General features: G+C 39.0%; 13 protein-coding genes, 2 non-coding genes and 1 pseudogene across 17 annotated transcripts; 8 read left to right on the plus strand and 8 right to left on the minus strand.

The window, feature by feature from the left end:
- Window positions 1–20995: 20995 nt before the first annotated feature.
- Window positions 20996–22613, minus strand: LOC106347469 (calcium uniporter protein 5, mitochondrial-like). Its single transcript, XM_013786999.3, has 2 exons — window positions 21875–22613; window positions 20996–21792 (listed from the first exon to the last, which is right to left on the minus strand). The coding sequence occupies exons 1-2, from the start codon at window positions 22250–22252 to the stop codon at window positions 21268–21270; spliced, it is 903 nt and encodes a 300-aa protein (XP_013642453.2). The 5' UTR covers window positions 22253–22613; the 3' UTR covers window positions 20996–21267.
- A 17261-nt stretch (window positions 22614–39874) lies between these two features.
- On the plus strand, window positions 39875–49516 carry LOC106347463 (annotated as a pseudogene).
- On the plus strand, window positions 40531–41926 carry LOC111198335. Its single transcript, XM_022700726.2, has one exon. It carries the CDS (start codon window positions 40672–40674, stop codon window positions 41749–41751), a length of 1080 nt encoding a protein of 359 aa, XP_022556447.2. The 5' UTR covers window positions 40531–40671; the 3' UTR covers window positions 41752–41926.
- On the plus strand, window positions 45728–46501 carry LOC111205677. The gene has a single exon (XM_048755602.1). The coding sequence runs from the start codon at window positions 45728–45730 to the stop codon at window positions 46499–46501; it is 774 nt and encodes a 257-aa protein (XP_048611559.1).
- A 5467-nt stretch (window positions 49517–54983) lies between the features above and the next one.
- Window positions 54984–58894, minus strand: LOC111205119. The gene is made up of 3 exons (XM_048754844.1): window positions 58464–58894; window positions 56920–56957; window positions 54984–56800 (listed from the first exon to the last, which is right to left on the minus strand). The coding sequence occupies exon 3, from the start codon at window positions 56307–56309 to the stop codon at window positions 55197–55199; it is 1113 nt and encodes a 370-aa protein (XP_048610801.1). The 5' UTR covers window positions 56310–56800; window positions 56920–56957; window positions 58464–58894; the 3' UTR covers window positions 54984–55196.
- On the minus strand, window positions 57176–57625 carry LOC125585889 (glutathione S-transferase T2-like). The gene has a single exon (XM_048755603.1). The coding sequence runs from the start codon at window positions 57623–57625 to the stop codon at window positions 57176–57178; it is 450 nt and encodes a 149-aa protein (XP_048611560.1).
- A 54-nt stretch (window positions 58895–58948) lies between the features above and the next one.
- Window positions 58949–59665, plus strand: LOC125585890 (uncharacterized protein Mb2253c-like). Its single transcript, XM_048755604.1, has one exon. The coding sequence runs from the start codon at window positions 58949–58951 to the stop codon at window positions 59663–59665; it is 717 nt and encodes a 238-aa protein (XP_048611561.1).
- Window positions 59666–66270: 6605 nt separating this feature from the next.
- LOC125585891 lies at window positions 66271–68038 on the minus strand. Its single transcript, XM_048755605.1, has 2 exons — window positions 67096–68038; window positions 66271–66908 (listed from the first exon to the last, which is right to left on the minus strand). Exons 1-2 carry the CDS (start codon window positions 68036–68038, stop codon window positions 66271–66273), a joined length of 1581 nt encoding a protein of 526 aa, XP_048611562.1.
- A 434-nt stretch (window positions 68039–68472) lies between these two features.
- Window positions 68473–72978, minus strand: LOC111205197. Its single transcript, XM_022700648.2, has 2 exons — window positions 69941–72978; window positions 68473–69829 (listed from the first exon to the last, which is right to left on the minus strand). Exon 2 carries the CDS (start codon window positions 69814–69816, stop codon window positions 68959–68961), a length of 858 nt encoding a protein of 285 aa, XP_022556369.2. The 5' UTR covers window positions 69817–69829; window positions 69941–72978; the 3' UTR covers window positions 68473–68958.
- A 639-nt stretch (window positions 72979–73617) lies between these two features.
- LOC106391087 (triose phosphate/phosphate translocator, chloroplastic) lies at window positions 73618–74981 on the minus strand (the record flags this gene model as incomplete). Its single annotated transcript, XM_048755606.1, is given in 4 exon segments — window positions 73618–74024; window positions 74372–74472; window positions 74571–74826; window positions 74922–74981. Coding segments are annotated over 4 exon segments (423 nt in total), but the record flags the coding sequence as incomplete, so codon positions are not given.
- A 5265-nt stretch (window positions 74982–80246) lies between these two features.
- LOC106393010 lies at window positions 80247–80609 on the plus strand. Its single transcript, XM_013833766.2, has one exon. The coding sequence runs from the start codon at window positions 80247–80249 to the stop codon at window positions 80607–80609; it is 363 nt and encodes a 120-aa protein (XP_013689220.2).
- A 1392-nt stretch (window positions 80610–82001) lies between these two features.
- On the minus strand, window positions 82002–85478 carry LOC106396589 (ATP phosphoribosyltransferase 1, chloroplastic-like). 3 transcript variants are annotated; one of them, XM_048753522.1, is made up of 11 exons: window positions 84964–85478; window positions 84367–84426; window positions 84168–84281; window positions 83868–83933; window positions 83678–83785; window positions 83483–83566; window positions 83012–83113; window positions 82818–82931; window positions 82676–82756; window positions 82468–82587; window positions 82002–82292 (listed from the first exon to the last, which is right to left on the minus strand). In XM_048753522.1, the coding sequence occupies exons 1-11, from the start codon at window positions 85378–85380 to the stop codon at window positions 82197–82199; spliced, it is 1362 nt and encodes a 453-aa protein (XP_048609479.1). In that variant the 5' UTR covers window positions 85381–85478; the 3' UTR covers window positions 82002–82196. The 3 variants fall into 3 exon arrangements, with proteins under 3 accessions (XP_048609479.1, XP_048609478.1, XP_013692473.3); XM_048753521.1 differs by having other exon boundaries at window positions 82407–82587; window positions 84964–85457; XM_013837019.3 differs by having other exon boundaries at window positions 82395–82587; window positions 84964–85457.
- Window positions 85479–109204: 23726 nt separating this feature from the next.
- Window positions 109205–109687, minus strand: LOC125585893 (uncharacterized protein DDB_G0290685-like). Its single transcript, XM_048755607.1, has 2 exons — window positions 109555–109687; window positions 109205–109497 (listed from the first exon to the last, which is right to left on the minus strand). Exons 1-2 carry the CDS (start codon window positions 109685–109687, stop codon window positions 109205–109207), a joined length of 426 nt encoding a protein of 141 aa, XP_048611564.1.
- Window positions 109688–112894: 3207 nt separating this feature from the next.
- On the plus strand, window positions 112895–113758 carry LOC106390829 (dirigent protein 19). The gene has a single exon (XM_013831363.3). The coding sequence runs from the start codon at window positions 112978–112980 to the stop codon at window positions 113533–113535; it is 558 nt and encodes a 185-aa protein (XP_013686817.2). The 5' UTR covers window positions 112895–112977; the 3' UTR covers window positions 113536–113758.
- A 1515-nt stretch (window positions 113759–115273) lies between these two features.
- LOC125586535 lies at window positions 115274–115380 on the plus strand. The gene has a single exon (XR_007323071.1). It is a non-coding gene; the product is annotated as a small nucleolar RNA R71 (small nucleolar RNA).
- An 11798-nt stretch (window positions 115381–127178) lies between these two features.
- Window positions 127179–127285, plus strand: LOC125586530. Its single transcript, XR_007323065.1, has one exon. It is a non-coding gene; the product is annotated as a small nucleolar RNA R71 (small nucleolar RNA).
- The last annotated feature ends 16894 nt before the right edge of the window (window positions 127286–144179 follow it).

Below are 144179 nucleotides of genomic sequence, written 5' to 3' on the forward strand. Positions count from 1 at the left end.
GTCTGAAACGTGTTCCTGCCCCAGTAGCTGCTGGTTGCTGTTGATTTGCTTCTGACGTCTTTAAATGTTGAGAAGTTCCTTATATGTGAAACCTTCATGAACTTCATCTGCTCATGGCTCATGAATTTCCGTTTCTACTTCATAGCTTTTTTTATGGTGATCATCTGCCCAACTACCAATCGAGTAGTCTCCTTCTCGCACACGGTCGACTCCAGTGTCGATCGATGGGTAATAGGCAATGTCGGTCGATGCTCGTTTTCAGTTTGTATGATGAATGAGGTTGAGTGTCGATTGATGTCGAGATTGTTCCGTCGATCGATGGTGCATTCTTCTTCCAGGAGGAATGATTTAGAAGTTTGTCTTCCTTATCTAGAATTGCTCTGTACTCTGCAGCTTGTTCCTCCTCATAATCTTCATCATACTCCTTCGTATGCATGTTGTGTCAGGTGTATACTGCCACAGTAGGGTTGTAGTAGTCGTTCTCCCAATCTTCTGGACTACTGTCGACCGATTCTTCTCCTGGTATGTCGGTCGATTTGTGGTGGGCACTGTTGATCGATGTTGCAGTGTGAGTTTCGATCCACGGGGAGTATTCAGTTTCGTATTCTGGTCCACAATGGCATGCTGCAATGATTCCTGGATCGTTGATTCTTCTAGAGGATGTCTGTGGATTCTTGACTGGAATAGGGTTGTAGTGGACCTGAGGATCTATGAGCGTCAGGCACAATTGGTTTGTTTTCAGGTTGCATACTGCTCCTACTGTTGATAAGAAGGCTCTCCCAAGTAATAGAGAAGAGTTTCAGTTTAGCTAGATATCCAAGACATGGAAATCAACTGGAATTAGGGCATTACCAATCTGCACCTCTAGGTCTCTCACAATCCCTCCTGAGTTTCTCTGAGAACAATCCACGAAAGTGAATAGTTCCTTGGAAGGCTCCACCTGCAGACCCAGATGGACTACCATAACCCTAGGTAGGATGGTGACTGATGCTCATGTGTCATACAAGGCATGTGGGAACTCAATACCCTTCACCGTACATGGTATTGCAAATTGCTCAGGATCACTCTTCTTCTTCAGTGTTGATATACCATGGATTTGACCTATTTTCATCCATAGTATATAAGTTTTTTACTATCTATATATTATATATTCTATCCTATTAGGTATGTTTTCAGGTTCAAGAGTATCTTGGAGTAAAGTGATGATTATGGAGCATTTCGGAGCTTAAAAGAGATTTCACCCGAGCTGACCATTAGAGGTCATTATGCAGAAGAAGCAATCGATCGCTGCACACCCAGTGCCGTCGATCGATACAGAAGAGAAGCCTCGACGATTGAAGATTATGATGGATCGATGTACATCCTGTACCATCGATCGATGTCAAGACGCGGAACGCGCGACTTGATTCCAGCCGACTTTAAACCCAAGGCTTCACCAAATTACAAGATTACCCCTGACGAGTTTTTAACCTGATAGTTATATAATTGCCTAAGTGTTAGAAGGCAAGAAGAGTTTTCACCATCATTGTATTCTTACTTTCAGCAAGAGAGAGAGAGAGAGTTTTAGGAGAGAAGATCATAGAGATATTTGTGATTGGAACTCCATTGATTCATCTATTCTATTCTATGCAGTTTTTATCTATATTTTGTGTCATGAATTGCTTAGCTATGTCTGAGTAGTTTACTTGTTAGATTCAGGGTTCAAATAGGTTAGACGGATTAGCCCCAACTATAGAATTGCTTAATTGTGATATTCATTGATTGATTGTTCTTAATGCTTGTTCTACCATTGCTAACTAAAATATTGAACCTTGGAATTTGCATGTATCAAGCATCCTTGATCATCATGTCCTCAATCTAATCTGTCATGTTAGGACTGCTAGAGAGAGCTAACCGCTGATCTGGGAGACTAGTGAGCATTATCAACATGCTCCTAGGGCTTTACTAGAAGCTATCGATCGATATTGTCATCTAACAATCGATCGATATTGCGAAAGGTGTATCGATCGATATCCCTATAGGATCATCGATCGACACTTTCTTGTGATCAAAATCGATTGACCGCTTGAGCCAGCAGTCGACCGACAGAGAGAGACCGACATCGATCAACCCCTCCCCCCCCCCCCTCACCTCCCCCATCGATCGACGGGCACCTCTCACCTACCGAGTGCGGTTAGCATCTATTGATAATGACCGAATCAACGCACTAAGACCACCACCTAAACCATCAGCCAACCCACCAGAACCTACAACCAACCCTTCAGACACTACACCAGAGCCTATGCAAGTTGATGAGGCAACTGAAGGAAGAAGGTTAAGGAAGAAGAAGGAGAAGATTCCTAAGAACCTTAAGAGGGAAGCTAATAAGAAGTAGATGGATGGTTTCACTAAGAGAGTCCTCAGAATCCCAGTGGAGAAACCTTTTGATGAAGTTTATTTCACACACAGGTTGTGGATGTTCTTCAGAAAGACTAAGGAAACTGAGGAGGACATTAGGAGAATGTTTCATCATGTCAGGGAAAGGATGAAACTAAGGATCACATTGAAGAAGAAGAGTGATCCTGGGAAGTTCGCAATACCATGTGTGGTGAAGGGTATTGAATTTCCCCATGCACTTTGTGACACAGGAGCATCAGTCAGCATACTACCGAGGGTTATGGCAGACCAGCTGGGTCTGAAAATAGACCCTTCATCAGAATCTTTCACCTTCGTGGACCTTTCAGAAAGAAGCTCAGGAGGCATCATAAGAGACCTTGAAGTACAGATTGGTAATGCCCTTGTCCCAGTAGATTTTCATGTCCTGGACATAAAGCTAAACTGGAACTCTTCACTTCTGCTTGGAAGAGCTTTCCTGGCTACAGTAGGAGTTGTATGTGACATGAACACCAACAGGTTGTGTCTGACACTGATAGATCCAGACGTCCACTATGACCCAGTTCGAGTTGTGAGACAACAGGTCAACCTCGTAGAGCTTGGAAATGATCTTGGCTACATTGCAGCATGCCATTGTGGAGCAGAGTACGAAACGGAGTACTCGGAATCGTTCGACACTCACACTGTTTCATCAATCGATTCCAATGAGTCACCGACGACCGATGAACGCTATCCCACGTCGGTCGACGGGAAGCAACCGGTAGACCACTTCACATTACCAGATCAGTGTTATCCAGACTTTACCTTTCAACAACCCAACAACAGAGGACGAGATGACTATTCAATAGGCAGTTGGGCAGATAGTGGATTCCATGAAAGTTTTGCAGTGGATACTATAATTCCTTCATACAATGAAGATCCTACAGAGGAGTATGATGAGGATTACTGGAAGGAAAGAGCTATAGAGATTGCTATGCAGGATGACAGATATTCGGGCCATTCATTCAACAACATGTCTCCACCATCGATCGACAGAGTTCACTCAGCATCGGTCGATACCCACCCTCATCCAACAAAACGTTCTTATGCATCAATCGATATTAAAGCCGCCGCCTTTGAAAAGGAAAAAGGGAATATTCCAATTCCAAGTAGGTTTACCAATACCTATATAAGGAGTTTTCCACCCCAGATTACTTCTCACGACACCGAAGCAGAAAAGATGAATGCTCATACAAACCAATCAGAAGGAACATCCAGGAGGAGGATTCAATCCAAAAACCCTAATTTCGCAGACAAACGTCTACCATCGATCGACATTTCATTATCAACATCGATCGATACTCATTCTAAACCTCAACTTTCTTTATTTACTAAGACGAATATGAGTATGGATCACGGTTTTCTAACTCCTGATGAATTTGGTATTTTCAGGGACCCAGATGGCCATGCAAGAGCTATGGATGGAAGAATTCTAAAAGTATCCAGAGAGGACATAGCAGACATTCTTCAGGTGGTTAAAGGACCAAACAATTTGTTTATGCAGCAACGCAACATTCCAGACAACATTCCAACAGTTCCAGACGAACATCCAGGAGCTAACACAACAGGAATTGGTTCACACCAATCATACCGACCAGTTAGCCAAGCATCGATCGACAAGGTTGCTCCAACATCGTTCAACAGGGTAACACCAACGTCGCTTGACAAGGCACCCTCACCATCGATCAACAGACGTTACGAGTTTGGACATCGCGCTTATGACATCTATGGAGCCAGAAAGTTCAGATGGGAACAGAAGGACGAATATGGAGTCAACAGAGATGAGTTTGGATATGCAAGGAGCGTAGCTGGTGAGATGATCCCTGTTACCAAGGACAACATTAGAAAAATTCTGGAAAGAGCATCACTATATGAAGAGAGTCACATATGTCTTCCAGAACATGCCACTTCTTTCACACCTACAAGACTGGCACCAGAGATCTACACCAGGGATGAGATTAATGAGATGGTGACTGGTATTTGTGGAGCTCAGGAAAGGCTAGTAGATGAACTCAAGACATTGGTAGATGACACCTATCAGCCTTTCGACAAAGGTTACAATGAGCTTTTCAGAAGTATGGCAGAGATGAGGAAAGAGATTGAGAGTATGCAGCACAGCCTTGAGAAGAAAGCTACGACATCACCATCGATCGACGCCGACAAAGCAACATCAATCGATGTCAAGCCACAGACATCTCAAATCCCTGCAGAACCGCAAAGTTTGGCAGAGAAGAAGGATGAATGGGAGATCGCATACATCAACACGAAGATTAACGACGTCTACAACCCTCTCAACAACAACGTGGACTGGTTAAGCACGAGAATTGATCTGCTACAGCAAGATTTGGACACCACTCGCAAGAAGGATCTAAAACCAGCCACATCGATCGATATCTGCACCATCACATCGATCGATAGCAAGTTCGTAGCCATGGAAGATAGGTTACAATCTTATAAGGATATGCACGACCGTTTCACCTCACCTATCATGCGATACTTGGACAGCTTGTCTACGCAGATGATGAAAGTCCAGAAGGATATTGGCAAGCTTCATGATCAACATGATTTTCAGGATGAAGGATCGACATCGATCGATAGGTTCCGCAGGGCATCGTTCGACGGCAGGAAATATACAGAATACCTTCCCTACACAGTAGCAGAAGTTGATCAGATCACATCAAAGCTTTACACTGCTATAGACACCATGGAGGAACGACTTGAGAAGCGGTGTGATGACATCTACTTTCCATTCGACGTTCGACTCGGTGGACTAGATAGCCAAGCAGAGTGACTACAGAAGGAAGTCAAAGCCATTAAAAGGCAACTCGCATCTCAACACCAGATATCGGCATCGATCGACAGAGCACGCTCCAAATCGATCGACAGTACTGCACCAGCAACGATCGATAGAGATATGGTCGCATCGATCTATACCAAGTCTACATCAGATGATGAGCAGCTGATACACAATAAGATGGAGTCAATGCACGAAGAACTGAACGAGCTATCAGGATACGCCTACGACAGGATAGGATGGCATCAGTTCAGCATTGAAAACATCCTGGAAAAGCTACAGAACATCTCAAATGCAATACAGAAGATGGATGAGATATGGACCAGAAATGATGAGGCCACAAGAAGTTTCATTGCAGCTTGGTCCAGAATGTGCAGAGATGAGGTGGATGCTTGTTTCCCAACAAGTAGCTATCTTTCCACCAACTAGCCAAACACCTCCACAGTCAAGCTAAATGACTATAACAAAGCGCTGAGTGGGAGGCAACCCACTATTAGGTAATTTTAATTGGTTTTCTAAGTTACTAGTATTTACTTTCATTTTTATTCTTTCAGATTTATTGCAAGACCCAAGTAGGATGATGATTACCATATCGACCGTGGACGAGACGTTGACATCAATCGACATGCTGACACATGCGACGATCGATGCATACCGATGCACATCGATCGATTCCCACTCCGGTCAGGTTTATCTTCCTAACTTGTTACATTGAGTACTTATGATTTATTTCTACCATAACTCCGACTGTGTTACACTGGGACAGTGTAATTTAAGTCTGGGGGAGGTTTACTGACATTATTTATTCTGATTCTTATTAAAAGTATTTTAATAAAGTTATACTTAGCTATGAGAAATGGACTATGATCTTATTATTGATTTATACTTGAATGTCTAACAACTCTTTAGCACCATTTTAGATTTATTGATTACAGATAGTACTAAAGATGCTAAAGTGGATCAACATGTCAACTATACACACTTGCCTTGATTGTTTGAAGGAACCAAAGCTGGCCTCCAACACTAAACCTGACATAATTTCTTGTCTTGGGGCTTGGTATACACGGGATCAGATTCTTCAGACAAGTCTGGAAGGTAACGCCTTGTGTAGATTCATTTATCACTTTTTCTCTCTCTATTTCGACCCTAGAGTAGTTAGTGTTATGGTGATAATTAAATCATAAGGACTCAATGTAACAAGTGATAATGATATACCAGACTGGAATGGATGTCGACTGATGTAAGGATGTTGATATCGGTCGCGGCAGGTGATGATCTGTCGATCGATATCGACAGTGTCTCGTCGGTCGATATGCACAGCAATCGTCTACTCGGATCTCTTTATTATTATTATTATTATTTTTATGACATGCAATAAATAAAAACTAATATTAATACTAAATAAATAAAAACCAAATAAATATTACCTAATAGTGGGTTGTCTCCCACTCAGCGCTTTGTTATAGTCATTTAGCTTGACTTTGGAGGTGATTTGGCTAGTAGTGTTGAAAGCTGGAACTTGTTGGAAAACAAGTGTCCATCTCTTCTCTGCGCTTGTTGAACCATGTACCAGTGAAGTCTCGCATTGCTTCATCCCCTCTGCGCCATTTTTCCTTCATTGTTGCAGTTGTGCTTTCCATCTTCTGCAATCTATCTTCAACACTCTCAAGGTTGAACTCATGTCTTATGAGTGTGGCGTAAGTGTCAGCTGAGATCTCCTTTCCTTGGTAATGTGTGTCAGACATGTCTGATGTCACCTTTAGTACTAGCCGGCCTCGGTTTGTAGCGTCGTCAACTGATGTCTGTCTAAGAATGTCGGTCGATTTGTTGTTGTGTCTGTCGATCGATGCTTCTGGTCGACGAGCAATGTAACTTTGAATCTCCACTAATTCCCCTTGTATAGCTTCTATCTTGGAAGTCAAAGCACTAATGCTAATATCCATTGGGAAATAGATGTCATCACATCTCCTATCAAGCCTCTCTTCTTTAGTTTCCAGAGTTCTGTAGATCTCTTCTACCAACTGATCAATCTCTGCTCTGGTGTTGAAATCTGGTTGAGACTTAATCGGGTGTGAGTTCTTTGGGTCGTCGTCGATCGATGTTGAGTGATGTCTGTCGATCGATGGTGATCGATGTTTGTCGGCCGCAAGCTGAATCTTGGCTATGTCTTGCCTCATCTCCTCCATGCATGTAGTCAACCAACTGATGCGATCGTTCAGTGGATAGTAAACACCATCAAGCTTCATCTGGAAATCACCTTCATTCTTTTCTTGGGCTCAACAGACTCCATAAAACATCTCATTGATCTCATCCTTGGTGTAGATCTCTGGTACCAGCTTGGTTTGTGTGAATGAGCTATCATGTTCTGGAATACATATGTAGTTGTACTCATCTTTCGAAGCTCTTTCCATTAGCTTTCTGATATCCTCCTAGGACACATTGATGATGTGTCCATCCACATCTCTTGCACATCTCCGATCATCCCTGTAGACTCCATACATATCTTTCTCTTCCCAGTAGAATTTTCTGGTTCCAAAAAGGTCAAAAGCTCTTCTGCCGAATTCTGGACGTCTGTCGATCGATGGTGGGATGTTAACATCGGTCGACGGTCGAGTAGGATGTATATACTTCTTTGTGAAGCGATTGTCTATGCCACCAGCTGTGTCATAGAACTCTTTTGTAACCTTCTGCTGATGTGTTGGAATGGTGCATTGTTCCATGAAAAGATTTTCTGCTCCATTAGCCATCTGAAGAATGTCTGCAATGTCCTCTCTGGATACTTGCATTGCATGTCCATCTATTTCTCTTGCGTAGCCATCTGGGTCCCTGAAAATACCAAATTCGTCTGGTGTTAGATATTGGTTATCAAAATTAGGGTTTTCGCTTACAGTGGGTTTTGTTTTTGGACGGATGTCGATCGATGATGGAAGATTGTCATCGATCGATGGGTGGTTGGCGCTGTCGATAGAAGGTCTGAAACGTGTTCCTGCCCCAGTAGCTGCTGGTTGCTGTTGATTTTCTTCTGACGTCTTTAAATGTTGAGAAGTTCCTTATATGTGAAACCTTCATGAACTTCATCTGCTCATGGCTCATGAATTTCCGTTTCTACTTCATAGCTTTTTTTATGGTGATCATCTGCCCAACTACCAATCGAGTAGTCTCCTTCTCGCACACGGTCGACTCCAGTGTCGATCGATGGGTAATAGGAAATGTCGGTCGATGCTCGTTTTCAGTTTGTATGATGAATGAGGTTGAGTGTCGATTGACGTCGAGATTGTTCCGTCGATCGATGGTGCATTCTTCTTCCAGGAGGAATGATGCAGAAGTTTGTCTTCCTTATCTAGAATTGCTCTGTACTCTGCAGCTCTTTCCTCCTCATAATCTTCATCATACTCCTCCGTATGCATGTTGTGTATGGTGTATACTGCCACAGTAGGGTGGTAGTAGTCGTTCCCCCAATCTTCTGGACTACTGTCGACCGATTCTTCTCCTGGTATGTCGGTTGATTTGTGGTGGGCACTGTTGATCGATGTTGTAGTGTGAGTTTCGATCAACGCGGAGTATTCAGTTTCGTATTCTGGTCCACAGTGGCATGCTGCAATGATTCCTGGATCATTGATTCTTCTGGCGGACGTCTGTGGCTTCTTGACTGGAATAGGGTTGTAGTGGACATGAGGATCTATGAGCGTCAGGCACAATTGGTTTGTTTGCAGGTTGCATACTGCTCCTACTGTTGATAAGAAGGCTCTCCCAAGTAATAGAGAAGAGTTCCAGTTTAGCTTGATATCCAAGACATGGAAATCAATTGGACCTAGGGCATTACCAATCTGCACATCTAGGTCTCTCACAATCCCTCCTGAGTTTCTCTGGGAACAATCCACGAAAGTGAATAGTTCCTTGGAAGGCTCCACCTGCAGACCCAGATGGACTGCCATAACCCTAGGTAGGATGGTGACTGATGCTCATGTGTCGTACAAGGCATGTGGGAACTCAATACCCTTCACCGTACATGGTATTGCAAATTGCCCAGGATCACTCTTCTTCTTCAGTGTTGATATACCATGGATTTGACTCATTTTCATCCATGGTATATAAGTGTTTTACTATCTATATATTATATATTCTATCCTATTAGGTATGTTTTCAGGTTCAGGAATATCTTGGAGTAAAGTGATGATTATGGAGCATTTGGGAGCTTAAAAGAGATTTCATCCGAGCTGGCCATTAGAGGTCGATATGCAGAGGTAGCAATCGATCGCTGCACACCCAGTGCCGTCGATCGATACAGGAGAGAAGCCTCGACGATTGAAGATTATGATCGATCGATGTACATCATGTACCATCGATCGATGTCAAGACGCGGAACGCGCGACTTGGTTCCAGCCGACTTTAAACCCAAGGCTTCACCAAATTACAAGATTACCCCTGATGAGTTTTTAACCTAATAGTTATATAATTGCCTAAGTGTTAGAAGGCAAGAAGAGTTTTCACCATCATTGTATTCTTACTTTCAGCAAGAGAGAGAGAGAGAGAGAGATTTAGGAGAGAAGATCATAGAGATATTTGTGATTGGAACTTCATTGATTCATCTATTCTATTCTATGCAGTTTTTATCTATATTTTGTGTCATGAATTGCTTAGCTTTGTCTGAGTAGTTTACTTGTTAGATTCAGGGTTCAAATAGGTTAGAGGGATTAGCCCCAACTATAGAATTGCTTAGTTGTGATATTCATTGATTGATTGTTCTTAATGCTTGTTCTAGCCTTGCTAACTAGAATATTGAACCTAGGAATTTGCATGTGTCAAGCATCCTTGATCATCATGTCCGGAATCTAATATGTCATGCTAGGACTACTAGAGAGAGCTAACCGCTGATCTAGGAGACTAGTGAGCATTATCAACCTGCACCTAGAGCTTAACTAGAAGCTATCGATCGATATTGTCATCTGACAATCGATCGATATTGCGAAAGGTGTATCGATTGATTTCCCTATAGGATCATCGATCGACACTTTCTTGTGATCAAAAGACTACAGTTGAGATCTAAGATCTAGTTAGTTAACCAGTGAAACATTGCCATCGTTGATCACTGTAATTAAGGAGTTGAGCTCTAATATATCATGCATGGAACTGTTAGGTATCTATAGGATTATAATCTCCAACACCTGAATAGAAACCATGCATCTAATATCCTCCAATAAAGTTACACCCCCAATCCTCTTGTTAGTCGAGTAATAGACTTGCTCAATTAGGATTGCTTTTTACTTTTAAACCCATAAAATAACAAACACCTAGAATTAATAACCTGACTAGATTTAATAGGTTCCCTAACTCCTTGTGAATTCGATCCCTAAGTACTGCAACGGAACCTCTTATTTGAGAGAGTAGTTCACTCCTTAGGGTAATTTGAGTGGTATCAAGTGCAATCCTCTTCCTCATCTTTTCTCTAGCTTCACAGAACATTCTCCTAATGTCTTCTTTAGTTTCTCTTGTTTCTCTGAAGAACATCCACAATATGTGGGTAAAATAAGCCTCCTCGAATGGTTTTTCTTAAGGAATCCTGAAAACTCTCTTTTTGGAAACTTTCCCTTTCTTTTTCATTAGCTCCCCTCTTCAGATGTTTCGCCACCTTTTCCTTTCTTTTCCTCAGGGTTCTTCCCATAGGAACCCTATCAACTTCCATAGGATCTGCTCCATCATTTGAAGGTATCCTGGCGGTGTCTGGTGAGTTTTCTAAAGGTTTGGGTTTGGGCCTGAGTGCATTAAGACGTGCAACATCTATCTTTGGCATCTGCACTCCGTATGTTAGAGGTGCTCGTCGATCGATGGGCGCTGGAGGTTGTCGATCGATGGCGGTCTCATGCTATCGATCGACGGGAGTATTTGATTGTCGATCAATTTTGTCGTAAACAGGACTGGGCGGATGTGGGTGTCTTGCTGCGAACTCCTCGTGAGTTAGAATCCTCACGGCATTGCAAGATGCGGTTGACTCCGTAGGTATCGTCGATCGATGCTTTGGAGAGCCTATCGATCGATTTGGATGGTCATCCGTCGATCGATGTTCGAAGTCTGGCGTCGATTGACACCAGTGCGATCCGCCGAAACTCATCGAACTTTCTACTTTGAAATCTCCTTCTTGCAGCTTCTCTTGCTTCACCACTTGCCAGAAATCATCCCGAATGATGGCATTCACGTGGTGCTTCATCACATCATCTCCTACCCCTCTTGTTAAGGCTTCCTGCCTCTTAATAGCTTATCCTGTCTGAACAACCTGCATCTCCAGCTTCTTCACATGAGTGCTCAAAGTCTCAAACTTTGTGTTCAGGTTGGTGTAGACAGAATTAATCTTCCCATTGAAGTCCAATGTCATGCGATGTTGTCCCTCAAGAACCCTATCAAGCATCTCTTCAATCTTGCTCTCTTGAGTAGGCGGTGGTGGCTTCTGGTAGTAGGAATTTCCATAGCCTTTGTTGTTGCTGTAGTTGTTGCTGTAGAGTTTCTGGTGCTGTGAACTTTGGTTGAAATTACTCCTATTTCCATAGGAGTTTCTGTTTCCACCCTGGTTTCCAGATCCTTGGAATCCAGTTCCACCAATGAAGTTCACCTCTTCTTCTTCCTCTGCTCTACCCTCTGTGTCTACAGTCTGTGCATCTTCAACCAAGCAGACCTGCTTCCTGAGAAGCTTGTGAACACTGTCCAGCTTTGCCTTCACTTCATCCATCTGATCATTCCCAAGGATGGTGGCAGGCCTCTTCCTTTCAAAGTCAGTGTTCTTAGTGCTGCAGCTAGATGCTAAGTTCTCAATAACTTTCACAACCTCCTTTGGATTCCTGGTGTTGAAGTTCCCATTGCTGGAAGCATCGAGAGCCATCTGGTACTGCACCGCGATGCCTCTGTAGAAAGTACTGAGCAGTTGTACTTCATATAATTCATGGTGTGGGCAATTTCTCTGCTAAGACTTGAATCTGATCCAGGAGCTTCTGAATGATTATGTAGGCTCATGAGTGAAAGTAGCAATCTTGCTCCTCAAGTCTTCAGCACACGCTTCATCAAAGAAGTTGCATAAGACTGCATTCTTGATGTCGCTCCAGGATGTTAGAGATCCTGGTGGTAACTTCTTAAGCCAATGCGAAGCATCTCCAGCATGTGAGTACTTGAAGAGCTTGCGTAGGAGCTAGTCTTCAGAGACACCCTCGACTTTAATGGCAGATATAAGATCCTTGAACCTCTCCAGATGGTCCATAGGATGCTCGTGAGATAACCCATAATAGAATGTCTGTCCCACGAGTGTGTAGTACTGCGGCTTCAACTCGAAATTCGTCTGAATAGTTGGAGGACGAATGGCTGATCTGTTGGTGTAGAACTGATCTGGACGGTTGTAGTTAGCCAATGTTCTGGGTCGAGCAGCCTCATCTACAGGTAGAGTAGTGCCTGTAGCATCAGCATTGGACTCAGGGATTGCAGCCCCCTAGGCATCTATCCTCTGACCTGCTGCATTACGCATATGACCTTCCTGGTCATGCAGGTCTCCTCTCTCATCACGTAGAAGAATCAATGTCGCAACCATGTCTCGCGGCTCAGTATCGATCGATGTTCAGACTGAAGTATTGATCGATGTCGGGTGTAAGATATCGCGCGACGGAGGGTGAGTGCCTTCGGTCGACGGTGGTGAGCGAGTGTCGGTCGACGGGACCAGTGCCTGGGTCGACGGTGTTGACGAAAATCGAGCGACGAACAAGTGTTGTTGTCAATCGATGAGGAACGCGCTTCTTTTCGAATTGAACGCTCCAAGCTTGCAGGATCTGGTGAGAATAGCAATTGAGTTTCCTTGTTGCTTCTGGTACTGTTGGGCATGTACCTGAAAATACAAGAAAAAATTGTGTCAGAAATTAAACATAACAAGAATCAAATCTAATAGGCGATCAAAGTTCCCCGGTAACGGCGCCAAATTTGATATCACTCAAATTATCCTAAGGAGTGATTTTACTCTCTCAAATAAGAGGTTCAATTGTAGTACTTAGGGATTGAATCCACAAGGAGTTAGGGAACCTAATAAATCTAATTGGATTTGTTAAGTAAGGTGGTTTAATGATTTAAATGTAAAGTTGCAGTTGTTTGAGCAAGTAATTGCTCGATTGATGGGTTGAGGTTTTGGTGCTTAAAAGGAAATAGCTAGACTTAGGGATTTTTTTCAAGAAATTTGGAATTATAATCCTACAGATGCCTAACAAGTTGCATGCATGATATTGTAGAGCTCAACACTTATAGACGAACCACTAGGCTTTCGCTTTCTAGGTTCGTCTATTAACCAGTGTCGATCGATGATTCTATATGAATATCGATCGATGCACTATTCGAAACATCGACCGATTATTATATTTGAATATCGATCGACAATATTGGTCAGGCGTTAATGCGTAGGTTGAATGTGCTCACTAAACTCACTAGATCAGCTCTCGCCTTTCTCTAGCAAGAAACTTACCTCAATTAGAATGGTTTCAGGATGAGATTAAAGCTATCGCATATATCTAACAATCATAAGGCAAGTTCTAGGTAGCTAATCTAGAATCAGGCATTAATGACAATTCTAATGATTAATATCACAACTTAACAATCTATAGTTGGGGCTAATCCCTCATAACCTATTTAAACCCTAAAATCTAACAAGGGAACTACTCAGACATGGCCAAGTAATTCATAACAGCAATAAGGTATGAAAACTGCATTAGAATAGTAAATAGATATCAATGGAGTTCCAATCATAAATATAACTTTGGATATTCTCTCCAATCTATCAAAATCATAGAAAACCTTTGCTGTGAAAATAGTAAAACAAGAAATCACACTTTGTCTCTAACATGTTGGCAAAGCTTATATAATTAGGTTAAAACTCGTCAGGGGTAATCTTGTAAATTGGTGAAGACTTGGGATTCAAGTCGGCTGTGACCAAACGGGCTTTCTCCGCGCTTCGCTGTCGATCGATGTCAAGATGTGAACATCGATCGATTATTCCCCTTCAATATCGACCGATGGTCGAGCTCGATGGTCATCTTGGGTGCTTGCTCCAAATATCTCCAAAATGCTCCAAAATCATCACTTATCTCCAAATCACTCATGATCCTATAAATACTCTAAATAGACTCTATAATATAATAATTAATAGTTAAAACACTTATAAACCATGGGTAAAAGTGGGTCAAATCCATGGTCTATCAGCCTCTCCGGCTCTCTGGTTTCAGTTTCTCGTAAAGAAAAACCTTTCTACTGCTATCTCCTCTGGTTGATAATCCTAGACAACCTTTATCTTGGCATGTTTCGATTGTTAGGAATAATAGTGTTGTTGTGAACGGTTTGACTAATTAATTTCATTTAAATTCGTTTAATAATTGGCTTGTCTTAGTCTCTGTTTCATTATTAAGTTTGTTTCTTTGACTTAGATCAATATTTGTTTGCTTGTGTGAATTGACTTGTTGATTATGTGAACCGATTTTGTTGAATAATGTTAGTGTGTTGTGTTTGTGTTTGCGACTGTTACGATACTGGTTTCGTTGAACAATATTAGTGTTTGTGTTTGTGACTGTTACGATAATGGTTTCGTTGAACAAAGTTTATGTTGTGTGACTGTTAATTGCCTTAGTTTGCTGAATTGATTGCGAGATGGAGACTGACTTGTCTTATTTTGATTAATTGATCTATTGTGTTTCAAAATTTAAATTTGATTAGAAAGTGGTGTTTTGTTTCTGACTTTTAATTTGTTTGATTATTATCTTGTGTTTGTCTCAGTTTCACTCTTAAGCTTGTTTCTTTGACGTAAATCAAAATGATAGTGTTTGTGTTTCTGAATTTTGCGTGTTTATGATATTGTTGTTATGTCTTTTGGTGTTAACAGCCATGTGTTTTTTTTGTCTTTTGCAGATATGGAGCGGGAGCTACCTAAACGATTGTATGCAGAGGGTTTAGAACCTTGGGTCAAGAAAATCAACAACAATTGCCGCATGGAACTTATCAAAGATCTGAAGAAATCTATGTCTGCAGACTACGCTGATGTGAAGATAGATCCTGTTTTCACACATATCATGGCTAGTGCGGAAAATGATCTCAAGTTCTCGGGGAAACTAGTGGATAGGTTCATATGTAGGCAGCTGATTACTCAAAGCTGCATAAGAAGTGGTTTGTTTTTGCGAGGACGCCTCTCCGGTTTTCGCTTCAGGAGTACCATGATGTGACAGGCCTCAAGATTTCGCGGGAAAATAGCAGTGACGTAGTTACATGGAAAAATGACGGGTTTTTTTTAAGTAACCTACTGCACACAGGTGGTAAGATCACCTTGCAGTCGATCAGAAAGGTGCATCTACAAGAAGTTCACACCTGGACTCGGCTTGATAGGATGAGGTTGATCTACTTGTATGTGATAGTGGGTGTGGTGATGGGGAGAGATGAGAAGGTGGGCATCCCTCATATGTACATCAAGTTGGTGATGGATTTTGACAAACTTCGGAAGTTCCATTGGGGTCTTGTTGGGGTCAAAAACGGTTATGACGAAGTTAATGTCCAAATCTCCGCAAAAATCAGTATAAGCATTTTTTACGAAAGTTATTTTTCGTAAAAAGAATCTTTACCAAGAGTCTTGCGGTAAAATCTTGTTATAATCTCGATCGAACCAAATACTGAATGTCCCAAGGCAACGGACATGTATCCAAACCGACCACGGACAAGCTCGAGTATGGCAATCGGACCACGGACAAGCCAAGCTCGGACGCTACGTAGCGACCGAGCTCGAGCCAAAGCTCGGTCGCTATGTCGCGACCGAGCACGCACACGGCTCGGTCACTACGTAGCGACCGAGCACACACATGGCTCGGTCGCTACGTAGCGAACGAGCACGTACGCGGTTCGGTCGTTACGTAGCAATCGAACTCTCTAAAAACGTCGATACGACACGAATCCATGCATTCTCGTCTGCTCTTCATATGCCATCTCCCGTAGACCGTGGCTAAACCATTCTATTTTTCTCGTCACTCGAAGTCATCAGTCAAACTTTACAATAAAAACCGCGGAAAGTTTGTTTTTATCGAAGAAACCGTAATAAACATTTCGAGTCAAAGACGGCCCAAAGAGACCTAAAATGTAACTTGAAGCCCACTTACGATTTCTTAACCAAAGACCCATGAGCCTTATGACGGTTTATGCTTGGTTCGTAAGGCAAGATAAATGTCAAGTTTCCGCGGATAAATGTAAAGTTTCCGAAGATAATCACGAAGATCGGAAAAATTGGAATATCTCCATTTTTGAGCTATGACGGCTTAAAGGCAGAAGGGGAAGGGCGCAAACCGACTTAGGAGCAAGTATATAAGGAGTCCTAGGAGAGAGGCAAAGGAAGATTGGCAAAACACAGCAAAACTTAGCACTTAGAGCGATTTAGGCAATTTTTACGTTTTTGTTATTCGAGCTGCGACACAATTAGGTTTAACAGCTTTAGGGTTTTAGAACTAGGAATATCGTCGACAGCACTCGTAACCCAGGCTCTTACCTTGTTGTATCGCTCAAACGCGAATTCGGCATAAGATCTACTTTGCTCTCTTTTCGATTTCTTATCTTTTATCGTCTTTATTTCGTGTTCTGATTGCTTAACGTGTGGTATTAGCAGATATCCGGGACCTCTGGGAAACTAGGGTTCTCCTACTTTCCTAATTTAAACGGAAATCGACAGTGCAAATTTCGGTTCCTACAGTTTGGCGCTAGAAGGAGGGGGGGGGTACGGATCAATCTAACTCTCAGCCACAACACGCTCAATCAGACATGTCAACTGACGATACGAATAACATGCAGACTCCTCTCAATGGAGGAAGCGACACCAACCTCCACACTCCAGCAGTGGATGTCTCCGTGGCCAACGCAACTGCTAACGCCGCGACACTCGAGGAGTTCAAAAAGATGTTCTCTGCCTACGAAAAGAGGTCCGAAGAATAAGACAAACTCGTGGATACCTTGACGAAAAAGGTCAAAACCTTAACGGCAAGGACCCATGCGGTCCTCCCCCGCGGATCTACAAAAATCCAAGGAAGAAAACTCGATATCGCAACCCCACTCGACAGGCCTGGAACATCGCGGGAACGTTCTTCGGGACAGAACCCTAGCGAAACATCCCCTGCCGAGAAACATAACTCAGAGAGTCCTCTACCTCCTGCTAAGGACACAGAGGCCAATGAAGTCGAGCATGTCGACTTGGATCCCAGCGACGTTTCCAACGATACTGAGGAGGACGCTGACAGACATCCAAGAAGAACCAGAAGCCGATCGGCTCGGGAAAGCTCCCTGTTCAATGAACCAATGACAGAAGAGGAGGAAAACCTCTACGGGGTCGAACAGGAGGAGCTGGCTAAAAAACAAACCGAAATCACTCGCAGCAAACGCCGACAATCTCGGAAATCTGCTGACGAGAAATCGGACACTCGCGACTTTCGCGATTACATAGCCAAAACTGCAGCGGAAGTAAGGGCCATGAAATCCCAGATCCATCACGCCACCAGCGCTGCCCCTGAGATCGATAGACTGCTTGAGGGGGCTCGGAAGACACCCTTCACCGCTCGCATCTCTGATATGAGGGTATCTGACCTAGGAAAAATCAAAGTACCAAAGTACAATGGTACGACTGATCCTAAAGCGCACCTTCAGGCATTCCACATCACGATGGGAAGGGCCAGACTAAAGGATAGCGAAAAGGACGCCGGCTATTGTCGTCTGTTCGTCGAAAATCTGGAAGGAGCGGCGCTCGAATGGCTCGCACGCCTTAAGCGAAACTCCATCGGAAGTTTCCGAAAGCTAGCATCGGAATTTCTCAAACAATACTCTATGTTCATAGATAGAGAAACGTCTGATGTCGACCTCTGGAGTCTGTCCCAGAGGGAAGACGAACCCCTCCGCGAGTTCATAGGCCGGTTCAAGCTGGTGATGTCAAGGGTTAGCGGAATAAGCGACAAGGTGGCCAGAGACGCGCTCAGAAAAACGCTCTGGTACAAGTCAAAATTCAGAAAATGGATAACCCTCGACAAACCGCGGACGATCCAAGATGCCCTCCACAAGGCAATGGACTACATCATAATCGAAGAGGAAACGAAAGTTTTGTCGCAAAAGCATAAACCGACGAAGCCATCCTCGAAAGATGTAGATCAAAAGACCAATAATGTATTTGTAATATTTGATGTATTATATTCACCAAGTAAATAATTTTTTTGGCATCTTAAACCATCTATTTATGATGAATATTCGATATCATATACAAAATTGAACAAATAGACGTAATTAGAGAATTGTAGACGATATATAAAAACAATGGTTATTAATGTAAAATATGAAGAAATATTATATCATGACTTAGTATGGCATAAAAGATTATAAATTAGTTATACATGTTTAAAGAAAATAAAATGATTTTTAAACTTCTATAAAAAATTTAACATATAAAAAAGGATGATGAATTAGTCATCAAATTGTAAATAATTTCTTACTTTTGTTAATAATAAATTATTTATAGTCATTGTTTTTCGTCAAGATAATTATTAAATGTCCATAACATTAATATGTTAAAAGGTCATATTATGAAAGCCCATGTTGTAACTGTTTTTTTCCGGGAAGTGTAACAAAAAAAAATTACCTTTAACTCTTCGTTTTGTTTAAGTTCTGTGTCGGTAAAAGATTCAAAAAAATCTCTCTATCTTTTTCAATGTTCAATTTGAAGCTTATTATGCGAAAATCATACGCAAATATAGGCAATTGGTTGGAATCTCTATATCTTTATATTCTTATAAACTTTAAATTTATTGTTTCCTCTTCTGCTAGCAAATCAATTACCGAAGTAATAGATCAATTGGTTGGAATCAAATATATTCTTATAATTAGTGTAATTATGGTTACAGATTCTATATTTAATAGGTACATTAAAGATACGAATTTGAAGATATTATGTTTTGATTAATAGAAGATATTGGATTTTGAGTTGGGCAAATCTCCAAAATAGCACATTTCTAAGTTTATATCACAAAAATAGCACTCCAAAACTAAAATGACCAAAATAGCACTTTTCTAAGTTTATCTTTTGAAAATTTTAATTTTTTTATTTTTCAAAATTTGAAATCTTATCCCCAAAACCTCATTTCTCAACTTTAAACCCTAAACCCTAAACCCTAAACCCTAAACCTTAAACTCTAAACCCTAAACTCTAAACCCTAAACCCTAAACCCTAAACCCTAAATCCTAAACTCTAAACCCTAAACTCTAAACCCTAAACCCTAAACCCTAAACCCCACCCTTTAACTCTAAACCCTAAGTTTGTGACTTTTGATAAAACATTAAGTGCTATTTTTGTGACTTTTGACCTTGAGTGCTAGTTTGGGAACAAAAACTTGATTTAGTGCTATTTTTGTCTTTTTCTCTTTTGAGTTTGTATTTATTGATTTTTTTTTTTATAAAGCTTAGAAAATCAGTGGGATGATTGGTTGGTTGATACATCCTATAAAGAAAACGAAAACTATAGGTGGTTTGACTATTGTACATCGATCGATGTATGATGTAAGTTGACTATATAAAACTTGAGCATGATCATTTCAAACTAAAGTATAGGTAGGTTATATGCATTTGTTATATTGTAGTTAATATATTTTAAATATTACATAAGTCGAGTGATTCACGTTTTCGTAAAAATAAAATTCAAGTTCATTATTGGGTCGTACTCGTCCGTAATGAGCTACGTTAAATATGATGTATTTTTAGGTTCATTTAATGACATTAAGTTTAAATTTCATTAAGGAAAACTCATTAATTTAACTGGAAAATACAAGCATTAAAATAGGTAGGTTCATTTAATGACATTAAGTTTAAATTTGATTAAGAAAAACTCATTAATTTAACTGGAAAAGACAAGCATTAAAATTGGCATGAAAGTGTAAATAAGTTAGAAAACTTAAGCATGATCATTTCAAACTAAAGTATAGGTAGGTTATATGCATTTGTTATATTGTAGTTAATATATTTTAAATATTACATAAGTCAAGTGATTTATGTTTTCGTAAAAATAAAATTCAAGTTCATTATTGGGCCGTACTCGTCCGTAATGAGCTACGTTAAATATGATGTATTTTTAGGTTCATTTAATGACATTAAGTTTAAATTTCATTAAGGAAAACTCATTAATTTAACTGGAAAATACAAGCATTAAAATAGGTAGGTTCATTTAATGACATTAAGTTTAAATTTGATTAAGAAAAACTCATTAATTTAACTGGAAAAGAAAAGCATTAAAATTGGCATGGAAGTGTAAATAGGTTAGAAAACTTAAGAGTATTTTTTAATGGGTACTTCTCTTTTAATAATATAGATTTGTTGGAGTATACCATATTTTTGTTTCATTTTTTATCATCAAATCGGACCATTTATGCTTAATCCCGTTATATGATTGGACGAGCTTAACTTGAAAAGAATCGTATTTGAAGAATCGTACACAAAACACAATCTCCGTATTTTGGCACAGTATGTTGTTGTGCTCCTAATATATTTATTAGAACTCCTTGCCCTTGATATCAATGTGTGTGGTCAAGCAGCGCATGCCAAAACACCCTCGCATCATTCTTTCGATAGACGGGAGGTTTAATTCGGAATTGTCTATTCATTACATTGACCCATGTGTTGGTCCCCCAACTTCACTCTTGAAAGTTGAAAATTAAATGTTTATTGTGTTAGTAGTTTCATTGATTGTATAATCAAAGATTCCATCCTCCATGAAAAAGAAATGAATTTGTTAACGAAAGCTAAAAATATTTCATCCTTTATACTGAATAAGACTTGTCATAATCAGGCAAAAGTATTTGACCATAAACAAAGTAAAAATTATCAGCGATTTTAGATAACAGTAGCTCAAGATTAAAAAACAAAAACTAAATTTTTCCTCTTCCATTCTTTGGATTTTTTCTTAAACACCAAAGAACTAAACTTGAAGAAGAACCTCCAGAAACATTGGTTATATAACCAGAAGTGAAAAATTGGTTAGAAAACCAGAATCTGATGAATCAATCTCTGCGACTCTGCAAAGAATCCTCCAAATCAAGATCAACACCAACACATTTCCGAATTGATGCGTTTGCGTGAAAGGAATGATGCGAAGATGAAGAAAAAGAGCAAGATGCCAGCTTCCACTTCTTCTCAAGTTCCTTAAACCTCTCAACATCAAACTTACGACTCTTGAGCAACTTCCTCTGCCTAGAAAGAAACAACCTCTTCATGAAATCTTGATAAGTTGGGTCTCTAGAAGTCATCAAGAAATAAGCATAACCCAGAATTATCCCAGTCGCTGTAGTGAAAAACGTAATGGGTTCCATCACATCCCAAGAAAACTCCCAGAAAGTTAGTCTGAAAAACAGTCCTATCTGAACCACTGAGTAACCAAGACCACACCATAGAATCTTCCTAACTTGCTTATGAGCTAACACATCAATCTCTTCCTTCATACTCCTAAGCTTATCGAACTCCACTTTAACTGGGTTATCCTCTGGATTTAAACCCAAAGGCACTGCCTTTCTAATCAATTCCACCACCTACAGCAAAACCCACAAGACAAAAATCAATTTCAGACAAACATTATGGTTTTTTAGAACATGGGGTTTCAGATTATCAGACCTTATCTGGATGAAGATAGACTTTATCTCTGAAAATCAAAATCACACCAGCATCATCGAGTACACGAGCGAAAGCGTGAGCTTCATCGAGAGATCTAGCGATGCCTAAACCTTGAGATGATTCAATGAGTTTAGTGTAAGAGACAGTTTCTTCATTCCCCATACAACCGAGCTTTGTCTTCATCTCATCTATATTCACTAACCTTATTAACTTTTTAGCTTCCGCTACAGTTATCTCCTCCTTCTCCTTCTCATTAGCATTAGCCGTTGGTTCGACGGTGAGACACCTGCAACCACCACCGAGCCATGGCTTGACCGGAGGACATTTAGTCACGGCGGAAAAAGCCGCACGCCTCAAAACACCCACCGCCGACCACATCTCTGAGGGTAGACCCACGAATTCTCGATGAAATCAGATCTGGGATTCTTGTGGGCTCGAAGAACAAGGGACTAAAAGCTAGGGAAAAGAGAAAAGGAAAAAGGTGTGTGAGATTCGATTGTGACGCAGAGTGTAATGTGCGCACCACCAAGAACGTGGAAGGTCAAAAATAGTAATGCGCAAGGCGGAAGAAGCTGCGTAATGGTTACTTTCTGGAATTAGGAAAGTTTGGTCGACATTGTTGACTGACTCTAGCCATGCCTTTTCTATCTCCCTAAACCCATATTTAAGGAGACGTTCGACGAAGAATTTTAGGGCTGGCCGGCCAAAAAAATCCAAAAAAGGAAAATGATTTGGTTCGGTTAAGCTTTAACCGAATATTTGGTTTTTCTTTTTTTGAGGATCAATTGCTATTTAGGGGGATTATTGGTAGTTAAATTTTGAAAGTGTTATAAAATTTAGAGATTCTATTGTTATTGGTTTATGTATTCTTACAATCTTGTTAGAATCCTTTGTTATTGTTTTATGGACTTTTAAATTCTATATAAAATCTTTTTTTATTCAAAAAGTTTAGTTTTTATTGATTTTTTAATTCTAGTAAACTCTCTTGTTATTGGGACATAAATTCTCTTTAGTTTTACTCATAACACTCAACTTTATAAATATCATCTATACTCATAAGATTCTTAGAATCTATGTAACAAAAAACACAAATATGCAAACACAAAAAGTTGTGTATTACATTTTTGTTGTCGTGTGAAAGATAATTGTAAAAAGAAATTTAAAGATAAAAAATTATTAAAGATAATCAAAAATCATGAAAAAATCATAGGTTGACCTTAGAAAACTTTAAACAAAAATCAAACAAGACAAATTCAAATATTAAAAAATAAAAAAAATTATTTTAACATCAAATAACTATATTTCTTGAAATAAAAAAAAATTTAAGTATTTTTATTGAAAGATAAATCTGGAAAGAAAAACATATATGGAAATTCATGCTATTCAATCATAATCAATGACAATTTATGCAATACATATGGCAAGAATTCATCAAATCTACTTAACTCTTAAAAATCTTTGAACTTTAAAAAATTTCAGATTTCACGCAAATTTCATTTCCAATAGGCCCCCCTTAGTGGTGAAGAGAAAAAAAATGTAAAATTTCTCAAAGTAATTAAACACGCACCATTTTGGAAGAAAAGAAAACATGCAATATATATGGTGTAACTCGTGATTAAAGAATGAAAATAAATAATGCATTCTTTACTATTTTTAATTTTTTTTACCATTTACAAGGAATTATTTTTCCTTTAAATTCATTTTTATTCCTTTTATTTTAGAGGAATATAGAACAAATTTGTTTCTCAATAAAATTGATAAAGAATCATTTTCCTTTTCATTCCTCTAATATTATTCTTCTCCATTTTTTCTCTACTCATTCCTAAAGTTCTTGTAATGGTCACCAGTTAGACCCTTTGTAAATTTACGAATCTGTTCGACGATCCACAGTCAATCTCTACAAAAGTACTATTTTTGTCGGTTAAGTGTCCAATCCAGATTTCGGTTCGGTTTATGTTCGATTTTTTTAGGTTTTTCGGCTTTTCGATTTATAAAAATAACTACCATATTAAAGCAATATCTACTTTGGTTTGGTTCGGTTTATATATCGTCGGTTTTCAGTTTATTCGGTTTTATACCAAAAACCATAAATATATATATATCGTTCATAATATTTTGTGAATTTTACTTTATATGATAGATATTGGCTTTAATAAAACATGAAAATATTCCGGTTCTTAAATAGACTATTTTTATTTTACTATTTAAAATAATTATTAAACATTTTAAGTTAATAGTAATAATATTTTTATAGAATTAAAAAAGAGTAATCCATAATATTATTAAATAACTAAATACTAGCGCACATATTTGTCAACGAAAAAATAAAAATTATGTTTTGTTTGATTTAATAAAAAATAACTTTTATCTCAAAACCAAATATTAAATTACTAAAATCAACATTTTAAGTATGAAGACCATATTATTACAATAAAGTATGTATTACAAGAGTAAGCCAAATAATTTATTTTCACGAGTTTTTAAAGGTCGGTATTGCAGAAACGCATCACCCCTGGAATCGATTCGTTCTTATTCTCCATCATATGGCTGGCGGAGTATCGTTTCTGCTAGATTTCGGGTAAGCAAAAGACTAATCAAAAGGGTGGGATCAGAATCATCTATATCTGTATGGAACGATCTATGGCTTCCAACCACTCGCCCGAAACCAGCAAATAAAAATCAACACAATTTCAATCCAGATTTAACAGTGGACTCTCTTATTGATTCTGCTACGCGAACTTGGAACTCGCAGGCACTTAGGGCTCTAATGGATCCTTACGATGTGAAAATTATTGAAAGTATACCATTGAGTCGAACTCTTCTGGCAGATAAGGATGGGTGGCATTTCACAAATAACGGGAAGTATACGGTCACATCAAGATACCAGATAGAACGTGTTTACCCGGACAGAGAAAGACCACCTTTGATGCTGGGACCCACCGTTGATGCTTTGAAGGCGTTTTGCTGGAAAATACAGTGTCCACCAAAGATCGAACATTTTCTATGACAAATGGTGACATGGTGTTTAGCAGTTAAGAAGAATCTGAGAGCACGAGGAATACAAGGGGATATTTGTTGTGTACGATGTGGAGCTGATGAGGAATCGATAAATCATGTGTTTTTTGAATGTCCTCCAGCAATTCAAGTCTGGGCTCTCTCAAAAATACCATCAAATTCATCTATTTTTCCAACAAGTGCCTTTTTCATAAATATGGATCATCTGTTCTGGAGAGTTTTCGCACAGATGGATGATCATCAATTTGCGTGGATACTTTGGTATATTTGGAAAGGAAGAAATAATAAAGTTTTTAGTAATCTGGATACTGATCCTAGGGACACACTAAAACTGGCAGAAACAGAGTCAACACTTTGGGCTGAGGCACAAGTTTTGAAAAGCGATAGGATAGTCCCACCGGTTGAGGTCACGACTATTCCATCGATTCCAGGAAGATGGTGCTTCACAGATGGTTCATGGAAGGAGAATGATAGTTATTCCGGACAAGGTTCGCTAAGCACTCTAGAAGGTTTTGATGGTTTATTGGGGGCAAGAAATGTCCGGGCTTGTTTATCTCCCTCTACATGCGGAGATAGAAGCTTTAATTTGGGTAATGGAATGTATGTGAAACTTACATCAATTTCAGGTCACGTTTGCAATGGATTGCTCTCAATTGGTGAAGATGGTTTCAAACCCAGAAGAGTGGCCAGCATTTGCAAGTTATTTAGAAGACATCAAGATCCTGAAGGAAGGTTTTCCCAGTTCAGAGATCATCTATGTACCAAGGACGCAAAATTTGAGGGCGGATAGTCTAGCATGCAGTGTTAGGAAGCAACCATCTTTCGTCGTTCATATGGATCAAGATCTCCCGGTTTGGTTCACAGATCAGTTTGAATATGTAGTTGATGACAAAAAAAAAAATTTACGTATTGTATAAAAAAAAGTATGTATAAGTATTAATTATATTATATAACTTGCATATAATCATACTACTATGTTTTAATTAATCGTTTATTTGTTTTATTCGGTTTATATACCAAACCATATCCATATACCACAGTTTCTTAAAAATAAAATCCATTTGCTATATTCGGTATTACCAAATCCAATTCATTTTCTCTATTTCGGTTCGGTTCGGTTTTAATTGGTTCGATTTTACCAGATTAAACACCTCTTTCTAACATTTGTTTTGAGTCGTCTATTGAGTTATAATATGTGTTTTCGAGTTTTTAAATTTTTTATTGAGTCGTTTTAGGTATTAGGTTTATTTAGGGAAGGATGTGTTGAATTGGATGCAAAGAAACAAATAAAGATGCAAAACTATGCAAATGCGTCAGATGTTTGGCTTAAATCATCATGTGGTGAGAATGAGATCGAATTTGGACCCAGAATAGAGAATTGAATTAATTTTTCAATGCCGCCATTTTGAAGTCTATCCATCGGTTAGCTTAAAAGTTATGCATGTTTTACTAAAAATTGCTATGTCTGCCGGTTCTATACGAGAAATTTTATTTTTGGTTTAACCCAAATTCCACCAGCACGAAAATTAGTCTGAGCCGCTATGAGCCTAAAGCTACCAGATGTGTGTCTCATAGAACCGGAGATGCTTTCGTGCGAATATATTCCGCCATGTCTTCAGTCGAGGAGAAGGGATGAGCTATATTGGATCCATGGCTGAGGAGTGTTTCTTTGGGAGGATCGTAGATCGATTCAGGGGACTTTAGGCTGCGGACCATGGCCTTTTGGATATATCTCGTTTCCAAGAATCTGTAGCAGAAAACGGAATCAAGATCGAAGTTGTACAACAAACGTTATTGATGTTGCTTCTTGGTCAAGAATAAGCTAAAACTGTTGGGATGCAGAGACAGTCCCGACCAGTCTCAGCGTAAAGGTAAAACGGTTTGGAAATTTGTCAGTAAGTAGTTAACTATTTTATCTATCATCTCCAAGAAGCGGATTGTCATTCCGAGTTGTTTTATGAAAGTTATGTTTATTTTCGCGAGAGGTATTTTTGCAGTCTTCATTTGCGACCAGCCTGAAGGTGAAGCCATTTTGGTTGATCAAATTGTGTCCAATCGGAGTAAACTCGGTTTCTATGGATAGAGGAAATCTAGGACTACATTATGACCATAGAGATTGTAAACTTAACGATCAGTTCATGAGTTATTCATCTGTTTTCTATAAGGTTCAGTTCTGCCAGAATATCATATTCATCTATTTTCAGAGAGTTACAGAGTTGTTGTTTTAGAGCCCTCAAGGTCCATTCAGTGTTTTCTCAGATATTCTTCAGAATCCGTGGCAAAGGTGAGGATCACCCAACGCTTCCACATTTACTGTTTACTAGGTTAGCTCGCGCTAGTCTGGTCTTGGTCTTGCATGTTCCGAGTTGAGCTATATTGACTCAACCGGGTGTCTGTTTGCTTATATATGTTATCGATGTACACGTATGTGCGAGTTTTTTTCTTATTGGTCACTATTTCGAGCATAGGTAGTTATGATAATGATTGACTGAACGTAGTAACCGTATGCTTAATAATAAATAGGACTAAACAAGTATTGATTGAGGATTGCGGAAGATTAATAAATGCATGTAAATGAACGTGATGACTTTTATATTTAGCAATATTTGTGGTAAGGCAGACTCAGCGGGGCAGAGGTGAGTTCCTGCATATTGGAGTCTGGCTTATAGCTTAGCGGGGCAGAGGTGAGTTCCTGCACGTTAGAGTTTTTGGTGGGGGTGTGGTAAGGCAGACTTAACGTGGCAGAGGTGAGTTCCTGCACGTTGGAGTCTGGCCTATGGCTTAGCGGGGCAGAAGTGAATTCCTGCACATTAGAGTTTTGGTGGGGGGTACGGCGGCTGAGTCGATCCATGTCGTATCCCAGTGATCAACAAGAGTCTACGAGAGGTGACTAGGCAGAGGTGAGTTCCTGCACGTTGTGCCTGGCCGGGGCTTAGAGGGTACAGAGCTGGGCTCTTGTATTCTGGAATCATTGCTTGTTTCTTAGAGATGTCTTGTTTGTGGGTTGTCTAGGCCTAGATTTACGATGATGGGTTTGTTGATAGACCATGGATTTGATCCATTTTCATCCATGGTTTATAGGTGTTTTTACTAATAATTATTATATTATGGAGTCTATTTATTATATTTATATGATCAGGAGTGATTTGGAGATAAGTGATGATTTTGGAGCATTTTGGAGATATTTGGAGCTAGCACCCGAGATGACCATCGAGCTCGACCATCGGTCGATATTGGAGAGGAATAATCGATCGATGTTCATATTTTGACATCTATCGACATCAAAGCGCGCAGAAAGCCCGTTTGGTCACAACCGACTTGAAGCCCAAGTCTTCACCAAATTACAAGATTGCCCCTGACGAGTTTTAACCTAATTATATAAGTTTTGCCACCATGTTAGAGGCAGAGTGTGTTTTTCTTGTTTAATTATTTTCACAGCAAGGTTTTCTAGGATTTTGATAGATTGGAGAGAAGATCCAAAGTTATAATTTGTGATTGGAACTCCATTAATATCTATTTGCTATTCTAATGAAGTTTTCTTACCTAACTGCTGTTATGAAATGAGCGGAGAAAAAGTTCCGAGATCATGGAACTCCTTGAATCTCAAGCGATTTTACTACTAAAGAAATCTACGAAGACCGGCGCGCCCCTGATGTACCAAAAATAAGACTCCAGGAGGATCCACCCTTTTTCAATTCAAGCATTTATTTTCCTCGTAAAGGTGAACTACGGTCGGCTTGATCCCCGCCTGTGGGGTACGTAGGCAACCTCTCACGAGGCTCAGCTAGTTCTATAAAAAAAATATATATTTTTAACAAATATCAGGATACGACCATCACTCACAAAAAATACGAGATCCGTTCTCAGTGCTGCAGCTCCGTGCTCACACTTAATTTATTTGCAAAATAAAAATACGAGATCCGTTCTCAGTGCTGCAGCCCGCGCTCACACTCAATTTATTTGCAAAATAAAAATATGAGATCTGCTCTCAAGTGCTGCAGCTCCGCGCTCACACTTACAAAATAGAAATACGAGATCTGTTCTCAGTGCTGCAGCTTCGCGCTCACACTTAATCAAATTTGCAAAATAGAAATACGAGATCCGTTCTCTGTGCTGCAGCTCGGCACTCACACTTAATCAAATTTGCAAAATAAAAATACGAGATCCGTTCTCAGTGTTGCAGCTCCGCGCTCACACTTCAATCAAATTTGCAAAATAAAAAAATATAAAGAGATCCGTTCTCAAAACACCAGCCCTACGACATCTCAACGATTTAAAGTTGGGCAAAGAAGACTAAAAACAAACATGAAGAATTCAAGCATCATATAAAAGAAGTCCAACATGATCCATCATAACAACCAAACCAACAAGAAGACCACCATCCATATCCGAAAGAGATCAACATGATCAAATCATAACAACCAAAGTCTAAAAAAAAAAGCAGCAAAATAAAAGATAGCAGCAGCCACGCAGGGCCTTGACGATCACACGAACTAAACTACGGGCGGGAAGGAACTTGACCCTCACGCCTCACATCCGAAGACACAGCACCAGCACGCTCAGCCACACGACGACGACTTGCTTCCTCACGACGACGATTTTCGTCCTTCCCTCTTGCCTTAGCAGCATCTTCAACCCCCGCAGTCAGAGTCATATGAACAGGAGAAAGTGGACGAGTAAAATCAAAGGAAGGGATATCAGCCAGTTCCTTGGGTTCAAACTCAACACGAACAACCAAGTTTGCCTTCTCCTTCCTCCGGACCAATTCATTCTCAAGATGCCTAACCTTACCATCAGGAATAATTATTTCCTCTTTCTTCCAAGTCTTGGCAGCATCAAGCACTCCCACAATCTGATTCACTCCATACATAGATGTGCGAACAACCTTCTGATTTTCCACATACCTCCGCACCTTTTCCATACGAGAATTAAAAGTAGCAAGCACATCATCATGTCTCGTTACTGTCCTGCGATACCTCCTGCCCGCCACCTCTTTTTCCTTCTTAAAACGCTCCAAGTCGGCCGCTTGACGCTTCTTCACCCGTCCAGTTTCCAGAGCTATTTTTGCAGTGAGTCTTTGAACTTCTTCCAATGCATCTGAGGACACTTTCTTCTCAGCCTCATACTTACCGCGCAGAGCCGCTATTTCCTCAGAACTATTAGCCTTGCCCTCAATAGAAGCAAGCTCAGCCTTCGTTTTTTAAGCTCCGCCTTCACCTCTTCAAGCTCTTCATCCTGATTAACCACCAATTTGTTCGCAAATTTTTCAGCCTGCACAAAACAGCACAAAAAATATATATATCCTTTAGTTCAAAACCATAAACCATTTTTTTTAAAAAAAAAAAAACTTTGAAGAGAGAAACAATTATCTTACAACAGCCAAGTGACGAGCGAACTCCTGATACCACTCACCGCGCCTGCCGTGGTCAAAAGGCAAACCATCAACGCCACCAGGCGATTGAAACAACTTAAAAAGATCACCACATCCCGAGGACAAACCATTGAACGAATGTTCAAACGGTTCAAAGGCAGCCTTCTCCGCAGCAGGCGACACAACCACCAAAGACGGCTCAACATCAGAGCTCACAACTTTGCGAGATTTCGAAGGGGGCACGTTTTTTGGCGAATGACCAGCGGCAAATCTCTTCTTCACAACCTTCTCGCCTCCCGCAGCAACAACTTCCTTTCCAGAAACACCAGCGGACGGGACAGGAACTGTCGTACTAGTAAGACCCACAACAATACTACGAGCAGGTGCCGAAGGCTCCACACCGGCGTTACACTGACCAGACTCCACAACAGGGGCATCGTCACTACCCCCAGCAAAACAGTCAACCAAACTCGGAATCTCGCTCAAATCCATCTTTCTCCAACAAGCTACATTTTTTTAAAAAAAAAGAAACCAACAAAACCACACAAAATCAGTAAACATCTAAACCAAGATCTTAACAATCAAAGGCATTAAAAAAAACGCATATTTTCAACCTGAGTCAATAAACGGGATGCACCGCCAAACCTGCGACCGCCTCACCAATAAGAATGTCAAACAAGAACACACCAATAAGAGTTAAACTACCATTGTAAGGATTCCAACTACTCCTAAAAGGGACACTCATATCAGAAACATCAGGGACTGACGAAGGCGCAATTCGAACATAAAAAAAACTTCTTAATCCAACATAACGTTTTTCTCTTCCTCTCCCCAACAACACCACAGCCAGCCTTCATTGACACGTAAAAAGCTCCGTCCGTTTTATCACACCGAGTAATATGCGCGATACGTTCAAACAAGCATAGGCTCATGTGAACACCAATATCCGCGGCTGTGAACAAAGCTGCAACTACGTTTCGGACAGCAGCAGGAGTAAGCTGAGCGAGTGCAATAAGATGTTCATCACAATACGCCAGCAGCAACCTCGGGAGGGGAAACCACAAATGATACTCGGTGAACCAGAAGTCATAAACACAAAGCCACCCATCCGGAACCGTCCACGGACGTTCATCTTCGCCAGGGATACGCGCTTCTATGACTCCATTACGGCAACAGTTGGCTAAGATCCACTTAACTGTGTCCTCACTAACAATAGAAGGAAATGACTCCGATGGATCCGGATGACTAACAAGAGGACCTATGAAACTCCTAGGCCTTTCCCTCGCCTTCCTGACCTTTTTCTTCACATAATCACAAGGATCACCAAAGGCATCGAGCGAACCAGCAAGGGAAGCAGCCAAGCTTTCTTGTTTTATTTTTCTCAAAATATCAGTAACATCGGCTCGACGATCACTACTTCCGTCGGCATCATCCCTCCCATCAGCTACAACAATGATCTCTAGACTACCACTGACACCGCTTTGCTCATCACTAAAATCATCATGCTCATCACTAAAATTACTACGTCTATCTACACCATCTCGGTCACCCACGTCATCATCGCCAACAGCGGTACGATCACCGTCACTAGCAAACTCGTCTTGCTCACTTTCCTCATCAACATCAACGTCACCAGTCCCATTCTGCTCATCACCGGCGCCTCCCAGAACACCATCATTTTCAACATCAACGTTTTCAACGTCATCATCTCGTCCATCATCTCCAACAACGTTATCAGATTCATTAGCAACATCAGCACCATCCGCAGATTCCTCACTATGAGAACTCGAGTACGAACTACCGTCAGAGGAACCTGTAGTTTCCGACGACGACTCTCTAGCTAGAAAGGAGTTTGCCAACTGCATCTGCTCATGTTCCCGGATAGTTTCCAACGTAGTCTTCTTCACCAAAGATGACGAACTCAAGACAACAGGAGGCATTTTCAAAGATGGTCTCGACCCTCCAACACCAGGCTCCGCCACCAAATTTGTCCCGTGCTCATCGAGAAATATAGAAGATAAGAGATGGAGTTGGTTCAGAGGCAAGGGAAGAGATACAGATAAGAAGTTTGATGGTGGTGGAAGAGTAGAGATTGATGCGGTTGACGGCGGCGAAGAGTTGGTGCAGAGATAGGATTTTTTTTTTTTAGGTTAAGCTGGTTTAGTTTTTTTTCTTAATTTCTAAACCGGGTTTATGTGTAAACTTTAGGTTAATTATGGTTTGGTTTAATGTTTTTAATTTGTTTATGGTTTAATGTATTCTGTAATTATTTTCATACTGATTTTAATCAATAAAATTTAATTTTTATTTATGAATTAATTTTTAATTTTATTTTTAATTAATTAAATTTTAATAAATTTATTTAATATTTTTTAATTATTTTATTTTTGATTATAGCATTATATCTATGCTATTATAAATTATGTTATGGCACATGAAAAATGCTATAGAAAACCATATAATAGCAAAGTTATGGTGCTATTAAAATGTTTTAATATAACAAAACTTACATGCTACAATATCTCTATTTATTATAGCACACGAAAATACGCTACGATAAATGTGGGGGTCTATTATAGCTGTGGCTGCCAGAGTGTTTGCAAAAACGCTACGAAAGCCCTATAATAACGTTTTTCGGGTGCTACCAATACCGATATTTCTTGTAGTGATCAGTAATGGTAAGTTTTAACAAATGCTCTTATTAGTGCTCACAAAATAAAGTAATAGAAAAAAAAGGAACATGTTTTGTGGGAGAACATCATTGAGAGCACTTTCTACGCATGTCATAGTATAAGTGGTTATATCAATATTATGATACACGTGTCATGCTATTAAAAATCTCTTGTAATTGTATAAAACCTATATTCCATAATTCTCATCAATGAACATCCAACAAATCATATCGTTCAAATGCAAAAGGACGTAGAAAAACTCAAATTTTCATGAAGAAAGATGATCAACACTAGCACAACTTCCAAAGAATGTACTAAAGTGAAGGTTAAAAAAAAAGAAAATGATCACAAGTTCATACACTAGCACAAGTGATAAAACATTATTGCATTGAAGATAGAAACAGTAAGCACTCACCAGAGAATATCCAAAGTAAACATAGTGAAGAAAAGCGTGACTAGAAGAAAAATGTAGAAGAAGATGACGATGGATCTTTCGAGAGGTTCTGTGAGTTTTCTACCTCAACATGTTGGCATTTATCTCCAAGGAAGAAAAATCAATCCATTGCTCAATGTGAGCCTGAAAAGTAAACACATGCACATACGCATTAATAAATAGAAAAATAATTCTTGAAATCTCCTAGTGGATAAATAGTAGCTTACGTACTGATGAGGGGGGATCCATTCAAGAGTTGTCACCATTCACGGTTCACTGTAGTTGTACAACAAAACATTCATCATATCTAAATACAAGTATGAATCATAAAGCACGGAAAGAGAAGGAAATGAGGTTATACCATATCGGGTAATGGAATTGCTCTCAAACATGGGACCATCTAAAGTCTCAAAGACGGGAACCAAGCAGGATGACAAACTCTGATCAACTTATATCAAAAGTGACTAACGTTCTTTAACAAAGAAAAAGAGATTCCAAACCTCTCTGATGGGATTCAACTTGAGAAACTCAGGGGATTTGTTTGTGACGCCCATCTGAAAGTTGGAAGCCTCCTCGATCATCACATCAGCATATTCTGCCACAATGAGTGCCTTATAGGCTTCTTTGTTACCCTTGTAAGTGTTTAAAACCTATATTCCACAATACTCATCAATTAATGAATATTCAACAAATCAGATTTCAAACGCAAAAGGATGTACAAAAACTCAAATTTTCACCAAGAAAGATGATCGGACACTAGCACAACTTCCAAAGAATGTACCAAAGTGAAGGTCAAAAGGAAGAAGATGATCACAAGTTCATACACTAGCACCAACGATTAACAGTGAGAAATAACACATTATCGCATTGAAGATAGAAACATCAAGTACTCACCAGAGAATATCCAAAGTAAACGCAGTGAGGAAAATCATGACTAGAAGCAAAATGTAGAAGAAGATGACGATGGATCTTACGAGAGGTTCTACTAGTTTTCCGTGTGAGAGACAGGAAACACTCTATCAGAGTGTGCGAACCATGTAAATTAGGGCTCTAAAAGGATCTGATTTGGTATGTTGAGAATATTCTCCATTACGATTGGTTCTCTCTTTTTGACATGATTGGTTCTCTATTCGGGTTTTGTTCTATTTTTCTTTATCTATCATGGTTTGTTTTTGAAAAAGATGCTTCAAAAATATCATTTTCAAAAATATCATTTTCAACAAAATAGCAGCATAAGTTTCATAGCTTTGTTCATCACAAGAGTTGCATGCATCTCATAAAGCAAGAGTACAAAAAGCAATTAAAGATACCTTTGATCACAACCTCACGGTTGTTGGACTTGGTGTTTGAGTAAAGCCTCTTCCACTCATCGAGAACCATTGGGCTTGGTGGTAGAAAATCAATAGGATACTTGGCTTTGGGCTTTGGTGCTTCTACCTCCTCATCAAGCTTTGTTGCTTTTTCCTCCTTAGCAAGCTTTGGTTCCTCTGCTGGAGGTGCAGCCTTCTTTGTCTCTTCCTTGGGCTTTGTAGGCTGTGCAGCTTCCTTAGATAGAATTCGAGGGACAGCTTCAGTCTGTTTGGCATCACCAATCACTTTCTCGAAGTTTGGTAGGTTGACCATTATCCAGAAGTATCAAGATGCAGATGGTTACAATATCTGTGAGTGTAATAGACTGTCCAACAAGGTAAGTGTCGGAGGCGAGATGTGTGTTCAGAGCATCAAGTCCTCTCTTCAACCCAGAAATAGCCGCTTCCTCAGCCTTCACTCATATAAACCATTCATAAGATAAGATGAAGCAGACTAAGATATAATTAGAGTGAAAGTAGTAGCATGCTTAAAAAACACATATAAGCGCTAAAATCTAGAGAAAACTTACTGGAGCAGAGAAAGCAACATATCCCATCCTTGGAGTGAACCACCTCAACATGTTAGCATCTATCTCCAGGGAGGCAAAATCAATCCATTGCTCAATGTGAGCCTGAAAAGTAAACACATGCACATACAGATTAATGAACAGATAAAAAAATCTTGAAATCGCCTAGTGGATAAACATGAGCTTACGTAATCAATGATGAAGGATCCATTCAAAGAGTTATCACCATTCACACGGCACACTGTAGTTGTACATCAAAACATTCATCATATCTAAATACAAGTAATTAATCATAAAGCACGGAAAGAAAATGAAAGGAGGTTGTACCATATTGGGTAATTGCATTGCTTAAAATATACATATAAGCACTAAAAAGTAGTGAGGAAAAGCGTGACTAGAAGAAAAATGTAGAAGAAGATGACGATGGATCTTACGAGAGGTTCTGCGAGTTTTCCGTGAGAGAGACATGAAACACTCTATAAGAGTCTGCGAGCCATGTACATTAGGGCTCTTGAATAATCGGATTTGGTCTGTTGAGAATATTCTACGTTACGATTGGTTCTCTTTTTTTAGATGATTGGTTCGCTATTTGGGTTTTGTTCTGGTTTTCTTCATCTATAATGGTTTTTTTTAATACTTCAAAAGTATCATTTTCAAAAATACATTTAAAGAGTTGTCACCATTCAAAGAGTTGTTACCATTCACACGGCTCAGTGTAGTTGATTATCTAATATCTAGACCTAAGATTTCAACTCTCGTTTGTTAATCCTAAGATAGTGTCGATCGATGCACCTTTCAAAACATTGATCAACACAGTTATTGGAGTGTCGATCGATGTTTCTTCTAGCAAGCTTTAGTGAATAGGTTTGATGTGTTCTCTAACCACTTAGACTAGATTTCGTGTGCGCCTAGCTAGTCAGATCATCCTACTTTCATTCAGGCAACAGACCAAGCTCTCACTTGCGCCCATCAATCCAAGATCTAAGTTTAGGGTTATCAATCCTAAGCTTAGCAGTAAGAAAAACTAGATGAAGAACTAATTAAATCACCATAACAACAATAAAAATTTAGAAAACCATAATTCAACCCTTGAAGAACCCTAAATCTAACAAAATAACTACTCGAACATATTCATAAGAAGCATTATGATAGTCTGAATAATACTCCAATAAAATAAATCAAAAGACAAAATAGAGTAAAGAAACAAAGCGAGTTCAATATCTTCCCTCTCTCAAGGTGTTAAGATAGATCTCTTCCTCCAATCCTAAGCTCTCTCTCTAGAACAGTATGAAGCATAACCATCAACAATGACTTAGAAAACAGTAAAATAAGGTTTTTAGTCCTGAAGGGAAATTCTGGTAATTTGTGGTGATTTATGGGCCTAAGTCAGTCAGTAAATAGATTTGTCCCGTCTTCTGGGATTACCGTCGATCGACACCAATGATGTGACGTCGATCGATATTCCTTCATATATTCGACCGCTTTGTCTCGCAAGGCAGATGTACCACTCTCTAGTAAAACGAGCATAACTTATGCTATAAGATGCTCATTAACCTCAAACAGTTGGCTTTGGAAAGCTAAGTAAAATATCTATCTTTTGTAATATAATGGGCTCAAACACCGTGGGAATGCCTACTTTCATTCAGACAACTAACCAAACTCTCACTTGCGCCCATCAATCCAAGATCTAAGTTTAGGGTTATCAATCCTTAGCTTACCAGTAAGAACAACTAGACGAAGAAATAATTAAATCACCATAACAACAATAAAAATTTAGAAAACCATAATTCAACCCTTCAAGAACCCTAAATCTAACAAAATAACTACTCGAACATATTCATAAGAAGCATTATGATAGTCTGAATAATACTGCAATAGAATAAATCAAAAGACAAAATATAATAAAGAAACAAAGTGAGTTCAAGATCTTCCCTCTCTCAAGGTGTTAAGATAGATCTCTTCCTCCAATCCTAAGCTCTCTCTCTAGAATAGTATGAAGCATAACCGTCAACAATGACTTAGAAAACAGTAAAATAAGATTTTTAGTCGTGCAGAGAAATTCTGGTAATTTGTGGTGATTTCTGGGCCTAAGTTAGTCATTAAATAGATTTGGCCCGTCTTCTGGGATCACCGTCGATCGACACCAATGATGTGTCATCGATCGATATTCTTTCATATATTCGACCGCTTTGTCTCGCGAGGTAGATGTACAACTCTCTAGTAAAACGAGCATAACTTATGCTAGAGGATGCTGATTAACCTCAAACCGGTGGCATTGGAAAGCTAAGTAAAATATTTATCTTTTGTAATACGATGGGCTAAATCACACCGTGGGAACGTCTTCATCCATAGATAAACATATGATCTGTATGTGTAGTTCTGCACCTCAAAAGGCTCTAAAATCACCAAAGTTCTCCAAAACGTACATGAACCTGAAAAGACTCTAAAAAAAAATACTCCAAACCCATGTATTTTTTTTTTGTCAGCAACAAACAGACTCATATAGACTCTGTAAACCAAACTGGTAGCTCCGCATCCATATGGACCACAAAGGAGGGTTGCTTTCTTGCACTGCGTCCTTGGTATATGGATAAGCTCTGAGCTGTGGAAACTGCTTTGTAGGACCTTGATATCTTTCAGATAACTTGCAAATGCAGGTCATTCTTCATGTTCAGAAACCATCTTCACCAATTGAGAACAATCCGTCGCAAAAGTAACCTAAACTGTCTTAAATTCCTCATACATTCAATCCCCCAAATAAGTGCCTCTATCTCCGAATGAAGGGGTGATTGACTCACTCTAGTGTTCCTCGCTCCCATCAAACCATCAAAACCTTCCAAAGTACTGTAGCACCCTTGTCCCGAGTATCTATCATTTTCTTTCCATGATCCATCTGTACTCCAAACCCATGTAATATACTCTAAATAAGTCATATACCATGGTCTATAAAATGGTAAAATCCATGGTATATCAACTCCCCCAAATTTATCATTTTGCTTGTCCTCAAGCAAAACAAGAATAAACCTGTGAAAGAAGTTTGAAAACAGCAGGAACTCACACAATTTTAAACTTACTACCATCATCTCTGCAATGTTGCAAGCCACATCAGATTAGTGCCAACTTTAGAGGCACTTCATGTACTAGGACCTTAGCTTAGCAACCAAACCATCTAGCCCACTGCTTAGCTGATTCCGCCTGACATACCCTTCTGCCAGGGCCGGCCTTGAGGGGAAGCCACTCAAGCCAAGGATTAGGGCATTCAAAATTAGTGGGGCATATTTTAAAAAAAAAAAAATTATTAGTATATACATAAAAGAAAAATCTGTAGATTATTTTGTTAAAATATTATCTATTGGGCATATTTAGTTATAATAAGATTTGTCAAACTTTTAAATATATTAGTAAATTTATATTTTAGATAATAGTTAAAACCTTAATTCTAAAATAGAAACGTAACAATTGAGACTGCTATGGTCGAAAAACTTGATTATAAGAGTTTAATGGATGATTTTGCAGGGAAAAATGCAAGAAGATCTATATTTCAGCAATAAGTGTTTTTATATCAATGTTTTTTATGAACATATTATGAAATTTGATTTTTTTTAATGAAAATTTAAGTTATTGTTTTATACTGTTTTGTGATCTTGATAAAACATGTACGAGGGCATAGTTTTAAATTTTGATTGGGGCAATATAAAAGGTTGGTCCGGCACTGCCTTCTGCTGGCCTCATTTATGCATATAAATGTGTAGGCTAAATCTTGGGAGTATCGATCAAAGGACACACGGACTCTTACCCCATCAAGTATCTGAGTTAGTGTGATTTAATACAATGGGCTAGATGGTTTGGTTGCTAATCTAAGGTTAATTTGAGCATATCAAAAACAACCAAAAGAGACTATTGGAGACTAATATAGATGGACCGGTTTTTTTTGTTGGTTCATTGTATTTAATTGTGAATTGGTTTAGTTTGGTTTGATTGTAAAGCTGACCGTTAACACTAAATAAAAATATCTTCATTTTCATAACAAATTCTCTCTTTTCAATCCTCTTAATCTTTGATCGTAATATGAATTTAAAACTTATTATGAAGAAGAAGACGAATGTTAGGGATGTTGTCTCTAATAACAACGAAAAAGATAAAAAGGAAGATGAAAATGGATGAAGCTTGAGATTTCGTCGGAAAGGGAGAAGTGAGAACGAGAAAGAGAAAAACTCACTACGTAAGATAGATTAGGGTAATTCGATTGCGTCTGGGTTAAATGCTGGGTTAGCTAGGTTAGACACAGTAAATACATCAAATCATTAAGGGTGTTTTCGTATTTAGCCGCTTTTTGTAATTAAACAGAAAAATATGATTTATTAGAAGAGGGATATATTAGAATTTTTCTGAGAGGTTGCAGGGGTATATTAGAATATAGTCCTTGTATAGTGGGATTCAAATGTCTTTCAGTTTAATTCTACTTTTTGTCGAGGATGAAAAACAGATACAAAATGAGGAAAAGACAAAGGCCGCCAGGGTGGAGCCACGTAAACGAAATAAAATCAGAAAAACCCGAACCCAGGATCCAGAGTTCTTGGTTATACAGCTGGGTACAGCCTGTCACCAATGGAGAGTCTCTTCCTTCGTCTCTCTCTTTCTCTATTTTTTTTTGTTCGCTCGTCCTTCTCTATCTCTTTTTTCTCTTCTCCCTCTGTTTACCCTTCATTCCTTAACCTCTCTCTCCGATTCTTAGGGTTTTCTACAATCGCTTAGATCTTCCCCGTTCTAACTCTTTGGATCCAGATTCTCCTCCTTGTAAGCTCTCTAATTTCATCCTTCCTTGCGAATTTTTGTTTGATGAATTTTTTATTTGTGTTACCGTTTATCGAATCCTTTCGTTGGATCTGGTTATATTTATATTTTCCTACTTGCATTATTCGCTTAAAATGATTCTCTCGCGTATTGACTTTGGTTCTGTAATGAAAAATCTATGTTAAAAAAAATAGAGCGTCTTTTTTGGGATGAGAACATGTTATCAAACCTTTTTGACTTATCGATTATATGCAGACGTTAGTGGAATTACCTTTCGTTTTCTTAAAGACGTTAGTGCTTTGCTTTTATGAAATGTTTTCGTTAGCGAGATTCTTGCTTTCATTACCTATGTGGAATAATTAACAAGTAGAGATTTGTACTAATATAATGTTGGAACCTCTCTGATCCATTCTTTTTGTTCAGTTTATGTAGGTAACACACATATCAAGTGCTAGAGTCAAGATCACAAAAAGTTCTATCGGGTGATCTGAGCTGAATTGTGGGTGTTCCTTCGATGAGTAGTTGCTAATCTTTAAAAAATAATTGTTTTGGAGAGAAAATCACATATACTGCTGCGAGATATCTTTTGTGCATCCATGCTGGTAGAGAGCATGCGTGGAAACAGTCTTTTGGGTGATGCCCCTGACAAGATTAGTTCCCGATGCATTCGGCGTGCTGACCATCTGTCTAGTCGCTCTGCTTATTCTCCTCGGTCTCCTTTGCATCGCTTACTCCTTCTACTTCCAGTCTCACGTTCGTAAGCAAGGCTTTATTCAGCTTGGTTACTTCACCGGTCCTTGGATTATTCGCATCATCTTCATTTGCTTTGCTATCTGGTGGGCTGTTGGTGAGATTTTCCGGTTGAGTTTGTTTAGGCGCCACAGAAGGCTATTGAGTGGGTTGGATCCGACATGGCAAGAAAACGTCTGCAAGTGGTACATCGTTTCGAATCTTGGGTTTGCAGAGCCTTGCCTCTTTCTGGCACTCATGTTTCTTCTGCGTGCTCCTTTGAAGATGGATTCAGGGGCTATGAGTGGGAAATGGAACAGGAACACGGCAGGCTATATTATTCTGTATTGTCTACCGATTCTTGCTCTTCAACTTGCGGTTGTTTTATCCGAGTCACGCCTAAACGATGGTAGTGGCTCTTATGTAAAGCTGCCACACGACTTCACAAGAACCTATTCCCGAGTCACTATAGATCACGACCAGGTTGCGTTATGCACGTATCCTCTTTTGAGTACCATTCTCCTCGGTGTGTTTGCAGCCGTACTAACAGCTTACTTGTTCTGGCTTGGAAGACAGATACTGACACTGGTGATCAATAAGCGTTTGCAGAAGAGAGTATACACTTTGATATTTTCTTTCTCCAGTTTTCTTCCGTTGAGGATTGTTATGCTCTGTTTGTCGGTACTCACAAGAGCAGACAAGATTTTATTCGAAGCCCTTTCCTTCTTGGCCTTCTTGTCCCTCTTCTGCTTTTGCGTTGTTTCCATTTGCTTGCTTGTCTACTTCCCGGTGTCAGATTCAATGGCCCTGAGAGGTCGAAGGGACATGGATGAAGATGATAGGGCTGTGACTGAAGAACGCTGTGGTGCTTTGTTGCTTGCACCACAGAAGGAGGATAGCTTGAGCATAACAGGTCGGAGAGACTCAAGGTCTTCTTCACAGGAGAGGTATGTGGAACTCAGCCAATTTCTTGAAGCTGGGAACTAAAATCGTCAAAGGCTACTTCTTTGTGGCCTAACTCATCAGATCATTCAGCCATGTTAGCTCTGTTAGACAATCCAAACACACATAAAGATCAGCAGATAAATAGTCTCAAGTCATAGCATAATAATAAAAGTGCAAACACAAATCCAAATTGTCTGAAAATAAAAAGAAAACATAGTAGCTAAGGGATAGAAAGATGAAGACTAATCTTCATCGGTGTCCTCGTCGGAGTCATCTTCGTCTCGCTGGCGTGATGGTCCTACAGCTGATGGAGATCGTGTGCGCACAGTCCCTCTCGTGACGCAGCGACACTCTGACACTCTCGCACAGATGGCGTGAAGAGCGACCACAACAACGCGTTGGAAGTCTCCATGATCGCACATGAGAATGTCTGGGATGTGTGGGAAGGCAGGGGTCTCTGGCTGGGACCGTGCAGATGCTCTGGCGGCTCGAGGCATGGGAACTCTGCGAGGTATTCTTGGCTGGGTTGCGGAGGAGAAGCGGGTCTGGATGGAACTAGAGTCTATCGATGTCGCTTTGAAAAACTGTAACCGTCTGCTGAGGCAACTCTAGCAAGTGTGTACCTGCGCTGTCTCTGAAACTCCAGAAACACTCGTCCTTGAGCCACTGCGCGTATGTCAGATGCGCAGTGTCCGTGTATGCTCGGTCCCTACTGACCGTGGCCTGATCCAGAGTGATCCCAATGTGCATGAAGACCGGAGTAAGAAGATTCCCTACTGTCTCTTTCTTCCGTCCCTTTCCTCCGATTGGTTTCATCTTCAGCTTCGCCAAGTGCTCAGCAAACACAGCCCCGAGGGTGGGCCACAGATCATCCGACGGCTCTGAGATCTCACCCAACAGAACCAGACTCCTAACCGTGTAGAAAAGCAGTGTGAGCTCCTGTACCCGAACCTTGTTTGGTTCCATCTTGCACAACAGTGTGTTGGCAAGGACCTTGAGGAAGTAGCGCACGGTGGGATGGTGGATATCGGTCTGAGTGGCTGTGCCCGAGTCGAAATGGCCAGATGCCAAGTGTGCCCAGAACTCTGACTGTCCGAGAAAGGGAGGGACGACGCAACATGTGGGCTCATGAATAAACTCATAGATGTCACAGAGTGTGAGGAGAGGGATCTTGTATCTGATGCCTCGGATGAAGAAAGTCAGTGTGCCCTCGTGCACCCTCTTCACTCTCTCGTTAGAGTAGTAGACCTTCACAGTAGCCATGAACTGTCTCACCAGCTCGGGATACAAGTCGTAAGAGCGTGTAGCCATGGTTCCCAAACCCAACTCGTGGATCATCTCCTCCAAATCCGTCTCGAGCCCAAGTATCGGTATAGTTGCCAAGTCGATGAAACGTGTGGGTGCGATGGTGACTTTCAGCCACTCATAGTAGAACAAGCTGTCATAGTCGTCCCACGCATCTCTGATTTCACGGTGAGTGCATTTGATGTCCTTTACAGCAGCGTGAGGGTCGGCATAATGCCAAAGGTCCCAAGAAGTTCTCCTTCCCTTTCCCTCATCCAAGGATTGCTGTCCGTTTCCGGAGGTGGTGGTGTTGTGTTGGAGCTGCTAGGACGATCTAAACATCTCTTGGTTCTCCTCTCTCTGTCGGTCATCTGCAAACAAAGAACACAAGAGGAAATTGCAAATTAGCTAGGAGGATGAAACAATGATCGATATCGATCGACACACGAGTGTCTGACATCAATCGTCATCGGGAGTGAACCATCGATCGATGGAGATATTGTGTTGTCGATCGACGGTTCAGTCGCGAAACCTGCAAAAATTCAACCATATCAATTCGATTCCATATAACACAATGGTCACACAATTCAGTATGAAACTCGTTTCCCATAGGTCTAGCAGTCCTAATATTGTTAGATTGAACCATAATTAAGAGTTCTAGTTCATCACAAGTATCGACCTTAGAAAACCTTAAAGTTTGAAGATTTCAAAGTCATACCTTATAAATCGGTTGATTGAGTGAGATAAACAGCTAGAGAAGTGAAAATCAAGTGGATTAGGCTCAAGAACGGCTAAAAACGGATGAGAAATGAGAGAGAAATCGATGGGTGAAAGTTTCGGAGAGTTTTCACGATTTTAGGGTGAAATCGACGTAGTGTTGACTTAAATAGGTCTGTGACTCGACAGCGACCATCGATCGACGTAGAGCGTACAGGGTTGATCGATGTTGGAATTTTAAAGTGAAATTATTTTACTTTAAAACTCCACGCTCTATGTCGATTGATGTTGGAGTTTTAAAGTGAAAGTTATTTTAGTTAGTTAGTTTTAGTTTTTATTTTTATTGAGAAAGATCTAAAATCTAAGTCTAATTTTCTAAATAAGTTAGTGGGTTGCCTCCCACTCAGCGCTTATTTCAAGTCGTAAGCTTGACTTTCAAACGAAACTAATCGGCGATTGGAGGATCCAATAGTAGAATATGACTGTCTGGGACAAATGCTTCCGTCCCGTAATATTTTACTCTCTGTCCATTCACTGCGAATTCATTTCCTTTGTTTCTCACTAAAGTAATGACTCCGTGAGGTCGTACTTCTTTTATCGTATAGGGGCCTGTCCATCGGGAACGAAGTTTTCCAAGAAAAAGTGTCAGACGGGAGTTGTACAAGAGCACTTGGTCGTTCGGTTCGAAATGTCTGAAGATGATTTTCTTGTCATGGTAGGCCTTCGCCTTTTCCTTGTATATCTTTGAATTCTCATACGCAAGATGTGTAATCTCATCTAGCTCGTTAATTTCAATCAATCTCCTTTCATCAGCTGGCTTGATGTCAAAGTTGATCAGTTTTACTGCCCAAGATGCTTTGTGTTCTAGCTCAACCGATAAATGACAAGTTTTTCCGTAAAGTAAATGGAACGGTTCTGTCACTAAAGGTGTTTTGAAGGCTGTTCTGTAGGCCCATAGTGCTTTGTCCAGCTTTTTTGACCAGTCTTTTCTCGTGGTCCCTACAGTCTTTTCTAGGATTTGCTTTATTTGCCGATTGGAAACTTTTACTTGTCTGCTCGTTTGAGGATGATAAGTAGTGGCAACTCGGTGGTGAAATCCTTGCTTTTTGAGCAAATTTTCAAATGTTCTTTTAAGGAAATGGGAACCACTATCACTTATCACTACTCTAGGAACGCTACTTCTCGGAAAAATGATGTTTTTAAAAAGTTTGACGACAACTATTGCGTCATTCGTTGGGGAAGCCACTGCTTCAACCCAATTGGACACATAGTCAATGGCAACTAAGATGTATTTATTCCCATATTAAGAGGGAAAAGGGCCAATAAAATCGATCCCCCAGTAGTCGAAAACTTCTTCTTCGAGGATAAAATTATGTTTCATTTCATGTCTTTTGCTGATTTTTCCTCTTCGTTGGCATCTATCACATCTAGCTATGTGTGCATAAGTGTCGTGAAACATGGTTGGCCACCAAAACCCTGCTTACAGAATTTTCGTAACCGTTTTGAAGGTGGTGAAATGTCCAACATAATCAGATACATGGCGATGAAATAGGATATCAGGAATTTCACTTTATGCGACACAGTGTATGTAGATTCCATCTTTGTTTTCGCAGATAATCCTGGACCTCTGGAGAATCAGGGTTTTCCAAACTTTCCTTATTTTACGGAAATCGACACTGCGAATTTCGGTTCCCACAGTTTGGCGCTATACGGAGGGGGGGGGGTCGGATTCTCTAACTCAAAAATCACCGAACGACTGAGTCACAATATGCCAAATCAAACGGGCAGCACTGTCATCTCCTTCAAGGAAAGAGCAACGATCGATGCGATCAAACCTCTCAACGATCTCCCTGTCGTCGAGCTTACAATCTAGAATATCGATGTCGCAAGGATATTAGTCGACACCGGAAGCTCGGCCTATATTATCTTCAAAAACACCCTCGAAAGAACGGAAATCAATCCATCCGAAATCGCGGAAGATCCAAACCTGATAGTAGGACTCTCAGGGGAAGCTACCATGACTCTCGGCACAATCAACCTCTCGGTTAAAGCCAGTAGCATGACGAAAATCGTGGAGTTCTTGGTCATCGATCGACCCACGTCGTATAACGCGATCATAGGAACTCCATGGCTGAATTTCATGCAACCAGTCCTGTCGACATACCACATGTGTCTCAAATTCCCAAACACTCGCGGGATCGAGACAATCTGGGGAGATAGGAAAATCTCACGAGTCTGCTTCGCTGCAAAATTAAAACGAAAAAAACCATCGGCCGAGTTTGCGGCTCAAAACAAAAAGAAATCGTCTATCGTTGACAACACCATAGAACAAGATAAAACTGAAATCTTTTGGCAATCACGAGTAGCCGAAGCTTTAGAAGCAAAACGCGAGCCGTCCTGCGAGCATGTAATCTCAGTATGCTTAGACGAAGCATTCCAAGATCGCTGCGTGGAAATCAGCACGAACCCGAGCGAGTCTCTCAAAACCGAGCTCATAGCTTGTCTGAAAAAGAACTTGCACACGTTCGCATGGGCCGTAGAGGACATGTCGGGGATTGACATCAAGGTCACATGTCACGAGCTGAACGTCGACCCAACTTTCAAACCTTTCAAACAAAAGAGACGAAAGTTGGGACCAGAACGCACTGGTGCGGTTAACGACAAGGTCGAAAAACTCCTCAAAGTCGGATCCATAACAGAGGTGAGGTATCCTGACTGGCTCGCTAACCCAGTCGTCGTCAAAAAGAAAAACGGAAAGTGGCGAGTGTGCGTCAAAATCACTGAACACTAAAACACTCAATGGAGGGTTTAGGATTTAAGGTTTTAGTGTTTAGTGTTTAGTGTTTTTATTTAAAGTTTAGGATTTATCCAAGAGTTTAGGGATTAGTGTTTTGCTGGGGACGTTAAAAATATTTTTTAAAATTTTTTTTTTTAACTACTATTTTTTTATTTTTATTTTATTTTAAAACGTAGTATAATTTGACAATATTTTCTTTCTTTTTTTAAAAGATATCAAATTTGAAATAATAAAATCATATTGGTTGGTGAACTTAGAGCCCAAGAATAATAAAAAATCTTGTTGAAATCACCAATCATGAATTATTATCCATTTTTTTGTAGTAAAAGAAATACGTAAGACGTTTCCCTATCTGACTAAGGAATTTTCTAACTTTTCAGATTTGTGCAATTTCCATTTTACTCCTTTTTCGTGAGACAATTTCCATAAGACGTCATCGAACATTCTGGAAACATGAGGCCTCCTTGTGCTTATATAAACAAACCTCGCGCTCTCTCCCAACACCACAAACTCGAAAACTAATTCGCTCTTCGCCGCCCAAAGCTTCTTTCATCTACTTCTCTGATATAATGTCTGGTAAAGGAGAAGGTCCGGCCATCGGTATCGTCTCGGAACGACCTACTCCTGCGTCGGAGTTTGGCAACACGACCGGGTTGAGATCATCGCTAATGATCAGGGGAACAGAACAACGCCGTCTTACGTTGCCTTCACCGACTCCGAGAGGTTGATTGGTGATGCCGCCAAGAACCAGGTCGCCATGAACCCCATTAACACCGTCTTCGGTACGTATTCTCATCTTCATTCTCTGTTCTAGTTGAACACAAGCGATACTTGGTTGTGAATTTTAGGGTTTATAGTTGCACAATCGGTTTTGAATCTTAGGATTCATGTGTCAGTTCTAATTTCGATTTATGTTAATTGTGACAGATGCACAGAGATTGATTATCTGATTGTGATTTTTAGGGTTTATATATAGGATGATCGTTATTCGTTAGTTCTGATTTCAATGTATATTAAATATGACAGACGCAAAGAGATTTCAATGTATATTAAATATGACAGACGCAAAGAGATTGATCTAATTGAATGTGTGAACTAACTCTGTTTTTGAATTCGTTAATTGTGACAGATGCAAAGTGATTTGATTGGTCGAAGATTCAGTGACTCATCTGTCCAAAGTGACATGAAGCTATGGCCTTTCAAAATCATCCCTGGTCCTGCCGACGAACCCATGATCGTCGTCAACTACAAGGGAGAAGAGAAGCAGTTCGCCGCCGAGTAGATCTCTTCCATGGTTCTCATCAAGATGCGTGAGATTGCTGAAGCTTACCTTGGTGTTAAGATCAAGAACGCCGTTGTCACTGTTCCTACTTACTTCAACGACTCTCAGCGTCAAGCCACAAGGGACGCTGGTGTCATCGCTGGTTTGAATGTGATGCGTATCATCAACGAGCCCACTGCAACTGCCATTGCTTATGGTCTGGACAAGAAGGCGTCTAGTGTTGGAGGGAAGAACGTCTTGATCTTTGATCTTGGTGGTGGTACTTTCAATGTCTCTCTTCTCACCATTGAAGAAGGTATCTTTGAGGTCAAAGCTACCGCTGGAGACACTCATCTTGGTGGTGAAGATTTTGACAACAGAATGGTTAACCATTTTGTTCAAGAGTTTAAGAGGAAGAGCAAGAAGGACATTAATGGTAACCCCAGAGCTTTGAGGAGGTTGAGGACGGCCTGTGAGAGAGCTAAGAGGACTCTCTCTTCCACCGCGCAAACCACCATTGAGATTGATTCTCTCTTTGAGGGAATTGACTTCTATTCTGCTCTCACCCGTGCTAGGTTTGAAGAACTCAACATGGATCTTTTCAGGAAGTGTATGGAGCCTGTCGAGAAGTGTCTCCGTGATGCTAAGATGGACAAGAGCACAGTTCATGATGTTGTCCTTGTTGGTGGTATCCCCAAAGTTCAATAGCTTCTCCAAGATTTCTTCAACGGTAAAGAGCTCTGCAAGTCCATTAACCCTGACGAGGCTGTGGCTTATGGTGCTGCGGTTCAGGGTGCTATTCTAAGCGGTGAAGGGAATGAGAAGGTGCAAAACCTTCTTCTCTTGGACGTGACTCCTCTTTCTCTTGGTCTTGAAACAGCCGGTGGAGTCATGACCACCTTGATCCAGAGAAACACTACAATCCCAACGAAGAAGGAACAAGTCTTCTCTACTTACTCAGACAACCAGCCTGGTGTGTTGATCCAAGTGTACGAGGGTGAGAGAGCTAGGACCAAGGACAACAACCTCCTCGGAAAGTTCGAGCTCTCTGGTATCCCTCCGGCTCCACGTGGTGTCCCGCAGATCACAGTGTGTTTCGACATTGATGCAAACGGTATCCTTAATGTCTCCGCCGAGGACAAGACCACAGGCCAGAAGAACAAGATCACGATCACCAATGACAAGGGTCGCTTGTCTAAGGACGAGATCGAGAAGATGGTGCAAGAAGCTGAAAAGTACAAATCTGAAGATGAAGAACATAAGAAGAAGGTGGAGGCCAAGAACGCTCTTGAGAACTATGCATACAACATGAGAAACACAATCCATGACGACAAGATTGGTGAGAAGCTTCCTGCGGCAGACAAGAAGAAGATTGAGGATTCGGTTGAGGAAGCAATCCAATGGCTTGATGGAACCAAATGGCTGAAGCAGATGAGTTTGAAGATAAGATGAAAGAGTTGGAGAGTGTATGCAATCCGATCATAGCTAAGATGTTTCAAGGAGCTGGTGGTGAAGCAGGTGGTACTGCCGCTGGAATGGACGATGATGAAGCTCCTTCTACCGGAGGTGCTGGCCCCAAGATTGAGGAAGTAGACTAAACTGCTTCTGTTGAAATTATTTTGCCTGGATGATGTCTGAGACGTCTTAATTTTAGTGTTTGGTGTTATGTTTTGCTTTTTTTTTTTAACTATGTACTCACTATTTTGTGACCTTTTTCTTTAAATATCGCCAAAATAGAATTATGCATCTCCTGAGCGTGCACTTATTTTGACTTGCCAACGATTGCTGAAACTGGTTTTGTTTTGATTGGTTTCTCTCTGTTTTTGTTGTTCTGATTGCTTGGCTTTGCAGATGTGTAAATGTTAATAGAATAAGGAATGATGTATCACCATCTCTTCTTTGCATTGCTCTAATGAAAAGTGGGAGAATATGAACTATGTTTGTGCATGTGTCATCTCTTCTTTGCTTTCTCTCCATATCTGTCCTTCACATGTCACATATATAACTTACTGAGCAGATGGTTTCTTAAGAGGTTATCGTAAAAATGTAGCTACCTTGAAGATCTCTTCTTGTATTGAACATGGTGCACTGATTAATCAGAAGAAATTCATCACTGTATCAAAAGGTGTGTGTTTTGCAGTGGAAATAGCAACAGCTTTCGATGGTAGATCGGAACCAATAGTTGTGTTCGTTTTACAGTTGATGTATTGAAAATGAGTGCATTACACTAAGATCACATTTTGACTTTACTTTATATAAGAAGTCAACATTATAGATGGAAGACGCTTTTCTCATTTGTTTGTGCAAAATGAAGCCAAAATACCCTTTTTCTAGCAAGTTGAGATTAATAAATAGTTCAGGTGTAATAGGACTATAACTAAGAAACAACTAATATAGTAATGTGTTCACATGTTTCAACGTATACGATATTATGATGTAATTGTTTTTTAATTTTAACTAGATCTCGATCCGCGTAACCGCACAGGTTTTTGTTTTAATTTATTTTTATATAAATATTTTGTTTTCAATTCTAAATTAGTATATATTATAATATATATGTGTCTATCAATTTTTAAAACATAATAAGTTTATTGTATATTTTTTCATTGAATAGATTGTTTCAAACTTTCACATGTATTTGTATCTTCTTCTACATATATTTTTTGGATTATTATTTCATTATTAAAATTGTAACTATATATATAAAGATTAGTAAAATATTGTTTTATTGTCATATTCAAAGATAATTGTAATATTTCACAAATTTAGAAAGTTTTTAAAAAATTAAACTTTTCGCTTCATAGATTTATATTATCGAGTAAATAATTAAACATTTAGTTTTTGTTTAATTTTCAAAATAAAATATATAGTTTAAAATTTGTTTTCATTGGTTTAAGGTAGTAAAGATTAATCATTGTTAGATAATATGATTTTTGTTATTTAAAAAAAATCTTTATAATTTTAAAAGTTAACATCGACAAATATTTAAATATTTAGCAAGTAGAGGTATAGTATTACAACATTAAATTATATATATTTAATTTATACTATATATAAATCCAATGGATCATCTATTGTTTAAATCCAATTATTGATAGCCCAATAAAAAATTCTGTTAGACCCTAAATTTAAATGGTAAGATTAGATATTAAATGTAACATGATTTTCTAGGAATATGTCCATTTTTTAAAAAATCACACATGAATCAAGGTTGTGACTTCTGTTTTAGTATATAAGATATTCTTATTATTATCAATCCACCTTCCATTTTTAATTGATTATTTATTTTCCAAATTTAAAATATATAAATAAATACGTTGAATATCATAAATTTAATTTTTAGTCTCTACATTTTAATATTCATTTTTTCAATTTAAATATGAAAAGTGTTATGTGAAACCAGATATTAGTATTCGGTGGATAAAATTATGAATACAACGTTCTGTATATCAAATTTGTATTAAAATTAATTTATCTCTTTCTGACAAATAAATTTTATTTCATATTAAAATTAATTTGTTAGTTGCCTAACATTTTGTCTCACTATTTTATATTTCTAATAATAAATATATAAATGTAAAAAATAAATCCTAATTTTTTTCTTTATATTTTGATAGTCGTATGTGTATATATATATATATTTTATTTTTAAATTTTAAATTGTATTTAATCAATGTGCTGTGTATTATGTTATTTGTGTACCAAAAACAAATGTTACGTGTACCATGTTTTGTAGATACATTTTCTCTGGACGCATAAAAAAAATGTTATGTGAAAGACATGCTATAAAGACATCCAAGTCGACCAAAAACAGATAATCCAATCTACTATAATCTATCCACAAAAACGCATGAAAGTCGACTAATATGTATAAAGACATGCTATAAAAGAAGACAGAGACGGAAGAGAAGTAGGATCCAAGTTTCATTAATCATCACTAAAAATTACTCATGTTGCACTTAAATTCATTTGTTTCATATATTCTTCATAACTGTATCAGTATTCGTTATCAATAAGTAACACTTTTCAGCATTCAAATCATTCAACATAGATAGTCAATTTATTTGTTACTTGTTTGATGTCAGCTTCTTTTTTTTTTGATGTCAGCTTAAACCCTAAATCTACTCATTTTATATTGGTATTTCAAACGGGGTTGATAGGGCTTTGACACTCTGTACCTAGATTAATACTATCCATATGATCATATCTATATAGTAAAGGTAGAGTCATACGCATGTATGGTTTAGCTATAAGTCATGACCATACTGCAACGTACATATCATAAAAGTTGAGTCAGTTAATTTACATAGATAGAGAAGTCACAGTTGTACCGAAGTTGCGTTTTCTGACACTGCACATTTTGGTGGAGTTCACTCACGAGTCGATCTTTACTACATGTGGCAATATTTAGTTCATGCGTGTAGCGGTTTTACCTTCTTGTATAAGAAGATGGACCATAGATTTAACGACTTCGTTGTGGACTATACCAGACTTCTGTAACAAAAACCAAACGTAAAGAGGGAGAGGAGAGATTAGGCATGATCTACTTACTTAACCGAGTGGGATTTATAACAAAGGATTGAGCATCTAACCTCGGGGTGTCGGATGAGATCTTTGAGAATGGAATGGAGGGTTAACCGGAGCTCTTTGAACAAAACTGCAGTTTGAGCTGGTGCTGCTAGCTTCAACCACCCATCAATGGTGACTGATCCACTCTGTAATGAAGATTAACGTTTATAAGTACACAACAAAACTAAAGATTGACTCTACAAAGACTTATGTGATAAACAATACCTGATGGTGAACATCGACTGAGCCACCAAAAAGTAGAATGGAGAAAGGAGAAACAATGGTAGTATCTCGCAGATTTACTATTTTCTTTGGTTCGACCTACAAGAAACAAGAAAGTTGATTATACTATTTTGTGATTAGATATGTTTACAATTTTACACAATAATTTTCACTTTGACAATCAAACTTAATACGAAGCTAGATCTGAAATTTCTGAGGCAAGCAAAATCAGAGGGATAAAAGTGAAAGCAAAAGCGTCAAAATTAAAGATTAAAGTGTTACCTTCTGAAGGAATACAAGGAAAGGGTATTGAAACGCTTTGCAGTTTTTGTTAATAGAGGTCGGATGGATATGGACTTCCCTTCTTCCATCATGCCATACTGCATACCGCTGTGTTTGTTTTTCCGGCTTTGCTAAACAATTAACCAATCCTTCTGCGATATTAGGACATAGCCCCGCACATAATATAGCCTGTACAAATTGGACACTGAGCTTAATGTCCTCCACACGGAAAATATCCGAGCAGTAGAGAACCAGATGTACGTTACCTTAACAACTTCAGGTTCTTGTGAATACATATTGAAAGGTTGAGTTCTGTCAGAAAACCAAACATCAAGATTCTCCTTTCTTCTCTGCGCATTATGATCAGATTTCGTTAGATTAATTGACATCGTATTTCTTTCTGCCTAATCTAAGCATGTATCGAAAACTTATCAACAATCATAACAATGATTTGGTGCAGGTGTTTCCCATGAAAGTGATCACACACATCTTTGATTTTAGGCGTATGCAATCGATCGTTCAGATGTTGTAAGTTAAGTTACCTCTTCTGTTTTAGGATTACCGTGTTACAAGACTTGTTATCTGTCTTGTGCAACTGTTTTGTTTCCTTAGTTATCAACTACTAAATGAGTTTTAAGTCATATGCAAACATTAACCTGTGGTTAAAGTAAATTTGTTCCATGCCCTACTTCTTTCCTTACCACCTTTGGATTGGCCAAAGGTTTTTGTTTTCATAACAAAAAAAAATAATTTACAGAGTCTATGACTTGATGAGAATAACACTCACAAAACTTGGAAATATATAGTTGAAAGAGTTTCATGAGTTTTCTCTTTTAAATAAGGCGATCATCCTATTGAAAATGTAACGTTTACCCAGTCTGATTCATCTTTTACATAACTTCTAATGTTCAGGTTATCGTAGCAACAAATATTGCAGAGACCAGTATTACAATAGATGATGTGGTGTATGTGATTGACAGTGGCAAACACAAGGAAAACCGCTATAATCCACAGAAGGTATGACAAAAGCCAGTGTGAATCAGTTAACGTTTTCCTTGTACGAAGATGCTTGCACTAACATCCAATGTTTTATGTTTGTTTCCTTTTAAACTAACATCTTAAAGTATCATTTTTCTAAAACTTGATATACAAGCTAGCACTTTCTTAAAACTGTATCGTAAAAAAGTGCAAAGCTGAATAAATTTTCTGAAAATGAATTGGAACACTGACCACATTTTTTGTGATGATTACAAATTCCTATTCCTTGTGACTGTTTTATAAGATAAACAGGTATTTCTAAATTAACTGGATGTATAAACGTTACTGATGACATTTTCTTGCCTTATGAATTTTGGTATTTGTCATCGAGATGTCATCTTTTGGTGCTCAATTATTTTATCACCACAGAAATTATCAAGCATGGTGGAAGATTGGATATCTAAAGCAAATGCAAGGCAAAGAGCGGGAAGAGCTGGACGTGTCAAACCCGGACTTTTTTCATTGTACACACGCCATAGGTTTGAGAAGCTTATGCGTCCCTATCAGGTTTCTTTCTTTTAGGCGCTTGCTCCTTCCCTGCCTTCTTGGTCACTTGTTTTTTTTTCCCTGGACTCATTGGTTCAATCTTGATGGCTAGGTTCCTGAGATGCTGCGAGTACCTTTAGTAGAACTGTGTTTACAAATCAAATTGCTTGGCTTGGGTTACATTAAGCCTTTTCTATCCAAGGAAAGTGAAACCAATTTTCAGTAAAAATAACTAACATTATCAATCGTCTTACTCTTTTTCACGTACTATCTTCAGGCTTTGGAACCCCCTAGTGATGGTGCTATAAACTCTGCAATTTCATTGTTGCACAAGGTACCATGTAGGAATGTACATGTATTGGATAGAAGTTTGTTATACTTAGACCATCTCCATCCATTAGGACCCATTAGAAGTCCTAAGAATATATAATGTGATTTGACAAGTTTAGGACCTTAGTTAGTTGAGATAATTTTTGTCTACTCCAATGTGAGAACCCCTGTGGGGTCCTTAAATTTTTTTTTTTTTCAAGTAGAATGATTTAAAATAAAAGTATACATAAAAATTTTAATAAAAATTACATAAAAGCATATTAAAAATACAAATACAAATCGTAAACGAGATAAAGCCGATTAGTTGTAATCTTGATTTATTCCAAATTTTTGCCAGATATTCTCAACCAAATCAGCTTTCAATTGTTGATGTATTTTGTTATCACGTATTTGATTCCGAATGCTCATCATATTCATCACATTCCTGAGATTTGAAGGCATATCTGTTGAAAACGCGAAATCCACTTGTGAACTTCGGTTTGATTCCGGTTGTGCGAAGGCTTATACATCGAACTGAGTGTACCCATCTCGTTCGTCTTCTACTATCATATTATGCAGAATGATACATGCTCTCATTATCTTTCCAATTTTTATTTTATCCCACAAAAGAGCTGAATTTTTGATTATGGCAAATCGAGCTTGCAAGACCACAAAAGCACGCTCGACATCTTTACGTACAGCTTCTTGTTGTGTAGCGAATAAGGATGCTTTCGGCCCTTGCGGAAGTGGAATAGATTGGACAAAAGTAGCCCATTTTGGATAAATACCATCTGTGAGATAGTAAGCCAAATGGTACTCGTGTCCGTTGACAATGTAATTAACCTTTGGAGCTCGACCTTGTAATATATCGTCAAAAACTGGTGATTGATCAAGAACATTGATATCGTTTAATGTACCTGGAGGTCCGAAAAACGCGTGCCATATCCAGAGATCTGCTGAAGCTACAGCCTCTAAAACAATTGTTGGCTTTCCTGATCCACGTGTATATTGACCTTTCCATGCGGTCGGACAATTCTTCCACTCCCAATGCATACAATCGATGCTTTCTACCATCTCGGGAAATATGCGTATCTCGCCAATATCGAGTAGTCGTTGAAGATCTTCTGGCGTGGGTCTTCTTAGATACTCTTCTCCAAATAAATTTATGATTCCTTGAACAAAATGTTCCAAGCATAAAAGCGCCGTGGTCTCACCAAGTCGGAGGTATTCGTCGACCGCATCAGCTGGGCAACCATATGCCATCATACGAATTGATGCCGTTGCCTTTTGTAATGGAGAGTGGTCGAACCTTCCAGTAGCATCTCTTCTTTGTTGAAAGTATGGGATTTCAGCGGAGAGTCGATCAACAATACGCATGAACAAGGGCTTGTTCATTCCAAAACGGCGTCGGAACATGTGAGAAGGATACGTTGTATCTTCACTAAAATAATCGTTCCATAACTGCATGTCTCCTTGTTCTCGTTGTCTTTCAATGTAGGCTCTCTTTTTTTTGGACTTTGATGCATTTTGACGTTCTTGGTAGTGGATGGAAAGTTTTTCGAACTGTTGCTCGAAAAATTGATCAAATGCTTCATCCATCATGTCATCAAGATCATGAGAAGAAGAAGAAGCCATTTTGAAGAGAAATTATAAAAGATAAATGGTAAGAGAGAAATGATTAGAGAGAAATGGTAAGAGAGAAATTGATAAGAGAGAAGTTGTTTGAGAATGATGTTTTGAGAAGTTACAAAGCATGAATACGTGAGAAATACGTTTGATAAGTTACAAACGTTTGAAAAAGCGTTAAACGTGAGAAAGCATGAATACGTGAGAAAACATGAATACGTGAGAATACGTTTGAGAATGATGTTTTGAGAAGTTACAAAGCATGAATCTACTCTTTGTAAAGAGAAACAAAGTAGGACAATATGATTTACAAAACATGAATCTATGGTTTATAAAGGAAGAAGAGGAAACGTATGGCACTTGGGCGTCACATGCTCTGCCTCCTTCTTTTTCTTTTGGTGTTTCTTTGTGTAACATGCCACTGCAAGCTTTCTTTTTTATTTGGTGTTTGTTTCTGTTACATGCCACTGTCTTCTTTTTTTTTCTTTTGTTGTTTGTTTCTGTCACAATTCTCAAAACGTTTAGTTACAATCCTAGCCATCAGTTACAATCCTAACCATCAGTTACAATCCTAACAAGGTGCCAGTTAGTGAAAATGTATTGAGTAACTGAAACATACCATAAGCCACTGTTTGTATCTGTCTCCCACGCCAAGTCCTGCAACAGCAAAAGGCGAGTATGTATACAATATTATACATTGAAATAGCATAAGTCAATTCTATCTAGGATAAGAAAAACAGCATAAAAAAGATACCAATATTATAAATTGCAATAGCTAATATTATACATAATACAGACTCCAGAGAAACAAATACAGAAGCATTAACTGAAACTCATACATAAAATAAGAGAAGGTAAAGATCCATAAACTCAAACTAAGCAACCAACATATCATTAATGAGCTTATTTTTCAAAGCAATCTCTGGTTCAGTTAATGGCTCTGTCTTGGTAATTAGGGAGTCAAGCAATTTGTGCTTGTTAAGCTTCTCTTTCAATTCAAAATCCTTTTGTTTGATCTCCCACATGTTCTGAAAGTCAACACACAGCTTCCCTTCTGCTTCAGAAGTCTTACCCTTGCTCACAGCCGGTTTACTTTTGCCCTTCGCAGCTTTGACACCAGCCGGCCGTTCCATGCCTTCATCTCCTCCAAGGCTCCATGACACTGACGTTGATGACTGTGGTGATTGATCATCAAGCTTTCTTCTTTTAGAGTTCACATTACTCGTCAGACCTCCACACCATTTTTGATCATGCCTCAACTCCAACCATGCATGCTCAAGTGTGAATTTTCTCTTATGATCATTGAAGAAAATGTCATGAGCCATCTTTAAAACATCATCCTCACTCTGGCCACTCGATTTTTGTTTGGTTGCAGCATCATAGCAACCAACAAACTTGCACACGCCCTCATTAATCTCCCCCACCTCGATTTACAGGAAGTTGTGTCTCTCTTTTCGTAACCGCCAAGCTGTTGACTTGAACCAAAATAAGCAGCAATGCGTTTCCAAAACGCCATTGCTTTCTGCTCATTTCCCACGACAGGATCTTTGGACGTGTTTAACCAAGCAGAAATGAGCACCTTGTCTTCAGTTGGTGACCATTTCAGCCTTTCTTTACGGTCAGACGAGATGACTTCATCTTAATTTGCATCTTCAGGGCATCCAGTACCAAATGCACGCGCATCCGAGGCAGAGACTTGAATACTTGGTTCACGAATGACATAGGAGAAGGAGGGATTTGGTTGTTGACTGTTTAGGAGATTTTGAAAGCCATAAGGTTCACTAAATGGATCCATAGCGAAGGAGAAGAAATTAAAAAAAAAAGAGAAAGAGAGCTTCTTCTGATGAGAGAAGAGATATGAATTCCACAGAGATGAAAGAAATGTGAATTGAGAAAGGGATAGTTGGTCGGTTTTTAAAGCAAACTTAATGAGAGTATGAGATTTGTTATGTGTAAATGCCCATCAATGTATCTACCTAATTATAAATCAACCAGAACACCTCAAAAATACATTTAATTCTAACATTCACAATGCCCATCAATGTATCTACTCCTAAAGACCATTTAATTCTAACATTCACAATGTCCATCAATGTATCTACTCCTAAAGACCATTTAATTCCAACCTAATCTAACACTCATTAAAGGATTGACTCTACATACCTCTGAACTTAAAGATAGATGGTTTGACGTCTATGTGTGACCTCTGTATCTTGCTGCTCCCTGCAAGACCTTTGTCTTCTTTATGTGTCTTCTCATTTACTGTCTCCCACGCAGTTCCAACTGTGTTTTAAATCAAAACACAAGACACTTCTCACTTCAAAAATTAATACAAGAAACTTGGATCAAATAAAGACAATGAAGATTTAATCAAAACACAAGATACTTGGAACAGATTAAGACAATGAACTGATTTAATCAATCAACTTGGAACATATAAAGACAATGAAGATTTAATCAAACACACAAGAAACTTGGAACAGATTAAGACAATGAAGATTTAATCAATCAACTGTTTTGAATCAAAACCAAAGTCTACTCAAACTTCAAACTCAAGACAAAGAAGGAAAACTTTGAATCATCAAATAAAACAGAGTAAAAAATGCGATCTCTTACTCATTGTTATCGCTGTAACGGTGGTGGTACTGATGGCGCCGCCGACGATCTCCGCCGCGAAGGTCGGAGTAACCTACTCCACTCCCGACTTCAGCTCTGGATCCGTCAAAGTTTCTCCAGAAAGAATTGTAGCAAAGATCGTTTCTATGGAGATCGAGGCGGTGAGGCTTCTCGATCCGAATCCAGAGATGATTGGCGCCTTTGCCTCCACGACGGTATCTCTGTTCCTCTCTGTTCCCAGTCCACTGGTTCCGATGCTGGCTTCAGATCGTTCGCATGCGCTAGAGCAAGACCTAGTTCTTCCAAGTCAGAATTGGATACTTCACGTCGACGGATCGTCAACAAACAAAGGATCAGGAGCAGGAGTCCAACTTCAGTCTCCAATAGGCGAGCTAATCAGACAGTCGTTCAGTTTCGGCTTCACCGCTTCAAACAATGAAGCGGAATACGAGTCATTGATCGCAGGACTACGACACGCTAAGGCAGTCAAAGCAAAACACCTCAGTGCATACTGCGACTCACAACTAGTTACCAGTCAGTTTAGCGGCGACTACGATGCTCGTAACGAACGAATGGACGCGTACCTTAAAGTCGTTCAAACACTCGCTAGGGACTTCAAATTCTTCGAACTCACCAAAGTCCCCAGAGGAGAGAACGTGTGCGCCGACGTCCTCGCTGCCTTGGGTAGCAGGCTGCACGATCTTGGCCATCCACAAGATCGACAAGCCAAGCATCGAGCTCCCGCCTAGCGAAGTGACCGTCGTAGCACCCATAACCGAAGCCATCCCCATGGACGAGGACCCCGCAATGGAACAAATTAAAGCTACCGACTGGAGGACATAATTCATCAACTATCTGGTCGACGGAAGTTTTCCCCCCGAGAAATGGATTGCAAGACGGCTCAAGACAAGGAGTGCCCACTGCGTCGTCTTGGATGGAGAACTCCATCGATGGACCGCAACCAAGGTGCTTCTGAAGTGCATCAACAGCGAGGAGACGCACCTTGTCATGGCCGAAACGCATGAAGGCGCCGCGGGAAACCACTCCGGAGGTCGAGCACTCGCGTTAAAAGTCAAAAGCCTCGGCTTTTACTGGCCAACAATGAATGCAGACTGTGAAGCTTACGCCCAGCGATGTGACCAATGCTAGCGACATGCCTCGACAATCCACTCCCCAACGCAGTTGCTGCGAACGATGAATGCTCCATACCCTTTTATGCGATGGGGAATGGACATAATCGGCCCTATGCCGAGCTCTCGACATAAGCGTTTCGTCCTAGTTTTGACAGATTACTTCACAAAGTGGATTGAGGCTGAAGCCTTCACTAGCATAACAGAAAAAGAAGTTCAACGATTCGTGTGGAAGAACATCATCTGTCGCCATGGCCTACCTTACGAAATAGTGACTGGCAACAGCTCCCAGTTCATATCGAACAAGTTCCGAGAATTCTGCGAGAGATGGAGAATCCGACTCAACACAGCGAGTCCGCGATACCCGCAGAGCAACGGTCAAGCCGAGGCATCCAACAAGATCATAATCGACGGTTTGAAGAAACGCCTCGACTTAAAAAAGGATGTTGGGCTGATGAACTCGACGGTGCTCTCTGGTCACATAGAACAACTCCTCGAGGAGCAACAAAATCAACTCCTTTCTCAATGGCACACGGAGTCGGAGCTATGGCCCCCGCCAAAGTGAACGTAACCAGTCTACGACGGTAAAGAATGCCGCAGAGCATTGAACTCAACAGTGACATGCTCTTCGATGCTCTGGACGCCATAGAAGAGCGCCGCGACCAAGCCCTGCTCCGCATCCAGAATTATCAGCATCAGATCGAAAGCTACTACAACAAGAAGGTCAAGTCTCGACCTATCGAACTGGGCGATATTGTACTCCACAAAGTGTTCGAAAACACTAAGGAGCTGAATGTAGGCAAACTCGGAACTAACTGGGAAGGGCCTTACAAAATTGCTCAGGTTGTTAAACCAGGAGTCTACCGACTCGAGACGTCGACTGGCGAACCCGTTCCCAGAGCATGGAACTCCATGCATCTCCGAAGATACTACTCTTGAGAACATGTCTAACGGTCGAGCACCTGCAAGTCTTACTCGATCGAACCTCCGAGTGAATGACAATTCCGTCACTTTCACTTGTAAAAAAAAAAAAAAAAAAAACAACAACAACAAGTGAATGCGCTTCCACTGCCACTTTCACTAATCCAAAAACGAACTACGAATGGCTTGTTCCTCTCCTAGAGATACGTAGGCAGCCTTAAATGGTCCAGCTATAACAAAAAAATTCCGCAACAAGTTGGAGCGCGAATTGTTTTGAACGATGCTTACGCACAAGTACGACCTTGTCTCTCGGACCAACGTACTAGAACTCGTGCACACTAACGAGCATGTCCTAATCAGACACGTGCTCAAGGGATCCTCGGTCGTATCACGGTCTCAGCCGATGCGATTGAGACAACAACTTTCAATCACCTTATGATCCTTTGAAGCCAGGTTTGGCCAACCTAACATTTTTAGGATCACTTTAGGATCGAATGAGAACCGCTGTCGCTCGAAATTATAAACGATTATCTTCAAAGTCAAAAGTTATACTTTTTCGAGGACTCGAACTGACGACATAACGCGTCAAGATTCGACAAGACTGGACAATCGACTCTCCGGTTTAATTCGAAACTCTGACCGAATCGTTAAGTCAAAATCGTTAGAATCCAATGTCCGAAACACAATTCAGCGACTCGTCGAAAGGCAACTAGCACTTCCGAGTCCACGAGACTGTGTTTCACGACTAAGGCAAACTTCGTTTTTTTTTAAAAAAGGGCTTACTGAAGGTCTGAAACGAAAAACAGCCGCAAAGTAAAGAGTTCATAAATTACATCAACAAAAGCCTCAAAAGGGCTAAAAAACAGAAAGCTTAAGCAAATCAACAACAACATATGAGGTTAGTCTTCGGCATGATCAGGGTCTTCCTCGACGACTCGAGCTTCGAGCTGATCTGAGGCGCCTCCAGCCTTGTCCGTTGCCGAAGCAGGCGGATCCTCAACTTCGTCGACCACTCCTTCCTCTGTTCCTTGCGGATTATCCCCGGGGACCCGCTCGTCCGATTTTTCACCACCCTCTTCTTCAGTTGAAAGTCTGAGAGTTCGAGCAGGTCAACAGGCTCCGATCCCGCCTCCTCGAGTCCCAAAGGAAGAGTCGGATTCGCGTCGCTAACTCTGAGTACCGGGATCAACAACTCCTCACTCACGACGAGGTTGGCCATTGACGGGGCAGGGCCCAATACAAGTGGAGCAGTCGCATCTTCGGACCTCTCGACCCTGCTAACGACCTCGTGTCCCTGAACATACGACTCCCAGAGCTCTCTCCCGGTCGGTTCATTCGGCCTTTCGGTCGCATGATCTCCCTGAGAACCAGTTGGAGTTTGGAGGGAAGCCGCGGTTCCTGCATCAATCAGACTTGCGTTCGACCCGTACGGGTCGTTTGCTGCCAAAACGTCCTCGTTCAAGAAGGTGGACGGGAGATGAAGCAGAGACAAACAAAGAAGCTCTTCAGAAATCCCGCCAACAGTTAAGCGCTTAGCCTCAGCTTCGAACTCCTTCTCCTGCTCAGCAAACAGGTCGATCGTCTCTTGCGGGATATCAATCCCGCTCTCCTTAAGCGCTTCATGACACTTCTTCATTCCAAAGGCTTGGCTCTGCAGGGATCTCGCCGTCTCGAAGTCGCCACGACGCTTCTCGAGGTCTCAAATTTTAGCAAAACGATGATTTCTTTTTACAATCATAGCCGTTTGAACGCGGACTCGCTCATGCGTAACCTCGTAACTTCGAGAGTCCCTCAACCGGTTGACCTCCTTCAGATGCCTTAAAGCCGTGGCCACCCTCTTCTCCTCCAAAGCAGTTTTCTCTTTTTCCAAAGCAGCTCTCTCTCTCGTTCGAGCCCTCTGATCTTCTCACCGGCATTTTTGAACTTGTCCTTCAGCTCCCCGAACTTCTCCATAAACTTCTCCTTCTGAGCTTTCTTCCCTGCGAGTAACCGACTTTGCTCCACTGCTGCCTTGTCGATCGTCGCCCTGAATTCACTTGTCTTGCGATTGAGAACCGTGTCCCTCGCTCGCACGAGTCTATCTGATTGCTTCAGTTTGGAGATGGTCTCCTTAAGGGCTGTGTCGTACAACTCAACGACGTAGTTCATGCTCCCATCGCTCTGCACAAACAAAGGGGAGGATCAGAACTAAGAATATAGAGAAGGCGAGACGAGGAGAGTAATTCTTACCAAAACCTTGGTCCTCGCTGCATCAACATATGCGTCTTTGAAGAGGAGATCTTTAACAGGAGGCATATCCTTGGCGCCACCTCGAATTTGTCGAATAAGCTCAGCACATTCCGACGGAGCGCAAGCAAGTGGAGTGTCGCCGTCATACTTGAATTCAACGCGATCGCGGAATTTGATCCGAGGTTCCTCCGAGGCTGAGCCACCCCCCGTGGTCGTCGGAGGCGCCACCGAAGGAGTCTTTGCAGCATAAGCGGACGCATCACTCCCACAGGAAGACTTCTTCCTCTTCTCTAGCGGGATGTTCGGGGAACCGCTCGACTCAACGACAGCTCGAGTTGCAGCATCACGAGAAGAGCCCTCATGAACAACAGGTTCGTGACCCTCAGCGTCCCCGATAAGTTCCTAATGCCCCTCAGTAGACTTCTTCCTCTTTTTCTTCTCCTTCTTCTTCTTCTTCTTCCTCGGAGGTTCATCAGACCCAGTCCTCGCTTGGGCGTCGATTGAAGCAGAAGAATCGGGAGCAGACCTTTTCTTCTTATTACCGTCTGTCACAGATGGCTCGGCAGTCTCTCGTTCAGAAGACTGCATGAGGTCCTCCCTCGAGGATTCGATATTGATTGGTCCCGAGGAAACAGCAGGAGGGGGAGGCTCTGAAGGAGTCTTCTCACCAGGAGTCACCTTACTAGGAGTCGTCTCACCAGGAGTCGTCTCACTAAGAGTCGTCTCACCAGGAGTCGTCTTACTAAGAATCGTCTCACCGGGAGTCGCAGAAGACGTCTTTTTCCCTTCGCTCAACTTCTTCTTGATTAGTGCGCTCAAGTCCGAAAGTTATTTCATCTCCCTAGCTGCGTTGATCACCTTTTGCTCGGCACGATTGAATATCGAAAAGCGCCGCTTGTTGCCGGTAATCAAAGGTGGTAAATCGGATCTCCAGTCCCCACCAAGAGGTCGACGAGTCAGATCCGGATAAAGGCCTCGAGTGAACAGACGCGAGGCAGGAAAAATATGTAATCACGAAAACAAAACTTACTCTTCGAAATCCTATCGGTGGCTCCTCGAATCCCCTCGACGGTGATGTCTTTCCAACTTACTTGAACACGCGACACGACGGCCCGGGCGTTAGCAATGAACTCTTCTGAATAGGAGGCCGAATCTGGGTGATCGACTGTAATCAAACGAGGACTCGTCAGTCAGAAAATAAAAGAAAGAAACAGTCGATAAGCTAACAACAGCGCTCTATCGAGCTTATGATTCCATAAAAATCGAAAGGAATCGTCGGGCGGCTCCTCTAAGGCGAAACCATCAGATTTGACGTAAAAATAGAAGTGCTGCCAATTGGCCGTCCTTCTAGGATGGTCAACAATCACATTGTAGTTGGGCCTCATCTGAATCGAGAACAATCCGTCCCCCATAGACTTAACGTAGGTCAGCTCTTCAAGAGTCCGCACGCTCATTGAGATATCGATCTCCGCCGCCGTCACCATCAACGCTACCGAAATACGGAATGCGCCATTCAAGAACTGGCTCATCGCTGCGTCACGACGTCTCGTATAAGATGTGATGAGTCGAGGAATCAGAAACCAGAGCTTGGTCTCGCTCTGAAAGTATGACTCGTAGACACACTGAAACCCCAACAGAGGGGACCACGGCCTCTGAGACCTCGTCGGGATTACGAAAGTCACTCCGACTCCTCCGCACTCTCTCAGCAAAGCTTTCACGCTGCTAGGAGTCAAACGAGTCTCCTCGACGTTCTCCCACGTTTGTCCTTCCACGACAAGAGAACGCATCTGTTTCGGCGCCAAAGCTGGGAGATCCTCGAAGATTCCTTCGGGGTGATAACAGCATGGAACGAAGTCAGGGAGAGAAGCCTCTCCTTCACTTGCCCCACCCTGACCGTCTCTCGCAATCAATGAAGCAGCCTCTCTCTTCTCGCGGAGTTGACGTGCCGACTCAGCAACGAGGACTCGCTGAGGCGTATCCATGTTCTCCGTATCCATCATGGCTTCACGATGAATCGTCTCGAAGTCAGAGGGAGAGTTCGACTCGACGACACGAGCAGGACTCGATTCGGTCGCTCTCGCCACAGCCTTCCCTTTCTGTGCCCTGGAAAGCCTACCGCTACCGCCCGACGACATTCTCAAAGGACTAAGACTACAAAGTTAGAGAGAGAAGCGGAAAGCAAGAGAGAAAAAGTACCTGAACCGGATGAAGAGTGGAGAAAATGAGATGCGAGGGGGGTATTTATAAGGGAAGGAGCGCATCACACCCTAAGGCGTCATCATTAGGCCTAGATGGGCCTAGACCGGCCCATTTGGGCGCGTGAAGCTCAACACGACTCGCGACGTTTTGACTTCTCGAGGAAAACCAAGACCGGTTTGAATCGAGACCAACAGTCGAAATCAAAACCGGAAGAAACCGCTGGTCCAAATCGAATCAGTCAAATCACGGAGTGAGAATAAAATAGCTGCTCACACAGTCGAGGAATCGAGTGAGATCATAAACCTGGAACGATTGTCTTGCAAACCCTACTTCCAAATTCTCTGAGTCAGCTACGCTACTCTTCAGCGAACTGGGGGGACTTACTATTGGGTATGGGCTTAGCCCCTCCCAAAAGGCCCACAAGACAATTATCCAGCCACATGATCACAACAAAGAAAGTCGGCTCGTCGACTTGCGAGCCGGTGGTCGACTCGGCTTTAGACTGCTTTTGATCGGTGAAACGACCAACCGAAAGTCGTCGGCTCGATGACTCGAGTCAGCGGCCCGACACCTCGGACCAACCACTCGAGGAGGCCCGTAAGGACAGAGCACATTAGGTTAACGAGCATGTTTCTATAAAAGGAGGAGAAAAGGCAACAAGGAGGGGGTCCGCAAACTATTACACTCACTTTCGGCTAGATTTAGGGTTTCTTATCTTACTTCTCGCCGACTTGTACGGTCCGACGAACCAGCTTTCGCCGGACTAATTCCTTTGTTCTCTCCCCCTTTTGTAACACTGTTTCGACTCATTGATCTAATAAAACACGTCTTTGTCTTGACCCACCGACGAGAACTCGTCCTTTCTCTTTACTAGTTTATCGACAGTATCGGTTCAAACAGCCATCATGCACGGCTCTCTTATCAAATTGCCATTGTCGGCCCAAGAGAATGTGGCATGCGTCCATAGGAAGAACGTTGCAAACGACCTCGTCCTCATATCGGCCAATGGTAATATGGACAGTGACTTGCTCTTTCACATACTGTTCTCCAGCCTCGTTTAGCCATTCCAACCTGAAAGGATGAGAGAGAGGCCGAGTAGCAAGTCCTAGTTTCCTGACAAGAGTGTCACTAGCAACATTAGTACAACTCCCACCATCAATAATCAAAGAACAAACCTTTTCAGAAACTAAACAACGAGAATGAAAGAGATTCTCCCTTTGTTCTTTTTCATTGGTTTTGGGTTGGACACTCAGAGATCTTCTTGTTACAAGTAGAGGACCATGAGCTGGATAGTCGAAGCAAGCCTCCTCATCATAGATCGGATTGGACTCATCATCAAAGGCTGGATCGGAACCATCGACTAAGCGGCCGTCCGTCTCATCGAAGATAGACTCGATCATGCCTTTCCTAGCAACAAGTAGTGGCCCTTGATGCGGATATCCAAAGGACTCGTCCTCATCATCAAAGATTGGTCCAAGATCCTCCTTTTCCTCATGTTCATCCTCAGATTCAACTTCTCCATTCACCATGAGAATCATCACTCGTTGGTTGGGACAATGTTTTTGCAAAATGTCCTAGACCTTGACATTTGAAACACCTAATGTCTCTTGCTCGGCCAGAAGTATCAACTGCCTTTCCTTTGTCATCACGAGCAGGGACATCAGTTTTAAAAGCATTATGTGTTGTGGAAGAAGACTTACCTTTGTCTTGGTAGCTTGGCTTAGGAGAAAAAGCCGGTTTAGGAGAGTAGGCCGGTTTAGAGGTAATGGCAGGCTTTGAGAAACTCTTCCTCTTAACTTGTTGCTCGATCAAGATGGCCTTGTGTAGCATCTGTTCCACACTATCATACTCTTGAAGCTCCATACGGTCTTGGATGTCTCGGTTAAGCCCAGAGAGGAACCTAGCCATAGTGGCGTCCATGGGCTCGTCTACATCGGCCTTGATCATCAAGGTTTCTATCTCCTGGTGGTAGTCTTCCATGGACTTAGTGCCTTGAAGCAAGCGTCTGAGTTTCTGGTGGAGGTCTCGGTGATAATGAGCAGGAACAAATCGTCTCCTCATCAGCATAGAAAACTCATCCCATGTCTCAATCGGTCTCTCACCTGTTCTCCTCCTATGGGTCACAACTTGATCATACCAATTAATAGCATAGCCAGATAATTCAGTAACAGCTAGTCTAACTTTCTTAAGTTCAGAAAAGTTTTGACAATCAAAGACATGTTCAATTTTTCTTTCCCATTCAAGAAAAACATTAGGATCATTTTTACCCTCAAAAGATGGGATTTTTAGTTTCAATCCACTTAATCTATCATTAGTACGTTCATTTCTAGCAAAAGGATTGACATCACCTGGATCTCGGGTTCTAGGACCTCTTCTTGGATGGTAGGCTGATCTGGCCTCGTCCTCTTGATCATCCTCCTCTCCGATCTCATCGTCGGACCGAGTGTTCCTACGCGGACGGTCTCTTCTTGCTCCGGCTATAGAAGGAGCTTGGCTAGCCTGAATCTCATCAAGCCTCTGGTGGATCTGATCTAAACCTGCGTTCAACATGTTAGACATAGAATCATTCAAGGCACGTATTTGAAGGTTAGACAATCCAGCAACTGAGTTTCCGGGACGGTTCCGTTCATCATCACTACTCATGGTTCCTGAAATTTCTTAAACACAAAACGTTAAAGAAAAATCCTCAAACTCTCAAGTGTTTGATCCTCACCCACTCACGTGTTTCTCTCAGAATTTGGATGGTCACACAAACAAGTTTCCACTCAAGGTTCTAAGAAGAACAGATCTAAGAATCCCAATGGACAAATCGAAGTAAACACAAAGGGAATTTTCTCAAGATAGAAAGATAAGAGATTTTGGTTTTGGAAATCCGTTTTAACCACTTCAAAGGGTGGATTTATCCTCAGCCAGCAGGCTTTCTCTTCCACCACCAATCCCCCAAATGAAATCTTTTCGAATTCCTTTTTTTTTTATAGATCGATCTTTCTTTTTCTTTTTTTTTCTTTTTTTTTATATGTAAAGGATGGTAATGAGGGGCCCGGATTCAAGATAGATAGAAGAAGAAGTGTTTATGATTTAGAAATAGAAGATGAGAAAGATGAATGATTTAGAAGATACCAAACAAGCGGCTCTGATACCACTTGAAGGACCCTAAGATCGGCTCACTCTAATAGATCAGATTTGGATATGAACTCCAGATGGAGAACTATATGGATTGAAGGGTCTCACGAAGGATGCGGATTGGCCTTCGATATTCCCAACTTCAGATGGTGCTTGATATGACTCACAAGTCCACCAAAAGAAGAATCTCGAACCGTTGCTTGATATGACTCACAAGACCAACGATTTAGAGAGGTGTTTGCTTGGATATGACTCACCGAGAAACAAGACAAGTTCTAGACAAAGAACAAAGAGTTTAACTCAAAAGGTTTATGCAAAAATCGATTAATTATTACCAATGAAGAGTTTACATACTTATAGAGTTTTGTAGATCTAGGCATTAAATAGAAAAGTAGATCTAGATCAAGATCTAGTCAATACACGGAAATAAAGAGAGAAAACTAGTCAAAGTGACCGTTCGGCTTCTGTCCAGATGCATCTGAACCGGCTAAGTCCAAAGCGGTAAGGATCAGCACATAAGCGGGACGTTCTGATCGGACAAGTTGCGTTCCAACAAAGCCCAAGTCTTCTGATAACTTAAGGATCATTGCCTTAGAAAAATATCCAAAGGAAAAGTCCATGATCGGATCGAACAAGGTAGAAAGATCATCAGCACGGTCGTCGGTACATGCGGTACGAGCCAATCGAGCCAAAAGAGAGAAGCCATGGTCTGAATCGGAATTGGCTCGAGCTAAATTGGTTCTGACTTGACCATCAGTCTTGGCTTGTCGAGTTGGCCTGGAGAGACGGGCTTCAGTTCGAGCATCTGGTCGAGGATCTGGACGAAGCTTCAATCCGGACATTCGCGTGTCGAGCCGATACACGGCCCGGTCAATCTGTCTGATCTGATCGGTAGGATGAACCTCAACTGGGACGTCTGGAACGTTCTGATCGATCTGGTCCATGGACTGGGGCACATCATTACTCTTCTCCCTCACCGGCTGCCAATGGACCAGCGAGATCATCCAATAGTCAAAGTGATAAGGCTGCATCCTGAGGACCTCTTCAATATCCTCCTCTGGATCAAAATCGAATTGGAACCTCCCAAGTCCAAGATCAGCTCCGACAATCCTCTCCTCCATTTTCCAAATTTTTGGCAGCATGATGATCAAGGCTTTCACATCTTGCTTCTTGGGGTTCATACATCTGCCAATCAATTTTTTGATAAGCTCGGAATTATCAAAATGAGGCACTGAACCCCTCAATGGTTTGCAAACCATCCCCGCACCTTTCCTCTCCAAAAGTTGACCTTGAGACATTATGCTTAAACACCTAACGAAAACAGCAGAGAATAAAACTTTAAGGGTATTGTGATACGATTGAATAAATCTGATACCGATATTAGATAGTATAAATACATAACCATATTGTAACAAAATTTACCAATTTAATCATAACAAACTTTCATCTTCTTCTTCTTTGCTTTATTAATGGAGCTTGATCTCTAGATCTAATAAGCGATGACTGCAAAAGGTTTCTCGCGTGGTTCTCTTCTGGCTAATTTCTGGTTTGATCCGCATGATAATTGCTTTCTGTTTCCCTGACTCTGTTCTCTATCAGCTTCCTCTGATTTTTCTCCCTTTTCTTTTCTAATGTTATTGTACTGATGCTTCTAGCTTTCTGTAATCGGTTAATTTATTAATTGAAAACCGTTTAACAAAAAAATAAGTAAAATAAAATGCCCACGATCACAAACTCATACGTTATGGGTGTCGCATGTGCATTACGGGCACGAAATAGGAATATATCGTCTAGTTTTGTGACAAAATATCACATCCCTCACCAAGCCGGGGCTTGACCCCATACACGTGAAACAATCGTATGGGGCCCATGATTCATAAAAAAATGAGGTATATTTTTTCTATTGTTGTTACTTAAATGGATCAATGTGTAGTATAGACAAATTAAAAAAAAGTGAGGATACATCTTTTATATACAAACACAATTAAATCGTACATATTTTTTTTATGTTATTTAATATGAATAGATTAAAAAGAACTAACTAATAAACATAAATAATTATCTTTCAGACTAAATTATTCTTTTTTTTTACAGGCAATTGTGTTCGCTCTTTTCCTACTACCTCCTAGTACGAGTTACAAGACCAAAATACCAAAAAAAGTTATCAAAATATATAGATTGTCTAATGTTTACAATCTCGGTTTCAGATGCTCCAACCAAAAGAAACTTCTCAATACTGCAATTGTAAAAATATTACTTGCGATTAACTATATTACAAAACATATTTAATGGTTTGGCTATGTTATCAACTAAGAAAAATATGATCAGAAAACCTTGATTATAAAAGTTTGATAGATAATTTTCAGAAAACAAATTATGAAGTGTTATTTTACAAAAAAAATATCAAATTTTAATAGTTTTGAAGTTGTTGTAAACTTTTTTATTATAAATTGATTTTTTTATGAGGAAATTTTTTTATATATAGTTAGGGGTCTCGGTTTTGTATGTTGTATTGGACCTTCAATATCTCAAGACCGACCATGTCCCTCACCTAGCTAGACCTTTACATGACTATTTTGTTAATTTTTGTCTTCATTATTGTTATTCAGCTAATTCACCCCTGCTTAATTGTCTTTTTATTTTTATTTTTATTGGGTATTGGATTTTTGTCTTCTCTAGAATTTGAGATTTTAAAAGTTTAAACGTTCAGTTTTGTATTTGATGGGTTTCATTTTACGTATACAAAATCACTAATTATTCAATAGAAAAATGAATAATAAGGTTATCATTATCAAGATTTGTCACTGTCTCTCTCGGTTCGCAAGTGACACTAGAGGTTTAAAATTATGATTGGAAATGCTATTAGAACTCTCTACTCTTTACTAATACTAGGGGCTTGGGCGGGGATGTTGACAAATGCTTGGGTTGCTATAGTTTTAAAATAAAAGTTTCATGTATTGTTGATGAAGGTAAAACCATATTTACCAATGTGAGTTAGTCTAGTGGTAAAGGGGTTAAAATTGTAACTATCGCCACCCGGGTTCAATTCACGGTGGGAATGACTATTTACAATGTTTGGGTTCCCGGCAAAAAGGTGAAACCATCTTTTTTAACCGGGGCTTCTAGCTCTAGTGGTAAAGGGCTTACAGCTGTGAGTACCGCCACCTGGGTTCGAATCCCGGCCACTGGGGAATTAACATTTTGGCATCGGTAGGGACAGAGAACCAACATGTGGCAACACGTGACTAGTTTGGATCACTTCTGTGGGCCAGGATACCTATGTATAATTAAAAAAAAAAAGGTAAAACCATATGACTTGTGTTGTGGTGGATCAAGTACAAGCGTAGTTTGAAATGTGAGGTGGAGAGGGGACTGAGTAATTGAATGTGTAGAATGTCTAAGTTTGTATATATTTAAATCGAGTTTACCGAAACTGCATTTGAAGAGAGTAGCCAAGGCAACGTATATCAAATTTATCTACTGAGTCATTAGATCTATATAAGTGTCGCTGAGAATTACAAAACATCTTATCGAAAATCATCAAATGAAAATTTATCTTAAGACTTTTGACCTATTAAAAAGCCAAGTAACATAAAATTTTACTTTATATAAAAATCGAATAAAACAATAGCAAGTGATGTCCAAGATTGACACCACCATTCGTGGGTGATACATTCCCTTCCACAAGATTTTTTTAGCTTTCTCGTCATCGTCCATTAAAATATAAATAATCATATACTTAATTACGCAACACATACATACTTTTACGCATATATGTATCCCATGTAGGGATGTTAATATGGTTTCAACCTAACAGGGTTAGCCCTGACCCTCTGCAAACCCATTTGTAACTCTAACCCTCATTTTTTGAACAGGGTTTAAATATGGTTGGCCCTAATAGGACCAGAGTTTAAATTCTAACCCTTTTATTTTGATTCACACAACTATTATACAATATTTAATAATGTTTTTCACCAAAAAAAAAACTTAAAGTCGAGTTTTATCGCCAAAAACTAAATAACGAAATTTTCCGTCGAAACCGCAAAATCGAGTTTTCAACTAAAACAACAAAATCGAGTTTTCCCTCCAAAAACGCAAAATCGAATTTTTCGTCAAAACTTCAAAATCAAGTTTTCCCGCCAAAAAATCAAAATCGAGTTTTTTGCCAAAACCTCAAAATCGAATTTTCCCGTGAAAACGTAAAATTAAGTTTTTCTGGAAAACTCGTAAAACTCAATTTCACGGTTTTGGCGGGAAAACTCGATTTTGCGGTTTCGGCGGAAAAAACTTGATTTTGCGGTTTTGGCGGGAAAACCCGATTTGCCGGTTTCGGCGGAAAACTCGTTTTTGCGGTTTCGGCGGGAAAACGCGATTTTGTAGTTTCGGCGGGAAAACACGATTTGCTGGTTTCCGCGGGAAAACTTGTTTTTGCGGTTTTGGCGGGAAAACTCGATTTTGCGGTTTTGAGAGGAAAAACTTGATTTTGTTGTTTCGCCGGGAAAACGCGATTTTACAGTTTTGGCGGGAAAACTCGATTTGCCGGTTTTGACAGGAAAACTCGATTTTGCGGTTTCGGCGGGAAAACCCGATTTGCCGGTTTCGGCGGAAAACTTGATTTTGTTGTTTCGGCGGGAAAACGCGATTTTACAGTTTTGGCAGGAAAACTCGATTTGTCGGTTTTGACAGGAAAACTCGATTTTGCGATTTTTGCGGGAAAACTCGATTTTGCGGTTTTGGCGGGAAAACTTGATTTTGTGGTTTTGGTGGAAAAACTCAAATTAGGTTTTGGCGGAAAAAACACAATTTTTGTTTTTTGACGGAAAAACTTTATTTTTAGTTGTGGAGCAAAAACTCGATTTTGCGATTTTGGGAGGAAATTTTTTGATTTTGAAGCTAAACAAATTGGATGAAAGAATCATATCATATCTTAATTTTTCTAGTTTTATCTTTAAAATTTTAGAACAAAAATAAATAAAATATTTTTTTCAATTAAATGAGGTAACCCTGGTACCAGCTCTAACCCTTGATTATAATAGGGTTAAAATAGGGATGGACTTATAATAAACAGAACCCGTAGTTAACATCCCTATAATCCCATGTGAATGATAACATACCGTATAATTATATATCTGCAACTTGTAAAATTAGTATATTATTACAATTATAGATTAGCTGCGTTACTAACCTAAAAGCTAATCACAGGAAAATAATCAATACGTTAAAGTATAAAATGAGGACAAGAAGGATAAGAACTGATAGAGACAGGATCGTGGAAAGAAGCCAGATCCAGCAACGGAGTTAAGACTCAAAAGATGGATACCATTAACTGTATGCGGACATTGGAGAAGTTTTGAGCAAACCAAGAAGCTCAAAACTTCTTCTGAGTTCTCTCTATATCCGATTTATCCTCAGCTTTTTCTTCTTCTTCTATCAAGTTTTGAGGCTTTGAAAATGTATAGTTTCAAGCTTTTTCGTTGTTTCATTTTGCTATTTTTCTTCTTCAGGCCTGAGAAAATGGTGGAAGTGACGAAAGAGTTAGTTCCTTGCCGGAATATTCAAAAGGCAGACTGTGTGAAGATACGTAGAGATAAGCTCAATGAATAGTTTCTTGAGCTCGGAAATGCACAAAAAGAAGAATAGCGTTTTTTCAGTTTTGAACTTTTTCTCATAAACTGAGGCAAATGGTTTGTTTGAAGATCTTGAAATATCTAATGACTCAAGTAGATAGACTAAAGTCTGAGTATGTCACACTTTATCAAGAGACTCGAGGTACTGATGACTTATGTTAACAATATATACATAAGTGTTACTAATCTAAGTTTTTAAGAAAATGACTATGAATAATGAATTGACCTTTTTGTCTTCTTCGATCTTGGCCTTAATGATAGAGTAGAGTGCAACACCAGTAATGGCTATTGCAGTTCCGATATCTGTTTGTGTCAATATCTTGTTTCCTGCAAATATTAATCATTTTCAAAGTACATTAATTATTATTTCATTATTTACAATCCGTAGTTATGCCTCAGAAAGAAAAAAAGTTGTAATCTCTTACCGAAGATAACGATGGCGAACCCGATCACAAACACACGTTTCAAAATGTTTCTAACAGCATGAGTTAATGGTGCAACCGTATGTGGTTCTCTTATGTTAAGGGGTAAAGATGGAAACTTTGAAAAGGGAATTTACATTACCTGATTGTAGAGATGGTAAAACATTCCGACCCATAAGAGATCAGATATAAATTTAGTCACTCCCACTTTTGTAATCGCGTCGCTGAAACCATATTTCAACAGTTGATGCCCTTCAACCTAACCACAAGATAAACCAATAACCCTAATAAATCACCTGATTGAGTTACACGTAACTGATAATAAATAATTTGAGTGGATTCAAAAGACTTTACGATGATGGCAGGAGGAATGCAGACGATGAGAGCGATGATGAAGATGTAAGCGTAGACATTTTACTGTCCATATCAGAATGCAGACGATGAAAACACAATCATAATCTCAACATGGAAACTTGAGAGACTTATAATAAGGAGCGTGAAGAAGAGAATCGAGAACCATGGCTTTCTTGGAGAAGATGGTAAGGTAAGTGAGAGAGATGTTTGATATCATCGCGCTGATGAATCCAAGCCAGTTGAATGATAACTCAGTTAGCGAAGCCGTTGCAACTCCTGCGATTTTCTTTTAGGTATAATCCAACAAACTTTGGACACAAAAACATAAGAAAATGAGTTTAGTCAGTGGTTACCGAGTAGAACAGGAGCTAAAGACAACCATAGTGGTATGGGAATTGATTGTCCAAGAAGGAACTGAGAAGCAGATGATTGAAGAATGGCTCCAGCGCTGCGTTTGGGACAGGAGAAATGTTAGGTTTTGTTATATGTATAGATTAGTATCAAACGGTTTTGAAAGAGAGTGTGTACCTTTGATGGTGTGAGTGAAGGAGACAGCTACGGCTGCGAAGGAAACATTGCTAAAGACCAAAAATCATCGGACTCTTGGAAAACATATTGAGATCGAAAACTGGACATATCTACCGTGTCGGAGAGCGTTGAAAGCGGATTGCGCAACAACAGCATCGGAAGACATTTGTTGAGAATTTTTGTACGCTTGATAAAGAAGATAAACAGACCGTGGTTCTGAGGATCCCCCTCTCAAAACTCTCCTATATATATATTTGAGGTTAGGGAAACTGAGGGCTCGAAATCGTTTTTGGGTTTAAAGTCAAAAACAATTATTGACGAATTAAAACGAATAATTGAACGACAGGGAAGGTTAAGCGATATCAGGGAAGGTTAAGAGATGAGATGAGAAACATTTGCTCTGTAGATTAAGAAAGAACGAAGACGGCGAGGTTGATTTTTGGGAGAAAGATAACAGTGAAGCCCTAATCAAGGTTAGTACAAAACGCAGCGTTAAATTAACTTATCTAACCCAACGTGGTAAACACAACTCAGGCCCAACTCCAACCTAACGCGACCAAAAGAAACCGGACACAACATGGGCCCACAATATTTAAATGGATGTATGTGATTGGCATTGTAGACATTTGGATATGACTTAAAACTGATTTTAACTATAAAGAAGTAGTTGGCAAGTCAACTTTTCATGGATCTTAGTATGGTCCTGTCTTCACCTTTACACAACGGTCATCAAGTCTCTCTCCCTATAATTTTTTGTAAAAGCAAAGATACCAAACCTGTATTACATTATCACCCCAAGAAATATAATTTGTTGTACGGACGAGATGGATGTTTATTGTTCCAACTATTTTAATACAGCACCTTCTTCTCTATCGATTGTTCCTCCATGTAAATGGAACCGATGAAAGAAAATAAACAAGTCAAGCAACATCATGTCGACACTTCTCGTCCTTTTACCTCGGTAAAAGAAGCAGTTGCCACATTTGGGCAACGGATATTGCTACCAGGAAAAATTCATGCCCTAAACTCCAAACCGGTGAGTCCTATTACTAGTCCTAACACCAGCCAGATTGCTAAACCGGTAAGTACTAGCATCGGCCAGATTGCTAAACCGGTAAGTCATATTGCTAGTCCTAGCACATCCAGACTACTAAACCGGTTAGTCCTATTGCCGCTAGTCCTAGACTCAGCCACACGGCCCACACTTCCTCTTTGTCATCTTTTCTGTTGGATATTTAAGTGAATCCTTGAAACCATTAAAGTGAACCATTGCAATTGTTTAGATGAACAAATGCAACTGTTTGTGATTGTATCTATTAGTGGTAAATGGTTGCAACTTTTGGTGATAAACCATTGTAACTTAAAGCCTTTGGTGATGAACCATTGTGACTTTTGACTAACCATTGTAACTATTGGTATTAATGGTTGTAACTCTTCACTAACCATTGTAACTATTGGTGCTAACCATTGCAACCCTTAGTACTCTATATAAGGACTTGTGGGCAATAGAAAATTATAACTTGAATCACAACTTGAAAAACAAAATTGAAGATCAAAAACTAATAGTTAGTAAGAGAGAGAGACAGAAAGATTCATTGTTCGAAGATCATCAAAGATCTTTGAAGAAACACATATAAGCACTAAAGTTTTTTTTGTTATTCTTGTATCTTAGTCTAGAACAAGAATGAGACTTTGATTGTCTTATCCTACAAAAGGATTGCGTGCAACCCAAGGTTTGGAATAGGGTCGAAATACTCTTCAAGGAAAGCACGGTGATTCAATCATTATCCAAGTATATAGTTCACAACCATTCGGGTTACAACCCAATTATAACAAACAATCTTAAAGAGTATTTTCGTTGTGAACTATAACTTATGATTTTGTGCCAGAGATAAAATCAAAGCTTTGAAAGTTGTAAATGCTTGAGAGAGTATACTTTCAAAGAGGTGCGATCATATCGTAATCCAAGGGATACGAGTGCATCGTAATCCAAGGGATGCGAGTGCATCGTGATCCAAAGGATGCGAGTGTATCGTGACCTAAAGGATGTTAGTGTATTGTTATCCAAGAGGTACGAACGTGTCGTGATCCAGGAGGTACGAACGTGTCGTGATCCAAGGGGTACGAGCGTATCATAACCCAAGGGGTGTGAACGTGACGTGATCCTAGGGATGCAATGGGTCGTGATTGAAAGGGTACGAACGGATCAGGACCGAAAGGGTACGAAGGGATCGGAACCAAAAGGGTACGAATAGTTCAAGACCAAAAGGGTACGAATGGTGTGGGACAAAAAGGGTGCGAACGGTTCGGGACTAAAAGGGTGCAAACAGTTCGGGACTGTAAAAGTGTGAATGTACCATCACCGAAAAGGGGTGAATGTAACATCACCGAAAGGGTGCGAATATAATGTCACCGAAAGGGTGCAACTATCAGGTTACCGTAAGAGTGCAAGCATAATGTTACTGAAAGGATGCGAATGACTTGTGGTTAAGGCTGAGCCGTCATGAGTGGAAAACATATTGTTCATGGTCAGTGCTATGGACTATGATCCATGGTATGGATCGATGGCTTAGAAAGAAGTGTATATAAAGCCACCTAAATATCTTTTTCTGCCTTGTAATAAATTTAAAATGTATTTGTTTATTTGAATGGGCTAAAGAAAGCACTTAGACAGTAACATCAAATGTTTGATGAAATTGTCTTATCAAGTGGTTTGAGTTAAACCATTATGATAAGTGTTTATATAACAAATTGATGAATCCAGTAATGGAACAATCATTTGCTTATATGTGATGACATATTGATCTTTGGCACTAGCCATAGACAAGTAGAGCTTACAAAAGCATTATTGTCATCAAGCTTTGTAATGAAAGACATGGGGGAGGTTGATGTGATTCTTGAAATTTGAATCACACATACAAGTAAAGAACTATATAATACCCAATCTCATTCTATTGAGAAAGTTATTAATAAGTTCAATTGTGTGATTGTTCTCCAATAAGAACTCCCATGGAATGAGAGTGTGAAGTTTGTGTCTTATGCCTGACAAGAAATATCACAACTCGAGTATTTGAATGAAACCATAAATTATGGTTTGTTATATGTCAGATTTCCTTTGAAGGAAATTTAGATGCAAGTTTGATTATCAATATAGAAGATTATTCTTCTATAAGTGGTTGAGTATTTTTGCTTGGGGAGGTGCAATTTCATGGGCTTCCAAGAAGCAAAGTTGCATGAAAAATTTGACTATAGAATAGGAATTCGTAATATTAGCATATGCCGATAAATAGGCATATTGGCTAAAGAATTTATTTTACGAGATTCCGTTGTGGCCGAAATAGTATCACCAGTTTCTATCGATGATTGTAAAAAATCTTGGTTAAGGTTTATAACTAAGTGTATAATGGTAAATCGCGACACCTAGCGTTTGATATAGCACAATATGTGAGCTGATCACTCACGGGGGGAATACCATAAGGGTTTATTCGGTCTGAAAGAAATGTAGCATATCATTTGACGAATGATTAGCTAGAGACTTGGTTATTAAGTCTGTTAGGGATGAGTTTAAAGTCCATTTGAAATCTTTAATGGTGGGATACCCAATTCCCCTCTGATACGACATTAGAGGCTGAATTCAATGTGGAAAGCCTACACTTAAAGATTGAAAGTACATTTTTTTATATCATCCCAAAGTATGTGCTTGGACCAAGAAAAGGCTAGGTTGAAATTTTATTCTTAATAAATACTTTGAAAAAATGCATTTGCAGGTGCATGACTGAAAGTATTTATTTATATGAGTGTGAAGTGATGCCGCTTCAATAAGTTGGGACTTGGCTTTGTATACATTCATGAATGGATTGGGACACATGGCTTATAATAGTGTCGGGTAAACACTTAGAGTAGTGGGGAAACACGTGTGTGTATTATCTTCATGTGCTCAAAATGGGTTGAGGGATTCAATCCGTAGGACATTCTGGTTCTCGGGCATTTGGAATGTGTATTACACACTAAAATGAAAATTCAATTCTTCAAACATTTTCATTTATGCATGAGTTTGATATATGTATTAATTATTTAATGAATCTATGATTACACTTAAATGGGGGAGGATTGTTGGATATTTAAGTGAATCCTTGCAACCATTAAAGTGAAGCATTGCAATTGTTTTAGATGAACAAATGCAACTGTTTGTGATTGTAACTATTAGTGGTAAATGGTTGCAACCTTTGGTGATAAACCATTGTAACCATTGGTGATTAAAGCCTTTGGTGATGAACCATTGTCACTTTTGTCTAACCATTGTAACTATTGGTATTAATGTTGTAACTCTTCACTAACCATTGTAACTATTAGTGCTAACCATTGCAACCTTTAGTACTCTATATAAGGAGTTGTGGGCAATGGAAAATTATAACTTGAATCACAACTTGAAAAACAAAATTGAAGATCAAAAACTAATAGTTAGTAAGAGAGAGAGACACATAAAGATTCATTGTTCGAAGATCATCAAAGATCTTTGAAGAAACACATATAAGCACTAAACCTTTATTTGTTATTCTTGTATCTTAGCCTAGAACAAGAATGAAACTTTGATTGTCTTATCCTACAAAGGGATCTCGTGTAACCCAAAGTTTGGAATAGGGTCGAAATACTTTTTAAGGAAAGCACGGCGATTCAATCATTATCCAAGTATATAGTTCACACCCATTCGGGTTACAACCCAATTATAACCAACATTTTCCACGGAACCAGCGCCCTTCCTTGCCTTATTCTCTTCAAGATTCGAAAGAAGAGTTCATGGATGTTTTGAAGAAGCTTGAAGCTGAGATAATGGGAACAAAGACCGAGGTGAGGATGTTGAAGGAGAGAGAGTCTGACACAGAGGCGGTTTTGGCATCTTTAAATGCTGAGCTATATAAGAACATGGTAAAGATGACTAAAATCGATGCTGATGCTGAGGGGAAGAGTGCAGCTGATATGAACAAGTATGTGAACTTCAAGGAAAATGGAGAAGAAGGAAGGAGGAAAGAGCTGATGAGCAAGATGGCGAAGGAGTATCTTACACTTGCTCAGATACTTGACGGAAACAAAGTAGACAAAAATGGGTATTTTGCGAAGACTACAAAAAAGAAGAAGAAACCTATCATTCCTCTTTTATGAGACTTTTTCTTTTTCTTCAAGAAGTAAGGATCTTCAACTGAAATTTCTAGACCTCTTTACACTACATATATCTTCCACTCCGCGCTATTTAGCTAATGCACCTAAAATCCAGAGATAATCATCTACACTTTGAAGTGTATATATATGTATATATGCTCATAAATATCTGTGATATCTCTGTGTATGTTCTTTATTTGTTTGGTCTCTTTGTTTGGATTTTGTGTGCAAAACAGGGAACGCCTGTTCCTTCTTTCATCCTACGACATCATCTAACAATCATAATCAAATAAAATATTTTAGAAAATATAATTTTAATCAAATAACACTCTGATTATAGAAAGTCACAGTGTATACACAGAACCGAGTCATCATAGACTGATAACTTCTAGCATCGAATTTGAAACATGCTAGAATACTGATACATGACTATGGTTAGATAGATTAGGATATTTTACATTAAGAGTTTTGGTAATTTTCTATTTAATAATTGGTTTTGAAGTTTCCTTTTTATATTAGTTTAAGAGTTTTCCACATTCTACAAAGTTGTATCTCTATATAAGGGTTTCATATTATTAATAATAAACAAGCTTCCAAGAATTAACTTAATCTCTAAGAGAGATTAGGTTAAAAGGAAGTAAGCTTTTTGGTTCATATCAATTTAGTATCAGAGCCGAACGATCCGATGGGAGACAAGGATTTCTGGAAATCCATATCTGTGAGTTGTGACAAGAAGATTGCACAACTTGGTGAGATAATTGAGATTGCGAAGAACATTCAAGCGACGTCGAAGCAAGAGATGATGAAAAAACAAGCAGAGTTGGAGACAATTATTTTGAAGGAAAGCCTAGAGCTACTTGTAATTTCGGAGCCAGAGGAGTCTAACCTCATAGAGTCAGAGACACTATTGCAGCAAGATCCATTGTTGGTTGTATAACAATCTAACAACATACTCGTGTTAGAATCTGAACAATCTCTGAACTCCAAGAAATCAACGATAGCACCAGTTGTGGTAAAATTTAGCTTCCTAATGGAATCAAACAACATAGAGTCAGAGAAGTGGTTGCTACCATATGGCTGTCTAGATATCATTAGTTGGAGCTTGAGGACAAGCTCTGAATGGAAGAGGGGAATAATGATATGTGACTATGGTTAGATAGATTGTGATATTTTACATTAAGAGTTTTGGTAATTTTCTATTTAATAATTGGTTTTGAAGTTTTCCTTTTTATATTAGTTTAAAAATTTTCCATATTCTACAAAGTTGTATCTCTATATAAGGAATTCAAATTATTAATAATAGACAAGCTTCCAAGAATTAACTTAATTAGGTTAAAAGGAAGTAAGCTTTTTGGTTCATATCAAATACCCTAGTGCAAAGATGATTTAAAAGCCTTAAAACATAAACAATCTTTTATTTCTTTTATTATTGCTCCAGCAGATTCACCACATGATCCATACAGAAAAGCAAGGTAGAAATTACAACAGCAATAGAGAGAAGAAACAGAACTATATATAGTTGACACGAAGGTACCAACCCAGAGATTTACACCAAAGGGTTTTCATAGAAGGTGTTCATCATCAAAACATCTAAATCTTGAGTTTTCTCAGGAGTTGACCCCATCTTGGAGTCTCCTCATCAAAGATGTAGGTAAGAGGTGAAATTAATACCCCACTGCCACCCACCTGTGATAACATTGGTGAACGTGATTAGAGAACCAAGAGAGAGGAAACCATAAACAAATCATTTTTTGAATATTGCCAAGTGCAAAGTGGTACGAGAATAACCAAGCACGTCACCATTTTAAAGGTTCGGGGTCGAACTGAGATTAGTAAGCAAGAAATTGCAGGGATTACTAACCGCTCTTAGTTGCTTCACAGACTCGTATAATGCCTTTTTGGGCACACAAATCACTATGGCATAGTAGTCAATCGATACTTTTCCTTCTTGTTTACAGTAAACTGGGCTTATTGTTGGTCCCTGCTCAATATAAGAGAAGCCATAAACGATCAGTGAGAAAAAAACAAAAAGCAAAGGCTTAAGAACTTCCACCATTAGGAAACATTACCTGCAATCCTGACAGTGATGGTTGACTCAACACACGCTCAGCCACTTCTTGAGCACTATTTCCTCTCATGTTTGCAACAACCTAAAATGACAATATTAAGGAAAAGAAAGTGAAACATCTTCACAAGACACAAAGTGCGTACAGTGAACTGGCCATCAGCTTTAAGATGGGCCTCCAATCTCTCGAGAATCTCGTGTACTGTGTTTAATGCTCCTTTTCTCTCGGTCAATGCTCTTCTGCTTGCCACAAGTGCCGCCTGAAATTTATAAACAAAATGTTCAGGAAAAGTATGGCCGCCAGCATACAGATTAAAAGGCTCCAAGAACTTCATATCACCTGACTTTCCAGCACAACCCCTCCTTCAATCTCTTTTAAGTTGTTCTCTTTGAGTGTCGTCCCACTACTCACAAGGTCCAAAATGCAATCAGCTATCCCCATCTAGTTGACATGCAAATATGTGTCAACAAATACTGCACAAAAGTGTCCTTTGTCCCAGGCTAGAGAAAAACTTTCATGTCACAGCCTAACAGTAAATACATTACATGCTAACAAGCGTTTCGTTTGATAAACAATACATCAAAATCCAGAAAACTCTTTCAACTATGCGCAATTTTTAACTTCAGACTAGAGAAATAAGCTCTAAACAAGCAACAAAGAATAATGATATCTACACTGTATGTAATCATGGATATGCAGCAAACTATATATTTCATTTAAAAAATGACGTCTTTGTTATAAAAGAGTCGTTATTAGCCTAGTGTTGAAGAAAGACTATGTTTTTTTTTATGTAAAAGAGTATAATCTCACCGCCGGAGCTGCCTCCAGGGCTCCGTCTGCAGTTGAAAACGTTACATGCTTTATGCCGTTTTCTTCCATAAATTTGGGGCCGAGCTGCGAAAACCAGTTGAATCATTCCCAAAATATTATATTGCAGCTAAATACATGCTGAGAGAAAACTAATGACAACGGCGCACCAAAAGTAGAATCTGTAACTCATCATACATAAGTGAAGCCAGTAGCAACACGCAATGGTCTCTCCTCACTCCACTGTGGCATCTCTGCTAACTCCTTGAGAGAATTTATGTTCTCATAAATCCCATAGTTGGGTATCTGAGATCATTTGACATGCAATAAGAAAACCATCCACAGTAAAGATATGAGAAAAATCCAACCACAATAGATTAGCACCTACCGCAATGGACAGATGACAGTCTCCAAAGTTGAGAGCTTCATGGACAATGATAAGATCTTCATTTTCCTAGTGAAAAAACCATATACTAAATCTTACAGCCCAACTCAACAATAGTGTCGAAGAATCACATAATAAGAGAACTAAGCGTCAACTGGTTGTTCTTATTAGTTTATATATATATATATATATATATATATATTTTTTTTTTTTTATATCTCCACAAGGAGTATAATAATAATAATAACCAACCACCACTAAGTATATCCCATTCAAGAAAAAACAATTAAGGTGGTGACTTACCTGACCATATTCACTAAGTGTGTCAAGACCAACGATACCTAGATCCAGATCTCCTGAGAGTAACTTCCTGACAATGTCTTTTGGACGTTGAAACCAGACTTCAGTGTTTGGTAACTGGAAGACATGAAAAGATAAAAAAATATAAGACATGGAAAAAAACACAGTGTCCTTTTCATGTTGGCGTTGAATGCATACTTACCTGGGGAATTTGTGCAACGTATTGCCTAGGATTGACTTGTTTTACAAATATTTGACAGTCCTCCACAGAAGAAACAACAAATAAAAAGAGTCAGAACAAGCTACGAGATTACATATCACTATCTCCGGTTCACTCAAAGTGAAAGGAGACAACACTTCAGAGAAGAAGAAAAAAAGCAAGCTTTGCTACGGTTAACAGTTTCTAGCATCAACAAACAAAACAGCCAAGATACGAAAATATATACCAACTTCCTCCAATTATTTCACCAAAAACGTAGCACATCATCAGAGTATCAGAATCAAAAGGAACCGTATTAAGATAACCATAGAAGCTTCAAAAGCAAGACAAACATGAGAGACTATACTAAACACATGACGACGAAGACAGAACATAAAGCTTCATAAGAAAAAAACGTCTGTGGGGAAATCAATAAACAAAAGGGGGAGATAATTAGTCTTTAATCAAAGGAGGATTTGAAGTTAAACACAAGCAGATTGTAAATTATCTCAAGTTTGAAGCGAAATACTTGTTAATCTATAGCATTAACCAGATAATAATCAAAATGCAAATTTTCATCGGAACAGAAACACCATTCACCTTGAGAAGATCGATGGAGTCGGCAGCCATGCGTCCTTTGCTAGGAAGACCAAGACGAATCTGCTCTCGCTCCACGACAACAGCGGGAGCTGGAACAGAACCATTAGCGACGGTGCTTTGAACGGAGGCGACGCAGGAAGTAACCAATCTGAGGCATCTCAGGCGAGTTCTGCCGAAGGAGAAAGCGGTGGAAGGACACGGGGAGAAGAGTGGGGTTGACGGCGAGAGGGAGGGAGAAGGGCATTGTTGTAAATTGGCAGGGAGAAGGATAGACATTGCTGTGGTGGTGGCTCTTGGTGAGAGTGAAGAGGTTTTTATTGAACAGAAGAAGGTCGCAACTGTGGGCAGATACTGATTACAGATTCTTGCTGCCACTCTAAATAATATTTTTATAAGACCTTGAAAGGCCTTCTTCATGCGTTTTCCAATTTTTCTTCTTTTTGTCGCCAGTGACAATCATTGTTTAAATAAAATATGCAAAAAAGCACGTGAACATATAGATAAAGAATTAATTTATTTTAAAGTAGAGTAAAATATATATTCTAGCTGCTAGTTGGCAAAGCAAAGCCAAGTCGGGGGTTCTACATAATTTATCCGCATCTCGGAAAAGATAACTACGAGGTTGGACCCGCATTATAGCATTTTCGGAAGCTCAATCACAAAGAAATTGGATGGATTAGATTAATTGCAGCCTGTCCCAATCACTGCAGTCTGTCCTTTCTCCGGGATGTAATTGCGCTTGGTGGTCCGCTGGATCAGGCAATATTGCATTCCTTGTCCGGTGGAATCCTGAGGCTCGGGTAGGCAACTTCTCGACCAATTTTCCAGTCGGGTCTAGTTCTAAATGTCAGTGAAGAGAACAAGCTTGAAGCGATCATTAGAAACTAGCTACTCCCTAGATGACACGAGAAGACCGGCAACCGAAGCAGTGGGCGGCTGTACAGCCAACAAGGATGGACATCTCATCCCCTATGGATTTAAAAAAAAAAAAGTTTTTATTTACTATCTATCTATACAACTAAAGTAGAGTTTTTCTCTCCGGGGGGGGGGGAATAATAACAAGTGTCGCTCTCTGATTTGTTAATACACTCGAATTGGGCTTTTTTTCTAAACGTGATTATGTGTTTCTAAGCCCATGTCATTACAGAGCAACTCCAAGCTCAGATCCTTCTTTCCTCTAGGTCTCATCTTCTCACCGTCGCCGCCTCTCCGAATTGAAAGACAAAGTTGATGCCATGACCGTTACACTCTTTCCACTTTCTCCTCTTTACTCCCTGTTAATTGGTGATTGCTCCACTCCTCTTAGCATTCAATCCGCCTCTTCGCTTCACAAAGTTACTTCCGGTATAAATACCTCCTCTTTCACACATGATTATCACAACTTTGAGAAGAACCAGAAGATTACTCTGTTCAATTTCCGGTGCTCTAACGTTGCGGAGGTTCGGTTGTTGCGGTTCTGGGAGGCGCGAAATCTGACGAAAGGAGGTGAACTCATGAGTGTTGACATGCTCTTTGTCGATGAGAATGTAAGCCTTTTTTTCCATGAATCTGTTTTACAGTTTACTTCATCCCGATTCTGTAAAGTATAACGCAGTTAACATTCCTTCCCAAATACATTGTCTAAACGTTTTATTTTCTCTTCGCTTACAGTCAACCTAACACAAGGAACTGTCAGTGCGAACCGTCATCTTAGGTTCAGGGAACGTCTTAGCGAAGGCTCCCTCTACACCTTAACCGGATTTGACGTCGTACGTCGCAACACCAACTTCCGTTTGTTTGATGCTCCTTTCTCGATTCGGTTCAATGAAGGGATCTCTCTTGAGAAGGTAACTGTGTCTGCTAGGCCCATCTCTATGGAGCTTTTCAGATTCATGGCATATAGTCAGATACTTGAGTTCGTAAACACTGGGAGACAACTTCCTGGTATGTATTCGTACACTTAGTCCTTTAGTTGGTTCTGTGATAGGCATGTGTTAAAGTAACCCACCTGATTATTTATCAGACGCGATTGGTGAGGTGAATGCAATCCGAAGCACAATCCCAGACCGTCTACCAGGGGCACAGCGTGTGATGCTAACTCTGCGTCTTCGCATGTTCATTTCATTTTATATACGACATGTGTTATTAAGGAAGCTTTTATTGCATCTGTTGAATTGAGTTTAGTTGTTCTCTCTCTGCAGTGGTGAAAACGTTTGTGTGAGGATGTTTGACTCCTTGGCTCTTGCGTTCCATACCAAATTAGACAGTTATGGGAGAGAGCCGAGAGTCGTTATTGCTACAAGTGTGAATCCTAAGAAAGTTGGGGGTATGCGTATTTTGTGTTTCTGAATTTTGGTTGCATACATACATATATATTCGTCAAAAGCATGTTAGTTTCTATCTGTTTAGTACTTAAGTATCCCTTATTAATTCCCGTGTGTTTTCCAGGCCGTCTATTTTTGAACGGTACTTTTGGCACACATCTCTACCTTGACTCTGAGACCGCAGCTGGGAAAGAAGTCTTTGACATGTACTACTCATAATTCTACTTCAAGTACCTCAAGTTTGTGATATTGACAAATATGTTGTGGCAAGTTAGAGTTTATTTGATGAAGGACCTTAAATGTAATGCATCAGATAGAACCTGTTCACACATAGGAGTATAGGACCTTCTTCCTCACATTCTGCTTTCATCCCACTTCCAGATTGTGTGCCTTGCACAGCCTGTGGTGACTCCACCAGTGTGTCATAGTAAGGGGGTGTCAAGGAGCTGGAGACTGTTTCATTAGCGGAGTTGACGACCTACTTTATGGAGTCGCCACCAAAAGTATGTTTTCTTAATTACCACCTTCTCAAGTTTTCTCATACTTGGAATATTAAACCCATGTACCTCATTCACAGGTAGGTTATTGAGTTTCTATACACAACCAAAGTTATATAGGAACTACAAACAGATGGTGCTACATCTCATGTGCCAAGTGTTTCGGAAAACTATAGCGCCTAACGCAAGTGCTTTTAATGTTCTCAGGTTCTCTCCTTAAGCATATATCTTAAACCTCTTAATATCACATAAGTCCTTTAATTATTTGAAACTCAATACTTTCTTTGAATTGAAACGTTGATGCTTTATAAGGTGCAGCGGGTGAAGATTCGGCTGTATTGTAGCATTTGACGCAGCTATGACTAAGGTGACAAATGTCAGGGCTATGGAGGTTCCTCATCCAATGGTTTGTAATCTGACCATAATATAAGCATATACTATACAGTTTCATGTTATTTAGGATTTACTGATGTGTGCTTTGATGAACTTCAGGGACAAGGTGAGGAGCAAGACCCAAGGAACCCATCCAAAAAAGTCTGGACTTAGTTTCATGCATTGAGCACTATACAGGAACATATCTATCGGTTTCTCCCATGCATTAGTTAATTGAACTCACTTTATGTTTTCCAAATAGGGGTTAAGACACTTAGTCCACCATCTAATTCAAAATTTCTCTCCCTTTTGGTTTGTTTACTTAGTAAACATTTGGAGTTGTCAATTATACATATATCTATCTATATATGCAAGCACTCTTACCCAAATGCACACTCGATATGAAAAGGAAATTAAAAAATCCATTTACATTATATTTTCGTCATGTTTAGTCAAAAAGACGACCACCTAACACAAAAACTTCTGTAACATACTGAGAATCATCACCTAGCACAAAAAACTATTGTAACATACCGAGAAGTGAGAATCATACCACTCATACTTCAGTATTGTACATATAAAGGAAATTAGGTCTCTTTGTAGCTTAACTCTATTTTTCTTTAATGTAAGACTCTAGATTCTTTTAGAACGACAAAGACTAGACGATAAAGACTAGAGATTACTCTCTTCTCACTTACTAAACGATAAAGACTTAGACATTACTCTCTTCTCACTTACTGCTACTCATTTTTCCTAGAGGACCCGCATCATTTTTACTCAAAAATCACGCCAAGAACCTCCATTAACATATATACTTTGATTCTGTAGGTTTCCCCATGATATCTGAAAATAATAACGGTTAAAAGTTTCCGACTTCATGTCTACACTTGGGATGCAAGTAAACTGGAGTTAAATTACCAAAAAAAAAAAAAAACAGAAAAAAGTAAACTGGATTTTAGAACCAGTGCCATAGCAGTTGGGTGGCCAACGCCTCTGATTGTACTCTAAGTCCAACTACTCCCAATATTCGTTGTTGTTAATATTTAGTTATTTACTACTGCAGTTACCCATCGATTGGTAGCAGCTGTGCATGTGTTTACCTTAAATTAGTAATGTTCACTAAAAACAACAATTCGACCCTCTCTTAACCCAACCATCCAAACCTTACTTTCGTCACTTATAATCTTTATCAATGATCAAAGCATTCGATGATTAACTTTCGTGTTCGTTATGTCCCCTATTAAAAACTCTCTTAGCGCTTTTATCCCATACTCTGAAGCATCAAACCTTGCTTCTTTTAACTCGGCTTACATATGATCTTCACAAAATAACATGCGTACGTCGCCTAAATTTTATAAGGAACCTGCAACCCTTCGTTTTTTGCAAACTAACCTACAACCCTTCGTTCATGCACGTTACTGATTATTATTTATTACATAGAAGAAAATGGTTGGAATTATGTATATGCTGACATCTTTGTCTGTTCTCTACATATTAGAATCTGAATAGTAACAAAACGTGTGTATATATAATATGGATATTTTTTTATTATTAATTTTGGTTTATTAATTTCGGTATGGCGTAGTTTTCGACGTTATCATTCAAAGCCTTAATCTCACAAACTCAATAACACAAAGTTAGAAACCCGCGTGAAGCAAATAATTCTAGATTAGTCAAAAACAAATAATATTTATTTAAGGAAAGTTTTGAGTAAAAACATTTGTTAGAAACACACTCATAATCACGGGTAGAATACATTCAGATATACCACAAACAGGCATAAAACTTTAACACACAATTGAGAAAATATAATAACACAATTGAGAAAATATAATAAATTACTACATATATAATCTCATGCAAATGCAAAAAAAAACCGTATTTCCATTAAAAATATAAATGAAAATGAATATTGAAAACAAAATAGTACAATATTAAAAATATAATATTGAATATTGATAACAATTAAAAATTCAGATACACAAAAATTATAAACAAAGGTCAAAAATGTTAACAAAATAAATATAATCTTCAAAAAATAATTAATTTATAAGATGGTCTTAGAAAACAAATATTTATTATATTCAATTTAGAGTAATTTTTTCAAATGATTTATAAAATATAAATATATTTTAACATAAAATAATTTTGTTGTAAACTCACCCGCCCGTAGGGCGGGTCAATCCCTAGTTTATAATAAATTTTAGAGAAACTGGATAAATTTGCCCTCTATAAAATTTCAAACCTAGGGTTAAGTGTACCTCAAGTTTGAAACTTTTGCCTTCCATAATAATACTTTCTAGATCCGTAACTGATTCGAGGCAACGAGGTAAACCTCACCCTTTAAGTGGTTATCATCGACAGTAGAGAACGGTTTATGATTTTCTAAGGATTACGGAGCACTCTAGAGGAACGTGTTGGTTTGTCGGAAAGTGTCGTAATGTTTGATTAAGAATCCTTTGTTCAAATCAAGCTTTTAATCAACACTTGAATTCCCGTTATTTTGGGGCGATTTTAATGAAAGTAAATATTGTTTTTAAACAATTGGATGGACATACCATTACTCATGTTGTTAGAACCCAACGAAGTTTACATGCGGCTATATGAAAATGCATAAATGCAAATCCTATTTCCCTATCTGAAATATTTTTGGAGATGAACTATTCATCTTGAATTCAGGTCCGCTCACTTTTCAAGTTCATCATCCATCCAAGAGTGCTATCAGCCTCTTGAGCCTTTATCCACACCCCTTTCAAGTGGTCAAGGAAAATGCAATTATCTTATAATTTGCCAAGTGGTATCAGAACCACTTGAAAGTTAGAGTTTGTGTTCTGATTTCCCAAAAAAACCCATCTGGATAAACATTTTCTTCTATGTTTATCATTTATAAGTCAAACCGATCCATCATTTGAATCAAAAGAGAGAGAAAAATGGAGTAAAGAACGAACAATCCAACAACACTGAGAGAATTCAGGTTTAGGATTGGTTAATCGATTTGGCGCTAATAAATCTTGCAATTTACCTATTTTCTTTCTGTTTTTGGTTAATATTTCTAGATCTTAGGTGATTGAAACTTTTCTCACATCTGAACTCTTAAGGAAGATTGATGAGTTCTCACCTTCTCTCATGGAGTACGTAGATGAGATATAAGAGATCGAACTACATTCAAGACGTTCGTCTAGTCCAGATACAATATAACAACATAGTGGTGCGGCCTTAATTAGATAGCTCAAGGAGCTTAATACCTCTTAATAGGTCTTGAATTGAAGGCTCGTCCCAAAAGATCACTTGAAGGTGGTATGGGGTGAAATTCTAGAGCTTTGGATGCTCTTGGACGTGGATGGACTTCTATTTAAAGTTATGGAATGCTCTAAAGATGTGTAGCAAGTCTTAAGACACAAGTGCACCCTGCGTAGTGTCTAAGATGTGGCACAGACGATTTACTCGACTAATGTGATGATAAGACCTTCTCCACCACATGAACAAGAAGGAGTGTCTCCAAAAGGAGACTTGAAAAGAAAGGCAAAAGCTTATGTTTTATTAGAAAAGTGTGTGATTACATTACATGCAGAGCTTTGACTTATATATGCGTGAAAAACATGTAGACTACTAACTAGAAATCCTTAATCCAAATGCTAAAATGAAAACCTAAACCTATTCCTAATTGGTTTATGAAACCGTAACCCTAATCCTACTTCTAATTGGTTCATAAAAGCAAAATCCTAGTCCTATATGGCTTAGCATTACACGAAATCAGAAATACACATAAGCTAAGTAAACCGTCCAACTTGAACCAAGTTGGTAATCCTTCCACTTCTTGGGCTTTAAAGGCTCTTGTTCAACCATCTCCAACTAAGGCTCATGCCATTCTTTTCCATTAACTCCTTTATTCTTTCTTCCTCTTGTCGAGCATCCTTGTTGATGATCGATCAAAGTAGAACTAAGATCCCAAAAGCTCTCAGGATGCAGAGCTTGTAGAGTCTAAGAAATCGTGAATCAAGGTTCCCTTTACTTACGTCTCAGCGTTTGTTTCTATATTCATAAAAGTTCGATTGTCTTGCATTTATCATCTATTGTCTTGTTTCCATAGTTCCTCCAGTCTTCCTTATTCTTGTTTCTTTCTTATTCTTCTCCAAACAAGATATACCGTCATTGATATGGGCTTTAGGATTACATAAGATGTTGACCAGATGTACACGTTTGGAACAATACAAAAATGTACATTAGATGGTATACATATGTCCTGGATGGTAGGTGTACAACATAGTCTTTTGTGGCTGGCTTTGAAGCACCTTCAACACATGTTCACACACCAAAAATTAATATTACATATTGAAATATTATTTCAATATATTGTTGTGAAAATATATATTATGTTTAACCGGTAACTCCCCGGTTCACAGTTTCATTTTCGTAAGTGGTCTTCCCTTCGTCCTTTTTGTCATTAGTGGTAAAATCTCAACTTCCAACAATTCAGGGGGATATATATATCATTTGGATTTAGAACCGGTATTATGATCATTTTACGATTTCAGCCCATGTTTGTTTCACATAGTGTTCTCAAACAAACCCATTGTAGTCCATGTTCCGAAACTTGTAGCTGCTATAGTGTGTCAGCTGTTGGGTTCAAAATCGGTAATGACAAAATCAATGTCGGAAAGTTCCCGAGAAACTTTTCTAAAAATAAAAAAAGAATATGAAAAACAAAAACTTCATATTTTAAGAGTATTACACGACAAGTTCCTCGGAAAAGATCATTCAATCTCTCGAACAGACGATTCCCGAACATCGAAACAACCAAACCAGTGTCGTCCGACCCGTCATCGGGCAAGTTGGATAAGCCACGTCCAACTCGCCCGATGGCGAGTTGGATCGACCAATCCAACTTACCCAATGGCGATTTGGATCGACCAATCCAACTCACAATTAGGCAAGTTGGACGAACCACGTCCAACTCGCTCGATGGCGAGTTGGATCGACCAATCCAACTTACCCATTGGCGATTTGGATCGACCAATCCAACTCACAATTAGGCAAGTTGGACGAACCACATCCAACTCGCCATTGGGCGAGGATGAATCACATCCAACTCGCCTAATGGCGAGGATGAACCACATCCAACTCACCCAATGGCGAGTTGGATCGACCAATCCAACTCGCCATTGGAGGAACCACATCCAACTCACCCAATGGCGAGTTGGATCGACCAATCCAACTCACCATTGGGCGAGATGGATGAACCACAACCAACTCGGCCAATGGCGAGTTGGATCAATCTCGTTCAATTCGCCATCAAGTGACTTAGATCAGTCCCACACCATGCATTCTCGCCTCCGGAACACCCTCTTTTGGGTCTCGATCAAACTGTCTCTTGTTTTGTCTCGATTGGAGTTACCGTCGAAACTTGACGATAAAATTAACAATGACTTGTTTCTCGTATGAATCCGAATCAATCGTATAAAACGATAACGGTTAACTTAACACCATGGTTATTTAGATTATACAATTGGTTTCCACTATTTCGTGAAACCGACGTCGTACGGAAGGCAATTTCTCCGAAAGAAATCGTAAAAACGTTTTAGTCGAAAAACGGCCCAAGTTACTATGACGGTTTATAAAATATTCGCGTAAGAAGATAAATATCAAGTTTCAAAGGATAATCATGAAGATAGAGAAAAATGTAATATTTCCAAGAGAAGATAAACTCGAATAAAGGGCAGAAAAGAAAAGATAAATGTCAAGTTTCTCTGCACTTAGGAGTTTTAGGCATTGTATTCGACATGCTCAGTTCCAATGTCTTGCACTCAATTACTAAACGAACTCGTACGAGCAGGTAGATCTCTTGTACCACCCTTTCAGTTGAACTACGTTCGGCTTGATCCTCGAAAATGGTACGTAGGCAGCCTTTCATAAGGTTCAGTCCGAAAATCAACAAATTATTTTTTTGTATCTTTTTCGTTTATTGTTATCAAGCTGCGACTCAACTAGGTTTAAGGTTTTTGGTGGCTATAACTAGAGAACTCGCTGATAGTTCTTGCGGTCAAAGCTTTTATAATCTTTTGTAATAATCGCAACGCTCTTATGCGGATTCGAAATAAATATATACTTTCTCCATAAATTTGTTTTGTTGTCTTTTCATATTTTCCGCATTTATTCGGTCATTTGTCGTTGGCTCTTGCAGAGAATCCGAGACCTCACGAAAAGTTAGGATTTCTTGACTTTCCTCCAATCGACGGTGTGAATTTTGGTTCCCACATCGGCATGGTAGTCCCAAGGACAAATCTACGCGACCCCTTGTGTTGGGTCAAAATCGATCACGGCGGAATCAACGCCGGAGACGAGCAATGAAATAGGAAGAAAGACAACCATCATTACCCGACCATACGAATCACCTGAAGATAGCCAAAACTCGATCTTGACCTCTTCCCGCTCTACGTATGGCGATCTCGGACGTCACGGTCCCACTGGCCATATGGCGAGTTAGGATGGTGAGCTGGACCGTCCAGTCCCGCTCGCCATATGGCGAGCCGGGACATCTCCATCCCGCTCGCCGTATGGCGAGCACGACTGCACCTTTCCAACACCACACACTCTCGTCTCATATCCGTAGCTTTCTCCTTCGAGCTTCGATCATACTATCTTTCGTTTCGTCTCAATGGGAGTTACCGTTGGAACTTTACGATAAAAATCGACAATACTTGTTTTTTTCGTATAAGTTAAAAACTTGATCGTATAAAACGGCGACAGATTACTTAACACCCTAGCTGTCTCGATTATACGATTAACGTGAACTATTTGTAAAATCGACATCATACCAATGGTGATCTCTTAACAAAATTGTAAACCCGCTTAAGTCGGAAAATGGCCCGAAAAGGCCTAAAACGCGACCAGAAGCCCACTTAAGATTTCAACGAGAGTAAGCCCAATGTTATTATGACGGTCTATTTTTATTCGCAGGAAAAGATAAATGTTAAGTTTGAAGATAAATGTCAAGTTTCATTTATCGAGTTTGGAGATAAAAGTCAAGTTTTGAGGGATATTCATGAAGATCGGGAAAAAAAGAATATTTCCGCGAAGGGATAAACTCGACACGGCGGCAAAAAGGGAAAGCATAAACGGACCTAAGAAGAGTATATAAGGGATGCTAAGGCGAGAAGCGCAGAGGAGAACTTTTTACATCTAGAGAAAATTTAGAACTTAGAGCACTAGGCAACTTTCCGTTTTTATCGAGCTGCGACTGAACTAGGTTTTCACTAGTCTTAGGTTGCTAGAACTAGGGAACTCGCTGACAGCTCTTGGGGCCAAGGCTCTTACCTCTTGTACTCGTGCTTACGCAAATTCGGAATAAGACACCTTTTGCTCTCTTTTCGTTTTATTCAAGTTATTATTTTCGTCTATTTGCTTGGTCTGATTACTTGACGTTTGGCTTAGTAGAAATCTAGGACCTCTGGGAAAGTTAGGTTCGCTTGGCTTTCATAATTTAATGGAAATCGAAGGTGTGAATTTTGATTCCCACACCTTGGTTCTAATTCATCTATCATAAATCTAACTACTTAAAATCCAAACATGAACAACAGTTTTGGTTGCGAACATCCGCAGACAAACCAAAATGTTTCTTCAATGCAGGGTTAAGACTAAACCCTTGCAACATTGCGAAATGTCTTCAAGCCCGCGAACATTACAAGCACAAAACGCAGCATACGGAAGAAAAATCGATCTTCAGCATCGCGAGACATCTAAGACGCCTGAAGAACCGTTTTTCGATAAAATTACCTTCCTCGATAAAAACACCTTCTTGGAATACCAGACAGTCATAGAACTAACATCTGTTCAAACATTTTCCTTCGCGAAGACTCAAAAACAGTAATATCTACCACTATGTTTGTCGGTGATCACAACAAACCCTTAAGTTCCTAAACAGATTCAACCATCTCATAGAGATAGCTCTCCGACATCCGACACAAGGATAATAGCGCTATAAAAGAAAACCAAAATTTTGGTCAGCATTTCCAGACTACTTAAAATTTGTTTTTAGGGAGATGATCGGTTCCCGACCAATGCAAGTCATATAAGCCGAGAACCTATCGCAGACTTCAATACTGGAACAAAATCAGGTTGAAATCGCAACGGGTAATCTAAAAGCAGAGTACTCATCGCAAACCTTAAACCGATAGTAAACTTATGTCTTGCCCTTAACCCAGTATACTGGTCTCACACATCTTACAGCATGGTATCAATGAACCCGATACGAGATCCCAAAACGTGTCTCTTCATCGGTATTTTCCCTCTTTCGGGTCTTGATCAAACTGTCTCTTGTTTCGTCTCGATCGGAGTTACTGTTGAAACTTTACGAAAAAATTAACAATGACTTGTTTCTCGTATGAGTCTGAATCAATCGTATAAAACGATAACGGTTAATTTAACACCATGGTTATCTTGACTATACGAATGGTTTCCACTATCTCGTAAAACCGATGTCGTACGAAAGGCAATTTTAGTGAAAGAAACCGTCAAAATGTTTTAGTCAAAAAACGGCCCGAAAAAGTCTATAACGTGGCAAAAACCCACTTACGATTTTGGAAGAGAATGAGCCCAAGTTACTATGACGGTTTATAAAATATTTACGAAAGAAGCTAAATGTCAAGTATTAAAGGATAATCGTGAAGATAGAGAAAAATTGAATATTTCTGCAAGGAGATAAACACGAATAAAGGGCAAAAAAGGAAAGACGGCTGACCTTGAAGGCATATATAAGGCGAGCCAAGGCAAGAAGCACGGGGACGATTCTGTTTAGACTCTTAGAACTCTCTGCACTTAGGAATTTTAGACATTATACTCCACATGCTCAGTTCCTATGTCCTGCACTCAATTACTAGATGAACTCGCACGGGCAGTTCGATCTCTTGTACCACTCTTTCAATTGAAATACGTTCGGCTTGATCCTCGAAAAGGGTATGTAGACAGCCTTTCATAAGGTTCAGTCCGAAAATCAACATAACCTTTTTCGTATCTTTTTCGTTTATTGTTATCTAGCTGTGACTCAACTAGGTTTAAGGTTTTTGGTGGCTAGAACTAGGGAACTCGCTGACAGCTCTTGCGGCCGAAGATTTTATATTCTTTTGTATAATCGCAAAGCTCTTACGCGGATTCTAAATAAAGATCTACTTTCTCCATAAATTTGTTTTGTTGTCTTTTCATATTTTCCGCACTTATTTGGTCACTTGTCGTTGGCTCTCGCAGAAAATCTGGAACCTCAGGGAAAGTTAGGGTTTCTTGACTTTCCTCCAATCACGGAAATCGACGGTGTGAATTTCGGTTTCCACATCGGCATGGTAGTCCAAGTATCTTGAATTCAAGGCATGAGCATGTTTGTTTTTCAGATTTACATAGCATCTGTATCCACATGGCATGTGTGTAACCTCAAATTTCCAAGCTGAAACCGACAAAACTAAAAGGCCAGTATCTGATTAACCAAATCATTTTCAATTTCCTTTGGAATATTTCCCTTTATTTGACTGATTTTGCAGTGTCTACTCTTATACCATATACTTGACATTCGTCGGATAAATTCTAGCAATGCCACTATAGGACTATCGTGTGTTGGCAGAAAGGCTTTATTCAAAGATTCAACTATGTTTGAAGTCACCAGGTTATATCTCTTCCCTTTGAATGTGAAAGTATCCACAACTTAACGTTTATTTTCTCCAAATATTCCCAACAACTTCAATCTACCAACTTTATAAGTTCATACATCTTATTAAATTTAGAAACATTGAATGCTTCGCCTGCCCTACCAACCTTATCCTTCTGCTGTATTCTTTGTACTTGCCTTCCACATTTCTCTTTAGGTGTACGAGACAAATACCATGGTGTGAATATGGGTACCATACATCTTTAGCAGCAAGGATGGAGGGGCATCTATCGAAAATTATACTCAATTCACAACTTTTTTCTACAATAGTAGACAATTTCTCAAAAGATCACTTCCAATAATATATGTTTTGACTATTCACTACTGCGAAGGCAATAGGGAATATGCAGATGTATGCATTCTGCCTGATAGACCATGAATTTGACCCACTTTTACCCATGGTTTATAAGTGTTTTTACTACTATTTATTATATCCTAGAGTCTATTTAGTATATTTATAGGATCATGAGTGATTTGGAAGAAAGTGATGATTTTGGAGCATTTTGGAGATATTTGGAGAAAGCATCCGAGCTGACCATCGAGCACGACCATCGGTCGATATTGTAGAAGAATAATCGATCGATGTTCACATCTTGACATCGATCGACAGCGAATCGCGCAGAAACCCCGTTTGGTCCCAGCCGACTTAAAGCCCAAGTCTTCACCAATTTACAAGATTACCCCTGACGAGTTTAAACCTAATTATATAAGCTTTGCCAGCATGTTAGAGGCAAATGGTGCTTTCTTGTTTTACTATTTTCACAGCAAAAGGTTTTCTAGGATTTTTAGTAGATTGGAGAGAAGATCCAAAAAGATTTGTGATTGGAACTCCATTGATATCTATCTATTTATCTATGTAGTTTTTATACCTTATTGCTGATATGAATTGTTTAGTCATGTCTGAGTAGTTCTCTTGTTAGATTTAAGGTTTAAATAGGTTATGAGGGATTAGCCCCAACTATAGATTGCTAAGTTGTGATATTCATCATTAGGATTGTCATTAATGCATGTCTCTAGATTAGCTACCTAGAACTTTCCCTAGGAGTTGTTGACACAAGTGATAGCTTGCATCTCACCATGAATCCATCATAACTGAGTTAAGATTGCTAGAGTAAGGCGAGAGCTGATCTAGGAAGCTTAGTGAGCACATTCGACCCACACATTAAAGCTTGACCAAACGCGTCGATCGATATTCCAATAGAATAATCGGTCGACGATTCAACAAGTAAATCGATCGATATTCCTATAGAATCATCGATCGACACTAGTCAATAGACAAACCTAGAAAGCGAGAGCCTAATGGTTTGTTTATAAGTGTTGAGCTCTATAATATCATGCATACAACTTTTTAGGTATCTGTAGGATTATAATCCTGATTACCTGAATAAAAACTCTAAGTCTAGCTACTTTCATCTAAGTACCAAAACTCCAATCAATCAATCGAGCAACTGCATTGCTCACAAACCTGTCTTTTACATTTAAACATAATCAACCTAGCTTAATCAATCTGATTAGATTTATTAGGTTCCCTAGCTCTTTGTGAATTTGATCCCTAAGTACTACAACTGAACCTCTTATTTAAGAGAGTAATTCACTCCTTAAGGTAATTTGAGTGAGATCAAATTTGGCACTGTTGCCAGAGAGCTTTGATCGCTTAATAGATTTAGTCTGATTTAGCCTAGGTTTCTTCTTAAAACCACTTTCTGATAAAAAAAATATTTCTTGTGTTTTCAGGTGCATGCCCAGCAGTACCAGAAGCAACAAGGAAATTCAACTGCTATTCTCATAAGATCCTGCAAGTTTGGAACGTTCAATCCGCAAAGGAAGAAAATCCTCATCGATCATCGACAACAACACCAGTTCGTCACTCGATTCTCGTCAACCACCGTTGACCCAGACACCAGTCTCGTCAACCGATACTCGCTTACCACCGTCGACCGAAGACACTCTTCCGTCGACTGATATCTTCCATCTGACGTCGATTGATACGTCAGTCTGAACATTGATCAATACTGAGCCGCGAGACATGGTTGCGACTTTGATTCTTGTACGTGATGAGAAGGGAGACCTGCATGACCAGGAGGGTCATCTGCATAATGCAGGATGTCAGAGGGTAGACTCTCAGGGGGCTGCAATCCCTGAGTTCGATACTGATGCTACATGAACTACTCTACTTGTAGATGAGGCTGCCCGACTCATAACGTTGGCTGATTACAACCGTCAAGATCAGTTCTATGCCAACAAATCAGCTATTCGTCCTCCAGCTATCCAAAGAGGCGATTTAGAGTTGAAGCCGCAGTACTACACACTCGTGGGACAGACACCTTACTGTGGGTTATCTCACGAGCATACTATTGACCATCTGGAGAGGTTCGAGAATCTTATATCTGCTATTCAAGTCAAGGGAGTCCCTGAGGACTACCTACTTTGCAAGCTCTTCAAGTACTCACTTGCTGGAGAGGCTTCACATTGGCTTAAGTAGTTACCACCATGATCTCTCACATCCTGAGCCGACATCAAGAATGCATTCCTATGCAACTTATTTGATGAGGCGCGTGCTGAAGACTTGGGGAGCAAGATTGCCACATTCACTCAGGAGCCTACAGAGTCCTTTAGAAGCTCTTGGATCAGATTCAACGAGGTGCAGCTGCATAGCACTTTCTTTAGAGGCATCACAGTGCAGTATCAGATGGCTCTTGATGCTTCCAGCAATGGGAACTTCAACACTGGGAATCCAGAGGAGGCTGTGAGAGTTATTGAGAACTTGGCATCCAGCAACAACACCAAGAACACTGATTTTGAGAGGAAGAAATCTGTAGCCATCCTTGGGAATGACCAGATGGTTGAGGTCAGAGAAACGCTGGACAATGTTCACAAGCTTCTCAGGAAGCATGCTTGCTTAGTAGAGGATGCAGAAGCTGTAGACACAGAGGGTAGAGCAGAGGTAGAAGAATATGTGAACTTCATTGGTGGAACTGGATTTCAGAGGTCTGGAAAGAATGGAAACTTCTATGGCAATGGACAGAGGAGTAACTTCAACCAGAGTTCGCAGTACCAGAAACCCTACTACAACAACTACAGCAACAACATGAGTTATGGAAACTCATCTTACCAGAAGCCACCACCACCTACTCAGGAGAGCAAGATTGAAGCAATGGTCGATAGGATTCTTGAGGGACAGCAGAGCATGACGGTGGACTTCAATGGGAAGATCGACTCTGTCTACAACAACCTGAACACAAAGTTTGAGAATTTGAGCACTCATGTGAAGAAGATAGAGATGCAGGTTGTTCAGACAGGAGAAGCTGTTAAGAGGCAGGAAGCCTTAACAAGAGGGGTAGGAGATGATGCGATGAAGCACCACGTGAATGCCATCATAGATGATGATTTCTGGCAAGTGGTGAAGCAAGAGAAGCTCCAAGAAGGAGATTTTGAAGTAGAGAGTTCGATGAGTTTTGGCGGACCGTATTGGTGTCGATCGACGCCAGATCTCGAACATTGATCGAATGGACGTCAACGAAAACCGATCGACATCCTTCCCAGAGCATCGATCGACGACACCTACGGAGTCGACCGCATCTTGCAATGCAGCGAGGATCATGACTCACGAGGAGTTCGCAGCAAGACACCCACATCCGCCCAGCCATGTTTATGTCAAAATCGATTGGCAAACTTGTCCTGTCATCGATCGACAAAGAGAGACCACCATCGATCGACAACCTCCAGCGCCAATCGATTAACGCGCACCTCTCACCTACCGAGTGCAGATGCCAAAGATAGATGTCGCCCGTCTCAATGCACTCAGGCCACTACCCAAACCTTCAGCTAACCCTCTAGAGACCACCAACACACATTCAGATGATGCAGCAGAGCCTATAGAATTTGATAAGGCTCCTATGGGGAGAACCTTCAGGAAGAGAAAAGGAAAGGTTGCTAACCATCTGAAAAGGACAACTAATGAGAAGGAGATGGAAAGTTTCCAAAAGAGAGTCTTCAGGATTCCATTAGAGAAACCACTCGAGGAGGCCTATTTTACCTACAGATTGTGGATGTTCTTCAGAGAGACCAGAGAAACTGAAGAGGACATTAGGAGAATGTTCTGTGAGGCCAGAGAAAAGATAAAGAATATGATTACACTGAAGAAGAAGAGTTGTCCTGGGAAGTTTACAATACCATGTACGGTGAAGGGTATTGAGTTCCCACATGCACTGTGCGACACATGAGCATCAGTCAGCATCCTACCTAGAGTTATGGCAGACCATCTGGGTCTGAAGGTGGACTCTTCCAGGGAATCATTTACTTTTGTGGATTGTTCTCAGAGAAGCTTAGAAGGAATTGTAAGAGATCTAGAGGTGCCGATTGGTAATGCCCTAGTTCCAGTTGATTTCCATGTCTTGGATATCAAGCTAAACTTGAATTCTTCTTTGTTGCTTAGGAGAACCTTCTTGTCAACAGTAGGAGCAGTGTGGAACATGCAAACCAACCAGTTGTGCATGACGCTTATAAACCCCCATGTCTACTACGATCCTATTCCAGTCATGAAGCCACAGACGTCCTCCAGAAGAATTGATGATCCATGACTCATAGCAGCATGCCACTGTGGAGCAGAGTACGAGACATAGTACTCTGCGTTGATCAAAACTCACACCGCAACATCGATCGACAGTGCCAATCAGAAATCGATCGAGATTTATAAGGAAGAATCGATAGACAGTAGTCCAGGCGATTGGGAGAATGACTACTACAATTCCACCATGGCGATGCACACTGCTACCTTGCATACGTAGGAGTATGATGAGGATTATGAGGAGGAACGAGCTATAGAGTACAGAGCCATTCTTGCTGAGGAAGATAAACTTCTCCACCATTCCTCTTAGAAGGGGAATGTGACGTCGATCAACAGAACTGTCCCAACATCGATCGACACTCATCTTCATCAGACAAGCTGCAAACGAGCATAGACCGACATTGCCTACTACCCATCGGTCGACACTGGATTCGACCGTGTACGAGAAAGAGATTACTCATTGGAAGTTGGGCAGATGATCACTACCACGAGAGCTATGCAGTAGAAACAGCGGTACATGAGCGAGGGGTAGATGAACCTCATGAAGGTTTCACATATGAGGAACTTATCAACTACTAGGAACGTTCAGATACAGATTCACTCTTCGCACAAGCTTGTGGAAGAGGCACCTGTTTCTATCGTCCTTTCAACAAAGCTAAACTCCTGTCGATCGACATCACCGCATCCACATCAATCGACATTCATTCACAACCACCATCAGTTGAAAGGGAAAAAGCTAAACTTAATAATAACTATCTAACACCCGATGAGTTTGATATTTTCAAGGATCCAGATGGCTATGCAAGAGCAATGGATGGACATGCACTGCAAGTATCCAGAGAGGACATTGCAAAAATTCTTCAGACAGCTAATGGAGCAGAAAATCTCTTCATACAACAACACAACAGTCCAACACACCAGCAGAGGGTTACAAGCGAGTTCTATGACATAGCTGGTGGAGTAGATGATTGTTTCAAGCCAAAGTATCGACAGCATACTCGACCGTCGATCGACATTGACAACCCAACATCAATCGACAGACGCCCCGAGTTTGGAAAAATAGCCTATGACCGTGATGGCACTAGGAGATTCCACTGGGAAGAGAAGGATGAATATGGAGTCTACAGAGATGATTATGAACATGCCAGAGATGTAGATGTACATATCATCCATGTATCCAAAGATGATATCATAAGTCTTCTGGAAAGAGCCTCAATGGAAGAGCACATCTACTTATGTCTTCAAGAACATGGTAGGTCATTCACATAGACCAAGCTAGTACCAGATATCTACACCAAGGATGACATTAATGAGATGTTTTATGGAGTCTGTGGAGCCCAAGAAAAGAATAAAGGTGACTTCCAGATGAAGCTTGATGGTTTGAACTACCCACTGAATGATAGCATCAGTTGGTTGACTACATGCATGGAGGAGATGAAGAAATACATAGCCATAATCCAAACACAGCGTGCGGCCGAAGCAACTGCACCAGCATCGATTGACAGAAAGATCTCAACATCGATCGACGACGCCTCACACATTCAAATCCGATGAAGTCTCAACCAGATTCCTACACCAAAGCAGAGATTGATCAGTTGGTATAAGAGATCTACAGATCTCTGGAATCAGCAGAAGAGAGGCTTGATAGGAGATGTGATGACATCTATTTCCCAATGGACCTTACAACGAGTTCTTTAACTTCTCAGATAGAAGCAATACAGAGGGAGTTAGTCAAGATTCAGAGATACATCGCTCGTCGACCAGAGGCATCAACATCGATCGACAGACGCAACAACATATCGACCGACAGTCAGAGAAGGACATCGATCGACGAAGCTACACCAGCAAACCGAGGGAGGCTAGTACCAAAGATGAAATTAGACATGTCTGATACAAACAACCATGGAGAGGAGATCTCAGACGATGCATACGCCACACTCATCAGGAATCAGTTCCAACTTGAAAGTCTTGGAGAAAGATTGCAGAAGATAGAGAATGAAACTGCAACAATGAAGGACAAATGGCACAGAGGAGATGAAGCAATGCGAGACTTCACTGGTACATGGTTCAACAAGCGCATAGAAGAGATGGAGATTTGCTTCCCAGCAAGTCCCAGCTTTCCACATTACTAGCCAAATCACCTCCAAAGTCAAGCTAAATGACTATAACAAAGCGCTGAGTGGGAGGCAACTCACTATTAGGTAATATCTAATTGGTTTTTTTTAGTTTAGTACTTATGTTAGTTTTTAAAATTATTGCAGGTCATAAAACGAAAAACAAAATAAAAATATCCGAGTAGGCGATTGCCATGAGTATCGACGGACGAAACACTGCCGACATCGATCGACAGAGCATCACCTGCCGCGACCGATGAAAACACCATCATATCGATCAACATCTAATCCGGTCTGGTATATCGTTCTTACTTGTTACAATGAGTCCTTATTTTTTAGTTATCACCATAACTCCGACTGAATTTACACTGGGGACAGTGTAGTTTAAGTCTGAGGGGAGGTTTACTAAAATGTCTCATTAAAATGTTTTCAAAAAGATTTTTTATTGAGTCAAGAAGGAGATAATGAACTTGTTGATTTTTCCTTATTATCTAACCACACCATTCTAGACTTACTAGTTGCAGATAGCACTAAAGGTACCATAGTGGATCTACCTGTCAACTATGTTACACTTGCTGAGAATGTTTGAAGGAACCAAAGCTGACCTCCAACCTAATTGAGCTCAACTCTGCATGGCTTGGGGTTTGGTATATATGAGATCAGATTCTTCAAACAAGTCTGGAAGGTAAAGCCTTTTGTAGATTTATCACCCGATCTCTCTCTCAATTTCGAATTTAAGTTTTTATAAAAAAAAAATATATATATATATATATATATATATATATATATAATATAGTTAGAAATAGAAAAACTTAGGAAAAAATTTCGTACATGACTTGGTGGCTACAACCATTAAGGCTTGATTCATAAGAATTCTATAGGTAAATGATTAGAACATGACCTGGTGGCTACAACCATTAAGGCTTGATTCACAAATAATCTTAGGATATAAGTCAAAAATAAGTGAACATGATTTGGTGGCTAAAAACATTAAAGCTTGATTCATGGAAGTGTGTCCAATCTTGGTCAATGGTCTTGCAATATAAGCAGACTTTGACTAAGAGAGAAATTAGTAGAGAGAGAAGATATGAACTTTTGTTTACCTGCAGGTCCAGAAACTTGTTTGAGCATCCTTGCATCTTGTGATAGATACCCCCAAGGTAAGGCCTTCACTTTAATTTATGCAAGAATTGAGGTTGGTAAAGGGGATTATCAGACATGATTAGCTAAGTTGTTGACTAGATGAACTTGGTTGCTAGACTAGGATATGGTATAGTGCTTCTGAGACTAGGACATTCTAAAGTGTTGGTTCTAAGTTTTAAAATATGTGAGTCCCTGCTGTTTTCAAACCTCTTTCAGATAGACTGCATGTATGTTTTGCTTGAGGACAAGCAAAAGGGTAAGTCTGGGGGAGTTGATAGACAATGGATTTTGTTTCAGATAGACTGCATGTATGTTTTGCTTGAGGACAAGCAAAAGGGTAGGTCATCGTTCTTACTTGTTAAATTATGTACTTATGATTATTTCTCACTATAACTCCGACTAGATATACACTGGGGACAGTGTAATTTAAGTTTAGGGGGATGTTTACTGATATTAGTGTGTTCATGAGTCTTATCAAAATGTTTTCAAATGAGTTATATTGAGTCAAGAAGGGGATAATGAACTTATTAGATTTTTGCTTGTTATCTAACCACTCTTTAGCACCATTCTAGACTTAGTGATTGCAGATAGTACTAAAGATACTAAAGTGGATCAACCTGTCAACTATTCACACTTGCTGAGATTGTTTGAAGGAACCAAAGCTGACCTCCAACACTAAACCTGACACAACTGCTTGTCTTGGGGCTTGGTATACATGGGATCGAATTCTTCAAATAAGTTTGGAAGGTAAAGCCTTGTGTAGATTTATCATTTTCTCTCTCTCTATTTCGACCCAAGATTTATAGGTAGAGATATTTATTTTCAAAAAAAAAAAAAAAATATATATATATAATAGGTGTTAGTTATGTGGAATCCGAAAAGGACTTGGTAGCTACAACCATTAAGGCTTGCTTCATAAGGATTCCAACAAAAAGAATTCGAACGGGACTTGGTGGCGGCAATCATCAAGGTTCGATTCACATGAATTCTTGGATATAGGTAATAAAGAAGTGAACAAGACTTGGTGGCAACCACCATTAAGGTCTATTTCATGGAAGTCTGTCCAATCTTGGTCAATGATTCTGCAATGGAAGCAGACTTTGACTAAAGAGAGAAATTAGTAGAGAGAAAAGATAAGAACTAACTTTTACCTGCAGATCTAGATAATTGTTTGAAAATCCTTGCATCCTGTGATTGATACTCCCAAGATAAAGCCTGCACTTTTATTTATGTTAAGAAATGAGGTTGGTAGAGGGGAATGTCAGACATGATTTGCTAAATTGTTGGCTAGGTGAATTTGGTTGATAAGCTAGGAGATGGTATAATGTGCTTTTGTGATTAGGACTTCTTAGATGTGGATTGCAATATTGCGTGATGATTCTATGTTTTAAATCATGTGAGTCCCTGCTGTTTTCAAACCTCTTTCGGAGAGACTGCCTGTCTGTTTTGCTTGAGGACAAGCAAAAGGGTAAGTCTGGGGGAGTTGATATACCATGAATTTCACCCATTATTAGCCATGGTATATAGGTGTTTTATGATATATTTACTATGATATAGAGTCTATTTAGAGAGTTTACAGGTTCAGGGACGATTTGGAGGAAAGTGGTGATTTTGGTGTCATTTGGAGCCTTTTGAGTGCAGAGTTGCACAGACGCGTCAGATGTCTAGCTATGGATGGAGACCTTCTCACCGTAGATTTATCCCATATGTTTACACAAGATAGATCTTTGGATTAGGTTTCCAATGCCACCAGTTTGAGGTCAATCAACATCTTGTAGTAGACGTTATGCCCGTTTTACGGAAGAGTGGTCAGACTGCCTCGCTAGAGCAAGCTGTCGAGGAGATGAAGGACTGTCGATCGACGAAGGCGGGTGGGAAAAAAACCGAACCAAACCGAGTCAAAACGAACCAACCGAATCGAAACCGATTCAAACCGAACCGAAGTCTATTTCAAACCATTCGGTTGAAGATTTCCCCAATCCGAATGGTTTGGTTTTGAACCAAACCGAACCAAGAAACCAATGTGTTTTTGTAATTATTTACATTAAAAATATTAGTAATTCCAATATACTAAAATTCTAATACCATACCACATGTTTTCTATTTTTCATTTATTAACATATATTCTTCTAACCGACTATGTAATCATTAAAATATTTGATTTAAAAAAAAATAGAAAAGTTTGTATCTTTATATTCTTATATATGTAAACATGGATGTTAAATCTAAACCTAAAACCTAAAACCTAAAGCAAATTTTATTAAAAACAAAAGTTCTTCTCCACAGCGTCACATGGAAGATGTTTCATTGCAAGCTTTTGAATAATGATTTAAAAGACATTATTAATGATGTTAGTTTTTTTTTGTCTTAGTTAATTTTTATTTGTTTTAATTCTTATATATTTTTTGTGATTTTTTAAAGGTTTTTATTTCAGTTTTATATTGAATTTAGTTAACATAGTTTATCTTTACATAATTTATGTCTAACTAAGAAGAACCTAAATAAACAGATCAAAAAATAAATCCAACCGAACCGAATACAAACCGAACCGAATATAAACCAAAATGAACATAAACCGAACCAAACTAACTATGGTTTATTTCAATTGGAAAAATACTAGAACCGAACTAACCGAACCGAACCGAACCCGAACCGAACCGAGAAAATAACTGAAGTGCCCACCCCTAGACGAAGCACCCTTGCCATCGATCGACGGTGATGCCAGAATATGGGCTGAGCATATTTTATGACCGACTGAAGCCCAGAAGCAACCACAAATTACCAGAATACCCTTGGACGACCTAAACCCCTATTTATGTTATTTATAAGCCATTGTTGACGGCTACGCTATCTAAGCTTTCTTTTACTCTTGTTCTAGGTTAGGAGAGAAAGGAGGAACTCCTTCAGAGTCCTCCTGGAACTCCTTTGGTTTTTATTATCTATTATATTGCAGTTTTATATCTATTCTTTCTATGATATCTGTGACAAACTTCATGTCTGAATAGATCCACCTGTTAGGTTTAGGGTTCAAATAGGTTATGAGGGATTAACCCTAGCTCTCTGTGGATTCGATCCCTAAGTACTACAACTCGACCTCTTATTTGAGAGAGTATAAATCACTCCTTAGGGTAATTTGAGTGATATCGCCTTTCCAATTGGTCCGTGTATAGTTAAATTCCGTTCATAGTAGTTCCAATAGTTTCATAGCACGTGGTCCACATTGGAGTCTTTCGCCCCCCTTTTTTCTAATTATTTTTTTAGAAATGCAAAATGGCTGCAAGCACTTTAGATGTTCCATGTGATCGCCATTGTTAACTTAAATTGCTCTTTTTCTTTAAATAGCCTTCCAAAGAATACATATATATATATATATATATACACGAGTCCTTCTTGATGTAGTTGATGTCCTCCGTTTCAAAACATTTTGCTTCTATATCATTAAAAACTGATCTACATCAGTATATCTATATATTTCCGACACTTCTATCCCTTTCCTGAATTCTTATCCACATCAACAAAATATTCATCAACATCGATCACACGATTTTGTTTGTTTATTTTTTGGGTGGAGTTATGAGAACAACATCACCACCTCCGAACGTATCTGTTTCTGCACCGTACCCAAAACCAACGGGTCGAGAGGTAGATATATCATCATTTCCTTCATCAACGTTGCCTTCTAAAATTTTCCTCTTACGACGCTGTTTGTTAGATATTGATCCATCTGAACCACTTGATGCAGGGTTTTGAAACCCTTCTCCTCTACCACCACTTGATCCAGAATGTTGTTCCATGTTAATGCCCAAAGGTCCACCACTTCCTCCTTTTGATGGAGCTCTACCATCATCTTTATCATCATATGTCATACAATCTCTTCAGAAATCATCCCAGTAATCAAATTCACAATCTTCATCATCCTCTTCATTATCTTCTCCAACATCATAATCTTCATCATACTCTTCATTATCTTCTCCGACGTCATCTTCATTATCTTCTCCGACGTCATCTTCATTATATTTTCCCTTGTCCACTTCCATATTTTCTCTGTTGTTCTTTTATTTATCTTTTTCGTTACGGTTCTACTGAATCACACTGGCTGAACCTAAAATACCTTCACAATTTTGTTATTTTCCTTATCTTGATCCCCTACACTTTTGAATATCTCTGAGTTACATCCACAAGCTGCTTCAAGTGCTTATACGTGCCTCACTAAGATTTCATCATCATCATCATCAACCATACCAACATATGTAATACTTTCCAACATAAGCACTTGTTCAGGCCTTAGAAATATCATTTCTTTTCCAAAAAATCCATGAATGTCACAAAGACATTCACAGATTTGTCTTCCCTATGAAGAGTCCTAAATATTTGATAATCATCTTTGTTTGTAATCTCAACTGGTACAACCAATTTTTCAATTATATTACTATCTCCATCATAAAGCTAATAGCACATATCAACCGAGATTAGTCTCCCCAACATACCATACTCTTGAAGAATACTATCTTTCAGCATCTGAACACCTCTAATTGTCGAGCAATCTAGTGCTCTACTGATTCTATCATTATCTATTTTGAAATACCAAGAACCATTATAATACATAATCCACCTATCAACCATAACTATATTGTATGTATCAGAGACTCCTACAGTTCAATTACAAATTACTGTAATAGGCACTTACAAATTTCAGCAAGAAACAAACTAATTGTGGTGTAAATAAAAGAGATAACAATTTACCTTTGCCATTGCTGTTACCTATTATCTTCCCTTTCCCCACAACATTTGTGATACAGCTCATTATGCCTTAACTTTCAACATCAAATCTATTAGGGTTTCTTTTTCGCATCCGCCCCTCTTCATTATCCGGTAATAACACTTAGTAGATCCACATCTTACTTTATTAATATAATATAATAAAATAATCTAATAAGTTATGGCAGGAAAATCAGCTTCCTTAGACCCACCCAACACATGTTTTTTACGCTTTAACTTTTAACACTTTTACAGTTTTACAAATGACCCCAAAATTTAAATAAATCAAAACATATAAACACTGTTCTCGCCATTCATTCTTCGGCCCAAACAACTTCTACCGGCCCATTAGCATCCTTCTCTCTCTCTTTTCAAGTCTTAGGGTCATCTAATCACATGTGCAAACAAGTTTGATAATCTAAAGTCATAGAGTCTTTGGGTCATTTATTGGTAGCATATTATTAATTTCTCAAGCCAAAATCATAAAGACACTAGTTAAGTTTATGGGTCAAAAGATTAAAATGGTCTCCATTTTTTTCCTCACCTAGTAGGTGACCAATCTACAAATTAAAACTTAAAATGACCCAATCTTACAATTACAAACCTTTGATGACCCAAACTCCTAAGCACCTCCACTTTGATCCTTGTGGGCTAGTTTGGGAACAAAAAAACATGTTTCGAAACTATTTGAGATTAATTATCTTCTTTTTTATTTACAACAATCATTTACGGGAAAATCTCTTAAATATTTTTTTTAAAGAAGTCAATGGAATTTATATCTTTCTTTATAATTTTATTTACTTATTTACTAATATATAAAACAAATAAATATTAAAAATTGGAAAATAATAAAATCAAAATACATTCTTTTTTTTTTAAAATTGATTTTTTGCATATTTGTTTTCCAAATATTTTTTTTCCGTAAGCACATTTTATTTTTAAGAAGTTTAGAAAGACTTTTGTGAATGTGTATTCTATCTTGGTGAATTTGTAAATTTTTTATGAATTCAGAAATGGCATTATAAAGATGTAGCTAGACCTCTTAAATGTACGTAACTTGCATGTGTATTTTGGAAGGTTTTCCAAAATTTGTATGACATCTTCGTGAATTTGAGTTATATGCATATTTAGGAAAACATTACTGAATGTATAACATCTTTCTAAAACTTAAGAAGATATTCTGAATATTTATAATGTCTTTACAAAATTTAGATATCAAATTCAGGAAGGTTTTCCTATAATTTGAGGAATATATTATACATATTCAAAAATATTTTACCAAATATACATATAATTCATATTCAATAAGATATTCATAAATATATATTCATGGAGACCTTCCTAAAATATTCATTTTAAAAATGTATTTTAAAATGCATATTTATGAAAATTTTCCTAATTTTTATGAAGGTATTTTACTTATTTATCAAATCTTGCTAATTTTAGGAAGATATTATTCATATTCTGTAATGTTTTAAAGAAACAACCGTTTTTATATCCTTTTGAAATAAAAAAAATTCAAATTTTTAAACAAAATTTGAAAAATTAATTTGTTTGAAAAATTAATTTTTAAAGAGAAATTTCTTGAAATGCACTAAGTTGGATACAACTTTTCTAAATTACATTCAATAAACAAATACCCTAACATTTAGGTTTTAGGATTGAGTGATTATTGTTTAGGGTTAAGTATTTAGGGGGTGAGATTGATTTTATAAACTTCTATAAATAATTCTTAAACATTTATAAATTATTTAGGAGGGTTAATTTTTTCTTTTTAAAAGAAAATTAAGGGATTTATGCAAATTTTTATCATTTAAAGATATCAAGTTTGAGGTAAAATTAGAATTCTTCCTTTTTGAATAAAAACAGAAATGTTTTTTTTTTAATATTTATTTATTCTTATATATATTTAAGAAAGATATATAACTGTGATTTACAATTCAATGAAACCTAATTTAATCTCTTTGGTCCTATAAGACTAGTTTGGGAGCAAAAAACATGTTTTCGGCTATTTCATATCAGTTCTCGTTATTTATTTTTTATTTATTTGCTAATGCTTAGTTTACCAAAGTTATTGATACAATTTTAAAATAAAATTATGGATACTTTAAATTATGATAGTTTCTATATTATTTGTTAAAACTTTATTTTTTAAAAATTGACTACCCTCTGTATTATTTCGTTGTAGAACAAATTTCTTAAATGTATTAATTTTATTTGGTTTAGGGTATCAAATATTCTTTTCTTTTCTTTTTGGTATCAAATGTTTTAGCGCTCACGGGCTATGATTTTTCGTTAACTAAGTTTTAGAATTGTCTCGATAAGTAACATTCTCTTTGTCCTATCAATTTCAATGTGTTCATAGCGTGAGATTATTTAATATAACAACTCCCTCTATAAAGATATCGACATCATTTTCAGTGAGTTGGAGTAGGTACACCAACTCCGATATTATTGAATATCAACACGACAGTTCACAATGCCATCTCCTCCATATTAAATAATGTCTATGAACCCATAAAATTGAAATTGTATCCACGAAAACCCCACTAAAGTCATTCTCTTCACCATGGCCACTTTTCTCTCTTTCTTTCTTCTCTCTGCTGTAGCACTATCCCTCGTTCTAGTTTCGGCCACAGCAGAATCCCTCGAACGTGATTTCTTGAGTCATAAAAAAGAGAAGCTAACTCATTTTACAGTGTATTGGCACGACATCTTGGACGGCAAAGATCCAACTTCGGTCTCAATAATGAATCCTCCGAAAACCTACACAGGAGCAACAGGTTTTGGCCTCACTCGGATGATTGATAATCCTTTAACGATGGCCCCGGAATTAAGCTCCGAAATGGTTGGAAGGGCACAAGGGTTTTATGCAGCCGCATCTAAAGAAGAGGTGGGATTGTTGATGGCTATGAATTTCGCTATTTTGGAAGGGAAGTACAATGGAAGCACAATCACAGTGTTTGGAAGAAACTCGGTGTTTGATAAAGTGAGGGAGATGCCGGTGATCGGAGGGAGTGGACTTTTCCGATTTGCTAGAGGTTATGTTCAGGCAAGGACACATGTCTTTGATATCAAGACAGGGAACGCCGTCGTCGAGTATAATTGTTATGTTTTGCATTATTGATTCTTAATTTTTAGTCTATATTGTGTGTTTATTGTATGGTTTTTCCCCTTCACATTGTTGTGGTGGGACAGTTATTAGGTCACTTCAAGTGATATATGATTGTAGGTTCTTGTTTTTTTTTCTGCCAACAACTCTTTATAAATAACTAGTGGTGTGTCTGCTCGTAGCGCGGGTTGTTTGACATTTGTGTTATTTAAATTTATGAATTATTTTGTTGGTTTTATGTGTAATTTGACATTGCATGTTTTTATCGCAAGTAAATGGACGTTCAACGGTTTGAATGTCAAATTCTTATAAACGTGGTTGTCTTTGAGTAGTTTTAGCTAATGTAGGGAATGATTGTTTGACTGTCAGTGCTGGTTCTTGCCGACTGTTAACGACCACACAACTTTAGAAATGATATCTCATTAGATGTCTCGAAGGAGTTGTTAAAAAATTGATAGTAGTTGATTTGTAACTTACTTTGTGTAAGAGATATTTGTTTTTTGTGTTGGAGGTTTTGATTTAGATAGTTGTGTAAAATGTATGTTAATAAGAAATTTAAATCTTTTGCGTGGTAGTGTAATAATTTGTATAATTTTATGGAGTTAATTTTGTTTTTGATAAATGGCTTAATTTTTATTGAGTTAATTATTTTGGTATTAACAATGCTCCTCATATATTAGTAACAGTTAGTAATAATTTTAGGGGATTTACTTGGTGTTCCGTTTGCCAAACTAATTTATCAATATGTTTGTGTTATATATGTTTCTGTTTCCCGACCTTTCCTTTACCTTTCGCTTCCACAATCTTCTCCAAGATTTCATCATTGATTTTCTCATCAACAATCACCACTTCATCATCTATGTTGATGGCAACCCCCTCACCTTGTTTCTCAGCATCCTTGGTGAGAGCTTTCTGAGGTAACTCCTTACCACTCCTGAGGGTGATAGCTTTCATGGTCTCCTTGGGGTTTTGCTCAGATTTTCCAGGTAAAGAACCTTGTTGGCGATTTTGTTGAGTGTTCATGGCAGCAAACTGGTTCTCCAAGGTTCTGAACTTGTTGTTGAGCTCATTGTAGCTTCCATCAATCTTTGCGTGAAAGTTTTTCAACTCATAGCCAACATGCTTCTCACTTCTTGTCTGAGACTCCAAGATTTGTTTTAGTAGGGCATCAGTGTTGCTGACTGGAGGAGTAGAGGTAGAAGTAGTAGGTTGTTGTTGGGCTGGTTGTTGTCCTTTGTTGTTGAAACCGGGAGGAGGGTTTTGTTGAGGATGATAGCTGCCTTGCTGGTTGTTCCGAGGCTGATAACCACTCTGTTGGTTGTTGGGGTAAGATCTCTGTTGGTAGTTGTTGTACTGAAAGTTTGGCTCTTTCTTGTACCAGCTACCATTGTTGTTGATGAAACACATCTCTTCTTGCCCTTCCAAACCATCAACTTCCTGGACAACAGGTGTGGCGTCTTTGTTTGGGTTACCAACAAAGTGCAGCTGCTCTTGGGTGGCCTTATCAGCAATGAGAATGTCAATCTTATCCTGGAGAGCCTTTAACTCCCTCCTCGTCTGCTTGTCATCTGTTCGACTACCTCTGTCGTGGTCTCCACTGTAGACAGCATCACTCTTTACCATATTGTCAACCAGCTCTTCTGCATCTTCCTCAGTTCTCTCCAAGAAGAACCCATTGCTAGCTGTATCCAGTCTGGCCCTGTACTTAGGAAGAGCACCACGGTAGAATGTGCTCAGCAAGCTCTCCTTAGAGAAGCCATGGTGTGGGCATTGAGCTTGGTAGCCCTTGAATCTCTCCCAGGCTTCACTTAAGCCTTCCAAGCCTTTCTGTTGAAAACTGGAGATCTCATTTCTCAGCTTAGCAGTTCTTGAAGTAGAGAAGAACTTCTCCAAGAAAGCTTTCTTGCAGTCATCCCAAGTGGTGATTGAGTCACTTGGCAGAGACTTCTCCCACTGTCGTGCCTTATCCCCCAGAGAGAAAGGGAATAACTTCAGAGGCATCCTCAGACACACCATTGGTTTTTGACAACCCACAGTAGCTGTCGAACCTGTCCAAGTGATCAAATGGGTCCTCTAGAGCCAAGCCATGATACTTTTTGTTCTCTATCACGTTGAGGAGTCCTGATTTGATCTCAAAGTTGTTGGCTGCTACAGCTGGTGCTCGGATTCCCAATCTATGACCATGAATGTTGGGAACGTCGTAAGTGCCAATGGGTCGAGCTGCTCGCTGGTTATTTTGAGGTACGTTGTTGGCATCATTTTGATGTATGTCTCCCATATCAGTATCCAATCTCTGCAAGTGAGACTGTTGCTCTTCTTCTCTTCTCTTTCTAGCACACTCTCTCTCTAAAGCTCTGATGTCTGCGGCTCTTGGAACTAGGTTTGATGGACCCCTGCTCCTCAAGTTCATACACCTGTAAATTAAAGGGAGGTGAAGAAGGAGAATCAGTAACTAAAGAAAATTAAAATGACTTAGTCTCAAGCAAATGACTAAATCTCAATGTTCAAATCTACTTAGAATTTGGCAACGGCGCCAATTTGATATTAGGAGTTTTCAAGGCTCCTAAGACAAATGTTGTAGTATAAATGATTGTCGAACCAATTCCAAGGGATTTCAAGCACTGAGAATGCAAGTACTTACTTAATTTAAGTGCAACCGATGATTTTAAAGGTTTTCTAAACTAATGATTATTACTAATGCAGTTTCAGAATAATAAAAACGGTAAATGAGTTGACTTTCTTAACTAAGGAAATGAGAACTCATGGCCATAGGAATTAGACCTTGGGTGATCAAGTTTCGAACTAAGGATGGCAAACGAACAATCAAACTATCAACCTTAAGCTTAGACACGATTCTAAACAAACTCTATGTCTAGATGAATGTTCATTTACTAACACATTTCAAACAACAAATGTCTTCGGTTGAATAATATGGAAGCAATCATTACTAACAGGTCTAAGGCTATCTTAGCATTTCTAACAACAAATGTCTTTGGCAAAATATGCTAAAAGCTTAGAAGAGTTGTTTCAGGCATTTCATCGAACACCTTTTGGGTGGGAAATGCCTAAAGATCAACTTTTGAGAAGCTAACTCAGAAGATGCATTATGATTACTCTACTAGCAAGGTTTTGGAATGATCTACTCTAAAACATCCTAGCTCTAACCTAATCACCCTTAATCTTCCTAACCCATGAATTCAAATGGTGATTACTCACTACTCTTCATGATTCCTCTTAAACCCATTTTGGATTTCAGATTAATCATACAGAGGGATACAACAACGAATTGGAAACACAGAATTGCAATAACTAGATGAACAAAGATGATTCAAGAGATGAACTTTCCAAAGGTTTTTTCTTAGAACCAAAAGATAATCTGTCTGGTGGCTGCCAAGAGTACTTAAAACATAGGTTTTCAGAAGTAAAAACGTGCATAATAAAATGATCAAAAGGCCCTTGAGTAGAAATGAATTCGAGTAATCAGACGTCGCGCAGCGACCTCCAGTAGTCGCTCCGAGAGGTCGCTCCAGGCTTCGGGAGCGACCTGGAGGGGTCGCTGCGAGACGTCGCTCTGGGTCGCTCTTCGCGAGCGACCTCGCTGCGTCGCTCCGGTCACGTCGCTCCGAGTGATGGAGACGCGAGCGACCTCGCTGCTTCGCTCCGGTCAAGTCGCTCTGGGTGATGGAGACGCAAGCGACCTCGCTGCGTCGCTCCGGTCAAGTCGCTCTGAAAGGGTGTCACAGCGACTTCACAGTGTCGCTCCGGTGAGGTCGCTCCCATGCACTGCTCGTCCAATGATTACCTTTTTCACCTCTTTTGAGCTCCAAATGCACCCAAATGTCTCCAAGAACTCCATGTGGTACTCCAATACCTGATAAGGACTCATGCATGCAAAATGCAACCTAAACATGGCTAAATCCTAGTCTATTTGATCAAAATGCACATGGGTGAATGGATAAGACAATGAAAATATGCAAGATATCAACTCCCCCAAACTTGTTCTTTTACTTGTCCACAAGTGAACTTTCTAGAACTCATAGGGAGAGAGGTTTGAAGGTGGGAGCTCATAGCCAAAAGAAACACAACTAGCACTCGATTCAACATCTAATCTAACATGAGCACACTCTCTTATTACACTCTAGCTTCTCTAGGCCTATCTCAACTCTTTTTGCCCTTATACTCATCATCAAGCATCCACACATTCAAATCAACCAACTCTCACATTCATTAAGCATAAAACATCAAGTGAATTCTTGCAAATGGTCAATTGGTCCAAATCATTTGGTTGAGTAAGGGAAGGCTTTTATTCAAGTGGGTCAAGAGGTTCGAAATCCATGATCTTTTAAAGTGGTTTACTCTCGAAACGAGTAGCCTTGACATTGCACATAATATATCTAAGAAAGGGACCAACTCATGCATACAATGCTCAATCTCCATTGTTCTACCCTTTTCCCAAATATACAAGTTACACAATCACTTCATAATGTCGAACCCAACTCCCATCTCTCACCAAAAGACCCAAGAACACTTTGCACATAAAACTCTTTTTCTTTGAAATCTATAAAGGATTTTCTTAACTTCTAAACAAATCTTAGCTCTAAACAACTTTGCTAGCCCCTTTTTTTTTTTTTTTATTCTTTTCTTTTTTCTTTTTCTTTTTTTTTTTTTTTTGTTTTTGTTTGGGGGCAAGACTTTTCACAAATCGAGCTAGAAGTTTCTCTACTTATCCCATAAAGACTAGTCAATTAAACACAAGAGTTCACTCTTTTCCTTCAACTTTCTCATACTCCCAAATCGAACTTCACAACACTCACCCCCATCCTATGGCTAGACAATAATGTGCCTAATCTAGCAAGAATGAAGATCAAGCATTGTCGTTCCCGATACTCTCAACATTATGTGCATGTAAGACTTTCCGAAAAAGGCCTCACTCATCAATCAATGAAGGCTTAAACAGAGGAAGGGATTTTGGGGAGAGGTCTACCACTAGAGGTTGTCAAAAAGATTGGCATAAAGGATGTGACAACTCAAGTGTGTATATCCATGATTCAGTACACAAGGGACCATGAGCAAGATGCATTAAGTTCGTTCAGTTCAAATAAGGTTGTAGTTGGCTTCAAAGACTGAGTTTCAGCAATCAACAAGTTTCAGGAAGAGTTTTCAAGGCTCGAAGCATACAAGTCCTTTTGAGAGGTGCATAAGCTACTCAGGTGCAAAGTAGTGTTCTTTACAAGGCATTTAAAATCATTGCTCCCAATGCAAGTGAATGCAACCTATATGCTCTAGACTCTCCTAGAAATGCAAATGATGCAAACTAAATGATTTTTTTTTTATATGCAAATAGATATGCAATGCATGACTCAATGAAACAACATCAAAGCAAACATGATCAAATACTTGGTACCTCCCCCAAACTTAAATGACACAGTCTCTGTGTTGTCAAGGAGAGGGAGATACCCAAAAAGAGAAAACTAATATGCAAAAACGAAATGGTATATACAGGGGAAAGTAGAGAAATACCTTCAAGGATAGTAAGTGGGGGCAGATGCCCCAGCATCATCGTCGTCCGGTGGAAACGTGGCGTAGTAACCTCCATGTCCTGAGCTGTAGTCTCCATACCATTGTTGGCTCTGAACTTCTTCAATCTCAGCTTCACTTTCTGAAGAGGCTAGGGATGGAGACTTGTTTCCAGAGGCGGAAGGCTGAGTGGGTGGGTTCCTCCGTTGTCGCTGGAGCTGTCTATCAGTGAGTGGGAAACCAAGATCAGTGGGGTGAGGTGGGGGCTGGGGGACTGATGTGTTCGCGAAGGCGAAGTCCGCTGAGCTACATCCAGCTATTCCTCCTCTGGTCAAGACATCGGCCACTTTCTTCATGAACTTGGCTGAAGTCTTTGCTTGCTTCTTCACCGTCTTGCTCAGCGCCTTGCACTTGTCCTTCAGCTTTTCGATCGTTCTGTCTTGTGCCTTGTTCCATCGCTGAAGTCGGCTAATGTGGTCATGAGCATCACGAAGCGCACCAGGGGGAAGGACTCCATCATGCGGCTTGAAGTAGTAGCGTGGAGGTCCATAGATGGGTACAGATTCTTCCCTAGGAGGTTCTGTGAAGTCGTGTCTCGTCGGAACACTCCTTTTCCTTGGTGCAGCAATGGGACCGAGAGACCCGTGTTCTCCAAGAAAGTCTTCTTGGGATAAGTTGAAGCTGATAGCTCCAGGTCTCTCTAAGCTCGTCAGCCTCTGGTTTGGAAGAGCCACTTCGACCGGCTTGCCCTGCAAGTAGTAGTGGTAGACGTAGTCCTTCCCATACATCCCACTGAAATAGGTGGCAATCCTCAAGTAAGTGCCATCGATGAACTTAGGCCCTGCTGCGTCCTTTCCCAAAGGAACATTCAGAAATTGGAGCAGTGGCGTGATCATCCCGCCTATCCCAACCTTTGGTTGCGAATCAGTTGTGTACCATGCCCAGTCTCTGTAGTGCTCGAGACGATTCACGAAGAAACTGACCATCCCGAAGGAAGCATAGATGTCGTTGCTTGGAAGGGGCAACGTTCCAGGTGGGGCATAGGGGCGGATAGCCGGGCAGAGCAGGCGCATGTCTTCCTCGGTGACACTACCAGCTTGCTTCCGTGGGTAGAATGCATGGACGAGCATCCTATGGAGGTAGCGTACAGACGGGTGCCGTATATGTGAGTTCTTGTCAGCCCCGGTAGAGTGTTTGTTTCCAGTGATTAACTTCCAAAGCTGAGCGGGGAGGTTTTCACACTTGGGAAGGGAGTAGTCTGCCAAGTCTTGGAAACCCATGACTCTCCCAATGTCTTTGAAGTTCATGTTGTACTCTCTCCCATTGACCCTGAACTTTATTTTGCCCCATCCCTGCCTCACGTGCGGATCGTCATGGTAAGTGACCTCAAGGGAAGACAAGAACTGACAGGAGACATCCCGGTAGGTGGGGTAGGCCATGGTGAGGAGTTTGGGCATCTTCAGGTGCCCCAGCATTGCCTCAATATCAGAATAGAGACCCACCTCCTTCAGCAAATCAAGGTCAGCGAATCTGGTCGGAGTCCAAGTTACCCCATTCAACAAATGGTGATACAGCTCTTCCTCAGATGGAGTTTTCGCCCTGTCTCTATCCTCAGCAACCTCTTTCCCTTTGGACATCTTGGCCCTCTTTGTAGGAGCCTGCTCATCTGCACTTTCATCGCCACTCTCTTCATCTGTGGCAACTGCTATACTCTTCCCTGCCCTCTTCTCTTGCTCCTTTGCCTTCTTTGCAGCCACGGTTTTCTGTCGAGAAGTCTTTTGTGTCCCAGAACCAGCTCGTTCCGAGGCTAAAGCCTTTCCTCTCAACGAAGACTCTTGACTTTCAGGTTCTTGCCTCTCAGCATCCGACTTTCCCTTTGTTTTCTTAACCATTGTACCTGAGAAATACAAAACTTGGAAAGGGATAAGTCGATTGACTTTGCAAATGTAAACTTCAAGAAGGAACGTAAAAAACCACAATTCTCAATCTTTTCATCATGTGAAAATTACAAGACAAGTAAAATTCAATAATCAAAGTTATTCTAGAATGAGAGGGTTCTCTAATCAAACCTTTCAACACCTTAACATACTAACTCACCCACTAACACACTCAAATAGGATCAATTTCGAAAAGCCCCAAATCCATGAACCCTAATTTTGCCAAAGTTCAAATTAAGCTCAGTTCCACCTTCAATTCAACAACCCAACTTGATATATAAGCTTTCCCTAGTCTATTTCACCACAATCAAGCAAGAAAATGACCAAATTTCGATTTTCAAATTCTAGGGTTCATGGACCTACGAATTTGAATTTAAAAACACAATACCTTGCTTTGGATGGAAGGAAATGGGGAATGGGTGGTGAGGAATAGACTGTTGGGGCGAAAGCTTAGATTTAGAAACAAGAACTAGGAGATTTGGGTGAGAATTGAGAAAGTTAGGAGATTTTTGGTGTGGGTTTGTTTGAGAGAGTATGAGTGTTTGTGAGAGGAAAGGAGAGTGAAAGAGATGAAGGTCGTGGGTATGGGTAGTTCTAGGGTCGTCCGGTTAGGTTTAGGGCTGGTTAACTCGAATTAAACCGGACAAAATCGAAGAGGGACTTACCTGGACCGGCTCGGGAGCGACCTGGAGTGGTCGCTCTGATGGGTCGCTCCGTGTCGCAGTAAACGCGAGCGACCTCACGAGTCGCTCTGATCACGTCGCTCCCAGCGACAGAAAACGCGAGCGACCTCACGTGGTCGCTGCGGGACGTCGCTCCCAGAGCGACTCTCGAGCTCCGGACACCGAATGTGCGAGCGACTTAGCCGAGTCGCTCTGATCACGTCGCTCCCAGCGACAGAAACGCGAGCAACCTCACGTGGTCGCTGCGAGACGTCGCTCCCAGAGCGACTCTCGAGCTCCGGACACCGAATATGCGAGTGACTTAGCCGAGTCGCTCTGATTACGTCGCTCCCAGCTGGAGCGACCTCGTGGCGTCGCTGCAGAACCTCACTCCCACGCTCGAGTCCTTGCCTTGACCGGATCGATGAACCACCTGAACAATACTTCAACACTTTCCCTTTTTTTTTTTTTTTTTATGAAATATGAAGAAAATGAAAATACCAATGCAATATGTACAAGGATACGCATGGGACTTCCTCCCAAGTGAGCTTGTTTTAAGTCTCTAGCTTGACTTTGCCTCCTTTTGGACTAGGCTGGGGTAGGATCAGACAGTGGATTTGAAACTCCATCTTCCTCAGGTGCATCAGCCATGTAGAGCTTAACCCTTTGCCCATTGACTGTGAAGTCTCTTCCATCAGTACTCCACAAAACTATTGCTCCATATGGCTTAACCTCTTTGACCTTGAAAGGGCCGGACCACCTTGACTTAAGCTTTCCTGGAAACAACTTCAGTCTTGAGTTGTGGAGAAGAACTTGATCTCCTTCTTTAAACTCTCTCTTTAGGATATTCTTGTCATGGAAAGATTTAGTCTTCTCCTTGTAGATCCTTGAGTTTTCGAAGGCATCCATTCTTATCTCATCAAGCTCATGTAGCTGAAAAAGCCTTTTCTCCTTGGCACTCTTGATGTCAAAGTTCAGCAACTTTACTGCCCAAAGCGCCTTGTACTCAAGCTCCACTGGTAGATGGCAAGCTTTCCCGTACAATAGGTTGAAAGGTGTGGTCCCCAGAGGTGTCTTGTAAGCTGTCCTGTAAGCCCAAAGCGCATCATCAAGCTTAACTGACCAATCCTTCCTTGTAATCCCCACAATCTTCTCCAGAATGGACTTGATCTCTCTGTTAGAAATTTCAACTTGACCGCTTGTTTGAGGATGGTAAGGAGTTGCAACCTTGTGCTTAACACCGTTCTTCCTGAGAAGTCCCTCAAGCAGTTTGTTGATGAAATGAGACCCTCCATCACTGATTACAACTCTTGGAACTCCGAACCTTGGAAAGATGGTGCTCTTGAACATCTTGATTACCACTCTTGCATCATTGGTGGGACTTGCAATAGCTTCCACCCATTTTGAGACATAATCAACAGCTACCAGGATGTACTTGTTGCCATGTGATGATGGAAATGGCCCCATGAAGTCAATACCCCACACATCAAACACTTCAACTTCAAGGATTGGATTCTGAGGCATCTCATTCCTCTTGGTGATGTTTCCCCTCCTTTGGCATGAATCACACCTTGAAACAAAGTCTTGTGTGTCCTTGAACATGTGTGGCCACCAGAATCCAGCTTGTAACACCTTAGCAACAGTCTTGAAGGTAGCAAAGTGGCCTCCATAAGATGATCCATGACACTGTGTAAGGATCCCATCAATCTCCTCATTAGCAACCACTCTCCTATAAAGTTGATCTTTGCAGAGAATGTAGAGGTAGGGCTCATCCCAGTAGTATCTCTTCACATCCTTGTAGAACTTCTTCTTGGCATAACCCACAAGATTCAAAGGCTCTTTTCCTGTGGCTAGGTAATTCACCAAATCAGCATACCAAGGTTCTTTCTCTTCTGTTGCCTTGACTTCTTCAAGCTTCCTTCCAGTCTCACAAACTGCTATCACTGCTCCAATAGCCATGATCTGTTCCTCAGGGAGTCCTTCGTCAATGGGAATGCCACACTCCACTCTCAGCCTGGACAAGTGATCAGCTACACCATTCTCAACTCCTGGCTTGTCCTTGATCTCTAAATCAAACTCTTGCAGCAAAAGAATCCATCTCAAGAGCCTGGGCTTTGCATCCTTCTTCGCCAAAAGGTGTCTCAACGCAGCATGATCTGTGTAGACAATGACTTTAGATCCCACCAAGTAGCTTCTGAACTTCTCAAAGGCAAAGACAATGGCTAGCATCTCCTTCTCTGTTGTGGCATATCTCATCTGAGCATCATTCAGGGTTTGGCTCGCGTAGTAGATCACATGGGTCTTGCCATCTTTCTTCTGCCCCAAAACAGCTCCCACAGCATAATCACTAGCATCACACATGATCTCAAAGGGGAGATCCCAATTAGGTGGCTGGACAATTGGAGCACTGATGAGTTCACCTTTCAGCTTCTTGAAGGCTTCTAGACACTCCACATCAAAGCTGAAGGTGGCTTCTTTGCACAGCAGCCTGGTCAATGGTCTAGTGATCATGGAGAAGTCCTTTATGAATCTCCTGTAAAACCCAGCATGACCAAGAAAACTTCGGATGTCTTTCACTGTCTTTGGTGGGGGCAAACCAACCATAACATCGATTTTGGCCTTATCCACCTCAATCCCCTTCTCTGAAATCTTGTGCCCCAGCACAATCCCTTCTTTGACCATGAAGTGACACTTCTCCCAGTTCAGCACAAGGTTGGTGTCTTCACATCTCTGTAGGACCCTGCACAAATTTGACAAACAAGCAGAAAACGAAGATCCATAGACAGAGAAATCATCCATGAACACCTCCACAACATCCTCAATCAGATCAGAAAAGATCGACATCATGCACCTTTGAAAGGTGGCTGGAGCATTACATAGACCAAATGGCATTCTTCGATATGCGAAGGTACCATAAGGACATGTGAATGTTGTTTTCTCCTGATCATTGGGATGTATGGGGATCTGGAAGAATCCTGAATATCCATCAAGAAAACAATAGAATGGATGATTTGCAAGTCTCTCAAGCATCTGATCAATAAATGGAAGTGGAAAATGATCTTTTCTAGATGCAGAGTTCAGTTTGCGGTAATCAATACACATCCTATGCCCAGTGACTGTTCTTGTTGGTATCAATTCATCCTTGTCATTTTTAATCACAGTTATACCACCCTTTTTTGGCACAACATGCACAGGAGATACCCATTTAGAATCTGAGATAGGGTAGATAACACCAGCATCTAAGAGTTTAAGAATCTCTTTCTTTACAACATCCTTCAGGTTAGGATTTAACCTTCTTTGATGCTCGATAGAAGTCATTGATTCATCCTCAAGATGTATCCTATGCATACACAAAGAGGGTGATATTCCCTTGATGTCATCAAGTGAGTAACCTATTGCTTTTCTAAATCTTTTAAGTGTTTTCAAAAGTTCAGATAGCTCAGTTTCAGTAAGTTCACTACTCACAATGACTGGATAAGTTCCATTAGGACCAAGAAATGCATACCTTACACCATTGGGGAGAGGTTTAAGCTCCACCTTAGGCGCCTTAAGCTCGCTCCAGTCGTTTTGCTGGGTGTCCCCTTGTTGAATGACCGAGGCTTCCTGATGGACAATTTGAGGCAGCTCCTCATACTGATCCTTACTACCAAATCCTCTGTGTGAATCCAACATCATCCCATAGGCAGCACTCTCCAGGTTCTGAATCACTTCAGCTGGCCTCTCTATCGTCAAAGCATGCTGTAGAGGGTCTTCTATTGACAATTCTTCAAGGAGCTCATCAGCAAGGGCATCCATCTCTTCAATGTAGAAAACTTGCCCTTGAACTGTTGGTTTCTTCATTACCTCCTTGATGTCAAAGTGAAGAACATGCCCTTTACCCAAGTGGAGATCAATCTTGCCCTCTTTCACATTAACAATTGCTCCTGCTGTAGCTAAGAAAGGCCTTCCAAGGATTAAAGGATCTGCAGCTTCCTCACCCATCTCAAGCACCACAAAGTCTGTAGGGATCTCATATTTTCCAACCATAACGGGGAGGTCCTCCAAGATACCCACCGGGTACTTCACTGAACGATCAGCCAATACCAGAGACAGTCTACACTTCTTGTACTGAGTGAAACCAAGCTTCTTAGCAACAGATAAAGGCATCAAGCTGACACTAGCTCCCAAATCGCAGAGACATCTATCAAATACCATAGGTCCAAGAGCACAAGGTAATGTGAAGCATCCTGGATCTTCTAGCTTCTTTGGAACAACAAGCCTCTGGATGATGGCACTGCACTCATGAGTGAGAATCATCATGCCCTCCATCTCCTTCTTCTTTGCAGCTACAACATCTTTCAGGAACTTACTATATTGAGGAATTAGCATGAAAGCATCAATGATGGGCATTGTGACTTGAACTTCACTCATTTGCTTCTCAAATAGAGCTTTGTACTTCTCTAGCAGCTGCCTCTTGAATCTACCAGGGAATGGTAGTTTGGGTTCATAAGGAGGAGGAACAAAAGAATTTTCACTTGCTGGAGCAACAACTTCACCATCTTTCACTGTTTTCTTCTCTTCCCCAACCTTTCCTTTACCTTTCGCTTCCACAATCTTCTCCAAGATTTCATCATTGATTTTCTCATCAACAATCACCACTTCATCATCTATGTTGATGGCAACCCCCTCACCTTGTTTCTCAGCATCCTTGGTGAGAGCTTTCTGAGGTAACTCCTTACCACTCCTGAGGGTGATAGCTTTCATGGTCTCCTTGGGGTTTTGCTCAGATTTTCCAGGTAAAGAACCTTGTTGGCGATTTTGTTGAGTGTTCATGGCAGCAAACTGGTTCTCCAAGGTTCTGAACTTGTTGTTGAGCTCATTGTAGCTTCCATCAATCTTTGCGTGAAGGTTTTTCAACTCATAGCCAACATGCTTCTCACTTCTTGTCTGAGACTCCAAGATTTGTTTTAGTAGGGCATCAGTGCTGCTGACTGGAGGAGTAGAGGTAGAAGTAGTAGGTTGTTGTTGGGCAGGTTGTTGTCCTTTGTTGTTGAAACCGGGAGGAGGGTTTTGTTGAGGCTGATAGCTGCCTTGCTGGTTGTTCCGAGGCTGATAACCACTCTGTTGGTTGTTGGGGTAAGATCTCTGTTGGTAGTTGTTGTACTGAAAGTTTGGCTCTTTCTTGTACCAGCTACCATTGTTGTTGATGAAGCACAGCTCTTCTTGCCCTTCCAAACCATCAACTTCCTGGACAACAGGTGTGGCTTCTTTGTTTGGGTTACCAACAAAGTGCAGCTGCTCTTGGGTGGCCTTATCAGCAATGAGAATGTCAATCTTATCCTGGAGAGCCTTTAACTCCCTCCTCGTCTGCTTGTCATCTGTTCGACTGCCTCTGTCGTGGTCTCCACTGTAGACAGCATCACTCTTTACCATATTGTCAACCAGCTCTTCTGCATCTTCCTCAGTTCTCCCCAAGAAGAACCCATTGCTAGCTGTATCCAGTCTGGCCCTGTACTTAGGAAGAGCACCACGGTAGAATGTGCTCAGCAAGCTCTCCTTAGAGAAGCCATGGTGTGGGCATTGAGCTTGGTAGCCCTTGAATCTCTCCCAGGCTTCACTGAAGCCTTCCAAGCCTTTCTGTTGAAAACTGGAGATCTCATTTCTCAGCTTAGCAGTTCTTGAAGTAGAGAAGAACTTCTCCAAGAAAGCTTTCTTGCAGTCATCCCAAGTGGTGATTGAGTCACTTGGTAGAGACTTCTCCCACTGTCGTGCCTTATCCCCCAGAGAGAAAGGGAATAACTTCAGCTTTAAGGCATCCTCAGACACACCATTGGTTTTTGACAACCCACAGTAGCTGTCGAACCTGTCCAAGTGATCAAATGGGTCCTCTAGAGCCAAGCCATGATACTTGTTGTTCTCGATCACGTTGAGGAGTCCTGATTTGATCTCAAAGTTGTTGGCTGCTACAGCTGGTGCTCGGATTCCCAATCTATGACCATGAATGTTGGGGCGGTCATAAGTGCCAATGGGTCGAGCTGCTCGCTGTTGGTTTTGAGGAACGTTGTTGGCATCATTTTGAGGTATGTCTCCCATATCAGTATCCAATCTCTGCAAGTGAGACTGTTGCTCTTCTTCTCTTCTCTTTCTAGCACACTCTCTCTCTAAAGCTCTGATGTCTGCGGCTCTTGGAACTAGGTTTGATGGACCCCTGCTCCTCAAGTTCATACACCTGTAAATTAAAGGGAGGTGAAGAAGGAGAATCAGTAACTAAAGAAAATTAAAATGACTTAGTCTCAAGCAAATGACTAAATCTCAATGTTCAAATCTACTTAGAATTTGGCAACGGCGCCAATTTGATATTAGGAGTTTTCAAGGCTCCTAAGACAAATGTTGTAGTATAAATGATTGTCGAACCAATTCCAAGGGATTTCAAGCACTGAGAATGCAAGTACTTACTTAATCTAAGTGCAACCGATGATTTTAAAGGTTTTCTAAACTAATGATTATTACTAATGCAGTTTCAGAATAATAAAAACGGTAAATGAGTTGACTTTCTTAACTAAGAAAATGAGAACTCATGGCCATAGGAATTAGACCTTGGGTGATCAAGTTTCGAACTAAGGATGGCAAACGAACAATCAAACTATCAACCTTAAGCTTAGACACGATTCTAAACAAACTCTATGTCTAGATGAATGTTCATTTACTAACACATTTCAAACAACAAATGTCTTCGGTTGAATAATATGGAAGCAATCATTACTAACAGGTCTAAGGCTATCTTAGCATTTCTAACAACAAATGTCTTTGGCAAAATATGCTAAAAGCTTAGAAGAGTTGTTTCAGGCATTTCATCGAACACCTTTTGGGTGGGAAATGCCTAAAGATCAACTTTTGAGAAGCTAACTCAGAAGATGCATTATGATTACTCTACTAGCAAGGTTTTGGAATGATCTAATCTAAAACATCCTAGCTCTAACCTAATCACCCTTAATCTTCCTAACCCATGAATTCAAATGGTGATTACTCACTACTCTTCATGATTCCTCTTAAACCCATTTTGGATTTCAGATTAATCATACAGAGGGATATAACAACGAATTGGAAACACAGAATTGCAATAACTAGATGAACAAAGATGATTCAAGAGATGAACTTTCCAAAGGTTTTTTCTTAGAACCAAAAGATAATCTGTCTGGTGGCTGCCAAGAGTACTTAAAACATAGGTTTTCAGAAGTAAAAACGTGCATAATAAAATGACCAAAAGGCCCTTGAGTAGAAATGAATTCGAGTAATCAGACGTCGCGCAGCGACCTCCAGTAGTCGCTCCGAGAGGTCGCTCCGAGAGGTCGCTCTAGGCTTCGGGAGCGACCTGGAGGGGTTGCTGCGAGACGTCGCTCTGGATCGCTCTTCGCGAGCGACCTCGCTGCGTCGCTCCGGTCACGTCGCTCCGAGTGATGGAGACGCGAGCGACCTCGCTGCGTCGCTCCGGTCAAGTCGCTCCAGGTGATGGAGACGCGAGCGACCTCGCTGCGTCGCTCCGGTCAAGTCGCTCTGAAAGGGTGTCACAGCGACTTCACGGTGTCACTCCGGTGAGGTCGCTCCCATGCACTGCTCGTCCAATGATCACCTTTTTCACCTCTTTTGAGCTCCAAATGCACCCAAATGTCTCCAAGAACTCCATGTGGTGCTCCAATACCTGATAAGGACTCATGTATGCAAAATGCAACCTAAACATGTCTAAATCTTAGTCTATTTGATCAAAATGCACATGGGTGAATGGATAAGACAATGAAAATATGCAAGATATCAGTAGTGCATGTGTTTGTTTGCTATTATCTCTCATCAGATGAAGTTGATAAGTTTGTTCATATGTTTATAATAAAAGCTACGCTTCTCTGCTTTTGGTGAAGAGTTCATCTATTTCTGACTGTCTGCTTTTCTTCTCCTCCTACGACCTTTGTCATCGTAGTGTCTTTTTTGTTCTTTTGCTGTGTTTCGGGACCTACTGGTTCCCTCTGCTTCTATTTAGTTTTGGTTGATGTTACCAAACTATGTTTGAAGAAGCTCATGCTCGTACTATCTTTTCTGAAATGATAATAAGTGTTTAAAAAAAGAAACCCTTGCATATGGGATTGTTTTTTTTTATTTTATTCTGAGAGACTTAAATAGATTTTTTATTTAAAATACAAAGACAAAAATTAAGAATTCGTAAATATTAATTAGAATCTATATACTGTATTCGATTTGAAAATGAGTGAACTTTACTTGGACTTGTGAATATATATTATTTGCAAATCAATTTAATTGCATAAATGATTAACACCCTTAAACTTTTGATAAAATAAGATAAGATTCAAAACTGAGCAGCGAACCAACATATGCGTCTATTTTGAGATTTTCTATTTTGAGATTTTCTATGGTTCCATTTTTAACTCTTGAGATAGTTTAAAAAACATATTATTTTCAAAGCTTGGAAGCGAACCAAAAGCAAAGTGAGTGTAGGAAATAAAAGTCATCTAAACAACATAATAAATAGCTCAAAGTCACAAATTAAGCAGTCTGTTGGCTAGCGAGCCTCTTCCTGGCTTCTTCTATTTTGGTAAGCTTAACACCCTGAACCCTTAATAAAAGACACCCAACGCTTTGACCCTTTGCCTAGCGTGAACACATTCCTCAACCTTGCTGCAAACTCATGTCCTGTTGAGTCTTGTATGTGGTGGTAGTCTCAAAGCTTCCCTTAAGCTTTGTACGGTTTCTAATCACACCAACACGCCCTCTGTTTCTACCTCCAGTCACCATCACAACATTACCGAAATCTAACTTGATGAACTCAACAATCTTTTTCTCCTCTAGGTCGAGCTTAATGGTTTGTTCTGGAAAGAGATGCCCTTTTGTTCGAACTGGATAGTTCGAACCTTGCAAAGCTTATACTGTAGAGAGGAAAAGAAACAAATCTTATTGGTACACATACATGTCAAACATTACTCTAAATTATATCAAGAGCAAGAGAGATCAAAACCTTAGCTTCTTCGTCCCTGATGGAGTGAAGACGGAAACGTCCCTCGCTATCATAGAGAAGACATGAATTCTCATAGAAGAAATACAAATGCACCACCAAGTTTGCCAAGCATCCAATGTTTTGGAGCATTGAGCCTTTTCATATGCTTCTTTAAACCTATTGCCTGTGTGATAACCGAACATAACATATATGTTAGAGCTTAGAGCTATACAAATGATATAGCCAGTGATACATGTTCCATTGAGATCTAAGTAAGCCATATCCAAGGACTAATATCCACTAAATGATCCCAACACCAGAGCCTTCTAAAAGTCTTCCCATGAAAAAAAAATTAATAACCTATAAAACTAGTATGATGTAAGGTCAATCTAATATTTTCAGACTGAAGTCAAATAAAGAAACTGAAAAATAACTCACTTTTGCAAATGATATGCAAAGCCGACCAGCCTTCATGAGGGACTGTCAAAGAAAACACACAACCAAAGGGTTAAGTAAAGCAATGAATATGTTATTAGCGGGATCAAGATTCGAAACAGGATAGCTTAATACTCAGGAAACGAAACAATACCCCTTTTCGTTCAATATATTATGCGATCTGACCAGTGGAAATTGCACCAACCTTAGCAGCCACGTTGGATAGAGAACCAAACACAGAGTACTAATACATGGACAAGATATCAAATTCAGGCAAAGAATCAACAAGACAGCTCTAGACAGAAAAATTGGTTAAGTACCTCAGGTCCTCAGCTACAGTTAAACTGAGATCCGTAGTGATTGCAGCTTGTGTTGGAGAAGAATAACTACACTGGACCCAAAAGATACAAATCAGTCACAACTTTTAACAAATTAAAAAAAAAAAATTGAAAAAGTTTGGAGCTTTTCTTCTTACAGTGAATTGAATATGAAAGAATAGGGATAGAGCTGTATCTGATAACTTGAGGTGAACCCATAATACTCGATTGTCTTGAACCGATCCGGTACACCCTCATGTGTGTATGAAAGGTCATCGCAGATCATTCATGGCCTCCTCTGTATCACTCATCTTTTGGTTCTTGACTCTACCTGAGACGCGTCACCACTATAAGGAAGAAACGATGATGAATCTTGTGAAACAATGAGATATGTAGATGGCTGCACCACTATTTATGGTATGGAAAATTAGGGATTTGCAAAGAAGATGGGAAGAGGAGTAATTAAATTCGAGTAGTGGGAAAGTTGAACGGAGTGACTTAATGGTGAAACTTAATATATTTTCTCAATGGTGGAGAAAGCGTTACATATAGTTATGTTTCTCCGGTGGAAAAGAGAACAATATAGACGACAAAGACGAAGAGCTGTTTTCAAAAAAAAGAAAATATGAAGAAGAGAGTTCAAAGGAGGAGCTTGTGGTGGGCTCCGTAGGAAGTTTAGTTCATTATAAAGATAATTCGGCCCAAAAAAACCTTTAACTTTAGACCCCTGGATTCGAACACAGGTTATTTGGTCACATGGCAAGGTCTTTTACCACTAGGCTAGTAGAACTATCAATGTACTTACTAACATGTTTACTTTTATTTGATATTGATTGAATATAAAAATATTCTCTAAAAACTTAAAAAGATCTTTAAAATTCCAAAAAATTGAAAAATAAGAATTTTTTTATAAAATCAATTTTGAAATTAAAATTGAAAATAAATTTTATTTTTCTTTTTAAAAAATAAAAACTCTTCCAAAATTTTCTATAAAATTAAAACGAACTTTAAATTCCAAAAAAATTGAAAAAAATAAATATTTTTTTTTATAAATTAATTTTGAACTTAAAATTGAAAATAAAATTTTATATTTCTTAAAAAAAAAAATCTCCCAAAATTTTCATAAAATTAATTTTGAATTAAAATTAAAATATTTTTTTTCTTTAAAAATTCAAAAAGTTTCCAAAATTTTCATTTTTTTAAAAAAATCCAATTTTTTTAAAAATTATAATAAAATGCAAAAAATTAAAGTTACAATTATCAACTTTTTATGTGTGTATAATTAATTTCAACTTTTAGCAAATGTATTAAAAAAATTGAAAATTTTGGAAGATTTTTTATTTTATGAAAAGAAAAAAATTTATTTTATTTTCTATTTTAATTTCAAAATTAATTTTATAAAAAAAATTCTTTATTTTTTCAATTTTTTTTGGAATTTTAAAGATCTTTTTAAGTTTTTAGAAAATTTTGGAAGAGTTTTTATTTAAAAAAAAAAAAAATTTATTTTTTAAAAAGAAAAATAATTTTTTTAATAAAAATCTTCTTTATTTTTTTGGAATTTTAAAGATCTTATTAAGTTTTTAGAGAATTTTTTATATTTAATATGTACCAAATAAAAGTAAACATGCTAGTAAGTACATTGAAAGTGTGAGTAGCCTAGTGGTAAAATACCTTGCCATTTGACCAACCAACCTGGGTTCGAATCCAGGGGTCTACATATTTTTCATTTCAAATCATATAAAACGACGTCGTTTCACTTAACGCCAACAATAAACGATATCAAATATTTCTGTTAAATTTGTTGACGGCGTGCTAAATTGGCAAGTCAGCGAAAACATTGTTAATTAATTCTAAAGTCAATGAAAGTTTAGTGTTTTTTTGGTCAGCTCAAAAGTTCATGTTTTTTTTGGCAATTCGTACAAAGTTAAAGTTTTTTTTGGCCGAATTCTCTATAATTCTGATTTTGTGGGATCGTTTTGAAAATTCAGGTCCATTATTGTGTGTTTAACAAAGGCGTGAAACACTTAAAATTAAAGTGATTACACGTGGAGTCTTTCGCCCTTATGCTCTTGCTGAAGTGGACACAAGAGAAGAGAGGTAAGTCTCCTTTATATATATAGATAGATAGATTCAGTGAAGAGACCCATCAAAGAGTAGACTTTCTGATCCGAAGCTGAAACAAAACTGATACCTAAACAAGTAAGCATCCACCATTGTCTGGCCCTTTTACAGACATCCTCCTTATAAGAACATCACCATTGGTATAATTTCTGAAAATATCTTATATATATTAATATTAATATAGACCATCAACATATTGAGGGGTTTTCAACATAGTTTTCAAAAATAAATAAATGGAAAAGATAAGTGTCTACTTTTATAAAAACTGACAATTATCCTAAAATTCATTCAAAAATAGGGTTTGTGTTCCCGGTGACATGCCAAAAGAGTTATATAAAAAGGAAAACAAGAGCTATGATCAACTATGGAAAATGTATGTTTTATTGATGATAAGATCAAAGAGTAACAAATGAATACAAAAGGTATCTAAGAACAAGAGAGTATTGACGCTATGGTTTAGTCACGGAGAGAATCTGATCCCCCTTTCTTGACTTATCTTTCTTCTTTTATAATTCCTTGAAGGTGTATCATAACGGCGACATGATCTCCGGCGTGGATCAAGTGTCTTTATGGTGTCTTTAATACTTTTAATGTCTTTACGTTTTGCTTTAACTCTCTGAGACCGGCGTGTGACACTCGTTCCTTCCCAGTGAGGATGCTTGATTTGTGATTTGTTATGTTTGGTTCAAGATCTCGGACCGGGTCTAGAGCGGGGTTACAATAGCCGCTGGAGTCTGGCGTATCTCAGGTCGTCAGGTGAGTCGGATATTTGAATCCGACTTGAATGACGTATTTGAGACACACGGTCTCTGAATTTCAAGATCCACTTTGAGATTCCAGTTTGACGAATTTATTGCGAGATTTCATTGAAGTAACTCAACGGATTTGATTTTTATTCCTTGGAAACCGAATCGTCCGTAAAGTTGTAATCATTTCCTTTTATGACTTGTTTTTTGGGATATAAATTGCTTGTTGGTTCCCTTCCTCATTTTTCATTATTGTTTCCTTCGACGAAAACAAAATGTCTCTCGCTCATATAAAATGACTACTTTTAAAATTTAAAAATATGTTCAATATATATTTTGTTTTGAGTCAACTGTTCAATATACATTAGAAATCAAACATTTAATAATAAAAGTGTATGTGGAAGAACCCACGCTTACATATTCACCTAGTTTAGGATTAATACAAGAAGACAAGCTAACAGAAATGATGAAAATCATGAAGAAATAATAGAGGCGGCAAATTAGATAATTTTAAAATACCCTCTAGAGTGTGGACTAGTGAAAAGCAAGACTTTTAGAAAGAGAAACATAAACACAGCACCGTCGTTTTTTGGCTCTTGCTGGTGGCTCCAATACAGGCTCCGTGCCTTTAGTTTTTTCTAGTTTTTGCCAGTTTCGTTCTTCGGATCCGGTTGCCATTTTGTTTTGCTTTTCGGTGACTCACGGCTGCAATTATCCATCTTAAAAAAAATTATCTTTACGATGACTGATTTTCAGGTGGCCTGTTCTGGATCCATACAAGAGGTTGACATAACTTTTCTATAGTGTGGACACATGTCTTTCTTTCTAAACAGATAAGCACAAGGAGATGGGATGAAACTGGGCTTTCTCAGGCCCATATATGTGTAATTTTAAGCCTTCCTAAATATGTTATACTAAAAGGTTTTTGTTGCAGGCTTAGGGGCAAATTATTAAGTTTTTTTTTTGGCTGGGCTTAGAGCTTTAGTTTAGGGTACGTGTCTAGTCTATCGATAACCGATAGTGATAGGCAATTAGATTGCTCTCATACCACGGTCTTAGGTTTTAGATTTTATGTTTTCAGAAACTTTTCTCTCTCTTCTCTCTCTCTTTGAATCTTTCACGGAGGGAGGAAGAGATGAAAGTTTTTGTTTTAATCTTCTGATTTTTATAGATCAGATACTTTTTTTGTAATATATTTCGATCAGTTTTGATCGAATCTCTAATTCTGGTTAGCGGATTTCTGTTTCGCTTTGGCGATTTTTGGTGTGGATTTTCAATCTCAATAGGGTTTTTGGGTCTTCATGTTTATATTATGATTGAGATTGAAAAAAATAAAAAGTCTGATCTTCTCTTTTGATCGGATGTGCCGTAAACTTTTTTCCTGGGTATCCATGTTTATATCCTTTTGTTTGCTTAAGTTTTCTTCTTCTTCGTTGGTCATCCTCAATATTTTAATCCTCGAAGAAATAAATCTTTGCTAATTTACATTTTTGTGCAAAGTATTCTTAAAAGATGGAGTATTGAGCTATGCATGTTTTCTTCTCGGTTTGGTGCAGTTTTAGAATAGTTAAAGCTTGCTTTAGTTGCAAATGTTTCGACGAAAACTTGTTTTGAATTGTTGAAGTGTCTTGGTGAACACAACTCCGGCGAAGATGGTAGAAAACCTTTGGGATATGGAAGCGATTGGGGAAGTAAAAATCAATGGTGGTGGTTTCTGCAGCGACAAACAAGTTGATGGAGCCTTTGAGAGCACACTTTCCGGCAGAGATTTCAGCACCTCTTTTCTTTCCGGCACCGTTGGATTGAATAACCCAAGAAATATATGTTTACAACACGTGTTGATGTAATGCTTATCTTTATCTTTAGAATTGGGTTTGATGTGGGCTTATATTGTTGTTGGGCTTAAACATCACCATTGTAATATCAAAAAGCTTAATGAAAAGCTAGTTGACAAAAAAAAAGATTTTATGTTTTCAAACGCTGTAATTTCTCCCCAATCGGGACTCTTCTTAAATAAAAGAAGAAGTTCGAAAAAAGAAAGATAATTGTTCAATCGAAATCTTTGTGAAGAAGATGTGGACAAAAAGGCCTCTTTGCTTTTCATTTAAAATCGAGTAGAAAGACACAACACATTGGTTCTAGCTCAAACTCAAGACCTTTATGCCAACTAAACACAGTGCCGGTCCGGAGTCTATTAGCGTCTAAAGTCCATCCAAAATGTTGCCCCTTAGTTCCATTTTTTTTTTGCATTTTTAGCATTATTAAAATTTTAAATTTTAAATAAGGTATATAAAAATCAATAAAATTCTTTGCAAATTGTTTTGCAAAGTTATTCATAAAATTTAAATAATCAAGTGTTTTAACTAGTTCATGTTCTATTAATATTATCGACAATACATTCAATAACTTATGAGAAATATTCGAATGTACATAATTTTTTTGAACTTTATTTAAAAAAACTAAAAATTAAAACAAATTGTTTTCTAATATATGAATATCACCATCTGTTCTTTTAAAAAAAAAATATTAACAATTCAACGTTTTCACAGTTTTCTTTGCAACATTTATCAAATAGTAAAGTTCTATATACATGTTTTGTCGATATTGAAGAACAGTTATAGTTTAATCAAATCAGTTTAAAATTAAATTCAATTTATAAAATGTTACTGAGTATTTTTGTTGAAAATTTGAAAGAGGAAAAATAAATTATTTTAATTTAAACTTTTTTATATTTTAAAAATTCTTAAAACATTTTATAAAAATAACAACAAAAGATAAAGAAGATAAAACTAACATAAAAACTGAGAGATACATCAATTCCAGCAACACTCAGAGTGAACAATGTGAAACGTAGATAATTCATAAACGGTCAAATTCTGAATTAGCATAATACATTTGGGGAACATAGACTAGATTTTTATATATTTACTCTTTTTACTTTATATTTAATGTTATATATATACTAGAAATAAACAAACATTCTTTTAAAAGTAATCGTATCTTGTTACAGCTCATTTACTTGCAATCATTATTAAAATAAAATTTAATGGGATACAAGAGGAAGGTAGATCGAACTTTCAACCTGATGAACAACAGAGAGAATTACACTGAGAGACACAATCTGTCTTTCGGTTCACGTAAAGAGACACATTCTCTTTTTGACACACTTTCTCATGACACCTGTGTTTTTGTGGACAGAAATAACCTTACTTTTTGTGTAAAGAGAAATGTGTTTATTTTAAGAAAGAAAACGTAAGTTGAGAAAAATGAAACTAAGTTTGTTTTTAGTTGCAATAAATAATAAAAGTTAAAACGAAAAAGTAGATATATGGGTAAAAGTGAATTTTTTGGAGCGTTGGATCTATTTACAGACACAAGATCTAACGATAGATTTTTCTTTTGGTTTATAACAAAAATGTATCTGAACAAAATCTAATTTTATAATACGAAAAGAAATACAAACATTTACAAAATGCAAAAACTATCATCTTATACAAATCTTGTAAATACCCAGAACATGGAAGACAGAGGTGGGATTTTCATAGTTATCCATATCTCATCTGACCACCTTTTATCTGACCATTGCGCACATGACAACCAAAACAATTTGCAAAGAATTTTATTGATTTTTATATACCTTATTTAAAATTTAAATAATCAAGTGTTTTAACTAGTTCATGTTCTATTAATATTATCGACAATACATTCAATAACTTATGAGAAATATTCGAATGTACATAATTTTTTTGAACTTTATTTAAAAAAACTAAAAATTAAAACAAATTGTTTTCTAATATATGAATATCACCATCTGTTCTTTTTAAAAAAAATATTAACAATTCAACGTTTTCACAGTTTTCTTTGCAACATTTATCAAATAGTAAAGTTCTATATACATGTTTTGTCGATATTGAAGAACAGTTATAGTTTAATCAAATCAGTTTAAAATTAAATTCAATTTATAAAATGTTACTGAGTATTTTTGTTGAAAATTTGAAAGAGGAAAAATAAATTATTTTAATTTAAACTTTTTTATATTTTAAAAATTCTTAAAACATTTTATAAAAATAACAACAAAAGATAAAGAAGATAAAACTAACATAAAAACTGAGAGATACATCAATTCCAGCAACACTCAGAGTGAACAATGTGAAACGTAGATAATTCATAAACGGTCAAATTCTGAATTAGCATAATACATTTGGGGAACATAGACTAGATTTTTATATATTTACTCTTTTTACTTTATATTTAATGTTATATATATACTAGAAATAAACAAACATTCTTTTAAAAGTAATCGTATCTTGTTACAGCTCATTTACTTGCAATCATTATTAAAATAAAAATTTAATGGGATACAAGAGGAAGGTAGATCGAACTTTCAACCTGATGAACAACAGAGAGAATTACACTGAGAGACACAATCTGTCTTTCGGTTCACGTAAAGAGACACATTCTCTTTTTGACACACTTTCTCATGACACCTGTGTTTTTGTGGACAGAAATAACCTTACTTTTTGTGTAAAGAGAAATGTGTTTATTTTAAGAAAGAAAACGTAAGTTGAGAAAAATGAAACTAAGTTTGTTTTTAGTTGCAATAAATAATAAAAGTTAAAACGAAAAAGTAGATATATGGGTAAAAGTGAATTTTTTGGAGCGTTGGATCTATTTACAGACACAAGATCTAACGATACATTTTTTCTTTTGGTTTATAACAAAAATGTATCTGAACAAAATCTAATTTTATAATACGAAAAGAAATACAAACATTTACAAAATGCAAAAACTATCATCTTATACAAATCTTGTAAATACCCAGAACATGGAAGACAGAGGTGGGATTTTCATAGTTATCCATATCTCATCTGACCACCTTTTATCTGACCATTGCGCACATGACAACCCTCCCCCCCCCCCCCCCACTCTGATGTCCACAGCAACCACATCCACACAATTGCCGTCCACACCGATCACATCCACACATCCCCTGTCCATAGCAGTCACATCCGCACCTCACATATCCCCGACAACAACATCAACGACATTAATGAAATAGATACATAATAGCTACTGCTTACAAGGATGCATAAGCTGCAACGGGTTCTCGGTAGTGGAACGGTGATCGACCAAAGTGTAGTCAATACCTAGAACGGTGATGAAACTCCCATTGTTAGTGGTTGGATTGGGGTCCTCATGTGTGTTGTGGATGGGACTCTCGTGGTTAGTGTGATTGTTGTGGTGGTCGGGTTTGTTGTGGATGAGACTCTCGTGGTTAGGGGGAGTGTTGCTGTGTCGGGAGTGTTGTTGTGTCGGGAGTGTTGTGGTCAAGGCTCTGGTGGTCAGTGAGTGTATGAATGCCGATGTTGGCAACAATTCCAATCTGATCTTGTAGGCTTTGGTCTGGGTGGAGATTGTGTTGTGTGGCATATTGGCTAATGATAGGGGAGTGGCTTCCAAGTGATTTTTGTTCCTCCGACTGAAGTGGGACCTGAGAAAGAAAATAAAAAGAGTTGGTGAAAGAGTGTTTGCATGATGAAGCGTCGTGTTATGTAAGTGTCTAGAGTGCAGTCTCACCGGGATGTAGGGCACAGTTGAAGATTGTCTGGGAAACAACGGTGGCGAGAAAGAACAGTCGGCGGTGGAGAAAAATAGAGTTCGAGAAGATCACGAAAGGGATATTAGGGAATTAGAGACGATTTCAGATCTAGAAGATTAAGATTCAATTTCTCTTGCCTCTGATGTCGTAGATCAATTTCTAGATCGAAAATATATCGAGGGAGAAAGGGGCCAAGGGTTCTCTTTGTGAGTCTTTTGTCATTTTAGGGATTTGAAGAGATAAGATTATTAGGTGATAAAAAAAAGATAGTTTATTTGTTTAAAAAAGAAGCAAAAAGCAAATTGGTTATATCTAGTTAGAAAGGCTAACGAAAGAGGCCATCTCATTAACTGAATGTTACTTTGGTAAAATTGCTAAGAAAAAATGTGTCAACTAGAAATGTGTCTTTCAGAGTAATTGAGAACTCAAATTGTGTCTTCCAAAGTAAAATTTTCTGAACAACAAGACAAGTTAACAAATCATTAGGCTAAAGAGACTTATTAAATTTGGCGCCCCTACAACGTTAATATCTTTGGCGCCTAAAGCCAATGTTTTACAGACTTTAGTCTATGACTAGCCCACCGTATTACATTATTTTTAATAATATATAAAATTTGGCATCAGATAAACGAACGTCCTAACGATTTTTCGAACATTGGATATACAGGATCGAAACAAAAAAAACTCTTATGTCGAAACCAAAAAACTCTATGTCGAAAAAAACAACTGACAAAGTTGCCTTGGACTTGACCCACTTTTAGTGACCCCTAATATATTAATTTTAAAAAGAGAGAATCAAAAGCCGCAAGATATTAGGAGCCAATACAATTTCTCTAGAGCCCAAATCACGATAATAGACGTCTAGTGCTCCTCCCCAACCTATTTACACCTGCTCTTCTGAGGTCATGGAGAGAAGGGAGAAACGGCTTGTTCAAAAAAAATTGTAATGGGTGTTCTTCGGTCTTGCCTTATGTCAAGAATAAGTAGTGGTGTGTCTCGTCAACTAAGAGTCTACGATACAAAAGCATACCATCAGAGGAAATGGGATTTTGGAATTGAACATGGTTTTTGGTTGGAATGTACAAAGCATTTCGGTAGAGGTTCGTTGTTACGTTCCTTATTCTATTTTCCATTGTTACAATTGTTGTTATGTAATGTGTGTTTGATTTTGTGATGTAGGTTTCGATCTGGAGTTGTGTGTTCTTGTATGTGTGTTTGATTTTGTGATGTTGGTTTCGATCTGGAGTTGTGTATTTTTGTCTGTACGCGGGGGGGGGGGGGGATTGATTGATACGCTATACAAGTTTCTCAAATCACACATATTAAACCTCAATTTCTCATTCAAATAAAACTTCATTGACATATGAATACACTATTTTATAGTGTTTGTCAAACATTCGGTTATTCCGACGAAAGTCTTCGTCCGGAAATTTACTGAAAATGGTCTAAAACCATTTCGTCAACAACGAGTTCCAACAATGATGACTGAATATGTCGTCCTATGGGCCTTACCATCGATCATGACATGTTTGACGAGATATATGCTACTGAGGACTTTGGCGATGTGGATGACGAAGAGAGAAAGGAGCTAGTGCTTGATTACATGTTTCATCTCAAGCATGTTGACATTGTACCCCCTGATGACAATTATAAGGTGTTCTACAAAGCTAAACGAACATGGATATACTGTTAGAGTAGACTGTCCTCCTTGGACTTCTCGGGATGATGACTTGAAGTACTACGACAAATAACAAAAACAGGAACAACAGTTAAAGCCCGGACGGCACCCTTTTTTCGACAGCCACTAGTAAAAGACTCTTGTTTCTTCTAGTGTCTGTCTTTTGTTCATGTTAACAAGTTGTTCGAGTCATGTGATTTCGATACTCATTTTCGAGCTATATATCATAATCTATATGTGATTACATCTTGCACATAAAAGCGGCTAGATTTTGACCTGCGCTTCGAAAGCACATGTTTTCTCTTGGGTTATAATTAAAATTTGATATAAATTAGTATTTTGAGGTTGTACATTATTAAGTTACAAATTCTGTATCATATCGAAGCAGATAATTTGTTTAAAACTATATAACTTATGAATTAGTTTATTTTAGATTTTGTATATGCATTCTTATGTAACTCTTTTTTAGGTCTGAGTATTTTATCCGGATCCAAAAAACTAAACCAAAATCGACCCGTACGTATAGATTTGGTTTGGGTCTCGATCGAGGGCAAAGTACATATTAGGTATTTTTTGACTTTAGGGTCTTGGTTCGAATCCGAATCCGAATCCTACCAGAAACGCGATCGGGTATTCAAAGCACATTAAATATTTTGTGTATATTATATATATTTTGGGATTACAAATATTCTTTTAATTTTTCAGGTTTAGGTTTTTAGGTATAGTTTCGCGTTTCAAGTAAAATTTCAAAATTTAAAATATTCTGATATTTGTCTTGTATTTTTTTGTTCTTTTCCGGTAATTAAATATTTTTGGATATTTGTTTGAGTATTTAGGTATTTGTTCGGGTTTCAGATATTTTTTGAATTTTCTGATACATCAGGTTTTTCGGATTCTAAATACCAAACCGACCTGGATCTGATACATATCCGAAAATAAGTATTTTACTTGTATTTGAACTAAGCCAACTGATACCACGTGGTATCGTCATTTATACTCATCAAGGAGTTTCTAATCTTCAGATACTAAAGAAATAAATGATACATAAAGTTCAAAACCTGTTACTATGCGAATTCTGTAACTTAAATATTTAAAAATGGGAAATAATTAATTCAAAGTGTTATTTTCAGTTGTATTATTTTTTAGGAGCTTAGTTTTTTGGTTTTAATTTTTTTTGTCAGCTACTTAAACAGAGTCATGTAGACTCTGCAAACCAAACTGGTAGCTCCGCATCCATATGGATAACATAAGACGGTTGCTTTCTTGCACTGTGTGCGAGACTCTCCGCCATTGTGTTTTGTGTCTGTGGTATATGAATGAGGTCTGAGCTGTTGAAACTCCTCTTCAAGATCTTAATGTCTTCGAAATAAATTTCAAAGGCAGACCATTCTTCTGGTTCCGAAACCATCTTCACCAACTGAGAACAATCCGTTGCAAAAGTAACATTAAATTGTCGTAGATTCCGTATGCAATTCATTTCCAAAATAAGAGTCTCTATCTCCGAGTGAAGTGGTGACTGACTCGTTCTTGTATTCCTCGCTCCCATTATACCGTCAAAACCTTCCAGTGTAAACCTTGTCCCAAAAAGGTTTCCTGATTTTTTATCTATCCGTAAAACACCATCTACCTGGGATAGATGGTACCGTTGCTACTAAAGGTAGTCGAGGTTGATCGTTTCCCTGTGTAAGTGAGATCTGTGCCTCAACCCATAATAATGATTTCGTTTTTGCTAATTCGAGAGTATCCCTTGGGTCAATACTTCAAAGTTCTAAATACGTTGTTGTTTCTTCCTTTTCATATGTACCATAAAATCCATGCAAATTGATATCTTTCCAGTGCCGGAGAAACTCTCCAAAATAAATTATACATGTTTGCAAAAAGTGACTGAGTTGGGAAAATGTCTAGATTCTGTGGGATTCATGAGAGTGCCCAAACCTGAACCGCCGTTGGATTTTTGGTTTTAAGTTTGCTAACAAATAATAAATATTATTTTTGAGTATCAATATTAAAATTTTATACAATAAGAGTAAATTTTAACATAAACTGTAAATGATATATTGGAAAAAGGAAGAAATATTTTAACAGAATATATATATCTTTTAAAAAGGATCAGAATATAAACTTAAAATAAATAATGATCACCTATCTATTAGACCTAATCTATTAAAATAATTTAACTTTATACACTTGTAAATATTAAAGATTGCCGTTTTAGAAAACATTTATACCAGGTTTAAAACATTTGTACCTATAATCTTAGCAATTTATTGGATAGTTTTTCAAATATGTAAGATTTTTTAATGTTCAATTTTGATGGTTTCGATTTGCAAGATTTTTTAAATAAAATCATAGATGATTTAATATATTAAATTTTAATCTTGTTTCTTAAGTTTTCAAGGACTGTAACCCACGTTACAGACGCATTGTTTTTGCAAACTTCCATCGAATCTTTCTATACTAAAAGTTTAATATGCTCGACTAGATTTAGATTTTGATCCGCGCTTTCGAAGCTCGAGATTAAATTTCTTTTAAAATTCTATTTAAAAGAGATAAATATTTGTAAAATCTAAGCTTTTAACAAATTTTATGTTTGTTTATAATACATTTATAATTGTGTGTATATAAATTATGTTGATTGTTTATGTTTTTTTTTTTTTTTTTTTTAAC

Source organism: Brassica napus, chromosome C4 (genome assembly GCF_020379485.1).
Source record: "Brassica napus cultivar Da-Ae chromosome C4, Da-Ae, whole genome shotgun sequence".
Classification (NCBI taxonomy): domain Eukaryota; kingdom Viridiplantae; phylum Streptophyta; class Magnoliopsida; order Brassicales; family Brassicaceae; genus Brassica; species Brassica napus.

Coding starts and splice junctions, on each gene's coding strand:
- LOC106347469 (XM_013786999.3), bottom strand. CDS start 22,252: ATGTGGTCGGCGGTGGGTGTTTTGAGGCGTGCGGCTTTTTCCGCCGTG. Junction 21,793..21,874: donor TCTATCTTCATCCAGATAAG/GTCTGATAATCT, acceptor GTTTTGCTGTAG/GTGGTGGAATTGATTAGAAA.
- LOC111198335 (XM_022700726.2), top strand. CDS start 40,672: ATGCCCCTGACAAGATTAGTTCCCGATGCATTCGGCGTGCTGACCATC.
- LOC111205677 (XM_048755602.1), top strand. CDS start 45,728: ATGACTCTCGGCACAATCAACCTCTCGGTTAAAGCCAGTAGCATGACG.
- LOC111205119 (XM_048754844.1), bottom strand. CDS start 56,309: ATGGCTTCTTCTTCTTCTCATGATCTTGATGACATGATGGATGAAGCA.
- LOC125585889 (XM_048755603.1), bottom strand. CDS start 57,625: ATGGCTCATGACATTTTCTTCAATGATCATAAGAGAAAATTCACACTT.
- LOC125585890 (XM_048755604.1), top strand. CDS start 58,949: ATGGCGCCGCCGACGATCTCCGCCGCGAAGGTCGGAGTAACCTACTCC.
- LOC125585891 (XM_048755605.1), bottom strand. CDS start 68,038: ATGAGTAGTGATGATGAACGGAACCGTCCCGGAAACTCAGTTGCTGGA. Junction 66,909..67,095: donor GCCAAGCTACCAAGACAAAG/GTAAGTCTTCTT, acceptor TGAATGGAGAAG/TTGAATCTGAGGATGAACAT.
- LOC111205197 (XM_022700648.2), bottom strand. CDS start 69,816: ATGTCTCAAGGTCAACTTTTGGAGAGGAAAGGTGCGGGGATGGTTTGC.
- LOC106393010 (XM_013833766.2), top strand. CDS start 80,247: ATGGATGTTTTGAAGAAGCTTGAAGCTGAGATAATGGGAACAAAGACC.
- LOC106396589 (XM_048753522.1), bottom strand. CDS start 85,380: ATGAAGAAGGCCTTTCAAGGTCTTATAAAAATATTATTTAGAGTGGCA. Junction 83,934..84,167: donor CACTTAGTGAATATGGTCAG/GTAAGTCACCAC, acceptor TTTTTTCACTAG/GAAAATGAAGATCTTATCAT. Junction 82,757..82,817: donor AAGCTGATGGCCAGTTCACT/GTACGCACTTTG, acceptor TTGTCATTTTAG/GTTGTTGCAAACATGAGAGG.
- LOC125585893 (XM_048755607.1), bottom strand. CDS start 109,687: ATGGAAGTGGACAAGGGAAAATATAATGAAGATGACGTCGGAGAAGAT. Junction 109,498..109,554: donor TGAAGAGGATGATGAAGATT/GTGAATTTGATT, acceptor ATGATGATAAAG/ATGATGGTAGAGCTCCATCA.
- LOC106390829 (XM_013831363.3), top strand. CDS start 112,978: ATGGCCACTTTTCTCTCTTTCTTTCTTCTCTCTGCTGTAGCACTATCC.